This window comes from Sylvia atricapilla, chromosome 16, assembly GCF_009819655.1.
Source record: "Sylvia atricapilla isolate bSylAtr1 chromosome 16, bSylAtr1.pri, whole genome shotgun sequence".
Lineage (NCBI taxonomy): Eukaryota > Metazoa > Chordata > Aves > Passeriformes > Sylviidae > Sylvia > Sylvia atricapilla.
In genome coordinates this window covers 1,242,475-1,370,817 of record NC_089155.1, presented here as the reverse complement: position 1 = coordinate 1,370,817, position 128,343 = coordinate 1,242,475, and the positions used below count along the sequence as shown (strand labels likewise).

Below are 128,343 nucleotides of genomic sequence, written 5' to 3'. Positions count from 1 at the left end.
AGTATAGGATCACATATGCTGCCCGTATCACTGGCTCTTCCCACCAGTCTGGCTGGCAGAAGGGTTGTAGGTGGGCTATAGGACAAGTGAGCGCAGAAGGAAGACCAGGAACATTGTAACCTCACACAGCCCTTTGCTAGGGGGATGTCTGCAGCCCAATTTCTAAGTGTTCCCCAAAGCTTTTCTGTGAAATGAGCTGATTTTTGCCAGTTCAGAAAACACCACAGACCATATGCATCAGCTTAGGCTCCAAGACTCAGGCTTACTCCTGCAATCACCATGGCCTGACATCTGAATCACTTAAAGAAGTGATGGCCAGAGCAGTAGCTGGGTTTAGAACAAGCCTGGAGTTTGTTCTGGGCTTCCATGAACAGTGCAGTCAGATGTGGTGCTGGAGGGTGGCTGGGACACAGCTCCTTGAGAGGAGGCACCATCACGTTGTCCATGACCTGGAGAGAGTGATGTGTCCCAATGGGGCCAGCACTCCTGCAGTGCTGGGTGCCCTTGCTGGTGTTGTTGGATTTCTGGCTGGTTTGAATCTCCTTTTTACAGAGCCTTGCGAGAGCTTTTTGCTATGCCTGCAAATGGAAATGGTGAAAGCAATTCTGCGCTTGGCAGCTGATAGACACCATGCCCTCAGGTGTGCTGCCCATGTGCCACCTCAGCTCCTGAAAAGATTATGCAGATGTTGGGGATCACAGGTGGATTTTGGACCTGTCTGTAGGTTCAGCTTGAGATGGAAAAAGGGCTTAGTTTTGGCAGCTGCCTGATGTTTTACAGGACACGGCAGCTACAAGGCCACCCCTCCTGGTAGAGAAGTTCCCCACTGTCTCTCCTCCCCTTGCAAAAGTGGCAGGAGGCAGAGATAGAAGGCTCCCTGTCCTGCTGCTGCCCCAGTGCTGGTTTGGTGTGTGCAATACTGACAGGTTCAGCAGAACTGGCTTGTGGAAACAGTGCCCAAGTGGGGGCTTGCTCCAGCAGGGCTGTGGCTCTGGCACACCCGTGGTCTGCAGGACACACACCAAAAATAAGATGGGAAAAGTTGAATTAGCTGCTGACGTTGCTGCTTAGCGCTCCTGTTGTCCCTACACCATTTGTCAGCCATGGTAAATGGTGAAGAGAACTGGGTGTGGGTGCAGTGGGCTGGGGAAACCAGCTCAGCCATTTGTCATCCCATCACAAGGGAACAGGAAGAAGCATGGGCATTCTGAGTGAAATGGACCCCATAGGGACCTGGCCAGCATTAAGTGCGTGCAGGTAGCCATGCCTGAAAGCTGTTGGGACACATGGAGTCACTCATCAGCTCAACTGTTCCTTCCAAAGCAGGGGACACCAGCTGAGGACCCTGTCTAGGCCACAGATATCTTAACCTGCCTCCTGTCCCAGCCTCTACCTAGACCATCCTCTGTCTCACCATGTAAACTATCCATTTTGTCTTGGAGTGCTTACTGGTACCATAAAGGGAGCTTGTGTCTGAGGACTGTGGCCTCTGCTGTCAGGGCTGGATGCTGACAGGAATCAAGGCCCGAAGCCATGAAGGTGTTCAGAAGCTCAAGGCTACTCTTAAAAGCTGCAGCTTCTCCAAAGAAGAACTAGTGGGTTATGTCAGTTCATCTCCACTTGCAGACGCATTTCCTCCATCCCATGGTGCTATGTCTGGTCTTTTGTTCAGATCACAAGTGAGGCACGAGACAGAGTGGGTTGCGAGGGATGTAGAGGGTGTGGAATGGAGAAGGGAGTGGGGCCCTTCCTTTTCGGTGAGCTGCTGGATTGCCTCAGTTGCTGTGAAACAGGCTTCCCTGAAACAATATGGCCTTGGTACCTATTGGGGAAGACGTGGGCATTGCAACTGCAAAGTCCCCAAATGCTGAGCTAGGGCGTCCCCTGGTGGGTGGTAACCTCCTTTCTCTCTCATGTCAGCCAGACCTTATAACCCCAGGGACCACAAGGAAGGCCTGTGGAGCCTCATCTGCAAGTGAACAGCCCCATAAAGAATGAGAAAGTGAAGCCTTCTCCCTTCTCCCAGCTAAATCACAGGGATGTCTGGGTGCAGTGATGTAGAAATGTCTCCTTCTCTGTGTGTCCCTCTGAGCCACTACCTGGATGGAGCTGTGTTTGCTTTGGCCAAGGGCACAGGCTGAGGGTGGGCACCCTTCCCTGGAGATTTGTAGCCACTTTCCAGCTTCTGCTCTGGGGTGCTCTGGTCAACAAAGAAGGGGCACAGCCTCTCGTCTGGGCTGCACTGGTTAACAAAGAAGGGGTGAGAAACTGTCCCAAAGTAGAAAGTACCCAGATGTGGAATCCTGCTGTGATGATGGCACACTGACCTGATGAGTCATTGAGCTCCCATCCTTGTGTGCACCTTAAGAGCAGCCTGGAGGTCAGCTAGACCTGTGAGACCTCCAGCAGCATTCTGACAAAAACAAGTACAAACAGGGTGAAGCACAGTGGGGAGTGCTGGACACAAAACTCATCCCTGGCCTGCTGCACATTGGTGTGGAGGGTGGGGACCATGTCCAGATGAATCTGTAATTCTTCTGCCCCAGAGCAGGATGCTGCAGCAGCTGTGCAGACCGCAGGGCCCCCATGAGGGCTGTGTTGAGGCAGCTGAGGGCTCTGGCAGAGGTCTAGGTGCATGAGAAGACCCTGTGGGCACAGACCCCTCTCCTTCCCACTGCCGTGCAGGCCCCAGAGTGGCCAGGCAGGGAGGAGTGGAGGGTCTCAGGCAGGGAATTGCTCCAGCCAGGCGCAGAGGCCTTGGTTCCAACAACTGCTCACTGGGGGTGTCCCTTGAGTGCATAGCCCTGCTATGAGTGTGATTGTCTCTGCTGGGATGTGGGGCTGTGAGCCAGCACAGGCAGTGTTGGAAGCAGAGCTGCTAAGCTTGGGGCCAGCTCCCCACTAGCACCACTACAGCCAGGCCCTTGAGGGGAAGTAGCTGAAGGACACCTCACTGGAAACTTCCTCCCTGTTTCTCAGGAATGTTGCCTAACTGCAGACCTTTGCCCTCGGACCTCTGCCTGAGCTGGGTCAGCTACTTCTGTGATGATGGGTATCCTGGTCCAAGCCCACACACTGACTTCCTCCCCTGACCTGCCTCATCAATGTAGGATTTTCCATTGCTCGTCTGGTCACTGTCACTGTCCTTGCTTTAGCCGCATTTATCACTGTCCTGTCCTGTGCTGGATAGGGAAGTGCCCTGCCAGCTTGGTTCCCGCTCACCTGTCCTGTCACAAGCTCCTGCTGTTCCCTGACAGTGAGTCCTGTGGAGTGCATAACTCTGCTCATTCTGAGCAAAAATAAAGGCTTTACAGGTGACACCTGAACTCCTTTCCAGAGAAAGCAGAGAAGGTCCAAACTGATCCTTCTACTCACTCAACAGCAAAGCTTGCTAAACAAGACAAAAATGCTGGCTACTCCTTGCCTCCCTACTTCAAATTCCCTATAAAATTGGTCTCACCGTGACAGAGGCTGAAGAAGGAAAGATAGGACAGGTTACAGTAGGGAAAATGCCCAGAGACCGTACAGTCTAGCTTGAAGGAAGGACAAAGAAGGAAATAAACTTACTATTGCCAGCACAAGGATGGTGGTCTGTGTTTGCTGAGGGCTCTTCAGCTCTCCAGTCACACACTTCACTTGCCTCAGATGAGCTTTGGATGCTCTGGTCTGTGCTGTGCTCTGGCCTGGAGGGATGGGCTGTTGGTAAGGCTGTGGGTTCATGGCAGGGAGAGTGCCCTCAGCTGCACAACTCTCCATTCCACCTTGGGATGTGGGTGGGTTTGTGACAGACCCTTGAAAATTCTCTTTAGAGGCTGGTGCCGGCCCAGGTTTACTGATCTGCTCTAATACTGAGTCAGCAATCCGATTTGACATGGTCCTTATGTGCAGAGTGTTGGCTAAGGCTGTTGACTCTAGGTTCATTTTTCTTTCCAAGTTCTCCTTCACCATTGTACAATCCTCAGGCTCCATGGTTTTGGCACACCCAGCCCCTTCTGCAGGGGCAAGCAACATTGCTTTCAGGCTCTGCTGTTCAGATGCTCTGGGGAATCCTTGTCCTGCTTCCATGCCCTGCCCTGGAAGGGTCTGGGATTGTAGCCCTAAATTTTCTTGCCTTGTGGGTGTTTGCAATTTGGTGGTGGAGATTCTCATGCAGCTTCATGTAAATATTTAGAATTATTTACTTTGTTTACATATTTCTCTTCTGGAAGGAGTCTTGTGATTGATGGTGATGTTCACCTATGAGATCAAAGAGGTGGTAACTTGTGTAGCCAATCTTTTGCCTTTTGATAAAGAGTATACATAGAGAGTCAGAGAAATTAAAATAGAGCTTTCCTGCTTGATCTCCTGCTGCCTGCCTCGTTCTTTCATGTCCCTGACAGTGACATGGGATGGCTGCAGTTGTCTGTTGGAGACATTTCCCCCAGGAAGCTTCAGGATGTCAGTGTACTCACAGCTATAGCATGTCTTGCCCAAACTGAGAAGTTAGAGTGTTCCAAGGCACAGTAAACACTCTTAACAGCTTCTCTGGTGAGTGTGTCAAGAGAAGTCTGTGAAAGTGCTCTGCAGTGGCTGTTTCAGTGTCCTTGGATTTGTCTGCTTGGGTGCCTCTTCCAGCAAGATGCAACTCCTCCCACCTGGCTGCTACCCCTGTCTCAGCAGCTTTGGATGTGCTGGATGCCAGACAGTCCCCTAAGATCTCCAACACAGTTGCTACTAGCTCTTTCACCATCACTTCCATTTTCTGATGATGATCTAGAGAAGTATCTGAGAGTTTTACTCTCAGGCAACTGCCTTAAAGTCTTCCTCTGATTCCCCAGGCAGCGCTCTGTAGAAAGCTGACATGCTGATTGATTCCCAGGAAATCTTCAGCCTCTCTAACATTCTGTGCACCACAGTCTCAACCAGCTCTTCAAGCTTCCTGGCTTCTGCTGCAATTAGTTGCTCAAACACAGCATTCAACAGGCCATTGGCAGTGCCTTCCGACTTCCTCTGGGAGTCAGTAGCAGTGCTGGCATCCTTCTGGCCCAGCTCAGCTCTGAAGTAAGTTTGGCCCTTGTCCAAAGCTGCTCTCCCTTTTCTGCATCCCTCTGATTTTCGCCTCCTGGGCAGGGGTAGGTTAGAAGGCTTTTGAGGCTGCAGCCACTGCTGCAGGAAGTGTCAGTGGTTCCCGGCAGTTTGGGACTATCCTTTAATTTGCCAGAGGTGGCAGGAGCCCTTCCTGCCAGGTTGTGGCTCATGTTGCTCAGCTCCTCCATGCTGAGGCTTCCTGCAGGCCCAGGCCAGCACTCTGCTTCAGCCAGGCCATGAGGGCAGGAGAGAAGGGCTTCCCTCATCTCTGTGTGTGCCTGCACATGGCCCTGCTGCCTGTGCCCAGCTCAGCCCCCTGCGCTGGCTCAGCTCCCAGCCATGGAGTCCTTTCCTCACTGCAGAGCCCGGCCCAGCAGCACAGCCCTGCACAGTCCCGTGCCCCTGAACACAACGTTTTGCCTACCTCTTGCTGCCCCAAGATCTCTGACTGCAGCCTGATCCTAGTTAGGTAGTGCCTGTAGTCATTGAACTCCTTCGCAGTGCAAACCACCTATGGAGGGATGAGGGCAGAATCCCCCAAGTCCTGTCAAGCCATGCAGACAGCCTTCCCAAAAACAGCCCAACCCCAGTGGGAGGGGAGCTGCCCCCAAGCCCTACCCCATACCCTGGTGTTGGAGGCACTGATGTCCCCCTGGCCGGGGCTGAACTGCAGTGTGGGGCAGGCTGAGAAGGGCAGGACTGGGGCTTGCCAGGGGGATGCTGGTGCTGCTTCTGCTCCCAGGGACACCAGTGCACAGCCCTGCCCTCTGACAGCAGCAGGCAGCTGCAGCAAGGGCTGTGGGAGCCCCGCTTGAAGAGGGCTGCTCTTGATCAGCCTGATATCCAAACCTACCTTGTTGTCACTGGTGACAAAGCCCTGTCTTTTCAGCAACCATAGGACATCCTTGCGCTTGTGGTAGTCCCGAAGGTGGGGGTCATGCAGGCAGTTGTATGCTGGGCTGAGGCCATGGGAGTAGGGATCATCCAGAGTGAAATAAGGAAATGGCTGGTGGAGCTGTAAGAGACATTACCTAGAGTATGAAGGAGGCAGGAGAGAGCAGCAAAGAGGTACTACGTGGTACTTGTGAAAAGGTAAAGGTCTTCTACATCCTTCTGTAGGTGCAGAGACCTGCACAGACAGTCTACAGGGCTGGGCTGGGCCAGGCTGGGCTGTGATGGGTTGGGGGAGAAAAAACAAACCCCATAGCAATCCCGCCAGCAAATAAGTAACTTAGGCCACCATGAAGAACTGTGGACCCATCCACAAATGAATCTTCAAAGGTTAAATGCAGCCAGTGGAGGTTGGATGAAACCAGCCTCCTTGGGTTAGGCAAGCCCAAGGGCTACCTGTCAGCTACCTGTGCCTCTAGAAAGTCTCCACCTTGAGAAGGTGCAACGCAAGCTGGAGGACAACAGTGTGTGTATTCCCCAAGCAGGGAAGCCCAGGCTATTCCAAAGGTGTCAAGAAAGCAAGCAGGAGAAGGTTGGAATCTCCCTCACAGGTGCCTCAGGGCCTGGCTTGACATTGTGGGATGAGCTGGAGGGATAAGTTGCTCTGGCACCCAGACAGACACAGCTGCCTGCTGCAGGCAGGGGCCCAACCATACACAGTGCCAGAAACCAGTGTGAAGATGGACAAGTGCTTTCTCTTCTGCATTCCAGGGAGCCAGGAGCTTGCCTTGCCCAGTCCTGTCCAATTGAAGGGCTGCAGCTCCTGGTGTAGAGCAGGTGGCCACAAGAAAATCTTTGAATGATGGGGACTCTGTGAAAGAGGAGAGATTTTCTACCCCTTTCTGCTTTCTTTACTTTTTCACCCAGCTTTCCCCTGCAGAAGGCAGGCTTGGATCCAGGTGCCACAGGGATCTTGGCTGCGAGTGGAAGGCTCAGCAGTTCAGGCAGGGCGCATTTTCCTGGTACCTCCTTCTCCCAGGTATGGTCTTCTGGGGCTGAGATGGGAAGACACAGACAGTTAAGTGTTGCCCAGTAAGCCTCCTGCACGGCTGTCCTGAGGCCCTAGAGCATCACCCCATGTCCCAGGCTCCCCAGCAGAGCCCTCTCTATCGGCCCAGTGGTCCCCTCCTAATTCCCAGTGCACTCAGCAGTCCCTCTGCCTTTCAGCAGGACACCAGCAGTGGGACAGTGCTCCACAGCTCCTACCAAGACCGCTCATGGTGTTGGGATCCCACGCTGACTCTTGCTCCGGGGACACGTCAGCTGGTCTCCTAGCTAAATATAGCCTCTCAGGGGGGTTTTCCTCACCCGAGATTTAGGTGGTTCAAAGTCCTTGGCCTTCTAAAAGCCCTGAGTCGCGTCGGTATAAAAAAGCAGAGTCCTCAAGGTCTGTTTTCAGTTTCTCGTGTTGTTTATTATTTGATATCTCCAAATTTTCTCTGCCCCCAGCTGAGGTCCGGACAGCAGCTGGGACATGAGGTGACTGCCTCCCGATGGGATGTTCCCTAACATTTATACAGATAACTACGGGTCGGTTATTTACTATTTTGTGCCAATGCCCAGTGCCCACAGTAAAAGTGTCATTTCTACTTTGCTCCAATCCACTCTAAATACTTTGTGCCATCACCACCCCAAAAGATGGAGGATGAGTAAGAAGGAGAAGTACATGACGTACCACCCAAATTCCACCATCTTGTCCCCATTTACTTCTATTCTATAAACTCTAAAACTACTGAATTCTGTATCGTCTACTGTACTAAACTACTGTTTTCACATCCCGGTGGTTTGTAATTCCTTTTGCAATGTTGGAACCTTTTCCCATGGATTAAAATCAAACCCGGTGTTTTCCTGGGCTCTGTGCCAAGGTCTCCGAGCCCCCTGGACCGGCTCCACATCCTCCTGTTCAGGGCTCAAATTCCCTTCCTCGAGTCCCAGGCCATCCAAGGGGATGTCCTGGGCTCCAACAATAGCCATGGGGTATTGTTACATCATGATGATGTCTCATCACCACATTGTCACATCACCGTGTTGACATTGCATCACACAGAAACTGCCCACCACACCCGGGGGGGAGGGTGGCCTGCCTGTAGACCCCTTTGGACAGCCGTGTGGGCCACCCCTTCTGTGTGACCTGGCTATGAGACCTCCTGTCCACAGGCCCCTTTTCCCCTCCTATATCTTGTCATTCTGTGAAGTAAAGTGTCCTCACCAGCAGGAGGGAATGTGAGGAATTGCCACTCCAAACGTGCAGTTTGGGCTCTGCTTTTCCCCCTTTCCCTTCTTCCCTGTCATGGCCAAGCAGACATAACTCTGGGAGTTGAAATAAACTGGATATTTGGGCCATCCCTGGTAACATCTAATTCTTGGTTCACAACTTAAGACACAGTAGAGAAATACAGGCTGATGGAAAGCCCTCCTCCTCTTTCCTCCGGTCCCCTTCAGCCCAGACACCTCTCTGCCATCTTCCCAGTCTCTCCTGCCCTGGTTTTTGTGTTCCCAGCTATTCTCATTTCCTATCCCTTCTTGGCTGGATTTGGTGAGGTTTCCAGTGCCCGTTCCTCCAGCCCGTCTGGTTCCTTGGGGCAGCTTTTACACTGCAGAGCCCTGCTCAGCCCTCCCATTGCACAGAGGCAAGAGACAGGCAGAGCAGTCTGGTGGACGTGCAGTGGCTGATGACCACGGGGCTCTTGGGAAACAGCGAGGGGCACAGCCCAGAGACAGTGTTGTTCTCTTCCCAAAGCAGCTTCTGGCACATGCTCTAGCTGCAGCTCTTCTCCAGCTTCACAACAGGAGGAGCAGCATCTGCTGTGCCCCAACTTCCCTGTGCCACGTGGACTGCTCATCCACGAGGGTGTGAGCCCCATACCACATTCAACTGGCACGGACTGTGATGTTCCCAGCATGGTGACATCCCTGCAGAGAAATCCACTGAACTTCACAGGGCAGAACTGCAGCAGCTCAGCAAGGGTGGGAGCAAGGAGGTCTCTGCCCAAAGTCTTGGCAGGGTCTGATGAGCAGAGGAGACAGAGGAAAGCTGTCTGTGTGCCTCTGTTCTCACCAGTTTGGGCTCCTTCCTGGGCCACAAAGCTTAGTTGGTCCACATTTACTACTTTCCTTGATGTGTGGGGAACACTGGACTCAAAGGGATTCAGCTGATCCAAGCAAGGTCTGTCTGCAACCTGCATCAGAACAGCGAGAGACCAGCCAAGTGTCTGTGGCAGAGTGCTGTTCCTGTTCCTGGAGAAGGGCTGCAGCTCCGTGGCCAGCCAGAACAGGCAAGTATGGCAAATATCTGAGCACTCACAATCATTTTATCCATGGACATTAACACCAGATAGAGAAGCTGGACCCCCAGACACTGAACAAGGAGAAATGTCACAAATTGGCACAGACACATCCCTGAATTACAAAAGCCATGTGCTCTTAGTGGGAACAGCAAAGTAAAGGAGTCCAGTGGGACCTAGGAAGACCTGTTTCAGAGGAGAAGGAAGTGGTTCTCAGGGCAGTGCTAAGGGTCTGTAGGCTTATTTTAAGTGATGAAACTCCAGAATGAAATACAGTGCTGTCAAAAAACCCATTACACAAATGGTATGCTGATGTTTTGGTAAAAATAAAACAAACTTCTATTTCTCTCAAAGCTTTAGGGTTATTTTCCATTTTCTTTCCATTTTAAATATTTTTGTAATTTTTTTCTCTTCTAGAAACCTGCAATGTTGAGACCACTTGTGAGATTTCCAGGTTAAATTATAAATCCAAACTGAAAACTGTATTTTCAACCTTGTTCTTATTTTCCCCCCTCTGTTGCAGTATTTTTAGCAAGCCACTGTGCTTTCACAGATTCCCAGCACACAGTTCACAGGTTCTGTCAGAAAAGCACTAGCACCTATTCCTGTACAGTGATGGAGACCTTCTGCTTTAAACCATCCTTTGTGCCCTGTGGGTCCTTCGATGCTTGTGGCACTGGACTGAGGCTGATGTCAAAGAAACAGCTGGATTTGGAGGGCAACAGCAGTGCCCACAGCTGGAAGAGGAGGAAGACAGAAGGGAAAAGCACTTGGGCCATGTTGTGTCTTCTTCTGAAGCCTGACAGCATTGGCAGCCCTGGCACTATGTGGACACCTTGGCCACAGCAGTTACTCTTTCAATCACAAAACCTGACAGGCAGCAATCCTCTGCTGGTCTGTGGCTTCTGAGCAAAAGTTTCAAGGATTATCCCAGGAAACTTACCTGAACCAGGGAGAATTTATCCACCCACAGTGAAACACTGTAATATTTGACATTAAGAATTCCAGCATTCCATAGATTTTTGCTCTTCTGTGTCAGTGTGGTTTGGGCTTTAACCCAGCATAAAACTACCAAAAAAAAAAAAAAAAAAAAAGGAAAGAAAAAAAAAGGAAAAAAATTAATTTGCCCGTGAACAGCTCTGTTATCCACTGCAGAAGCCAGTTTTCTGGCTGTACCAGGGTATGAACAGGGCTGAGGGGCAGTGATGACCCTCCCGGATGGGCACTACTCAGGCCCACCCGCTTCCCGGCACATGGGGCACCAGTCGAGGGGACCAAGTCTAGCCGCAGGTGGCTGCGACAGCCAAGGGCGGGTGTGCGCAGGAGCTCCCGCATCCCGACGACATCCGCCTCATGAGAGGCTAAAGGGGTCAGGCCGCCAGCTCTCCCCTGTATTTCACCCCTGTGCGACGCCGGGGCTCACACTCCCTGGAGGGCACCGCGGCCGTGCTCTGCTGCGAGCGAAGCTCCCTCAGGCCGGCAGCACCGCGCACCCCGGAGCGGGCGGGGCCGCTCCGCCCGGCCCCGCCCCCTGCTCACCCCCTCCGACGGAGTGGGCGGGGCTCGCGCGGCCCCCGCCCCCCTGGCGGCGCCGCATCGCGGCGGCCATTTTGTGCGGCTGCGGTCGGTGCGCGGGGCTCGGCGCGCCGCGGGCCCGGGCGGGGCGGATCCGTTCTAATCCTTTGTCCCGTACAGATTCCTCGGTAAGAGCGCGGCGGCGCCCGGGCAGGCCGGGCCGCCTGCCCAACCGCGCGCTGCGGGCCCGCGGCGCGGCGGGAGACACGGGGAGGGAGGCCGGGCGGGCGCTTCCCCGCGCACAAAGGGCCGGGCCGGGCGGCGCCTCCCGCCCGGGGCGCCGAGTGGGACCGCACCCGCCTCGGTGCGGCCCGGCGCGCTGAGGCCCGCGGCTCGGGCCGGCCCCGGCCGCTCTCCCGTCCCTGGCCCTCTCGCCGCCCGGCGGCCCGCGGAGCTGCGCGGGCAGGTGAGTCTGTGCGGGCCGAGCGGAGGCGCCGCGGGCCCGTCCGGCGGGGGTGGCCGAGTGACCTTGCGGCGGCGCCTGGGCCCGCGCTGGGGATTTGATGGCCCCGGAGCGGTGCCCGACGGGCTGGGTGCGGCGGGGAGTGGGAGCTGCGGGGCCCCGGTGGGTCTGAGTCCCGAGCGTGTTTGGCGAGGCGGCGGTACGTCACCCGTCCTCGGCAGTAGCGAACCCGCGCGGAGCAGGTACTTGCCCTGCCAGATGTTCAGCACGGCAGGGCGAAGTTTCTGTCCATTTTCTGTCCATTTTCTGTCCCATTAAATCTAGAGCATTTCTTTATCGCGCTGCATTCTGTCCCTTTAAACTGTTTTAAGGGAACAGAAATTACTCTGGATCTTTTCGCTGACCCCCGAAGCTGCCTCATGTCGTACATGTGTAATGCGTACGGTTGGGAGGCACTGTGGTGTTCTTCCTGCCAGGTCTGTGTTCAGATACGGCTTATTGCCAGCAAAGTGGATTTTGGTACCTGTTGATAATCTGTAGCCATTCCAAGATTTGGTTAATCTAAACAGATACAATTTTGGGAAACATTTTTATCTCCTTTAGTGGCTGAAAATCTGGGTATCAGAGATGTTTCTGTGATCCCAGGCTGTTGTTTCTAGCCTGAATGCTTAAAAATAAACCAGGAGAGCTATCTGAGAGTTGTTGAGTCCAAGTTGAATGAAGTAAATATCATTAGACTACAGAATTTTGTTGTGTTGTATGCAGTAGGGAATTAAACAAAATGTAAATGCAGTGGTAATGACTTGAATTAACCATTTGTAAGTATCTGTACAGCAGTTAGTAATGGAGCATGTCTGTAATTAATATTTTTGACTTGGGTTCATTTAATTTTCTATAATGAGTAAGGGTCCTTTTGCAGAACCAGTTTGCAAGAAAGAGTTGAGCTAGAAGGCTTAAGCAAAGATCAGTCATAGTATAATTCTCTCTTTTAAATTTGATGTGACTTCTGAAGTTTCGTAATAATGAAGGTGGTTTAGGTGAATGTATTTGACCTAAGTCAGCTTGTGGAAGACTTCAGTAGCTTACACTCGTGCTGATAACTTCATGGCTGTCTCCTCAGTGGAAATAAAATTTCACTTGAGCAGGCAGAGAGTGAAATCTGTTTGCCTGTCATTTTAGGGTCAGGTTGGGAATGAGGCTAGAGTAGTAACTGCTCATAACGGTATCGCCTTGACTGAAATGTAAGAAGCGTATAATTAATTCTTACCTTTAATTGGCTAAGCTCTCTGTAGCACTTTCTTTTGCTCCTGTAGTTCCTGCATGAGCTGGGCAATGATATTGCCTTAAATTCTCCCTCTTGGCCAGGAAAGATGAGCACAACCCCTAATTTAATAGTAGGGGATGATAAATTCTCAGTAGCTGCATATTTTATTTATAACTGCATCTGCAGGAGATTGGTATTATCTGTAGCTGTAATTTGTTGGGCTGACACTAACTGTCCTGTGTGTGTGACACTGTCTTGTACATGTGAGTACTTGCATTGTGAACTGAGCTAAAGAATGTACATGGGACAGGAAAATTATTTAATGCTTAGCTGTACAGATGGTTGTTGTCAGTATTTAAACCGTGCTCTTGATGCTTGTCTAGTTGCATGGATACAGTGGGGTTTTTTTAATCCTAAGGAAAAAGAACAGTTGTACATCCTTTGGACTGGTGCATCATGTTGAGAAGTCTTGTGAAGTGCTTATGAGTTTATTGTATGTCTGAGTAAGTCTATTCCTTTCTTTTTGCTTCAATTAATTCCTTGTTTTCATGTTTCTGTTCCTCGCTTGCCTACAGGTTTGTTTTGACTGCTTATACTTCCTGCAGGAAAATACTTCCTTCAGGTGAGAAATGGTGGCTTGGAACTCTTGATTTGTCCTTGCTGTCCAAATACCAATAGCTATATGGCCTGTAGATTTCTAGAGACCTTTTGGAACTACTGGCATTCCAGTGTTTTTGTGACTGCAAGCACCAGGCCTAAATGATCATGCATGCATGGGTATATACTGTGTCTGTTGTGACTAGCTGCAGATAATAATGTGTATTGGAATATAAACACTCTCTTCAGAAGTATGTTAGTTTGTTGACATGCCTATGTGTGTTTTTACTGGGCTTGAGAACTTTCAACTAGCCTTGTTTAAGTGTAGCCACCTACAGTCTGCCTTATTTTTTCATGAATCTACCTGTAATGGAGTTCTTGAAATTGGTTAAAAGGAAATAGATAAAAAAGGAAAACTGTCTCCATCTGCATCTTTAGCATGGTAGCCTGTATTAATGGAAAGAGAGAAAGCAGTATTGCTTATTGTGTGGGGGGTTTTTTGGTTATGTGGGTTCGATTGGTTTTTTGTTTCATTTTGGGTTTGTTTGTTTGGTTTGGGTTTTTTGATACGAAGTTAGCACCAAAGAGCTTTACAAAGCTCTTGTTGCTGATATTAAAATACTAGTTTCAGAATTGGCTCACTTTTCTACTGCATAAAATCAGCACTTCTTTCCAAAGGAATTGGAGAATATCCTCTTGTTTCGTGGAGTAAGGAAACTATCTTCAACACCTCTGTGCTGCAGATATAGAGCTGAGCATCCTTGGCCTAGACCTGTGAATCAGTGATGCAAAGACAGTGCTAGTGGTGGGGTTTGAGTTCGAATTTTAGTTAGTCTTAAAAGCATGTGTTGCCTTAGCAGGAGTTGTGGGTACACCAGGCTGGAATTGCTTTTTCTCTATACTGTAGTTTGCTAATGGCATTTTTTGCTCCATGATCCTGTGTATTAGTATCTGTCATTTGCCTCTGCTGTGGCTGTCTTCTATTGCTGTTACCAGGCTTGCAGAAGCAGGCACTTACTTTTTTTGTTTGTTTTTCCTGCTGTCCTTCCATCTCTAAGCTGGGGGACAAGTCTGCAAGCCGCCTTGAAGTGCACCCTTTTCTTAAAAAAAAGATAAAATAGGCGAGTCGCATCTTTCTTACAGGGTGACATATGCACAAATGATGTGTCTGCTTAATGAATTACCTTAAAGGCATAACTTTTCATCAGTACTTATGGCAGTATAACTTGAAAGATTTTCCTTTATTTGGATGTCTTGAAAATATCCTCTTCTTTATCAACAAGTAGGGTAGATTTGTTTTCTGTCAAGGCGGGAAGCAATGAACTAATGAAACAGAATGCTGGATCTAGGAGTCAGAACACTGTATACTGACTGAATGGAAAGAGTGACGCGCAGGATTTTCAGTGACCAGTGTTGCAGGTGCTGTGAATCATCTATGAAAAATGTTTCTCAGACTTTTTTTTAATGGATATTTTTACAGGTAGATTTCTTCTAGGAGTCAAAAGTCCCAAGTCCAGTTACTGCTGCAGGTACTGTAACCTGATAATTTTTGTGCTTTCTGATTTGCTTCTTCAGTTTTAAATCATAATATTTTTCACCTGGCAGTTAAAATTCATGTTGATGCATAGTGATAAAAAAAAAATAAAAATCTTAGATTCAGCATCCTGCTGTAAATATATACTGTGCTGCTGGAACACCTGGAGCAGCCCCAGAGCTGGGATATCGCAGCTGATGGTGTGGTGCTGGGTGGTAATGTGACTGGGTAACTGGGATCCCTGTCTTGGGATGATCCCTGTTTCCTGTTGACTGAGAGATCAGGAAGAGGACAAACTTTTAGCCTCTGGAGGCAGCTCCTGTCGAGTGTGACAGGAATGTACTCTCTCAAGGATGATCTAGTAGTGCGCTCAAGCAGATGGACCACTGTAGAGAAAGGCATCCACTTCTTGAGAGAATCAGCTGTGCTGGGGGTAATCTGTAGGCATTCAAATAATGAGCAATCCCCTGTAAGTCTAGATGAGGTCCAGTGTATATAAATGTTGAGCCCCAATGCTTACTTGGCAGGTTTCTTTAAAAAAGGTACTACTTTTCCCTGAGGTGGGCGCACAAGAGAAATGCTATTACATTTTCAGGAAGTTAAAAAACCAAACTTAACTGGCAAACTTCAGCAGAGCGGGAATTTGGCAGAATTTAAAATAAAACAGTCAGTCAGAATAAAGCATTTCACTCTGCAAACTCTACCCATCCAATCTTATATTACCCATATTCCAAGAAGAGAAAGTTAGGCGTGTTAAAAAAGGGAAAAAACCAAGATTCAGCTACCATCTTTCATCCAAGTGCAATCTCAGCTATCATAAACTCCAAGGATAGTAGTGAGGTGACCACATGTGTCTCAGATCAGTGGGTTTTACCTGCTCTGGCCTCCTGTGGCTATGCCTCCCAGGTAGGACTTCTGGTTATCCAGTCACTCTGAGGCTAGATGGAGGCTGCAGGCATGGGATGTGAGGCATTGCATTGCCAGTGCCTAATAGTCATTCTGGGCTGGACTAGAGGTTCCTGGGGGTGGGGGTGTGAAATGGATCAGTGTACCTCCCACTTTCTACAGAACTTGCCCTACCCCCTTCCCTTCAGTTGATTTGAGCCAGTAATAATTTTCTCTAGTTTTTCACAACAATCCATGTGGGAGAAGTTTGTGCAGAGCACGCCACTGTCATACACCAGTGCATTGGTATTGATATCAGTGAAAGAAGGAGGACAAGAAGCGGTCCAGAGTTGCCCTGACTTAGGCAATTTGAAATCATCTTTTTTCCTCCTGACTGACCTGTGCCTTGGGTGTGGACTGTCCAAGACTCTGGACATAATTGACTCAAGCATGTTGGAAAGGAAATGTCCCACACTCCTGTATGGCCGGTGCATGAGTACAGGGGACAGTGGAGACTTGAAAGTGAACTGTAGCCTGAATGAAGTCACACCGTCACTGAGTGCTGCTGTGCCAGATGTGTTGGAACTTCAAGATGAGCTGAAGTCCAGGGCAAGAGAGTGGTGCCACCATTGAGATTGCCAGTGTGTTTTTCTCCATTCATTTGGCATCAGAGTGTACGCCATTGTTCGTGATTACCTAGAGTGGCATGCAGTACAGCTGGAACCAATTGCCCCAGAGGTGGGAAGCACCATCCCACCATTTGCCATGGACTGATGCAGGTTGCACTAGAAAAGGGTGAGGCTCCAGAACACTTGTAGTATATTCATGACATCATTGTATGGAGGCAACACAGCAGAGGAGGTTTTTGAGAAAGGGGAGAAAATAATCCAGATCCTCATCAAGGCTGTTTTTGCCAAGATCAGGGACTTGACCAGAAAATTCAGTTCCTAGGTGTAAAATGGCAGGATGGCTGTTGTGAGAGTCCAGTGGATATGGTCATCCAAAATAGTGTGTCCAGTCAGCAAAAAGGAAACACAGGCTTTCTTAGGCACTGTGGGTTTTTGCAGGATGCATCTTCCATATGATCATCAAGATTGTAAACCCTCTGTGTCATGTGACATGGGAGAACAACAGTTTTAGGTGGGATCCTGAACAACAAGTTTTGGACAAATTAAAGAGGGGATTGTTCATGCAGCAGCCCTTGGGCCACTCAGGACAGGATAAGATGTGAAAAATGTGCTCTACATTGCAGCTCGAAAGCATGGTCCTTCCTGGAGTCTCTGACAAAAAGTACCCATGGAGACTTGAAGACGGCCTGGGTTCTGGATTTGGTGATAAAGAGGATCTGAGGCCTGTTACATCCCAGCTGAAGAAGGGATCTTGGCAGGTTACGAAGGGGTTGGAGCCACTTCAGAAGTGGTTGACACTGAAGCACAGTGCTTTCTGGCATCTTGACTGACAGTGCTGGATAGGATATCCAAGGAAAATTCTGTTCTACACATCGTGCCACTGATGCCGTGTGGAATTAGTGGATCATTCTGACCATGCAGTGAGCTCAAATAGGAAACCTCAATCATCCAGGGATCTTGGAAGGCATCATGAAGTGGCACAAAGGCAAAAATACCTGTACCATCGGAAGAGGAGGAGGAAAAGATACCACCATGCTAAGGAGGCCCCACCATATAATCAGCTACCAAAAGATAAAAAGCAATGCTCTCTCTTCAGTGCTGCTTCCTGTCATATGATAGGGACAAATTGAAGATGGAAAGCTGCCATATGGAGTCTTACACAGTGAATTGCAGAAGCTATTGAAGGACTAGGTGGTCAGATTGCAGAGCTGAAAGCCATCCAGCTGTCTTCAAATACTGCTGAATGAGAGAAATTACCTGTATTCATTGGCTTGTAGATGGTGGCAAACATTCTGTGGGGGTGGCTGGACCAATGGAAAAAGACCAATTGGCAGTGCAGAGGGGAACTCATCTGGGCTGCTGAAGTGTGGCAAGACATGACTGCCTGAGTAGAGGAATTGACTGTAAAAAGTCAGTTGAAAAGTATGTACCCGAGAGTTGGGCTACTGAAGAGCATTGCAAAAATGAGCAGGTGGGTTAGGCTGCCAAGGTTAAATTGCTTCAGGTTTTTAAATTGCTTCAGATTATTTCTGGCTCAGTGGGCGGCCCATGATGCCTCATGATATCTGGAAAGAAATGCAGCATTACAGATGGCCTCATGACTATGGGGTGGACTTAACCATGGACACCATCTCCAGGTCATCCCTGGCTCTGAAGCATGTGCCAAAGTCAAGCAGAGCCAAGTGGGTAAAGCCCATGTGGTATGGGGGCGGTGGTAAAAATATGGGGAGGCCTGGCAGATTGATTAATCACACTCCTGCAGACCCGCCAAGGCTAGTGTAACGTGCTGACTGTGGTGGAAGGCACCACTGAATGGTTGGAGACCTACCCCTTGCCTCACGTGCCCAGGACACCATCTGGGCCTTGAAAAACAAGTCCTGTGGCAACATGGCCCTTCAGAAAGAATTGAGTGGGACAACAGCCTCGTAGACATCTGGGCCAGAGTATAGGATTGAGTGAGTGTATCATCATCCTTAACATGCACCAGCCTCTGGAAAAATTACACAGCATAGTGGAGTGTTAACAACCATATTGAATGTAATGCTTGGAGGAACCATCAGACATTGAGATCTACACATAGCAAAAGCCACCTGGTTAGTTAACACTTGAGGCTCTACCAGTCCAGCTGGCCCTTCACAATCTAAACCTCCACATTCCGTAGAAAGGGATAAAGTCCCCATGAGGGATAGAATATGAGAAATATATTAGGGAAGACATTTTGGATTAGTCCTACCTCAGACAAAGGCAAGCCCATTTGTGGGCTTGTGTTTGGTCAAGGATCTGAGTGCTCTTGGTGGGTAATGTAGAGGGACAGGGAAATGTTTATGTCAAAGGGATTTGATTTTTGGGTGGGAAGAGTCTATAATGTTGAATTGTATAATATTGGTTGTTGAATGGCAGTGCCGCTGTGTGCCATAACTGCCATATGGACAAAGTGTATAGATTGATCCAGGTACACCAGTCATCATAAACTCCTGATGCAGTTTGCAACCAGTCCTCCTGCCCTAGAAGACCTCTAGGATGGATGGAATCCACAGTCTTGGACTAAATAAACTCAATAGACATCTTAGAGGGACAGCCATTAACAATGGAAATAATACCTGTGCTTGTGTAGATATCGGTGTCTGTGTGTGTGTATATATATATATGTATGTATGTGTGTAGTTGGAAAGGAGTAGGATTTGGACATGATGTACATAGTGTAGAATAAGGGATGGGTAATGTCCTGGTTCCAACCAGGACAAGGTTAATTTTTGTAGTAGCCAGAGGAGAGTATGGCTAGAATCTGATGTGGATATGCATAGGGAGTGTCTGTGTGTCTGTAAGGGTCTCTTAAGCATCTCTCTAGTTTGGATTATAGCAGTCTGCTGACCTGTACTGAGATTTTGTGCCACTTCACATCATTTTCTGGGAACAGGGGAAGAGGTCCCTTCCAGGTTGGGGGGGCATGCGTGTGGTCGGGTTGTGTCAGGTTCCGCAGTGGGCGTTCACATGTGAATTTTTTGCCTCTCTTGTACACTTCTGTTAATGCTATTGGTATTATGGTTCATTTTCTTATCATATTGCAGTTTTCAGTAAATTGTTCTTATCTCAGCCAATGATTTTTACCTTTTGTGCCTCCAGTTCTCCTTTTGGTGGCAACACTTGATGGAAGAATACCATTCCTAAACTACAGCAGGTTCTATGCAGCTTCAGTTCAGGTAGAAGCCATGAGAAAGGTCATTAGAGTGCCCAATCTGCAGCCCAAATTTGGCTTCTGGGAACAATTCAAATGGCTATCTTTGCCACTCCTTTGCAATATGAGGAAGCCTGCGTGTATTCATAGGAATTGGATTTGTGGATGAAGAAGTGATTCTGGAGAAACTCTTGTAGTTCGTTCTTGTATTAGCAAAACAGCTCTTTCTGCTATGTAGTGAATGTAGATTATCCAACTGAGGATGTATCCATTGACAAGAGAGGGCTGTGTAGTTAATGTGTAGTTAGTTAATACTTCAGTACCTGTTGCGCCAAAGTAGGAGTAATGATTAAGTTTACTGGTGACTTTTAGTTGACAACAGATAAAAAAAATTATGGAGAAATCTGATCTGGGTGTGCAGAGTGAGTGTCTGTGTGTCTGTAAGGGTCTCTTAAGCATCTCTCTAATTTGGATCACAGCAGCCTGCTGACCTGTACTGAAATATTTTCAGATTAAATTTTTGTTCTAAAGGTATTATTCTATTATGGGGATACTGTTGACTGTAGAAAGAATAGTTTTTTAAACTCTGAACTACTTTTAGTCTCAGAATTCACATAATTTTTATTTCTTTCCTGTAGTTATACAGCACTGTTTGGAATGTTTGCAGCAACATAAACAAGTTTCTTGGTGAGTATAAGCGTAGATCCGTTTTCTAATTGTGGCTTTTCTTTAAGCTTTTGACATTTTGCTTTAAAATTCAGGTTTTGCTTAAATACTATCCACAGTATCTCTTCATGACTTATCTTGAATTCTTGTATTCTTAAAGGCTGCCATTTTTCCTTAAACTGAAAATACACAATCTCTAATATTAGAGTAGGTTTTCATTAATATTGCTTTATTTAGGAAAAACCTGATTTATTTTATGTGACTTAAACCTTTTTCCAAATTCTTTTTGTTTGTTGAGTGCTTGTTTTTTATTTTTATCTTTAGTGTGTTAGAAGAAAAGAGAGAGGGAACCAGAACAGCTAAATGGGATATGATCAAATGACTGAAAAGAATTGTTTTCAGTAATAGCTATTTATTTCTTTAATTGCACTTGGTAATTCAAATAGATTCCATTATAGAAAAAAGTCGGGGTTTTTTTCTGTTGAATTGCTTATATTAATAATTTCTGCTTCCATGTTGGTCTATCCCAGTCTTGGCACCAGTTAAAACTGACAGCACAGTTACATGAGACTTATTTTTGCTGAGGGGATGAAAGTAACATTCTCCAGGCCCTGTAATCTCACGGAGAGAGTGAGAATCTTGTTCAGAGGCTCACTCATGTAACACCTTTTCAGTTTAATCAACACCTACTGTGGGAAAGTTTTGGTTCTGCCTGAGGAGAAGAACTGTAGATTTTTTTACTGGTGTCAGTTCTCTTAATCTACTTGTATAAACTAAAGAGAAAGTAGGAGACTGAAATCAAGTCTTAGGGTTTGAGGGAGTGTCAGTGATGAGGAATCAAGTATTCAGGATTCTTGTTACAGTGATGTTAAGCATCAGTTCAGGATCCAGTTTCTGTGTTGTGTGACTCAGAGTTCACCTATGTAGTTGTTAATTGGATCTGGGAAGCTTTTAAAGCAAGTAAGTGCTAGTGAATATGTAGTTGAGGATGCTACATTGTGCAAATAAGAACTGCATATAGTCCAGTGTCTTGTGTGAAATAGGTCTTTTGGATAGAAGAGGGAGAGTGATGCAATATTCCTTGAAATACTGAAGTACCTGACCAGTGTCAGGTCTTCCTGTCCAGTTTAAATCTTTCATGTTTCTGCTACTGTTACTTAAAAAAAAAAAAAAATCCCAAACCTGAAAACTTGCCAGAAGATCTAAGCATTGTGGTTTGAAATAGTGGTGTGAGGGACATCATCTGAAACGTACGATCATATCTGAAAACAGTCACTTACCTGTGAAATGGTACACAAAACGATCATGAGGCAGGAGCAGACATCCTTGGATGAGCATAAGCTGTTCTTGGGTTAACATGTTTAGCAGGATTTTAGATCTGTTTTTATGTATAGGGTAAAACACAGTAAGGCATACTTCATGGCAGCACTGCTAGGCAGAGGGCGTTTTGTCTGCACGGAGTAGAAGTCTCTTGTAATCAGCCTCCCAAGTCAGTGCCAATACAGTTTTTAAGTGATGTTTGTGAGACTTCCACCTAGTCTTCATAAGATGCCATTGAGATTGTGTACTATAATTGTGTCTGTAAATACTGTTTTGCAGTCTGATATCATACCTTTTCTCATCTGCAGGTGTGTGGTTTCAGCACAGCATGGCTGTGGTCATCCACTTGCAAGGTGTTCCGATTGCGGTGGGGATCATGGACTTCTCTGGATTGACCATCCCTGATTGGGGCATGCATATTGTAGGGGGTGAACTGGGTGAGGCTTTCATCGTTTTTGCCACTGATTGAGACATGAGGCTGGTGTCATGGGTGCAGATGATAAAAGTAAAAGGTCAAAACTAGCTATTGCAGAGAGAAAAAACCACCTGATGTAAAAAATGGGAATGAACTTAGTCCTTGGCCGTTCAATATGTAGATGTGCCAACAGATTTGGAGCAGTGGTGCTGGAGGAGATGACTGAGTCAGTCTTAGCCTTAGGCTTTGTGGAATCAACTGTAAACATGCTTTGTCCTATAAGGAAACAAAACAAGCTTGTGTAGGAGTGGCAGTGCTGCTTGCAGTACCGCAGGTCAGGAATATCTATGCTGCATCTCCAGGAACACAAGACAGTCTCTGGCTGGTTGCTTTTACTTCTTGGTTTTGCCAGTGCTTTTTATTACCTCTCCTACCCTGTAGTCCTGTGGAATCGCCACCAAGCTACTGAGTACCTCCTAGGAATTGGGACAGCAATTTTCAGTGTTATGGATTATATTTATACAAACTGTCAAAGTTGACTTGGCTCCTTTATCAGGTCAGAGAACTATGGGGTTTTTTTTATGGTGTTCCTCTTTTTATCTTTATTATATGCTTATGGCAGAGGGAAGGAAATCCCTGGGTTTGGCATGGATGCACAAAAGAATGAAGGAAACAGGCTGAATTTTGGAGGTGAATTGCATTTCTTCTGAGCTGCTTTATGAAGCAGCGCTGATACAGAATGAAGTTTGAAAGTGGGGCAGATTTCAAGGAAGGGGTTTTGGTGTGACACTTTGTAAAGGAATGGTTTGATCACTCTGCAGGGATTTGGAAAAAGCTTTCTGCAAGGCTGGGTGTGGTTTGGAAAAGGCTGCAGTGACTTTTCGGCTTCCACAGAGGAAATGGTAGAGGCTGTTATTAGTGAAAGTTTGCCATAATTGCTTGGCTTTGCTCTGTCTGATAATATGAAACAGATTTTCAGTTTCCAAAGGAGCCCACTTCTGTTGGAACTTGGTGATATACCAGGTTTGGGGCTCTGCAGTGACAGAGCCTAAAACTGGAGAGAGTATGAACAGCTGTAGATGAAGGTGTACAGCACCTGCGCTGTTAGCAGAGAAGAAAGCTTGTTTTACAGGTCAAAAATTGTGATCCCTGAGGGGATCAATATTAATGTATTTTCCTCTGCATTGCCCTGAGATAAGTTTACTTTCCTCACTGATATGTGTCTGAATTGTTGAGTAGTCTTTAAAAGTTAAATTATCTTACAACGACTTTGATGGAGAAGAAAAGACCCTCCTTTTTAAATAACATGTATTCTTTCAATAATATAGATTTAGAAACATGTTCTTTTGGAAGTAGTGGCTTGTCTAAATCCTGAAGTATTTGTTCCTGAAACAGATCTGGTCTTCATAGAGAAGTAAGAAGTTTTGGAATACAGCTCTTGGGGTAGGCCTAGTCTCCTTGTTTTAGTCATGGTCTTGAATGCATGGAATAAATGTATTCTCAGAGTTACCAGAGTGGAAATCCTGTTCGTGTGTCGATTTAGTTACCAAGTTAGTACCAGTTGGTTTTCTGGTGGAGAAAATTTTTAGGAAAGATGTTCTGGCAAAACATTCTTATTTCCAAGTTGTAGCTATGAATCTGTAGTCAGATCAGTCTGGGGTTGTTTGTTGACAAGCTGTCTTATTGTAGTTCAAGGTTTTTAAGCAGTCTTTGCTGGAGAGGGCAGAGGCCGAAATACAAAATCTCAAAGTAGGCTAGTCCCTGTGTTCAGTGCTTGCTTTCTGAGAAATGAAGTTATCAGTATGGTCACGGTCATGCTGGTGAAGCGTATTTTGGCACTGCCTCTTGGCCTAGTTTGTGCAGAGCCATGTCATGGTTCTCAGTAAAAGTTGTGTCTCACAGTTTCAGTCTTGCTCCAAGGCTGGGTATTTTGGGGTAAAACTGCTGAGACCCTCTACTGAGTAATTTATCTCATGTAATGTTCTGCCAAGGATACATCTGCTTCAGAAAGCTGTTCCATGAATTGACTGCAAATGGAAAAGCCAGCCTGCTTTCATGGTCTGAGGAGCAGGACTTCTGGGTTGCAGTGCAAGTTGTAGGATGTGAGAGAGAACCCAATGCAGCCCAGGTTTTGTAACTTGGGAGGGGAGCGAATGGGCGACTTGGGAGGAGGGGCCAATGATACGAGATTTTTTACTCATAAAATTTTTTCTCTTTCACCTTTGTGACCTACTGCCTTCTAACAAGCTTGGCCGAGTTAGTGAAGTGCAGTATGCGTGTGCTTTGACTCATGTTGGTGTCAGCTGACTAGCTATGTTCAGATTTTTGTGGAATCTGCTCCTTCCGTAACTCTGGTTACATGGCTTTGGCTGTTTCCTTCAGATTTCCTATTAGTTGCGATACTCATAGTTCTAAAATATTTGACTAAAACAGTAGTAAGACTTTGCTCACCAAAACTGATGTGTTTATGGAAGCCATATTGTGTGTGATCTCCTGACTTCAGTCAGGAGATTTGTATGTTCTTCTCCAGCCCCATGGAGGTGAGATGAATCCCTGGCATTCAGATGGCAGCTCTTACTGAGGAGGACCACTCTAGGAAGCTGAAAAAATGTACTGAGGCTGCCTCTGAGAGTATGTTGGCTTTGCATGTCCTTCCTTAGTGAAAACGAAAAATAAGCTTAGTAGGGAAAGAAGCACCTTGCCGATATCATGTCTTCTACAGGTGTTAAGCAAAACCTTTGTCTGCTCCATGTTTGAAGAAAGGGGTGTTTTAATGTTGCAAATCTGCAAAGAAAATAGTGAATATTTGAGGTGTGGGTGGATAAACATCTTAAAATTAAAATATGCTTTGCACTTGCTGCCTTTTTTTTCAATTTCTACATTCTGATGCAACATAAACTGTAAAATTCCAACTGTTTTAAGTTTTTCTTAATTTCCATTCCCAATTAGAAGTTATGGACTCCCACCCCAACTATTAGAAGACTGGGCTGATTCAGATCCATGCTTTGTGAACTCAGTCTGTTATTGGATACTACTCTAGGCAATTAATTTTTTTCAGTTGGCTGAATATTTTACCTGGTGGCTGGAATAATTTATCTTTTGCTGTGAATCAGACTTACAGGCAGTAGGGTTTTTTTCCCCCCACATACCCTTGCAGGTCACTTCAACAGAGCTTAGGAAGAGTCTGAAAGCACTGCTTTAGAGGAGGGCAGCACATGAGCTTTTGGTAGAGAAGTTTCTTTGCGATTTGGGCTGTCTCTGTGGCCCACCCTTGGCAAACGGCCTGGCTTAAGAAGTGTGAAGGAGTTGCATTTCCCTACTGTAGAAGCTTCACAGTATTCCTAAAGATCTTTGATTTCTGAACCACACTTGAAATTAGAGTATTTCTTCACAATGTTAATCCTTTTGTAGATGTAGTTCAGTTGATACCATTGCTATTTATGCCTTACTTGAACCAAAGTGTTGGTGGCTTATTTCTGTGCATCTCCTTGTTCTTATAATGCAAGACTAGAAGGTTTTTTATTTTAACTCAAATCAATTTTGTTCATCTGTAATTGAATCTTCAGGACACAGCCTTACTGTAAGGACAGTGATATTGGATAAGATTTACTTGTATTTTTGGATCTTGTGAGCTTGAAGACTATGGGAGTGGATCATAATTTGTATCTTAAAATTGTGGAAAACAACTCACAAAAAAACCCGGGAAAAATAGCTGTTGACCAGACTTTTTCACTACGTGTATCTTGAGAGAAACTACTAGAGCAAGATTTCTTAAACTTTTATATTATCTATTGGAAACAAATATTAATGAAGACTGTTTTTTATTTTCTGGTTAATATGGTGGAGAAGTTGGATGAAAGCAATGCAAATAGGCAAGCAGTATAGAGCGTCTTCTAAAATTGGTTAAAAGAAACTGCATCTTTCTAATGTCTTTGAACTTTATTGCACTTGTAGTGATGAGGTAACACAGTGTTCTAGAGTGTTTCATTAATGTGCTAGCTGTTGAAAGATTGCCATTGTGTTTGTTTTGCCCACTTCCTGTTTACTTGATTCCTTGTTTTCATCAAAACCGGGAGGGGGGAAAATATTATGAAACTTTCCTCTCATTTGTGAACAAACATTGGGTTGCATGGCTCTTAATTCACCTGAACTTGGATCAATGCACAGAGGCTGAGCTTTACTCTTTCATGGTCCAGTAGCTGCCACTTTGGATATGCTTTTGGAATCATTCTGCACACTGTCACCTGGGAGCCCTTGTTTAAAAGTTAATTGCCCCCTTACTTTCTGCAAACCAAAATTACAGCAGTCCCTTAACATCTGGCTTCTGGGAATTATAGTGCATAAGCTTATTTTGTGTATGTCTTGATTAGTGATTGATATTTAATTGCATTTTTCAGGGGAATAAAATCAGCAGTGTTGATATTACAAAATGACAAAACATCCTCCGAATAGAAGAGGGATCAACTTTGAGGTGGGAGCCCAGTTGGAAGCCCGTGACAGATTAAAAAACTGGTATATTTTTAAACCCATTCATGTTATATTAACTTTAAGTCTTTAATATCTTAAACATTTTGTACTGATACAATATTTAAAGTCGTAGTCATTGGTTTGTAGGAAAGTAGTTAATTTGTAAAAGTTTATATACCAGTGACTGAGATGGGCAATAGATGCTGATGTGTTTTACTGGCCCTCCAGAAGTGCACTGGTGTTGTGTCTGGGAATAGGACTGCTCCTAAATCTAGTTGGACTTTAGGCTCTTATTCTCCTGAATTCATCCTTTAAGTTCTGTGCTATGCTTAATATTGCAGAGCAGATATTGCAGAAGAATAAATTCTTTGCGATACAGGATATCCTTGCTGCTTCCTTTCCTAGTGCTGCTATGAATTCATAGGCTCTAAAATCTGATTGAATTTGTTAGGCCTGTGCTCCTGTGAGGGTAGTCAGCTTTAGAATTAAAGAACTGTGTGGGGAAACATGTTCCATGCTAACAAGTCTGGTCTAGTGCCTGTCTTGCAGCCCTCAGCTGTGAGGAACAATACTTTTATTCACTAACCACTGCATTAGGAAGATGAAAAAGAGCCTAAAAATTACTTGGGCTAACTTTGGACTTTTTAACTCTGTACATTTCAGGTAGTCAGCTCAAAACTTAGCATTTAATAATTCTCAATGAATGAGACATCAAATGAAAATTGCCAAAGACGTCTTAAATACAGAAATTAATTTGGTTTTGTTAGCTCCCGTAAATAACATCTGTTTTCAGAAATCAACTGTAGTTGATTTTTATTAAGAAGTCTGTGTGGGTTATATATGATTGTACTTAAAGCTCTGGAACCTGCCAGCTGGTGAAGTGTACAAAGTCAGTATTGAAAACCATCATGGACATCTCAGGAGGACGATGTACTGCCTTAGACACAGGGGGCTTATTCCAAAACATCTTGGTTGCATGCAGAGCGTGTTGTCTCCAGGTAAAAGGACATTGGAATTCTGAAAGTGAGAAAACATAGCTCTTTCCATAAAGAATGTAAAGTGTGAACATTAAATCCTATTCACACGTTAATCTGGCTTACCTCTGTAACCAAGAGTTGTGTAGGTAAGCACTGGTCTGAACCTGCCTGCATTTACAGTATTCTTGAGTTTTGTTAGTACAACAAAAAAATTTGTCAGGCTTACAAAAATAAGATCTGGAAGACTGTCTGTAATGTAGGCTCTTTAAAGATGCAGTTTGGTGTAGCTGGTGTTTGAATAAGGCTAGTAACTTGAGTCCATGACTGTTATCCTTCTGACATGTTTGCTCAACAACAGTGTCCGAGTGTATATAACTCTAGCATGGGAAAACTTTGTGGGAGGAATTCAACAACCTGCTCTACTTTCTGCATATCCCTTGGCTTAAATTTGAATTTTGGATATGCTCATTGTTCTGTGTTCTTTTGTTTTTGTAAACACTTCATCTTAAATGACTTTTCATGCACACAGGGCTTTGCTACTGTGGTCTCACAAATTGGTTATGAACTCTCCAGTTCGGACGTCTTTTGTGTTCTTGCTAAGCTTTGAATCCTGTAGTGTGTGCATTTGCATTTTCAGGTTTTCAAAATCAAAATTTTTAAGAGCTGGAGGCTTAGCAAAACTGTCAGTGCTGACATAACTCAGTGGGTGTGGATTTGTGGAGCACAGCAGATTGGGTTTTTTTCTCTGCTTCTTTCATATGCCCTGTGCAACTAGGTTTGGCTACAGTGCACCCCTGTGGGGGCATAGGATTTTTTGTTTGCTAATATTTGCTTTTCCCACTTCTAGACCTTTGGAGGTCCAAACTTTTCTTGTGTCTACTTTTGCTGTGTTGGCACTAAACATAGTCACACGTCTCCTGTTTGGTTAAAGTGCTGACTTTGATTTCTGTTCTCAGTGCTAAATACATCAGTCAGTTCATGGACCACTATTGGCAGTGATGCTTTGGAAAACATTTCATGTCAGAGTGTCCTGTACTTCTCTTTCATGTCAGTGGCTTGTGCCCCAAATTGCTGGTTAAATACTTCCGAAGCGTTGGGATGTGTTCTCAATCCTAGTGAAGAAAAAGCATTGTATGCCAGCAAAGTAGTCAATGTGGAGCCTGCTCCTTGTCCAAGTGCAGAGTGAATTTTGCATCTTTACTGCTTGTCCCAAAGGTTGCTTTGTTGTATTTGGAATCATAGCTTATTGGCAGTATGCTGCAGTTCCTGGTGCAGTTGTTTGTCATGTCCTATACTCCAGAGAGTACAGTGAGTACAGTTCTTAGGGTTTGGGTTGATGCATCAAAACTGTCATAAAAGATTAGTCTGGCCTCAGGTTGCTATAGGGAGAGAGCCTCTGTGGATCTGAAAGGTCTCTTGGTGCATAGTGCTGGAGTTCAGAGGATGAGGAAGGAGGACTGCTGCAGTAGGGCCGCCCTGAGTGGAGGGATCCCAGAGCAGTTGCTATAGCCATGAACGTGGGCATGCTGTCCCAGCTGAATTGACTTTCTGAAACCTTTTGCATTGGATCATTTAAACTAATTGCGTGGTGGCTGGTTCCATCCTCTCTTACTGAAAGGAGGATGATTGCACTGGATGCCTGCAATATGCAAATAATGTTACCTTTTGTTACCTTGCAATGACACCTCCAAGTCTATGGTCTGAATAAAATGCATGTGAAGAGGCTTTGGATTCTGGTCAGAGCTCTTGAGTAATGCTGAGAGTACTAAGATTCATATTGTCAGTCCCGTGAGTTCAGTTGTTCATGCTGTCAGGAATTGGTCTAAGTACTGAAAAGATGAACCACTATAGCTGTTGTCTTTTACAGTGCTGGTTTTCCTCGATGCTTCTTTTCCTCTCTGTGTTGCTTTGACTGCACTAAGCTTGTCCTTTCCCAGTTCCAGGGGAGTGAGGGTTTATAGCAATTCTGTTTTGGTATGTAGGAAGAGAGAAGGGAAACAAACTAGTCCAGGGAATTTCTAGATATTTACCTCTTCCCAGAAGAGGATAATTTTACATTTGTCTACCATGAACCCATTTTCATACTGTTTGCTGTGCTTTGACAGCTGTAGTCTGAGGTTACCAGTCATTGCTAACCAGAGTCTAATCTGGTTTTTGAGCTTTTGATTGTCACTTACGTTCTTAGAAAACTAATGCCAGCAGTTTGGGCATCTCAGAGATTTTCCCTTACTGTTTAGCCAGTTCATAAGTTCTTAAAAGGTGTGCACTTGTTATTCCTTTCAAACTGAGCTAGAAAACTACTTGTTTTGCCTTGTGTGTATGTTGCAAGATGTCTCTGATTTCACAGTGTTTCAGATAATTATTTAAATCAATACCATTTGGGAATTTCTTACCCAGGATCAGCTGATTGAGTCAGCTGAATTCTTCCTTTGTGGTTCTCGAAAGGATATGTTGAGCTACCCTGGAGGTATCTCAGTTGTACTCTGAGGCCTTAACCAGGCTTCAGCAATTGGCCTTTCACTTTGTGTGTCCTCCCATAGCATGGTGGGTTTTTTTTTTATAAACATATCTAAATTTAAGTTACCTCTACCCTTATGTTCACAGGCTGTTTGGAGGAAGTGTATGGATAATGCTCTCTTACTCTTCTGTATAGATCTGTGAGCACTTACGCCTGCTAATGTAGTATGCTTGCTCAATTCTGTGGAAGATGTGGAGGAAGGAAGCTTGGCCCCTCAGTGTGTGGTACTTAATGGCTGTTGAGGACTTGTGAACCTTTCTGCTTTGTTTTATAGCTGCCAGTGCTCTCATCAAAAGGAAGGTGGTGTCTGATAGGAGTTCATGCAGAAGTCTACCACAACTTCTAATAGGTTTACTGTTCCAGTCAAGAGCGCTGAGCATATGTTAACTGATGTTTATTGCTGCAAAAGGAGATGATGTTCAGGCTTTGCAGCATGTTCTCTGAGAACTGAGAGCTCTAGCTCAACCATACTTATTCAGGTAGACTGAAATTTGGTCTCATCGTCAGATAACGCTTTTCTTGATGATCTTGACTCCCACCGGTGAAGTTGGATACATGCAGATGACACTGATGTATGATTCTGGGGTGACAGTTCTGGTGGAGAAAGTTCCTCCTTTTGCTGGATATGAAACATGGAGCGGTCTTGCATCGAGTTAGTTGGCTCTTGTAACTTGGATTTGTCTCATCTTAGTGGTAGAAGGCGGATTGTGCTTCCCAGAGGTGGCTTGAATGGGATTATTAGATTGATACTGAGTCAGCACTCTGTCCTTTTTATCAACTTCCCTCTTCATCATTGAAAATCTAGACAAGTGCTAAGTGTACTGCAGTCCCAATGGCAAGAGCACCCTTCTGGCTGCTCTCTTGTTCAGAGGATCTGAGATTTTTAATCTGTTTTTGCTGCACTTAGATTGTAGGGAATGGGATGCTGATTTTTGTCATTACCTGTACTCAGTGATATCCAAAAATAATAGGTTTAATAGAACTAGGTTGTGACTGTGACTATTGCCCCCTCATGAACTTGTGGAGGACAGTACTTGAGTTACCTAAATATAATGTGTCTTGACAGTCACGGGAAAGAATTTTTTTTTCCAAGAAGCTAGTAACCAGTTAGAGATGTCCTGGCCATAAGTATCTCCCATTTGAGTTCCTCTCCTCCACAGCCTTTGCTGCATACATTTTGGTAATCCATTGGCATGCACTAGTGGCATAGCTTGACGCGTGGCAGTGAGTGTTAGGCAAGGCCTTAGTCTGTAGCTGTAGTGTAAGTCTCTAGCATGGCCTGTTCATAGCTCTTTGTGAAGTCGTGACTGGAAGCGTGTTAGATCTGTTGGAGGATTTCAGATGTAGGTAGATTTGCTTTCCCCTTGTGTAGGGTTGTAAAATGGTAGCCTGGGTTGCATTTGAGTCTTAATTCTTGTATGTCTAGGCTTGATGCTTTCAAGATGTCACTTTTTTCTACCACTTGTTCTATCTTTCAATGTGGTTTACCAGATAAAGAATACTTGTGGATTTGAGTTTTGTCTTCAGCCCGTTGTTCAAGAATTCACTGAGGCCTTGCCTTTCTTCAGAATACTGAATACACTGACAAATAGAAAATTTCTCTTGATGCTACTGTTGTGGAAGGGGGAAAGCATTGTATTTGGAATGTTACCTTCACTTGGGGTAGTGAAATAGCTGTAATTCTGAAATACTGAAGTTACAAATTACCAATGCAATTTAAAGAAATACAGTTTACAAGGTCTTCCTGGCTAGAAACATCAGAATTTGATTCATCTCAGATTCTTCTACTTCTAATGTACTAAGAAATCTATATTTGAAAATCCCAGGATTTTGCAGGTGAAATTTAACTTTGAGAATCTAAAGCTTAGACTACGTTTAGTGTGCCTGCTGGGTTTTTGCTGTTACATTGGGTAGATGATCCATGATGCCTGGTGATGGATATCTCAGAGAAGTGAGTGTATTGATCCCCAGGTGTTACTCTTGATAAGAGTGAACTGAAGCTATTGGTTTTGTAAAAAATGACATTTCTAGATGTAAGGAAGGACTTTCTGACTTCTGAATCAGTAGTTAAATTTCTTTTTCCACCCCAGACTAAGAACTCCTTAGTTGTCTTCTTTTGCTTCAGCTAATGTTTGCATTTGCTGTTCAGTTTTGGATTTTCTTATGTGCTTTGCTCTGTCATTATGTAGCATCTTTATTGCTTGTATAAGTGGTACATCAAATTAATAAGGCTGGTTTGTTTGTATAAAGTGTCTAAGACCGCTTACCTTATTCTTAATTAAAATATTTTAATCTACCTTTGACCAGGTATCCAGCACACATTGAAGAAATTGATTATGAAGAGGGGAAAGTACTTATCCATTTCAAGCGCTGGAACCATAGATATGATGAGTGGTTTTGTTGGGACAGTCCTTATTTGCGTCCCCTAGAGAAGATACAGTTAAGAAAAGAAGGATTGCATGAGGAGGAAGGTTGTGCAGTAAGTAGAAATTAGAGGAAGTTTGTGTGTGTAACAGTTCAATGTGCTTTTGTATGAATGATGACCTTTAAAATGCTTCACTGTTTCTGTGTTACCTGCTCTGTAAATTTTATGATATTATTTAAACATTAGAAAGCTAGTAGTTGAAAGGTTTTAATAAAGTTGTATGTTTCAGTAATTCTCAGATGAAGACACTTCTAACTACTGTTTTGTAGGGATTTCATATCAATGATCAGGTATTGGCATGCTGGTCTGACTGTCGCTTCTATCCAGCCAAAGTTACTTCTGTTAACAAAGATGGTAAGGACTCCTGGTTTTGTCATGCTTAGTTGTCATGTATTTCTAATTGTGCGGAAACCTTGTTGTTTAGGTGGAGAAGTATTATATCAGATGGAAAACAGCTGCAAAAAATTGCATTTTTTATTCTGTGTTTTAGACTGTCATCAACTTCTTGCCTTGTTTATGAGATAAAAACTTTCTGCTGCGATAGCCAGTCAATAATTACTTTAAGTATATATGTGGGAAAAGTTGTTTCTTAAATTTGTTGTTATTGCCTGTAAACTGCAATAAAACTTATCGTCAGAGCTGCAAAACCCCCTTAAGAATCAGAAGGGAAGGGAGAACTGTGAAGTATTAGTTCTAGTGCTGGGCTTGCTTTAGATTGTCTATGTTGTAAGATCAAGGAGAAAAGGGCTGTGTAATTATATATTGGAATATTCCACCAAAAATATTTTGGGATTTTGTGAGTAAGGGGCATCTGAGGAGCAGCTCCAAGATTAGACATGCACCTTTATTTTGACCAGAATTGTTTTGGATAACTTTGCTGTATCTCTCTGGCCTGTGATAGGAGCTCTGCATTGAGGGTTCCAGCAACGCAGGTAAGGCAGCTTTTGTCTAGAGCTAATTGTGCAGCTGGAGTATTGGAGCTGTTAGCTGATGCTGTGTTAAATAACTTCTGATCTTTGAACTCAGGCCTTGTTTTTGTATTTTAGGTACATACACTGTGAAATTTTATGATGGTGTAGTTCAGACAGTCAAAAACATTCATGTCAAAGCTTTTTCCAAAGATCAGGTAAGTATGGTGTTTGTGCAGCTAGTGTATTCTTAAATGAGCAGTTCAGGTGGCTAGATTCAGTGAATTATAAAACATGAAATTAATGGAAAACCTTCACTGCTAAGGTACAGTGTGTCTGAAATGAGGTCCCTTAAAATGAAAAGGGAACTTAATTTCCTCTTCATTAAGGGAAATCCCTTGAAATGAAATGTGCATCTTTATGGTATGATGTGCAGAGCTCTCAGGTTCTTTAAATGCACCTCTTGGATTAAAGAAGTCATAGGTATATAAGTAAAATGGATTTCTAAAAGTCATTGGAAAATTCAGAATGTGCATATTAAAGCTAGTGGGATGGTTTTGAATCATGCTGTGATTGTTTTACCTGTTCGAGATTACTTTAAATAGATATGTCTTAAAAATAAAGCAGTGACAAGTATGGAGTGGACAGAAACTATTCTTTCCCAAAGTAACTGCTTAATATTAATGAGACTCTTAAGGAAGATGGCTATTAATCTTTTGCCTCACAACTTTGAGAAGATCAACTTTTTTAACTGTTCTTTGTTTTTATTCTGTGTTTGGCTATTTTACCAACCCTTCACCTGCTCAGTGCAGTGTGTTCAATCTTCAGCTCATGACAGTGAGTAGTAGCAAGCCATTACATTAAAAATAATAAAAACTGTCCTGCTGATGCTGAGAAGGAAGAAGTGCTGCTCTGTACTTCCATTTTCATGTACAGGCATGTAGGAAATTCTGACCAAGTTCTGGTCTTGAGTAACTTGGTTAAAACTTTTTAAATACTTGCTTCAGAATAATTTTCATTACAGGCAGAGTTTTAAGTTTGATCTCTTGCCACATATTCTTGTGTGCTAAATGCCTGTGGGTTTTTCTGTCATGCTCTCTGCCTTTAGTTTTCTGAAACTTGTAAGTTGAGCAAAGAAATAGAATCTGTTCTCCCAGCACAAGTCTTAAACACAGATTCCAGTAATGAATGTCAGTGGTACAATTCAGATTTGTCACTGTTGTGAAGAGGTATGCAAGTCCTCCAGATTTCTGTATCTGCCAGGCTGGGAGGGAGCAAAATTTCACATTTGCCACAAAGTGCCCTTAATAGTTTTTAAATGGTTATCATCGTGTGGGGTGGAAAGTTGGCTAATGCTCACAAGTGAACTACTGCAGAATCTTCATTTCCATGAGAAATTTTTTTATGATATTTAGCATTAAATAAATGGAGTTGAACCATCAGAAGAAATATTCTGCATAAGAAAACAAAAATATTTTGTCTCTCCTTTAAAAGTTGCATTATTCTGTATAGCTCTGGGAAGGTTTTGAAAGGAGATGGAAGGAGTTTTTGGTTTGGTTCTTTTTCTTTTCTCCTTTTCTCCTTTGTCCAAGAAGATTTCTCATAGCCCAGGAGAATGTCTTAAGTGATGCTAGAGCGTTTCTTCCATCCTTTAATATAAAAAAGCATAAAGTGAGAATCTCCTAGTGAGCTCTATTGATAGAACCAGAAGTAAAATTAAAAAAAACAAAACAAAAAACCGAAACCAATATAAAAAAAAATCAGCACACCCCCCCCCCCCGCCAAATAAAAAAAAAAAAAAACACAAACAAAAAACATGAAAACAAAAACTTGAGGCGCTGGAGTGCTCGAGAAAAAAACAGGTACAGCCATAGTGTAGCAGCATGTTGGAAGTGGAGGGGAGGTGTCTTGTTCCTCTTCTTTAGGAGGAGAAAGTGGAGTCATGAGGGCACACATGGCTCATATCTTAGTACTTGTTAAGGAGGAAAAAAAAAGTCTCCAAACCACACCTCCAAATTCCTGAAGGGAGCAACATAAGCAGGTCATAATTTCTTTAATTACAGTATTATCTGTCTCTGTGTAGAGAGTGTTACTGGCCATTATGAACAATGATGGTAAAATGTTAATGACCTGTAACAGTGTGAATATGTCTTTGCAAGGACACACAACTTCTGAGAGTTCAGTAGCACCAAGAGGTAATTCAGACATACTGTATTTGTTACTCAGTTTCTTGAGAATATTTTGTCTAAGATGGCTTGTGATTGTTCAGTAGCACATATTTTATTCAAATCAGATGATTTTATGAGCATCACAAGTGTTGACACATAGCTGCCTGAGGGTTGTTTTTTAAGGTAGTAGGTTTTTGTTTGGTTGGTTTTTATCTCCTGGTGTTTGAATTGCTGGTGAAGCTTCTCCCTTAAGAAATTTACAGAATATAAACTTACAGGATGTGTGGTAAAAGGGATGCTCAGACATGGGAAAGACTTCCTTCCCATTTACCTGTCTGTTTTCATGAAATATACAGCAATTTGATTTCACACTTTTAAACAGCGCATTTATTTTAATCATATCTGTACCAAGTATGGTTGAAATAATATAGAGAGTGGAGCAGATTGCTTGTTCACCATTTTAGTGCAGCAATATTATTTCTTAAGGCTGTGGTCTGAAAATACATAAATGGTATTATCAGTTCATGTAAGCCACATATAGACGGGAATAGTGGGGTATTTAGTGAGAGATTTAGTGCAGTACAAGGAAATAGTGAGTTTTAAGTGGATTCTCAGAATTTCATATAGCTCAAATTACCTGTTCCACTTTCTTTTCCCAAGAAAGGATTTGATGTATTTAGCCTTTCCCGTCCTTGGATCCTGGGTCAGAGTTGAAGATCCTTGTGCCCTGTAGCTGCCTTGTGCCCTTGCGTTGTGCTCCTTCCCTGTGTCTGGGTTGCTCTTTAATGCTTCAGTTAGGCAACAGAAAGAGAGAAGTTAGTTGAACTGAAGGCAATGTTGATGCATGACCAGATAGAAATTATTAATCCAGGTGCAAAGCTAGAAGATTTCTGTTCATCTGAGACAGCCTGCAGCAGGATCGCTGGAAAGAGAAAAAAACATAATCAGCATACATCATCCTCCCTGCTCCTTTGCAGTGGTGTAATATAAAGCCTGATTGCAAAAGGGGAAAGACATGGAGTAGCAGGGAGCTGTTGATAAAGGGGATTCTCCCTGGCCTGGTGTTACCCAATAAGAACTATGAGGAAATGGGCTGGCAGTTGAACGTTGCCTCAAGTGGCAACTTGAGGCTGGGGACTGTTAAGGATTTTCATGTCCTTTCATGCTGAACACAAATTACAGGAACATTTTTAAGTTTTGTTTTTAAATTGAAATATTTAAATTGTAACATGGTTCCTGATGACTTTGCTGATTGTAGTTTGCTTTACGTGAGTCTGCCTAGCAATATCAGTAACAGCGATTAGTGCAAGCAGACTGTGTGTCTTTTGAATGAGACTCTTCTGTGAAAGGAAGAGAGTTTGCACATCCAAGTGATCCAGCTGTTTGTTTTTTTCTTTGCTTCTGACCCCCACTCTTTCTGCAGTGTCTCAAATAGGTTTTATGTAGTACTGCACAAGCTAGTAGGGACTCAGCTTATATCTGGGAACAAAGGAATAGCAAATCTCTTCTGCCATTGTGTGGTGAAGATTTCTTGCCCTCTTCTGTTCACATTACACAGGTCCTTCACCAGTTCAAGTGCCTCTGAGTTTTGATCTGTGGGTTGCAATAGAGCGTGTACTCTTATCACTTGAAAAATTGGACAGAGACGCAGACGTATTTGCTAAATACAAAGGGGAGGGATGGCTTTTAGACTACAGTGAGCTGATTCTCCTGTCATTCTCTTTATTCTAGAATATTGTGGGTGATGCTAAGCCTAAGGAAGGAGGTAATGAAATTCCGTCATCTCCTGAAAACCAGGAGAAATTTAAAGAGCAGAGGAAAGCAACAGGTAATGCAAAGAAAGACGAAGATGAAAAAACATTAAAGACTGAAAAACGAGTTAAACAACCCGATAAAGAGGGAAAATTTATAGTCATCTCAGAAAAAGGCAAGGTCTCAGAAAAGAATATATCTAAGAATGGAAAAGAAGATAAAGAGAATATATCAGAGAATGATATGGAATATTCAGTAGATACACAAATTGAGAAGAAGCCTGAGAATGACAAGGTAAAGAGTCCACAGGAAAATGCGAAAGAAACTAAGCGAAAGCGTGGCAGACCACCCATAACACCTCCCACAGGTACGTAGCCAAGTTTCATGTTTAGGCATGTACCAAAACACTTTTAAACTTACCTAAAGGAATAAGAAGTATCTTGCTCTTTCACAGCCTGAACCTCTAAAAACTCTTAAAAAATTTTTAGTTCATCTTTGTTCAGGACAGCCAGGAACATACTGAAGTTTGGAGCTTTGGTCGTTTGGTCAGAGATCACATTTAGACAAGTAACCATCGTGTAATATAAAGCATACCTGTAGTAGGGTCAGGTACTACTCTGTGGGTTTTAGAAGGCCAGATTAAGCTGTATTTATGCAAGTCCCATATTTTAGATTGTAAGGCTTGGAAATATGTGTTAGTGTTTCACAGCTTTGTATTCAGTTGATTTTTCTTCTGTTATCTAAATCTGTAGAGCCAAGTTCTCAAACGCTGCAGCCCATAACTTTGGAGTTGAGACGTCGGAAAATACCTAAAGGAGGTGATGTTCCACTGAAGCGTCCCAGGATTGAAAAAAACTTGTGTGAGTTTTTTGGTATTCAGCTCTCACTATGTGTGTGTATAAATATAAAAGTTCTTCAGGCTTAATGGGTGGGGGAGGGATAAAACAGCTGTGGTGTTTATCTTGAACTGTCATAGATGCATTGACTGAAATTGCACATGTTTTTCTCAAATTTGCCATTCATACATGGCATCATCATGCTGGAATTCCCGTTTAAATCTTGGAAGTTGGTTTTCGATAAAGGAGGCATACGTTGTGAGCCATGATGCAAAAGGTCATAGATGTAAGGGTGGCCTCCAATATATAGAAGGCTGTAAAAGCTTTAGAAGTTGTAGAAACTCTTGAGTTACTTGATAGAGGATTAAAGCAGGGGCACTGTAATACTATGTAAATATTCATGCCACTGCAGTCAAATGAAGTCTACTTTGTCTTCGTGTGCTCTGTGTGGAGGAGAGCTGCTGAATTTGCGTGTGTTGATGAGGAAAGAAAGTTAGATTCTCTGTAGCAGTGTCATGACCAGGGAGATGAGCATCTAAAGAAAACTCTTTCCTTTCCTTAATACCACAGTCTTAAACTTCAGTGTGTGTAGGTTATCCAGCTCAGTCATGGCTGTTTGTGTGTCTGAATTGTCTCATCTAACTCTTGATATTACTTAGGCCTGTGGGACAGCTTGTTGAGACTAGCTCCACCATAATGTGATGAACACATCCCCACTGCTCTGCAGTATGCTTCTTTGTGCATTTTACTGAGTGGAAATTTTTTTCTCAGTAAGAAACTAGTATGGTACTGATCTGTATTCATACTTCAAGTCTATTGCTAAAAAGAAAAAAAGTTGAGAGCTTTTGCTATATTTTTATACTTATTTGTAACATAGCACTGTAGCTTCTACAGAGGCCTAATTATCCAGACGTTTTAGCTTTTGCTATTAGCCTTAATCCTTAAAAAACACACTTTCAAGGAAGTCACAGGGAGGGAAAAACTTAGAAGTTTGCTTGTGATCTGCTTGTACTCCTGTAACTGCATGGTACCATTAAATACAACTGTTCCAGCTCAGGAAAAATTTAAGAATTCTTCAGATAATGCAGAGAGAGACCAGATCAGGAGGCGATCTTCAAGACTGTCATCCAGTATTAGCCATGAGATTTTAAATACAGATCTTGTCACAACTTCCACGGAAATTCAAACTTGGAAAGATGCAGTATCTAACCAAAGTGAATCTGAGAAGGGTAAGTGCCTTTGCAGTGTACTGTGAATTTTTGTGATGAGGTGGTCATGTAGTTGTTGATCAGCAGTGCAGAGAAAATTCACAGAAGGACTCTATCACTCTGCTGTCCTAATTGTTTTTGGCTTTTGATTTCCTTTCTGTCAGTAACCTTGCCACTTCCCTTGGGTGATGGGAGCTTTTCCAGCAAAAGAGAGATCTATAGGCTGTAAAAATAGCCAAGGAATAGTTTGGTTTGGGGTTTTTTGATTGGTTGGTTGATTTTCTTTAGTAGGGAATGCAGGTTCTGATTTTGAAAATGAGGTAATTTCAAAGTTTAAACACTTTTCAGATTGTACAAGTAATAGCCTGAGTACTGAACTCAAGAGTTCTTAGAGTTTAATCTTTTTGTTGAACACTACAAGCATCAAATGGGTTTCCTCCCAAATTTTACCCTAAACCAGGACAACAGGGTGGAGATAAACAGTTCCTTTTCTGCCCTGTGCTTCACTGCATTTCCCTTTTGAGGGAGCTCTTATAGTGGTTTGAGGAGGCGTATCGTATTCTGGGATATAAACAGTTAGCTTGTGTGTTTCTAAGCAGCTGTAAATTTATAGGGGGTGCTACAAGTCAGTTGTGTTGCAAAAATTTTGTGACCAAGAGCAAGCAGTCAAGAGCATGGATGGGTATTTTTCTCCATTATAATGTGGTGAAGATTCCCCCCCGCCCCGTGTTCTGCAGTATGCTTTTTTTTTTTGTATGCATTTTACTCAGCAGAAAATTTTTTTTCATTCTAGTCCAGTTAGAAATTCCTGTTGAATCTGACCAAAGTTTCATTGAGCAAGGATCACCTGGAAATGCGTCACATAGCACAGCACTCAGTACAGATGCCAGTTTGCAGGAAGAAAAAGCTGAAGACGCTGAGTCTTCCTCTGTTCCTGTCATAACTCAAGAACCTTCTGCTGCTTCAGTTTCAGGTTTTTCATATTTAATGTTAATGCATTTCTTAAGGCAACTGACACCAGCTGTTTTGTTCTTGTACAAGTGTTAAAATTGTGCATTCTTTCAGTGTTAACCTTGATTTTTAAAAAGCATATTTTTATTCCTTGTGGACTCAGTTTTAATCTTATGCTTTCAAGTTGGACAGCAATTTTAAAAGTGGAAATCGAAAATCTTAAGTGACTGGGTGTAATATTTTCAGCATGTATGATGAAGTTAACATATGCTTTTTTTCAGTGTTTGGAATTCTGGCTTAAATTGAATTTAACACTGTAAATGGTCAGGTTCTTTTTTCCTTAACGTGCTGCAAGTATGTGGTAGTATTACAGTTACTGCAGTTTGGAAATCTTGATTGCACGTTTTTATATCCTTGTGTTTAGACTTGGAGACTTTAGTGCAAATTTATGAAATAGTTCAGACATTTCAGTGTCTATCTTAATATATATACTCTATTTTTTCTTAGCTGGGGGAGTGTTCTTATCTTGCCTTTTCAAATTAGAATTACCTATGCACATAGTAGACTGTCAAAACATGGTGCTGTCCTGTGATTAATTCTCATAACTTTAATCTTTGGATCTACCCGCTAACTGGGGAAACTTGAAGTACATATTTCCTAGTGTATGCTTTATCAAACAAATTTAAGTGTAACAGAGCATTTGGAGAGATTTACAGTTGCTCAGCATTGCTGGAATAATCTATGTGTTGTTTGTTGGTTATTTTAAATTTCCCTCACTTGCACATGCCTTCTTTCACTCACTCTGGCGTAACTGTTCAAGTGACATGTCTTCTCCCTTTCCACTAATGGGAACCCCCCGTGGAGGAGGGAACTGACCTCTTTCCTCCGCTGAGGTTGGATGTGTGTATGGTCTTCTACTGTTTAGAAATACGAGCTCCTTTGAAGTTGGTCTCCTTCAGCTATTGCTGAGCAGTTCTAATTTGGGTTTAAACTCGGTAGAATTCCAACTGAATGTGTAATATTTGTGTGTGTGAGGTCGTTCACACTAGTGGACTGTGTAGGATGTGGCCTGAGCTTGCTTTGTTCGATACAAGCAGCAAAGCTGTGGGAACAGGGCTTGGCTAACACCTACCCAGGCGCTCTGATAGGGTTTCTGCACTCTTGTTCCTGGCTCTTCTGTCAGGACTTGAGTAAGCTAGATTAAAATTATTTTGAGAATATTCACTCACATTGAATTCTGAAGTACAACACTGGTGGTACCTAAAAATCCATACTTCTAAGTGTGGATTTTATTTTATTGAAAGTTGTTTCAGTTAGTATTAGACATGCATCTCAGTGGACATCCAGATGTGGCAAGCAGGTGTTTTTGTTGTAGAGAACTCTTAAAGACTGGGGATAAAAGCTATGCAGGGTCTTTGAGTAAACACTGTCACCTGAAATCCAAGTACAAAAATCTATATTTCCATACTTAAACAACATTAAAAATGTTAATAATGAGCAGTTCTAGATGAAGATTTTAAAATTCATAGATTCTATCACAGATAGATAAATCTATGTAGTTAAAAGTGGATCTGTGGATCTCCTCTCTGTGCTCTGTCTTAGTTGTGGGGTTGTACAAGTACACGCCAGTGCTGATGAGCTGCCTGATGGGGGAACAGCAGAGCTTGGTCTTCTACCTGGTAGTGGTGTGTGTGTATAGCAGCATGACAGTGATAGGTGCCTCTAGGTGGAATCTGAAAATGGCCAGAGGCTTCTGCTCTTGTGGAGGAGTCGGTATGTTGCAGAGCCCAGGTATGCCGTCCTAAAAATAGCTGATGTTGGAGACTGGGAGCTGAATTAACACGTTTATGGATGATTATCAAGGGAACAGATACGGTCCAGATAGAATAACTGTGTGTCAGGCAGTTATGTTTGTTATATTCTCAGTCTACCATCTGTTTTAAAGAGATCTGGGGCTTGGGAAGGGGCAAAGTATATTGTTAGAGAGTAGGTGGTGTGTGTGGGAGAAGAGGGTGTCTGTTGCATATGAGATTCCCACAAAGTACAACATAGGAGTTAGTAATTGGTAACTTTTCATATGTAGAACAAAGGCCATAATGTAACCCAGTATTACTGTTATTATTTGTCTGTAGACTTTAATTCTAGTCACTAAGTGGGAATTGTCTTCCTGTAGGAAAATACTGTAAAATCTGCATTTTCCTCAGTGTGATATGTTAGTGTTATTTTGGCATTGTTGAGTAATGAATGCATGCTAGTAGTACAGATTTTACCTTGCATGATGTATAGGAAGAACATGATTTTTATAGCATTTGAATATCAGGAATTTTTGAGGATGCAAGCATCGCTTTTAAAAAGTGTTTTCTGTAGTCACTGGTTGGTAGATGATTCAAGATTCATAGTGGTTGCACGGCCACTTTGCTGACATTTATAACAGCAAGCATAGTCTGGAGTCTTCCTATGGCTGAGATGTTTTAAAATGTAACATGTTCTGAAAGGGCTATATAGCATTGCTTGTCAAAACTGAAGTTCCCCTTTAAAAAGTTTCAACAAAATTCTGAATAATTACATGTACTGAAAGATTGAAACCCTGTTCTGCAGGCTTTTGGCACCCCTAATGACAAGAAACCAGAAGTGATCAGAATTTAGCTAAATCAAGTTGTCTTTCCAAAAAGTATGTGACAGTTTGTTGGTGAATTTTGGCAGCCAGTTAAAGCTATGCATGTATCCAAAAACAGAAGCATTCCACAGCTGTTCATGTGAGTTTACTCCTAAAAATTCCTTTTACTTTAAAGGTGAGCTGCCTTTGCTTTGCACAGATGTGCTGTCATGTTTGTAGCTGTATTTGCTAGTGCTCTTGAAATTACTTATTTATTTGCATAGGCTTGCATCAGGGATTCTATTTGCCTTATACTTACACCTGCTTTTCTAATTTTGTTCACTTAGCTTTGGGTTTCAGTTAAGGAGAAGCTTCTGTTCTCATCAGTTTGAAAGAGCTGCTATTTCTCCTGCAGCTCACCTCAGTAGGCTTTAATCCCTTCAAGGTAGTGTGAAAGTTGTATTTTTGAGCCTAACAATATATGGTAGGTAAATAAGTCCATCTTGCCTTGCTGACTTAGAGCTCTCTAGGGCGAGACACCACAGTCTGGTCGCAATGTTTCGGTTATGGGTCAAAGTGCAGGTAAAGCCTTTACATCCCTCCCACCTGGCCCTCTCTACAGGTACCTTGAGGTGTAGGTGCACTGCAAGGCTTATATGCTTTACTACCCAGTACTTTTATTGGTACCAATTTATTTCCAGCACAGGGGGAAACTGGTGTGTGAAGGGCTATAGGAAATACTGTCTTGAGTAGTTTTTGCAATGCCAAATAATGTTACATACCAAAACCCCACAAGTTTATAAATATGTAATGATCTGTTATTATTGATGCTCTTACGTATTTCTTACACCAGGCATTGTCTTCTGTGGATTCTGGATGCACTGGAAGTTCTTGGATGCTGTCTTTACCTAAATTAGCTTGAGAAGAGCAATTAAGCAAGATGGTTTTTCACAACTGAGATACTGAAAGAGAGAATTTTTGAAAATAAAGGAAGAAATGTAGTTTGAGAGCTGAAATGATGAAACACTTGGTGAGCTCAGGAAAAACAACACAAGATTTCAGGAGAAATAAGTTGAATGAAATAAGTAATTAGTGAGGACACTGGCCCAGTGGTGTGAAGTGGTCCACACGCACTGTGTAAAAAACTGTCAACTCATGCACGTTTGTTACCATGACCTATCATGAAGATAATGCACCAGAGAATACAAGTTTCTGAGCATTTCAATGTTTAATTTAACAGCAAGTGAAGAAATAATTTGATCTTCACTTAATATTTCTTCGGAGACCAGGAAATGGAGAGTGAAGGTCTCCTCATTTTAGCAAGCAATTGTATGTGGAGGTCTAATGGCTCAAAACTGCAGTAAGGCCAGCTTTAAGTGGGGGAAAATGGGGAAGAGTCCTGTGTGCTGCTGGCTTCTTGTATTGTTGACCTCAGTGTTGCAGGAGATGCCACAGGATGCAGGCCTTCAGTCAGGGTACCATGCTCCTGCAAGATACTCCTGTCCCAGCAGGAGTCGTGTGGAAGAGAGAATTGGTGATGGAGTAAAAACACCTTTGGTGGACTTGGAAGCTTGACGTTGAAAGCTGTGCATTTTACAGTGAACTTACTGCTGAACATGGTCATAACTTGACCCTTGGCTAATTCAGCCCAGTGAGAAGGGTTGCTGACTGGAACGCTGAAGAAATGTTTTCCTGTGTAGTGAAACTTAAAAGGACACAGTGATGTTTGACCATGAGTGTCTGTGCTTAATGTTGGAGTGGCTGACTGAAAAGCAGATGAGGAGTTTGAATTTTGGTTATAATCATGGGAGAAACAGCAGGTGTCAATTTACCGTTCACTTTCCTCTGTACACACTGAAAATACCAACCAAGCTCCTCTTGTAAAGGCAGGCGCTTGACAATCTGAAAACAATGTGCCTTACCTGTTCCTCTAGAAACCAGTTCTAGTGCCATATGTTGTGAGCAAAAATTCTTTTGTGTAAGGATGATAGATGCCCCTTCAGGTGTTTGTGTAGGATGTCATTTTCAGAGCTCACAGGAGCATGGGCTCTCTGGAGGCTGCATTGGAGGGCAGAGTTGGTTGTCAGTTTCCTACTGTGCCTTGGTGGCAGGGAGTTCTATTGTGCTACTTGCAAAGGAAGCAGATGCAGTGACGGGAATGATTGAAGCTTTGTTTCAAATTTTCTGGGATTGTTTGTATTTTTATTACTCAGAATACATTCCTTTTGCACATTGCAAGTAAGTTTTTTTGTGTGTGTGTGCGCTTCCTTTCCCTTTGCCCCATGTCTTTGTTATCCCTATTTCTAACTTCAGCTAATGCAATCCTTTCCTTTTCTAACTTGTAGCTGATCAGTTCGAAGCCATTCTCTATATCTTATCCAGAATCTGTCTGGCTCAGTATAGGGGAAGTGCTCTGAGCTTGGATGCAGAGTCTCATTCTAACAGTTGTGTGATGGTGTAATACTTTCCTTTGTTATCTTTGTAATTTTTGTTTTTTTAAAAGTCTTTGGACCCCATTGCTCCCTTCTGCTGCAGTTGTTTTCCAGCTTCATGTTGGTTATTAAACAAGTAACAAGTTCTCAGCATCTGTAGTCCCAAATGCTGGGGATTTTAGCTTACAGTCAGGAGAACCTTTCTGTGTTTGCTTTCACTAAACCCACAGGCCATTGCACTAAGCCTTCCTGAAACACTTTTTCATTCTTCCTGAATGCAGCTTTTGATCGTCTGCAGTATGTTTTGATTTTGGTATCGGCAAACTTTATCATTCTGCAACTGTGAGTCTGGCGTTGCTGCAGTCTTACTGATGTTCCTGTCAGCATGTTTTTAACATGACTGTGCCAGTGTCTTCCTTCTGGTCATTACCACTGTGAAATACCCAAAATTGTCTTTCGTTGTACCATTTCCTTCTCCAGTTTCACTGCGTATTCTTTTTTTAACCAGCTTGGTGTTGGATATGACTTAATCTTTGCCTATGAATCAGGATACAATTACTTGTGTTTTCTTCATGTTAAAGGTTTGTTTGTACATGGTATTTGAAGGCTGGATGTGCCTCAGATAGAGCTGTCTAGGATGCTTCCCTGCACTGTGAGGGAAGTGATCTTAAGTCTGCTGATCAGTAACACCATTTTCTTTACTGCATGCTAGAAGCCTGGGGGCAAGCTGTACTGTGTTTTCACTCCAGGATTGTGTTGACACTGCCTTTAACACTCCTGTATGAAGCCTTACTGCACTTAGAGAAAATCTTATTCTTGTTCATAATGTTTCTTGGTACTTTTGTCCCTTGTTTACAGCTATTTTTTATAGAGTGTCTTAATTTTCATTCATGTGCTGCATCCCTTCAGTGCTGCATCCCTTCAGTTTTAGATACTGTTGCTATGTTTGGGTCTTGCAGTTAAACACTGCTTTCTTAATCCTGAAAGTCAAAAACTCCTGTAAATTTGGAAATAACACTTTAGTACCAACAAAGCAATTAAAAAATTTAAATTGGAAGCTGGTTTTTTGAAATGTTACCTCCTTTACATTGTCTTTTAGCTGGAGAGGGATTTTTTGATGCTGTTTGTATATTAGTGATGGATAATTGCCTAGATCTATTTAGATCTGTTTCCTCATTTTTACCTCTTATGTGTTGCATACTGGTGACAGTAAATCAGTAATCTGATTTAGTTCAAAATGTTTGAAAATGTAGGACTTTTGTATGTTTCTTAGCAAAAACATGACCTAAAAGTTTCTGAAATTCATTATAGATACAGCCCTGTGTTGCACAGCAGTACTGTGTGGAATTAGTGCCTTAAAATGTTCTTATATTTGAATCTTCAGGCTTTCATTGCTTTTTTGAGAAACGAAGTAAATATTGCTGATAGGGAACATTTTGTCACAGATACAAGCAAGTTTGTTTTTCATTGATGCTTAAAAATGGAAATAATTTTCGATTTTACTTTTAAAATGTTTCGACATACTGCTTCTGTTGTCTTTGGAAGTAACTGGGCTTTAGTGGTGGGACTGTGCATCCAGAAAGCAGGGGGCAAAATAACTGTAAGCAAAGAAGCAGAACTGTTTTCTTGCTTTCACCAAAGGTATGAATAGTTGTGAACAAATAATCTTTAGTGTTCGGATTTAGGGACGTCATCTCTATGTGATTCAGTCTTTTATCTTTAGGAGTGTTATACAGTGATATCAGCTGTTGGGCAAGAGGACTCAGGGAAGCAAAACGTAACATACTAATAAAAACAGTGGTGGCGTGACAGTTTTTATGAGCAGTGTAGGGGTAGAGTTTTCCTTTTAAAGTTACTGATCTTAAAGGCAGATAAGGCATTAACATTTTATTTTTACCATTTCATAGCTAATATGTGTGAATGCATGCTTACTTTACTTCTTTTTGCTGTTTAAGTTTAGGAAACGATTTGGTAAACATAGCATATGCATGGGGCAATTTACCTGTTTTGTTCTTACAGTAACAAAACCTTGTAGGAGAACAGATTTTCTTGCATCAAAAAAAGCTGCAACTATTGACCAAGATCACAAGTTTAGATGCAAATTCTTGGACTGTTCAAAATCCTTCCGCAAAGCCAAGTTATTGCATTATCACATGAAATACTTTCACGGAGTGGAGAAGGCTGCAGAATCACACCAGAACCCTGTAAAAAGAAATATTCAAACCAGATCTTCTTTGGCTTCTGAAAAAGCTAATCAAGAAAGGTCAAAAAGAGGACGGACCACAGCTGGTTCACTGTGTAAGTATGGTGCTGATCTCTCTCTTTTTTTTAAACAGTAAGCAGGCAGGACAGGCAGAAGATACCAGAAATGAATTTTCTTTTCAGCTGAAGGAATCTCTTTTAGAGCTATATCTTAGCATGTTTCTGTGTGGAGAGGAAGCATGATATATGTGTACATCATGTTGTAGAAAGGTATGAAGATGTCCCTTCTAGAATTCAAGATCATGTTCTGGTAAAGATCCTACTATGCAGCTTCTCTTACTTTTCTGGAGTAGCTCACTTGTGTATTAAACCTCTGCTCCCTTTTAAAAACCACAGTTCCCAGAGTTTCTGACTGGATTTTTATTTTTCTCCTGTGTTACAAATTGTATCAGTTGGAGACTTCTGTCCTTTTTTGTATTAGGGAACAGTTCAGATACCTCCAGTTCTGTCCTGTCTTGTCTTTAAGTTTGACTTTACTTATCTGTACTTTATTGCCTTCAGGCACATACCTGGCTGGAAATCTAGTACCAGTTTCTGCAGTATTTACTGTTCTGTGGGATGAAAATCAAGTGCAGTTGTTTCAGCTGTGCTTGAAAAAGATCTTCAGACTACAGATGGTCAATGTTATAGTAAAAAATTTATTGCTTAGCCAGAAAAAAAGAGTAAGTTTTAATTGCCTTGCAGTCTGCAAAATCACATTCACTTCTGCTTCATCCTCATTCTCTGAAGCACATTCTGCATTCCATGACACCAGAGTGGCAGTCTAGGTCTAGTGTGAACTTCAGTGATTGTTGATAACCTGTCCAGACTTGGCTCTTGTGGACTGATGTCTCTTGTATACTGCAAGTCCATAAAACTAGTCATGTCTTCTGTCTTCTCACTGAGCCTTTTTTATCAAATCCGTCTTTCTCCTTGCTGAATTTCCTGATGTCTTTTGTTTTTGCAGTTGATCTTTCTTTAGTACTTTGTTTAAGAATTCCAAAGTCTTGCAAGTTGCTCACAGAGCTCCAGCTCACTACAGCACGAAGTATCCTGCCTTACTTTGCTTCATGGCTGTTTTTCCCAGAGTCCAAAAAAAGACTCTTCATTTGAGGTGCTACTGCTTGTTCCTAACAAGATGAGTGTGACTTTACATGGTGTTACTACATATAAACTCCAGATACTTCTGTATCTTTAAATAATGCAAAGGCATAAAGCTTGGATTAGGTAGGGAAAGAGTTCTCTTTAAATGCATTAGGATGTAATGATTTCTATATATTGTACTTTGCATGCAGCTTAATTGAACTCAAGTGTTGCATGGGAGGACATACCTGAGATAAGCATGGTGTAAAGACTGGCTGCTGACAGCTGCAAAGTGATCAAAACAGGCATTGTACATGTAATGGCCTTTTCAATAACCAGACTGCTATTTGGCTCTTTCAAACTGTGTAATTTATTTGAGAAGTTTTGTTGTGATTGTCTTGAATGCACTGACTAGTGACTCAGGATCTTGACCCTTCCATTTATCCTTTCCTCCAAGTGCAGGTAATTCCTTGTGGAGCTAAGATGTAACTGTATTTGCTTATTTTAAGCCCCCACCCCTCTAATTCCCTGTTTGTGGATGGATAGTTTTCACCTGGATCATTTCCATGATGTCTTTCATAGCGGCTGTCTGCAGAGTACCCTGGAGTGTGTTTGCAGCTGGTGACCATTTCATCAGGGTGAAAAGGGGGGCTGTGAAGTTCTCAAGTCACCTTCACTGTTGAAGCCTGCTCTTTTGGAGCTATAGTACATTTTTTCTTGATGAGGAAAAGCAGTGTCATTATATATTAGTTACATGTCTGACACTAACTGCCACTGTTTTCTAACTCAGTGTGTTCTTAATTTCCCTTCTTTTTGTTTGGTGGTGCTACACAGTCAAAAGCAGAGTTAATGAGGTTCATGAGCTCTTACTATAGTACTTGAAATTTTGTTTTTCTATCTTAACGGTGCATATCAAAAGCCAGTCTGCTAGGCAAGACTTTCTGTCTACTGAACACTTCTACCACCTTTTCAAAAGGCTTTTCAGGAGCTACTGGTTAGAGTGAAAGGTTTTGAATCTGTAATTCAGTCTGGTATGTAGTGGGTATACTTTTCATCTTTACAATCTTTTGTGAACAAAAATTCTCCTGTTTGAAAATAATATATTTAGATATCATTTTACCTTTTGGTACAAATGTCCTTTTCTGTCCTTTTCACTATATGAGGTAGATTTTAGTGCTCAAGAAAAGGTGGCAATTTCTGACAGATAAAACTTTGGGCAGGCATGATTTTTGTTATTCCATAAACTTGAAGATGCTCTTGTTTTAGAAGCTTTGCCCCACCTCACAAGTTTTATTTTAGATTTCTCAGACTCCTTACTCTTTCTGCTACTCATAAAATTAATGATGGGGGTCGTCTGGTGCTGGATTTAAAGTGAAAATACTTGTTCCTTCTAAAGTTGTGCAATAGGAAAATGTGCAATATTCAGAACAGTAGCAAAACCTTGCCTTTGCAATGCTTAAAATGAAAATTTTAACACATAAAAAAGAAGATGGATATTAAGTGGTCTTCAGTGACCATGTTGTGAGATTTGGGAAAGAACAATTTAAATATAATTGCTTTGCACTGAAGTGGAGACCATGAAATTACAATTTCTGGTATGTAAATTGGGCTACTTGACATTGGAATCAAAGCTTCTATGAGCTGGAAAGGTTAATGTGGAATGAATTTGAGCTGTCTCCCCCTTTTTCCAAAGAAGAATCTTGCCTTTGCAGTGGCAAACTTGATGGATAGGTCTCTCAATTGTGTAGTTGCTCTGAAGAGGGAGGAAGGAACTGACATTGCTTGCAGCTTGTATTTTACATATGCCTTACAGAATATGCCTAAACAGGATGACAGGACTTCATGGCTACTGGATGTGTTCAGGCTACGTTTCTTAATTTCATCAGGAAATAGTATGAGATCATTATGATGAAGCAGCTCTTCCCCTAAGTGCCTATTAACCTCCTTGAGTTGCTGCTACTTTGTCTTCAGGATAGAACTGTCTTTACATAGAAGAAGGCAGTTGGTGGTGTGCCTCCCTGGGCTGTAGGAGATGCAGGTGTACCTGCCCTCAGCTCTCAGGTTGCATTACACCTCAGCAGGTGCATTGTAAAGCCACCTGCAGGCCTCTGAGGAGAATCGAGTCATGCATAAATGTATGTGGATGCATAAGCCTAAAAGGTTTTTTGAGTCTGGGCTGCAGATGACTTCAGTGTTGGTCTTAGGTTAAAGAGTTGCTTAGATTTTGTGCTAGTTCTAATAGAGATGTTCTGTCAGAATTATTGCGTGGAAATTAAATGTGGTACTGTATCTGTGAAAATTTTTGTCAGTAAGTTGCGTATTGATTGTTGTAATAAAAAAAAGGAGTAGAACTGGATTCTGTGCCCATATGCATTTTTCTTTGTGGTCCCTTCTTTTTTGCTGCAGAACCCCTTAGTTTACTGTTGAAGTACATTACCCCATACTGTGACTTGAGCCCTGCAGACACTGTAAACAATTTCCTCTGAGGGTCCCAGTTTTCTCTTTCAGATGTCTGTCCATGTTATTTTGTATGAAGTGCCTGCAAAAAGTTATTCTTAATAAAGATTGTTGTTTCCTGACCTATAAAAATCGTTTTTTTCTGACCTAGACCACTCCAAGGGCATGAGGCATAAAGTAGCTTCATTTCTTTCTTTGTACCTGCAAGTCCTAATTTTGACGTCTTGACTTGGTGTTTTTCTGGATTGGTGGCTTTCATCTTTTTAGTAAAATCGACTCATTTGCAGATGTGCTAACATGTAGTTCATGTCTTTGTGCTGATCATATTTTCTGAAATCTGAAAGTCAAATTTGTGTGCTTGCACAACTGATGTGCCAGCATGTCATACCCTGGTGACGCTCTGTATTTACTGGATGCCGAAATTTTCTAGGGAGACGCAAACCTTGTGAACAAGTAGGGATGTTGATAACACGCATGCATGGAAGTGCCATCTGAGGTGATTGGTGTGCTCTTAATGCCCCGAATAACTCCTTAGTGCTGCTGTCAGCACAGTTGTGCTAACGGCAGCCTCATGAGTTGATACCCATTGACTCACAGGACATAGTGTAACTCTTCTGAGAAGATTTGGTCATAATGGAAGCTGAACTCAGTTTTGGGACTTAAGAAGCACTGTACAGTATTAGACTTTGATTTGGGGTGTGGGTGTAGAACAGTAGCCTCAGTCTGGCCAGTTGCTGCCACTCTTGGCTCTCCTGTATTCCTTGCCATTAGGAAGAAAATAAAGGAACGGACCTGCAATTTATAGTTTGGATACTGTAAAAAAAATCTGTCCCTACTGTGGAGTCCATATAAAGCATTTAAAGAAAGAAAAAAATGTTTTGTCAGTACATTTAAATTTTTTTACATAACCTTGTTTATAGAAAATTCTGCCTACACAAAGTTAATTACAGTATGTCCTGTTAGTGTATAAATGACTCCATGCATGAATTCTTTACATGAATGCATGTGAACAAAATAGGTACTTTGTCTTTACTCGTGTTACTGATGAGAGCTGAATTGTATGTAGGTGGGGTTGGCAGACTTGTTTTGACATCTTAAAACATCTGGTTGTCAGTAACAGCTGTTCACAGGCGCACCTCTAGCCTGTTGTGTAGCGGTTGTCAGGTTAATCCTTTGGGAAATTCTCCTGTTTCCTCTTGATTCTGGCTGACTTATGCCTCTCTGCTAGACAGTGGAATGTGCATGGTGATCTACAAATATAGGGTTTTTCCTTACAGCAGGAGAAGATACGCATAAAAACCCTCTGTGTTTGCAGAATTGACAATTGTATTTGGTTTATCATGACAATACAGCATTTGGTTTCTGGGGGTGGCTGTAAGTCAAAATGAAACATGGTCCTTCAGTTCTTGAAAATACCATTGGAAGTTCTCAGCAAGTGATCTCACAGATGTGGATGGTAACTTAGTCTGATTCACATCCTTGGGAATGCAGTCTGTGCTTCCTGTGAATGCCGAGTTATCTTCTTACCTGTGGTCCTACATCAGGGTTCCAGGGCACGGAAAGCTACTGCTTTGTCACTGAACCTCAGTGTGCTTAGTCCTAAGTTCTCTAAAGCTCTGTCCATATTCTGCATGGTTGAGGTAATTTCATATCTCAGGTCTGTGTGTGTTAATTTCTAAGATCCTTCACAGCTTCTGGGTCAGCTCTCCATATGACAGAGGATTCTTCTTCCAGGCTTAGGAGAGAGACACTGGAGAGAAATCCGTGGAAGAAGGCTGGAGACAGTTCATCAGCAATCCTGTTCATCTCCAGTATCTTGTGAACGTACACCTCTTATTCCTATTAGTGGTATTCATTGTCATCTGAGCTGGAAATTAATCTGCTCTGATGTTTAATCACAACATTACTGTTCAAGGATGATGAAAGTGTCATTGCCCAGGGTGTCAGGAGGCTTTTTGTGCCTTTTATGGTTTCTCTGAGGTGGGACACAGGTGTATGTGTCTTCATGGGGCCTGCACAAGCAGCTTTAGGAAATGTAGGAAATCCCCTGTGTACTCCTCATAGGAGTCTCTAATAGTGTGTTCCTGCTGTTGCTGCAGCCTCACGACCCAGTCATCCTGTGACTGGGTGGAAGCAGAGAACTAGGAAACCTTCTGAAGGGTTAAGGTTGGCTTGGGGAGACCAGAGAATGGAAGCCAGTGGCATACTCTGCAGGTGGTACTAATGCAGAGAATTCGAATGTGAGAAATGTGCAAGTTTTAAAGCCACATGCCTAAGTACAAGGTCTTAGTTGTGGTTGTTACAAATAATTGTTCTTTGTTCTTTAGGGAATGTTCTTATAAACTGACCTGTCTGAGTTATACTTCCAAATGAGAAAGAAAAAGGACACTTCAGTGTGGAAGGCTTGTAAGTTTGCATTTCCATGGCATCAGTTTTAATATTTGCTGTTCCAGAAGTTTAGGATGAATTTCCAGAATTTCATCTTCTCAAATTTAATCACAACTTCTGAAGTATATTTGAGAGTGCTCAGAGATCTTGTAGACCCTCTAAACTTTCCTGTCAATGGAACAAAGATGTTTCAAAACCTAGTGTGTTTGTGTCAGTTACCAAAAAAAAAGGCATCCAGTTTATGATAGAGTACCTTGGCCTCTCCCCGAGGACAGTGTTACAGAGAAATCTTACAGAAATATATTAACCCATGTGTCATAAAAGACCAGGATGTATTCTTGGAAAAAATCTCCTTGAATTAAGTCTCAGAAAGCAATAAAAACCCAGTGGACATGAAATACAATTTTGTTCCATCGAGAGCCTCTATGCACCTATGTCAGCCCACAGGAAGTGCCTTGTGCAGAAAAGATTGTGTGACATTTCACCCTGTGCTGAAATACGCATCTGAGTTTCATAAAGTTTGTTAGGGTACTGGTGTTCCCAAAGAGATTATGTAGTACCAGAATCTTATTTCTTGGCTACTGTGTATCATGGGAAAAAGTTTTTTTCTGTTTTTGTCATCCTAACTGATGATATCTTGACCCCTAGTCAGGGAAGCCCTCAGAGGAGTGGGAAGTCAAAATAGACCTGACTTTAAAAAATAAATAAAGACAGCACAAAAAACCCAACCAAACAAAAAAAAAATTACCACAGAACCCATTTCTTCTTATCCTTGCAAAGAGAACTTAGTCATGTTGCAAATGGAAGGTCATACACACACCGTGGTGTTTTTTCAAGGAGTATCTTCTGCTTTAGTAATACTTTGTGGACAAAACCTTCTACTTTCTTGAGGGCAGTATGCACCTAGTGAAAGGCAGTGAATTGCCTGTCTGGACAAAAGGCATCTTTTAGAAACTCTTTTGTGGCAGTTGGGTTTTGGTTTAATTTCTGTTTTTTGTGGCTGCTGTAGAGCACTAGGGCAGGTGACTAGAAGATAAATTTGGTTGTTAAATAGTTGCAAATGGCTTTTTCTTTTTTGTATGGATTTTTTTTTACCCTTAAGTTCTGACATCCTTGAGAGGGAGGACTAGGGAAAATGTCATAATATTTCTGCATCTTGGAGTTTCTTTTGTCTGAAGAAATCCACGTGATTCTGCAAGCTCTACAATGACATGTCTTAATGCTCCTTATTATTTCTTCAACTTGAAATGTTAATCAGGGCAGGGTGGTTGATCTAGTTTCTTTTTTTAAGTGTGCTCTCTGGGACTCTTTCCCTTCCCTTTCCAGTTGCTCTCAGGTTCTGCTCACATTTGTTTCATTAAAGGTGTCTAAGTGTGGCATGTTAATCTTCAGACTAGAAAGAAGTTGCTTTCTTATCCTCTAACTTTTGAGATGTGTATGATGATAGAACTGGATATTTTTGATAAATGTCAGCAGCCTGCCACCTTGGGTACTGGGTCTCATTGGCCAGGATATTTGATGTAATAATCCAAAATGGCAGTGCACTGGTCTTGTTTAGTCTGCTGTCCTGCCTGCCATGCAGCTTTAGCTTTTATCACCTTCACTGCTCTTTTTCTGTGTCCAGGAGCCTTTCAGTAGGAGTTGCTACTTGCAGTTAGAAGGATGAAACTGTTTGACTTAAATTAAATCTCAGGTGAAGCCGTGTCTGCATCTTAAGGTTTTTTTTAATTTTAGGTAGTGATCCTGAATTCTTGCATCTCACTCTTGATTGAAGTACTGTTGTTTCAGTGGTGTGTATTTAAAAACTGTTCTTCCTTATATATGCAGACCTGCTTTATGCCACTTCTCTGTGTGTTACAAAGCATACTTCTAAGAACTAGTTGTGGTTTTTCTAATTAAACCGACTTGGCACCTATTCGCTTGGAGAAACAAATAAAAATTACCCAACCTATATCTCTGTTGAACCAAACTGTTTCTCCTTTCATCTTTTCTTGAAGTCACAGGTTTTCTGGAAGAATAGAGCTTTGGGGAATGCATGGACATCCCCTGTTTCTTTTTGAAAGAAAGGCCCCTCAACAAAAGCTTTGGGAGATTTTAGCTTTTTAGTCAGGTCTAGGACTGAGCTAAGCAGTGTCTGATCAGAAACATTCCGCATGGACTGCTAGAGCTGCTGCTGCTGAAATAGACTGACTTTGGAAAGTATTTATAGCTTTGGACTTGGTCTTTGTTCTCTTTGTAGATGCTCCTCTACACATAGCCCTCAGGAGTACCCCATATAGAGATGAAAACGTAGAAAAAAGAAGAACCTCAACTCCTGTAAGTGCGTTAAATAGTCACCGACATTCTCTTAGAGACCAAACCAGGAACCACATAGCAAGAGCCCTGCGGAGGCCTCGGGAAAGAGTTCAACATGGTACGGCTTTTGGTTTAACATGGAAAGTTAACGTGGAAAGTCTTGGGAAAATTTTAAACATTGTAAGGAACTGATAATATTCTCTATATCTTCATTTAGAGAGAGTAATTTTGTATAAATGTACAGCACAAAATATAAGCAGTGTTTTTTCACTGTCATTTTGTAAGTTTTCATGCTATCTGCACTGGGATTTAGTCTTCCTAGTCTCTTGGTAATATTTATAAAATGTAAAAAGTACTAAAGTATTAAAGGTCATTAAAAGCTTGTAGGTCTTAATTTTATTCTACTTCTGGTTGTCTAAATCATTAAATATTTTAAGTAATCTTGTGCTTACTTAGATACCTAAACTTAAAAAGAGGGAGGTGGGGGTGAGCATGAGGCATGATGGTCGAGGGTGGTATATTTTGTAGGGCTTTTTTTCAATAGTTTTGACCACTTCTGGTAGTCAGCAGTTGCTACTAGACATCTCTGAAGACCTTCACAACTTTGACTATTCAGTGGTGTCATATAAACTCTGTTTATACTGAAATCTACTGTAGTATAGGTGGGTAACAGCCACCTGGGATGGGGTGATGTATGTATACACACACACATGTGCTCATAGAAACAATATATTTTAATATTTTGTATGTATATAAATATATAAATCATTTCCAGCATAATTCTAGATAACTACATCACCACTTTCCTTCAGATGTTTGTGAGAGTTTGAGTCACAGTGATGAGGAAAACACAAAATCTGAGGTTAGACTGTTGTATCTATGACAGATGCTCTGTGTCCTGGAGATCACCTCCTTAGCTGCCTGTCTGTGTTGTTCTGTTGATCGTGGCAAACAGACAGTACTTTGCATCTTGGTTGTCCTTGGGCATCCCTCACTGCCCTCCCTTGCAGGAAGGTCTGAATGAGATCCATCAGCATCTCCTCACTGTTCCTCACTCAGTGGGACATGTCCTATGTGTGAGTGTTGCATTTAGAGATTATAAATTAGTTTGCACAGTGGTGATGTGATGGAGGATGGTTAGCGCTCATCCCAGTTCTTAGGAGTCTCTGCCATTCAAGGAAGTTGAAATCTTCCATTTACAAAAAAAAAAAAAAAAAAAAAACAAAAAAAAAACAAAAAAAACAAAAAAAAAACAAAAAAAAAACCAAACCGTTTAAAAATGTAGTTGCTTTGTGCTTAATTTTTAGGATTTTGGTTTTCAGTTTGTCTTTGTGTCATCATGTGAATCTGTGAGGATGCTCCTAACCTAGACGACTCTCTGTCTGGTCTTATGTCAGTGAAAACTCACTACATTTCAGAGCACTTAGAAGAAACAGCTTTAGACAACAAGATTGTTCAGTACCTGAGGTTTTTTTAAGACTGGTATGATAACTTGAATACTTGTTCTTTGAAGATTTTTTTTTTCAGGGAAACATGCATTAACTGTGTAGTGCATTTGAGAAGATAGCTGCACAAAGAAATCTGTAAATACTGAGTCTGCTCAGTAAGTCTCCTGGATGCTAAACAGAGCTGATTAAACATGACTGATTTGCAGTTTCTCAGTGAACTGTTTGTGCCATAAATACGCAGCTGATGAATTGGAGTTTACTTTTGACATGTATGAAAGAGGTTGACATAAAAAGCTGGTATTGCTGGTTTGCTTCATAAATGGTTACAGACGACCTAGGGTTCTCAAATGGTTTGTGCAGGTGAAGATTCCTTACAGTATAGGGTGTCTTCAAGTGCCTATTCAGATCTCTATTATCTGACATTGAAATAGGTTTTCTGAATGGAATGTTGAGTGGCTCAATCAGCCAAGCGCTCTGAGAGCAGAGCCATTTTGAGATACAAGGCATCCTTCCATAATAGGTGTTGATTACATCTCTGAGTCAGGATATTTTACTTAAGGAGCTGCATTATTATCTAGAAATTCTGCTGTTCAGATCTATATCTGAAAGACAGGATGCAGCCAAACGCTGGGGTCTGGAAAGCGGATTTGTGTACATGACCTTGCAACAGGGTTATACTGAGCTATGCGTGCTCTGGAAACATGCTTTGAGGATAGACTTGATTGATGGCTGTCAGTCATTCAAAATTTGTGTGTTTTTAATCCTGTAAAATAGGATGAAGAACAGATGTTGAGAGAACAGTAGTTAAAGACAGCTGAACCAGTTACTCCATTTTCAGTATCAATAAAGTACTTGATTGGGGAACTGAACTGAAGTTTGGGGTGCTTGGGTTTTGTTCTATTACAATGCTATTGAAATGTCCAGTCATAATAATTTAGAAAGTGGAAGTAACAAATACTCAGTCTTCTTTATGATTTTTGAAGCATGGAAATAATCAGTGGGTACTGGTGTGCATTTGATTTCTCCAGGATACTCATATTTTGTTACAGGACAGTCAAATTAGGACTTAAAATAGATCATTACAATTGAGAGCTGGGGAATTCTTACAAATAAGTTTTCTTCTTGGTTTTTATTTTATTTTAATTTTTGGTTTTGGGTTTTTTTTTTCAGTGAACTGGCCTTGATTGTCCAAAGAAACTGTGGAGGCTTTTAAGAAAATTATAAAGTAGAGTAAATGTATATATATATTTTTAGACTAATTTGGAATTTTGTCTGATTTCAGCAGTTAAAGGACATGAGAAGAACAAGGAAAAAAATTCCAAAGACTATGGAAGACCCAAGTCAAAGAAAAAGAAAAAAAAGAAAAAAAGGTCTAAGACTGGTAAAGCTCACTTTTTTTCTGTAGATTGAACTGGCTTCATTATTTTGTTTTCTTACCTCAAAAAACTGCTTTAGATCACTTAAGAGCAGGCATTGCAGTTCAGACTTGTTTATTCGCTTAGCTTTTACTTTATTAAGTAACTGATTTTAGATTGTGATTGCAAGATAATCTATTTCCTGGTTAAGCTTCATTGTTGATACTAGGTGGTGACTTGTAGTAGTGCTTGTAATGGCACAGAATGAATGTTACTCCTGAATGAATGTCAGTCTCTAAGCTGAGCTTTTCCTTGGTAAGTGTGCTTCTGTGCAAGCTTTGCCGAATTAAGAGGGTGCAGATGCCCTGTGTACAGGCTGTTCTCAGTTCTGTTAGTTCTGGGGCTGCTTTATCCTGGAGTTTGGAAACATTGAGTTCTCTTTTTCTGCTGTTAACCTTGTTACTTCTTACACCTTCCCTTGGGGGAGAGTGGGCTGTAACAGTGAGCCCAGTTAAACCTGTCACAGCCTTTATTGCTTTCTTAAAGGAATTAATACTTTTTCTGGAGAGGTTAAGTAAAAACCCAATTTAAAGTCAATACTCAAGCTGTGTCCCTCTTTCCTGTCTCATAGCATGCTGTTGCACTACATTAAAATGTCTGTAGTAACAACATTATCTGTTGGTTTCATCTATGGAACCCTGGGAATGCTTTCCTTGGGCCATTTCAAGCTTTGAAGTAGAGGCCCAGGTGTTAGAGGTAATGGATTCTTCACTGCTGAAAATGCAGCTGATTCTGGAAAGTCTTTGGTGAAACATTTAAGGATCAAGTGTAACATCTTCCTCTGCTGTTGAGGGGGATGCAGCAATATATGCTAGGCGCATAATCTGTGAAACTAGATCTCCCTAAGGAGGAGTTTCTGAGATGGAAAATACCTTACTTCTCGGATTGCTGCCATGAATAGAGTAAGCTGTTGAGAGAGTGGATGGGAAGAGCCATAGGCCAGGTGACTCAGAATTGTACCGAGACAAATAATTTTAATGAGTTTCTCATTGTATGGTGCTCAGAAGTATAAAAACAATGTGCAAAATGTAATTTGTAGATTTATGCACCAGTAGACCCCATAAGGTGCTTGTCAGTCTGTCCTTGGGTTTTAAAATGTTGCATGCCTTTGTTTGATGCTGACCTTATCATAATTCAGTCCGGGAAGATTTTTTCCAGATAACTGGAGGGTGCTACTTGTAACTTCAGCCAGCCTTGATTTATTTCCAGTGTAGGCCTCACAGAGGAACCATTCAAGGTGTTTTCTTCACACACTCCCAATCTGGGCTTGCCTACCTGTGCATTCTGTTCCATACATAGGCTAGGAAAGTGAGTGATTTCTGTCCACTTTGAAGTCTGTGGGATTAGGGAATGTGCGTGATGTGTGCTTGTGAGTAACAGCGGGATGGGGGGAGATATCCAGCTAGCAGTGCTTGTGTGTAAGTGCCTGCAAAGCAAAAGCATTTGTACACCTACTCAGCCTGAAGAATAGTTGGCCTGGAGAGGCTGGTCACTTACACCCTTCTCACTTCTGTCAGCAGTAAACAGTGACTTAGTGGTATAAAATTGTCTGGTTCAGACAATTACCTTCCTTGCCTCTGGAAAGCTTGCACGTCTTGCAGCAGCGTCATGCAGTCCCAGAGCTCCAGCATACTGGGAATTGGCTCAGTGAATTACACATTCCTGCTGTGGGCATGCATGGTTCTGTTTATATCTTCTGTCAACTTTTTTTGACCATATATCTTTAATGATAATATTTACTACAATTTTACAGGGTATTCAGGCACTGGGGAGAACACAGATATCTCACAAGAGCTTTCATCGGAAAAATCAGTTGTCACAAAGTCTAATTCTTCAAATAAATTATCTGCTCACCCAAGTACACTATTGCACTGCACTGATGCTGGACAGCACAAGGGAAAATCAAAATCAAATGGTGAGATGACTCTCCTCTATGGCTTTCTGGTTCTGTCTTTCATTACCAGTAAATACATCAGCCACATTAACATACTTGAAAACTGGTTCTTATTGTTTAAATTTGGCTATTCTTACTCAGATGTGTGTATTTCCTTCCCCTGGTTTTGCCAGACCTTGAGGTTGTTGCTTTTTACTTTGGCTTTCATATAGGCTTTAAGACTGTTGCCATTATTTCAGAAATCAGGCTTATTTTGGAGGTTTTTTCAGTGCCTTATTAACTCCTAAAATAACTGTGTTCCTAAAATAACTTAATAATTAGATTTTTCATATTTCCCAAGGTCTCTACTAAGTAAGAACTCCTTCTGAGTTAAAAATGGGTGCTTTGCAAGCTTGCTGTGTTCAAGAGACCACTAGGTGTGGTGATGTGTATTTGTATAGGTACAGAATGATACATGGTTATAATGACTTTTGAGTAGCTGTTTATTGGTGTCTTCATATGCAGAACCCATAAAAATCTGGCTGCTGTGTATGAGCTTTTCTAAGTCTTAGTATCTTGGTCTACGTGTTACAAGCTGTTACAATAAAAAAGATAAACATTTGTTTTTTCTCTTGTTCTTAAAACTCACAAATTTGAAGGAAATAGAAAATGTATGATAGCTTGATTATATACAAGAACCTTAAATTCCTTTTTGTACAGATACACTATTGCGAACCATTTGATTTTTTTTTTTTTTTCATAACTTTGTTTTTAGACAAAAGTAAAATTTAACTTCAGTTAAATTCCCCTTTATAAGCTAAACAGGAAACATTAAAAACTACAGAAGTGCGCATCTTGATAATATCTTGAAACGTGTCTTGCAAGTCTGAGCAGTTGTGTTTCTGGAGTATATCAACCGTAGGACATACTGTTCAGTAACTTGGCCATCAGTTGCTCAGACTTCTTCTGATCAGTTCATAGATACTGAAAGTGGTGGAAAATACCAGGAATTATTTAATTTCATCCTTTTCATAATTGCTTTGTTGCTTTTTGCGTCTACAGAACTTGCACCTAGATAAACAAGATCTGGTGAAAATAAAAGAGAAACTTGCATGTGGTATAGAATTGTAGTGCGCCTACTATTACTGTCACTTCCACAGTACTTTAGGAAAGAGTGTCCTAGTTCAGAGGTGGAATAGAACTTTTAAATATGAAAATAAACTATTGTGTTGGTTTCTCATCCCTTTTAATTTTACAACAGATGTTTCTCTAAAAGATATAGTTTATGCCACAGACTAGTGGTTCTGTCTTTGGCATTCTAGGATTCTGTGAGCTAAATGGTAAAAGCAGTTATACCCACTGTAGGTGAGACTTCACCATCTTACTTAAGACTAAAATTTTAACCTTCCGTTACCCCCTAACACATGAAATTATTTTCAAATAATTAAAATGCCTCATGTTCTTCCTCTGAGCCTCCCATTCTGTCCCCAAGGAAGATGCAGTCACTGCTTTGATATGATTGAGGTACGATTCTCAATTTAGTGGTGCTGTTCATTTAAAATTTTCTTGGCAATTTTATTAAATCTAGGATGCACTAATGCTTTAGGTAAGTAGTTCTGGAAGAATACCTTGTGCATTGCACTGCCTGTGAGTTTATAATGCATCCTAAACAGAAGACTAAATGAAAATAATAATTTCTGAAGCAGGTTTAAATTCTGTGTTGGACACAGTATTTCTGTCATGGAAGCATGGCTTTGTAAGATTGACTAGTTCATAAAACAGAAGAGATCTCTGTTTTTGAGAGCCTCTTTTTGAGATCTCTGCACTAGAAGTGCCAAGTCACAATTCTGTACGAATTGCAGCAACTAGCATGAATCCTATTTGAATGTACAAGCCTGTTTTTGGTGTTTGTGGTTTTGTCTGAAGAGATTTTGTGCCTTTCATTTGAGATACTGTATGTTGACAGTACAGTTTTAACAACAGAAGCTGCTGAAATATTTTGAAGAAGCCATTAATGAGACTATAAAAATTCATTATGTAATAACCTTCAAGAAACTGTTAAAATTGTGATATTCCTTAAATTACACTGTGAACTCATGCTTTTAGGAATGTATGTCTGCATACTTGGGTTGAGATTTTGAGGGACCTTTCTTGTAATTACTCAGGATTTTATATGAATACTTCTTGTGCAGAGGATGACACCCTGAGTGAGTCATCTGTGGATAGCTTGCCTTGGAGTGACGATGACTGCAGTCAGGATGTTGATGTAACCACCAACCCTGATGAAGAAGTTGAAGAAAGTGATTTTGAGATTGTTCGGTGTGTTTGTGAAGTAAAAGAAGAAAATGACTTCATGATTCAGGTATGAAGTGGAGGTTAAATGCACATTTCAGTGAATGCAGTGGAAGGTGTCAGTGGAGAAACTTTTGTTTTGCATATGAAGTAAACCATTGTTGTCTTCCAAAGTTAAAACTTTTTTTTAGGTAATCTGCCAGGGTAGCTGCTACGATAGTTAACTTTTGCTTCATTGTACAGTTAGGTATTTTTAATTAAAGGAAAGAGGGAAAATTCACTCCAAGCCATAAATGGTTGGTTTATCATCTGTGAATTTTTCTTAAGTTAGATTACTTCCTTGATTCTGATAACACATGTTTGAAATCAGTGACTTTTGAGGCTCCCTCTAGTTTAGAGACTGTTGAGAACATTACTATCAGATAGTATTATACCTCCTGTTCCCCTGCCCAGCAAGAAGCTTGACTTACGCATAAAGGTCTCCAGACCAGCGGTGGGGGGGGTGGGGGGAAATTTATTTGAGTGTTTTACTTTAAAGCAGAACTGCATTTATCCATTCTGTGGTAGTCTGCAAATTCAAAGTTTGGAATCTACCTTGGACTATCTATCAGTTCCCCACATACCTGCTCTTTTTAAACCAGCTCCACAGAAAATTTGGAGAGGCTTCTATTATCTCTCCTGCTCCAGACTGTTAATAAAAACCTCCTTGGAAGTTACCTGCCTATTTACCTTTTTCATTCCCCTATGTAGCTGCTTTGAGCCATCCCACCCAGTTCCTATTAATCTCAAGGGGTGAAGTAAAAAAGATCAATTCAGTTTCTTCATGATTTTTTGTTCTAATTGATTTTCTTTGAGTTTCCATGCTGTTTCATGGAGCTTTGCTGTGGGAGGTAGGATTTTTTTTTTCTCTTATTGGTGAGTTCACTTCACACACCTTTGTTTTAGTGTTAGATCCTGAAAATGCAGGGCAAAAGGTACCTTATGAATTAGTAGGGGATGATGGAGTGATAGGCAGTGGTCAAGTTTGAGTAAATAGCACCAGACTGTACAGGAGAAAAAAGGAGTCTGACTGGTGACTAAAGGGGGTAGATGTCTTCTGAGTAAATGGCTTACAGAAAACCACAGAGTAATAGCCTGCACTGTAACTGGCAAAAGTAAGTTCAACACTAGGTTAGGATTGCAGAATGTAGGGAACTGTCAGCTGTCTCAGGACACAGCCAATGGATACCTTTCTTCTAAAATTTCATGGGCTTCTTCTGAGATTGACTTGCTAGGTTGAACTGCTTTGGGCAGGGTTTTTCTAGCATATTGCAAACTTCTAAACACTTGAACTGTTTTGTGAAAGAATTAGCTAGTAGAGTAGGTAATTCTCTCTAGAAAAGAGATGCAGATCTGCAGTATTGTGAGTACCTGCATTCTTTATGGGGACTGAGGTAAAAGGAAATATGCTGGCACCTGAGGTGCCTGTTTGGGTTTGCTGTATACCCATTTTGATATGAGGAGCCAGGGCAGTTTCTACGTGGATCTGGCTTGGAGGTACACCTCCCACTATAAATGTATCCCCCACCTCTCTTACGAGATGGAAAATACTAAGCATTCTCTTTGAGAATGTGTCCTTGAGAATTCTCTCTGTCATGAATGTGCCAAATTTAGAAATAATTAGGAAAATTATGCAGGAAAATGTTAATTTTGAACACATCTGCGCCTTCTTGTCTGCAAAAGATTGGGGACCATTATGATTTAATAAAACTCATACACAGTTAAAATGGAAGTTTCATCCTTTGGATATCTAAACTAATTTTCCCCCACATTCAGAAGATTTTATAAAAAAATTCTTTGACCTGTACTTGCCTTTAAATAATTAAGGATGCCATTTATTGCACTAGGATGCAGCAGTCTGGGTTTGCATTTATACAATGCAAACTATCTGCTTCAGTTTGTAGAAAAATTGGGAAAAGAAGCACAGAAAAATAGTGTGATGTTTTGTTCCAGTCTCTATAACTCTGCAGGAGGTTGCTAGACTTCATTTATGGAAGTGGTGTAAAGCAGCAGTGTAGCATTACCCATGTTCCTTCTGGAGGCACAGCACTCAGTTTTTGTGATAAGGCTAAATGAAATCCAGACAGACTGTCATTGTCCATTCTTTTTAGTTTTTATACCTAAACATGGGTGAACCTTTGTATGATGCAGAAAATTCTTGGGCTGGATTTCATGGCCTTAGAGGTGATGGGTGCAAATGGACTTGAGATATTTTTGTTCTGGAAGGTGAAAAGCTGCTTTAAGTACTTAGCTTTTGGGGTAGGTTGTTTCTTTTGTGACTTGAATTTCAATTTAAGTATTTTTTTGCACAATGCTGTATGTTTTTTCTCTTATAAATCTCCTGCTTGGCATGCTTTGAACCTCCTTACTATCACCTGGGCAGATAGCTTCCGGGTAGCATGTACCAGAGCAGTATCCTGTAGCCTGGCAGCCACAGTGTGCAGCAGGACCTGCAGGTTTAAGAATGGACCTGCAGGTTAAATAATCCACCTGGAGGGATGGATATTTAAGTAGCAGTTGAGTAAAATCTAAAAAAGTTGGGATGCTTGTGCTGGTTTGAAAGTAAACCAGCAGGAGAAATGAACCCCACATAAATACTTAGAGATTTCAGGTAAGAGTTACAGTTTAATAGAAAGTTTACAGTAAATGCAGCAATACACAAATGCTGGTTTAAACCCACAAAGTCAGACTACGAGTCAAGTACTCTGTTGGTCAGGGTGGTGGTCTAAGTGCTGTCAAATAGTGATAGCTGTCCTGTTGAAATGATGGTTGAAATTGAGAGCAGTGGTCTTGTGGGAGGTCTGGTCCTCTTGTGGAAGTTCAGGTCCTCCTCTGGATCTCTCCAGTAGTCGTAGTGTCCTAAATCCCTAAAGGACTCAGATTATTTATGGTCAGATACAGGCAGGAATGCTCAATGCCACCCCCAGGGCAGGGAATTTCACAATGAGATGATGTAATCCTATGAGTCATAGGATATTTTGGAGAGTCCTTGATGTCCTAGGTCGTTACAGCTGCCCACTGGGGCTGTTGAGCCGTCATTGCACACTGGCAGAGATGATCCCCTTAGGCTGGATGTAGTTATCACGGTTCAGTCAGTTTGTGAAGACAAAGAAACACTACCGTGATGTACCTGGGGTTGAGGGGGTGGGTGGAGGAGAGCGGCTGAGGGAGTTGCCTCCTTTGCTTATTTCGCTCTTTCACTTGAAGCTTGGGGAGTCGGGTGTCTGAGCAGCTCTTGCAAACGACCCACCGTTAACACTTCATCAGGAGTAGTGTTGTAGATGGGAGTAGAACACATAGTTTAGTTACAGCCCCACTTGTAACCCAGGACAGATGCTTCACTAGAGTTCTGGGCAAAATTGCCTGGAAAATCACTGAGCACTGCCCTGTGCAGTAGGGCATGATTTATAGGATGCAGGTTTAACTAGATCCAGGAACTCCCTTCTTATTTTTAGCACACAGTCTATTTCATTTAATCTGTTTCCTTTGTTTTAGATCTCCTTTTTCTGGCTCTAATTTGTGAAAGGATTGTCTCTGCCTTTTTTGAAAACCTCTAACTGTGTTAGGACTATTTACCCATTTTGGAAGGCAAAACATTGTTGGTCCCATCCTTCAGAAAGCTGTCTAACCTTTTATATTCTCCATTCCCAGAGCTTCTATTTCCTTCACACCTAGACCACTTACTTAATGCAGTGAAGTCTCAAAGTCTGGTCATCCATTTCTGTCCCTTTTAGCTTGAGGAAAGGCAGGAGATAAGAGCATTAATCAAAGTGGTGTTGAATACAGGTGAAATGTTTAGCAAGTTGGCATCTTTTGTAGGTCAGTGAAGAGCAACATGTGAGATTCCTTCAGTTATTGTTAGGGTTTGGTTTAGCTCGTATTGCAGTCCTGTACCAGCATTGACAACATTTCTGCTTTTGGTTTATGTTCTGAGAAATAAAGGGTATGTGATCTCTTGTCTCACTGCTTGGGAAAGTCGTAATTTTTAACTGACATCACAGTTTCCAATCAAAATTGACATAATATTCTCATGTGGGGTTTTGTTCCATGTTTCAGTGGTCTGTAGTCTACAACCAAAATTTTGTCCCGTTAAGATACTGACGAAGGGAAAAAAATGACAAAACATAATGTGAATCCATTTTTGCTTGCTTTAAGAACAGTGATTGCATTTTAAATAGTGTTACTGTGCTAAAGAGATCCAAATTATATTCAGTTGTTGCTTTGTCTTGCCTTGGAAGGATGTTGGAAGCTCTTAAAGTTAGTGCAGCTGCAACTGCACTGGAGGTTTGTGTTAGTAGAGCTACCTTTGAAATGGATAAAATGTTGGCAGTACAAGAATCAGTAAAACATATTGTTGACTACTCCTGTGTGACGTAAATATCTCTGGGATTTGATAAGTGAATGTGATTTACTGTTTGAGGGGAAAGCCTTTCAATTCAGAAAATTTGATCTATTTTGGTGAAAAACGCTTGATTGCTCTGTTGGCTGTCCTGGTTATGTACACGTGCGTCTCATGAAAGATTTTAATTCCCAAAGGAAATATTTTTGTACCTTTAGGATTTCTACTTCGATTTTTTAATTGTCATTCTCCAGAAACATATATGAAAAATATGTGGTGAGGGCTCACAGTTTATTATTGTCTGATTCTGTAATGTATCTGCTTGTAAGTAGAAGGTGGAGTGTGGATATTAATGGACCTTTTTGTTTTAAAATATGTAGATCCTGTGTTTATTAATTGACATGATGGTATTGAAGCTCCTCTAGTCTTCATTTCTATTAATGGGCACTTCTTGACTTTGAACAGTGTGAAGAGTGTCTGTGCTGGCAGCATGGAGTCTGTATGGGCTTACTGGAAGATAATATACCTGAGAAATATACCTGCTATATTTGCCAAGATCCTCCAGGTACAGAAATCTAAGCGTACAGACCCTTGTTATGTATGTAGTAAATCTGCTAGTTTGTCTGTATCTATATCTCTCTGAAAAATTACACTATTTTTCTCTCTACCTGTGTCTGTCGCTGTAGGTAAGTTTCAGTTTCAGAAAGTTTAACTTATGTGAACGTTTATGAGTCAATATTGTGGAATTACAAAAGGGCAGGAATGGAAAAGAATGTTTTCACTGTGATGACCATCTGCCACATATTTGCTATAATAAGGATTGTACTGTCTGACTGTGGCAGATGAGTGTAGAAAACGCTCAGGAAGCTCAAGCAGAGAAATGGGCACATTTTAGAGGATGTGACTGCAGCTCTCCCCCAGTAAATCCGGCTTATGCATTCTTTAGAACCAGGCAGCACAAGAGTCCTGGCTTTCCTCAGCCCTGGCTGTTGTCATTGACTGCATTACCTGCTGTCGTGGTTTGACACTGGCCAAACACCAGGCACCCATGGAAGTCGCTTGCTCACCCTTCCCTGCTACAGCTGGGCAGAGGAGGAGAAAAATTTAACAAAGGATTCATGAGTTGAGACCAGGAGAAAATACTCCAAGGACAAAACATGCTCAAATTAGAGATACAAAGTGAGTGTATTAGCAACAAAATCATAGGTGGATAATGAGAAATAAAAGGAGTCCTAAAAGGACCTTTTCTTCCCCCAACCCCTTCTTCCTTCCCACCAGCAGCACGGGGAGACAGGGCATAGGGGTTTTGGTCACTTCCATCACCCGAGATTTTCCTCCACTGCTCAGGGAGAGGAGTCCTTCCCCGTTGAGACCATGAGGTCCCTCCCATGGGAGACAGTTCTCCATGAACTTCCTTGAAGTGGGTACAGTCTCACAAGCCACAGTCTGCCCAAAACTGCTGTAACATGAGTCCCTCCCACGGGCACACAGGCCTCCCAAAACTGCTGCACTGTGGGTCACTCGTCCACGGGGTGCAGTCCTCCAAGGACAGGCTGCTCCAGCCTGGAAGCAGGGGCCCTGTCTCTCCACTGGGTCTCCCACTGGATCACAGCCTCCTCCAGGCATCTACCCACTCCGGTGTGAGCACCTCCCCCACGGGCTGCAGGTTGATCTCTGCATCCCCTGTGGATTGCCGTAGGCTATGGATGGATTTCTGCATCCCCTGTGGATCCTCATGGGCTGCAGGGGCACAGCTGCTTCACCATGGTCCTTGCCATGGCCTGCAGAGGAATCTCGGCTCTGGTGTCTAGAGCCCCTCCTCCCTCTCCTTCTTCACTGACCTTGGTGTCACTGTGTTGTTTCCCTCACATGTTCTCACCTCCTCCTCTTTTTCTGACTAGAAGCAAAAACCTGTGACTTCGTTTTGATTTGTTCTTAAATCTGTTATCACAGAGGCATTACCAACCTCTCTGATTAGGCCAGCTTTGGCCAGCAGCATGTCCGTCTTCAGAGCCATCAGGGATTTGCTCTTCCGGATATGGTGGAAGCTTCTAGCAGCTTCTGTGGCCCCCCAGATACCAAAAACCAGGCTATGCAAAACCAACACATCTACAATACCCTGTATATTGGTATTTACCTGGGGTAACACAGTCAGAGCTGATTAGCAGTACGTTTCTCTCCTCATTAGCACATGTTCTTAAAAGTCTTAGTCCATCTTACACATTAGGTAAAATTACATTTAGGGGAATAGTCTCTGACTTTCTGCTGTATGGATTACAAAGCCTTGCTGACAGTGAAAATGGATGAAGTTTGGGATTGAATCCATGGTTATAAATGGCAAGAAAATAGATCTCTGTTCACCTGATGAAAATACCTTTACAGTTTATATACGTATTTGGATTGTGATCTCAGGCTTTTTGGCTGTTGAAAGCTACCAGCTCTTTTGTACTTTAACTCATAGATTTGTGTAGTATGTTTACTGCTGTTGTTTGTACTCTCAGCAATGAAGGCATGCGACTTAGTACAGAGACAGCAATATATGTTTTTTAGAGTATCTTGCTTCCAGGATTTAAACTTTTTATTAAAGATATTTTGCTTTATGTCAGTTGAAGGTAGTTTTAAATGGAACTAAAATGCACATGCAAACTGAAGTTGTGTCATCACGTTTGAATATGAGTGCTTTTGTGCAGAAACTGATTACAGCTTCATTTGTTTAATTCATCATTAACTATTAATTTGAAGATTCTGAAAGTCACATTGGAGGGAGCTTAATTTTTACTTGTCTTGAAAAAGGAAAACGTGTCCAACTTTTTGACTGCAAAGATGGATTTTCAGTGACTCTGCTTTTGGCTTGAAGTGAGCTAATAGACCGTATGATAATCTGCAAAGAAGTGGCTTTCAAAACTGGGCGTGGCCATTCAACAGACTTTATCTCAGGGTGCACGTCACCTCAATTGTTCAGGTGACCATAAAGTTCTCAAAGTCACTGTTTTAATCCTGTGGGCTTTCTGTCACAGATGTCAGCTTCTCTAATACAGAAATTAATGAGGGTGGGCTAATGCAGGTGGCCAGAAGTGTCTCCAGTGCAGTTCTGACCCTACCAAAAATTCTGCTTGCCTTCCTCCTTGATACAGTGTATCTGCCTGGAAGGTTGAGCTGGTACAGCTTTCAAAATCCTGTTTTACCCTGTCATGATTTCTGATGCCACCTAATACCTATATAGTGCCAGCCTCAGTCTTGTTCAGCTGCCTAAGTAACTCCCTTTTTTAGCTTCTGCTTTAGTCAGTATTAACCTTCTTATATTGCAGACCTTTTTGCATTTATGGTTCTCGGTCAGTGCTCCAGTTTTCTCTCTGATTTTTGTGGACTTGCTGCCTGGGCTCTACATAGGCAGTGGCTGATGCAGTTATTTTTCTGGGTGCTTAAATGTCCACTGAGAACATCTTTAGTAACTACATTTTACAGGGTGTTGGGGAGCTTTTGTTAGGTGTATATAGCATGAAGGTTTTTTGTGTGTGTTTGCAATTTAGCAAGCATCTTTCCTTATAATACTGTTTGTTTGGCAGTGTAAGTTACTTCTATGGATGCATTTATCACATTCAACACCATTTCATTTCAGCTGTTGCTGATATTCAGTATCAAGATATGCTGATATCTCTTAAGATATAACTGTCATTATTAGTAGCTTGACTTAGGCAAGTTTTCTACCAGAACCTCATCCTTGATTCCTTCAAAATGTACTTTGGCAGAACTGTACTGATACATGTTGATGTTGTAAAACAAGACCACTGGGAAGCTGATTGCCTTTTTCTGTCTGCAGAGAGCCGCATTCAGACTTTAACTTCTGTCATTACCGTGGTTAGACTAGACAGTGTGATACCCTGCTAAAAATACACCTTCCTCAGCCTCATCTCAGCCTATTGTGGATGTCCTTTGATGGAAGTTGGGGTCTGAATGCTTTTACAGTTTGACAGAGGTTTTTGGCTTTCCTGCTTTAGAAGTTCTTCATTTGTTCAGGGTTATGTCTGCTGTTACAGAATCTTCATTGGTTCTGTTGATAAGAAATAACCTGTTGCGTACTGGAGGTAATCAGAATTACTACCAGCAATGTCAACATTTCATTTTAATTCACTCGTTACTGTCACTTTAGGTCAGAGGTCCAGCTTAAAGTACTGGTATGAAAAGGAGTGGTTAAGTAATGGTCACATGCATGGCTTAGCATTTTTGGAAGAAAATTATTCCCACCAGAATGCCAAGAAGATAGTGGCCACTCACCAGCTGCTTGGTGATGTACAGCGAGTGATCGAAGTCCTGCACGGGCTGCAGCTGAAGATGAGCATATTACAGTAAGCAGTATTTAAGTACCAGCCGGCGTGTTCTCCTCGGGAATTAGACTGCAAGTATAAAAATAACCAAAAATTCAGACTTGCTTTTGTGCTCTGTGGATTTATGACATTGAATTGCTAATGTGACCTTGGGAAAGGACTTGGCTGCTTGAAAGTTGATTGACGTAAATGGACAATGTGTATAGAAAGCGATAAACTAATAAAACTAACAATGACTGATTTTACTCAATCACTCAAATGGATTTTAAGTAAGAACAGGATAGACTTATAACCCATCGCACCATTTTTGCAGCACTTGCTTTCTCCATTCCTGGAAATCTGGTCATAGCTTGTCCAAGAGGAATCAGATCTTTTTGTTTGGTACGGTATGTAGTTCTGATGCAGTGGGGTAGTGGTTGCACCCTCAGCTACCTGCAGCACTTCATATCTAAACAAAGGTCATTTCAGTTATATATCCAGAAAATAACATAATTATTTATATAAAAGGCTTTTCTTCTATCAAGTCAACTTTTCTGTGTATTTTCCCATTTAAAGTCATCTTTGGGTTCTGATCACTGAAAAAAATTTTTCTTTGAACTCAAATCCAGCAGTTTTAAATTAATTGAATTCCATAATTGTAATTTTTTTAGTTGATAAATTGCATGGCAGCAGCTATTTGGAAAACAAAGTGATTTTGGCACTCTTTGGACCCTTTCCCCTAATCTGTGCTGATTTAGGAGGTCTACTGACCTCTGAAAGCAAGAGAGTAGCCATTTTGACATAGGGTCTTGCTTTTCCATTGTGGGATCCTTTAATTAGTTTGGTAAGTAATCTCTTTCCTTTTTGGAGACTGAAACATAAATACTGTAAGGCTGCTCCTTGGGTCTTTTGTTAGAGTGACACTTGAATTTGAGGCTTTCCAGTTGTGAATTGAGATGTAGGTAGTACTGAGGTAGGGAGCACTGGGCATATATGTGATGGTTGCTGCAGGTTTTGTTCCTTTTCACTCCCATGCTAAAGTCAGTGTGATGGCTTGGCTTAATTAAAAGTGAGGTGCAGTCCTGTTTGGAGCATCTGGTTCAAAGCTTCAACTGCTGTTTTCTTTATCATTATATAAACCAGAAGGGAGTTGAAAAATTGCTGAATTAGAATAATTGGTATATTGTTGATGCAGATCAACAGCTAGAGAGAAGATGATTTTACAGGTGCCTGAAGTGATAAGGAGACTCTTGCTCAGTGTTTCAAGGAGGTGGCAAAGGACCCAAGGTGACCTCAGCAGTGCCATGGAAGGGTGAACCTTCAGCAGGCAGGAGTTAAAAGGTTGTTCAAGTATTAGCATTTGAATTTTCATCCTTAGGTAACTGGTGCATCATTTTTCAGAAAAATTGTCTGTCTTCTGCAAAATTATCTCTTGCTCTGTTCTGAGCAAACCATAATTTCTTTAGGTGTAGCAGATGAGTGCAACTTGAGCAGAAAGCTTCAGTAAATGGACGCCCAGCTTTCACTTTTCCAGGCATACCTTCAAGATGGTTCACCAGGGAGATACATCCTCGCTATGCCAGCACTGGAGGCAGAGGTGCTTGTATGAAATAGTCTTAGCACATCCCTGGCAACTGTACTCACTCTGGTTTCTTCTGAGAGACATTGAAGAAACCTGAGCTGCTGCAGGATGGGTTAGAAAGGATTTACTACCAAAGCCAAGTGGTCATGTTTTGCTGAGTAGTTTGATGAACAGCTAGAAAAGCTGGATCGGCTGAATAGAATAAGTCCATCCCCCTTGGCAAGGAAGCAAAGATGGGGGCTTGAGGGCAGCCACCCCTTTCTGTGCAGCCCCATGCAGGTGCTTTAGAGTCAGGATTTTGCTCTGCTGTGTTCCTGCAGCCTGTAGCAAATGAGCTGCCAACCCTTTGAAGATAGCAGAGTATTCTGTTTTGCTCTTTTACTGCTGTTTTGATGCCTGACACAAGGAAGAACATGGGTTACAATGCTCACTCTAAATCTTCTGTTATGTCTGTAATAATCTGATATCTATAGTTGTCCCTTCTGCTGGAATAAATAGTGTATTAGTCAATTTGAAGACAATTAAAATAAGAATTTTTCTAGCAATGCATGAAGGGATCTATGGCCACTGTGGAACACCACTACAGTGTTGGTGTACCATACCTTACTAAAAATATCCCACTTAAAATTAATGTCTGCTGTTAATAAATTGCAAATATTAAAACAAAATATTCCATGAAGGGCCAACATTGGTGAGAAGTTGTATGTGTCTATTTGCAACTTACTTTTCAAGATTTTTCTTAATCCAAACTCTTGGGGGGGGGGGGTTTGGCTTAATTATTCTACTTAATTTCATAAATAATTTACGTAAGAGGATAGTTTGCTTAGTCACTTTGGCATTTAAATTGGGTGGTTTCCTTCTTTGTTTGAACAGAAATAAAGAACACCCTGACTTAAAGCTTTGGTGTCATCCATGGAAGCAGATCACGGTGGATGAAAAAATCCATACAAAACACATCATTCACTTCGAAGAAAACTGTTGCAAAGAGGAGACAGCGAGTTACAGAACTTGGAATGGGACAGTTGAGAAACCTTCAACAACAATTCCTTCTGTGGAGGAATCTTACATTACGAGTGAGCACTGTTACCAGAAGCCTCGGGCCTACTACCCTGCCATAGAGCAGAGGCTGGTTGTGGAAACAAGAGGTTCGGCCATGGATGATGGAGTAAATAGAATAAGGGAAAATGGGGATGATACCCTCTCAGAGAGGTTTGGCTGGAATCTGGACCAAGAAATATGCAAGATGGAAAATGAACCGAAACACAATTACTCTAAGGTATTTTTATTAAAATAACCCTCTTTGACAAAGAGCATGTGTTTGCCTGGCAGCCTGAAAACCTCAGCTGTTTTTAATATTTTTTGATCTGTTTGTGTTAATTTTTTTGTTAGACTGTTAAATTTAAGTTAAATTTAAGTTGCCAATAACAATTAAAATTACAAAGGTGGTAAACTCCTTCATTTTATATTGTAATTAAAAAATATTAGTTGGCTTCTAGACCTCAAGTCGTTTGAAAATATATTATGGTCCACTGGTCCATTGCTGCTTACATTCATGTGTTAAATGAAAAATAAACACTAGCAAAGAGAGTGAACAGGCCAAGCATGTATGATTCTACCAAATACAGTGGCAGGCCAGCTTCTAATTATATCCATCTTGTTTCCATGTTCCTTCTAATAGCTAAATTGATTTTAGGTTCTTCAGGCAACATTTCAAGATGGGGGAAAAAAGGTATCAGCCTCAAGTGATTTTTTTTTTTTTTAAGACTGATCACCATTAAATAGTCCAGTGTCTTCTTCCTACTGTAGCACTTCAAGTTTAGTTTTTCAGTGCTGGGTTCTCTTTGTCAGCTCTGTAAGCCTAGTAAAGGCCTTTCTACTCCCCAGTGCAAAAACTTTGCTTCTCTTAATAGCAACTCATGTGAAATGTGAGCTGAGAAATGTTGAAAACTCTCTGGGAAATTAATGAAGCCCCTCTGCTCTAGAACCAGGCTTGGGGAGCAGTGGGTGTTCACCTGGAGAGGGATCGAGAGAAACCTGAGAGTCCCTTCCAGTGCCTAAAGGGGTTCCAGGAGAGCTGGAGAGGGACTTTGGGCAAGGAATGGAGTAACAGGACAAAGGGGAATGACCTAAGGTGAAGGAGTCTAGATTTTAAATGGGATAATAGGAAGAAATCCTTTGTTATGAGGGTAGTGAGGCTCTGGCACAGGATGCCCAGAGCAGCTGGGGCTGCCCCTGGATCTCTGGAAGTGTCCAAGGCAAGGTTGGGCGGGGCTTGGAGCAGCCTGGGATATAGTGGAAGGTGTCCCTCCCCAGGGCAGATGTTGGAACTGGATGACCTTTAAAGGCTTCTTCCAACTTAAACTATTGTACAGATTTATGATTCCATGAAATACTGAGCTCCATTTTTTTAGATTAAAGGTTAGGATGACTCTTATTTAATCTATAAGTAAGTTGTAATTTGCTGCATTTAACTTCTGTCAGTTTATTGAGATTGTGTTATGTTTCCTAGAAAGGCAAATATTTAAGTTCTTCAGTCTAAAAGAGCCTTTTTCTAAAGGCTCATATTTCCCCAGAAGAAGGAGAAAAGTAGATGAGTAGAATGAACACTGTTGACATTGTAGTCAAGTTTTGTAAGGAGTGGTAATGCTTGCTTGGAGATGGTGCAGTGAGAATTTTAGTAGAATTTAGATTAGATTCTCTAAGGAAAAATTGGTTTTCAGTCCTGAATTGTTTGCTCTTTAGTTGGTTATTGTCAGGTGAAAAACAGCTTCAGCATTCCTTGAGATGCACAGATTCAGGGGCAGGTCTTCCAGATGCAAAGTGGCAGGGAGATAACTATACATGTATATGTTACCTTCAGAAACCCAGATGCTTGTGAAGTACAAGTAGTTTCTACGAAAACACCTATACAAATATGTTTACATTTAGATCTTGCCCAAGCCAGTTTAGTATCTGTATATGGTCTGTGTCTCTCTTACTCCCTGGCCTATGATGAGTTGAGCAATTAGGGGGGACTGGATTCTGTTCTACTGTACAAATATTTAACTTGTGTATTTCTGCTAGGTGAGAGAGTCCGTGTCTAAGAAAGTATCTCCAGAAGAAGCTATTGAAATGAAGTTGCTGGAAAAAGACAAAGAAGGAGTTGTGAACTCACAGCTGCAGTGGCAGCTCAATCTTTTAGCTCATGTGGAATCTCTGCAAGATGAGGTTATACACAGAATGGATTTCATTGAGAAGGAGCTAGATGGTAAGTAGTGTTATTCTAGTTTAAAAAATAACCTTTTTTTTTTGAATGAACTACCTGTTCAAAGCATGTTAACCAGAATTTTACTTCTTCAGACCTACAAAGAGATGAATGTTCCTTTATCACATTTCCTGATAGAAGATAGATGTGCTGCTGATGTGGGGGGTGGGTTTTAAAGCAAAGAGCAGAATTTCACAGAACAAGTTCAAGTTCATCTCTAAATAGTTGCATCAGATGTTGTACTGGAATATCTTTGTGTCTCTTTGAGTTCAGGTTTTTGTAATTTTCCAAAACTCTTCTGTGTGTCTGCATTTCTCTCTTCTTCAGGGTCTTGCTGGCTGTGTTAACCCATTCTGGCCTCTTCAGTGCACAGGGCTCTTATCTTTTCCTGTCTCTTTCAGATTCTTCATTTAAATGGCTTTTCAGATTTCTGTAGTAATGGAAAACTTATAAACTCTTTGTGTTGCATTAAATAATTCAGGGTAGTTCTTTACCTTGTTAAGTCTGACCATTGGCTGTGTAGTGGTTACAACAGCAGCTTTACTTGCAGAGGAATCCAACTTCTGCCCAAGTAAGAGCTCTCTCTTTGTAAGCAAGATACTGAAAAGTTGGACTGTTAAAGGGCTGTTTCAGGTAGTGAAGATTAGTCAGGGAGGGCTGTACTGCCTAAAGAAGCCCTGGTTCCCAAAAGTTAGACTTCTTGTACCTGCTGCTGAGCAGGTTCAGAGCAGTGTGTTGCTGCTTAGAGCAGGAACTTTTTTACTCCAAGGCAGTATGTGTCAGTAGTGAGTGATGCTGCTGGTTTTGCAGCAGGTGCTGCCTGTGGGTAAAATTCACCTGTTGATCTGGTTGGTGGCAGTGGCTGTTCTTGGCAGACATATTTATGCTCTCTTCAGGTTTTCATTCTCCGTTTGCAATACTGTCAGCATCCTCAGAACTCATCATAGTCCAGCCTGACCACCTTCCTTGTGGGTGTGTTACACTGTCACTTGACGAGTCTTCTGCTCAATGGGATTTATTGTTTCCCACTTAAAGGGGTTTTGAAGCAGGAATTCGTTTTCCTTGTGGAGCACTCTGCTGGTTCGTGCTTTTGATTATCATCCATATTTTGTGTTACCCAGTTCTGACTTGGTCGATTGTGTTCCATATTGATGACAGATTTCTTTCATTACAATAGTCCCATCCTTGATGGCATAAACTCTCTGTACTGCAGTGTCCTTGCCCTGGAATTGACACAGTTCAGAGGAAGTTTAACATGAGGTTTCACAATGTTTGGTCCAGAGTTTTCCTGTCCTCCTTTTTCCTAGGAGCAGCAGCTTCTCCCCCGCCATCCCCATGTGAATTATTTGGTTATGTATCAAAACTTACTTCGAAAGATTGGTGTGAGGTGTTCAGTTTTATGATGTCTCTAATAACAGAATATTTAATAAGAATATTGCCTTCTCTAATAAGAATATTGCCTACTGCTTTCTCAAGATCTACAAAAGATTTAGAGAATTTTTGTTTTGTGACTTCAGATGAGCTGTTTGCTGAGAACTGCAGGAGTGACGGTTTTTGTTTTCTTTGCAGTTCTGGAGAGTTGGCTGGATTATACAGGAGAGCTGCAACCCCCAGAACCACTTGCTCGACTCCCCCAGCTCAAACATTGCATAAAGCAGCTGATAACTGACTTGGGCAAAGTGCAGCAGATCGCACTGTGCTGCTCCACATGAGGCTGGAGAACACTGGGCTATGACTGTGTGCAAAGCTGGAGTGTCTGATGGGAGCAGCTCTGAATCTGTAAATGAAACTAGCATGCTGGTTGCATGGGACGCAGATTGACTTCAGGGACTTGTGAAGAAGTGTTGTTCAAAGAAGAGCAAAAAGGTTATTTCAGGTCTATTAGACGATGGCAATGCTGTGGAAAAGGTCATACTCTTGTCTCCAGAGGTTACCTGTTGGTTGATAAGTTACACTCAGATTTTCACTCCTTACAAGTTGTTCATCAAAACGGTAGACTTTTTCATCATTAAATTGACTAAAAATCGTGCCACTGAAGAACAGAGTTCTAAGAGCCAAAAATGTTTGGTTGACAGGGGTTGTAAATAACTTTGCATAGTTTAAGTGACTCATGTCATGGTTTTATTTCTTCTGATTTATGCATACTAGCACTCAGTATTTAATCATTAGGAGATGTTATTACAGTTTCAGATTTAGTAAGTATGAATGTCCAGCTCTTGACTATAAAACGTTACGTGAAGGTTTTCAAGTAACAGTGGCCTGACCCACACTTCTGTTACAGTAAATAATGTAGCAGGAGGTCACAGGTGGATTGCACTTACTTCCAGAATAAATGATTGTTTTCTGTATTTATCCTGTCACTGTTAAATGACTTGGTACTGGGGAAGCCCATGAACGTGGTGTTTATGTGCATTCTTGAGCTCCTAAATCCAGCCGTCCTGTGCCTCCTGCAGCAGTTGCTGGTGGGATACGCTTGTTGCAGTAGTACAGAATGCCACCTGGAAAGGACTGGAGCCACGCTTTGAGTTCAGACTGCAGCATGGTCTGTCATGGATGTGATGTATTTTCTATCCATTTGTTAATAATTGCCATTCCGGTTATATTTGGAAATGTAGATTTTTTTTCAATACTCTGGATGTGTTCATTGTAAAGACTTGCTATGAATGTGTGGTTTTGGGAATCAGTTTTTGTGTAAATAAAGCCTCAAGATCTATGCATGAGGTGCTGTCCTTGCTGACAGTGAGTGGGTTATTATCTATAATGGTCTGTGTTCACAAAGTCCCTTTTTATACTTCAAGTTTTAATTTTCAGTTTGTATTTACTTTGTGATAGCAAAGTGACAAGGCTGCTGATGTTCAGTCACATTGTACAGAACCTTTGGAACATAGTGAGCATTTGAGAGGTTCAGAGTCTTTCAGCTTCATATCACCACTCCTGAAATAATGGCTGTGATTTTAGTTTTCCGTCACAGACGTCGCTGAGTTCAGTTCCCTATGGAACATAGTGAGTTGGTTTTGCAGTGAGAGGGTGTCCTTAAAAAGCTGGATTTGTTACCATTATTTTATTGCATGCAATAATGCTACCAAAGGATAACATTCAAACAGAGTTGTAATGGAAAGTCCTATACCTGTTCAAATTATTAATTTGGAATATATATCTGTAATGTGTTTATTCTGCAAAGAATAATGAAAACTTGAAATACCCAGTATTACTGTAGGAGTTACGGTCTCTCTGTTTCCTTCAGAAGACAAAATAATTAGGCTCCCCTAGGTAGTAATTAAGACTTTTATGCCAAGATTCAATTCAGAGAATAATTTGTCTCGCAGTTTTATAATACTAAGTTGGTATATAGTGAATACAATGTATTATACAGCAGAAAAACAGACCTATTTTTCTGTAACACCATTGGGATAAAGCTTACATGGTATTTTAAGGATTGCTTGGCTCTCTGAAGATGAGACCAATGCTTATACCTTGGCTCATTCCTGTCAGGTACCTGAGCTTGTGTAGTTCTAGAGGAGGTATTGGTGGCTAGACAACCAGAAGGGCATCAGAGGAGCCTCCCAGGCAGCTGGCGATTTTCAGGTGAAATAGATGGGAAAAGTTGTTCCCTGGTCACAATCTGTAAAGCAGGACATGGCTTCATGGGAACGGCTTGATTGTGCTCCAGTCTGAGGGCATTTAAGCACTCGGTCCCTGAGCTGGCTTCTTGTTCCAAAGGGGCATTTCTTCTCAAGCAGTGGCTTTTGTGTGCTCATTGTGTGTTTTCACTTGTCAGTTTATTTTTGCTCAGGGCAGTACTGGAGGTTTGGAAGAAAAGGCAGTTCCCATGAGTAGATCAAGCTGCAGATCCTAGAAACTTCAGTAGTGCTGGGAAAGCCCTTGCAGATAAAGACTGAAAATATTTATTTAAAATAGAGTAGTAATTCTTGTGTTCAGGGAAGATTCTTAATTGTGCTCTGCCTGGATTAATTTCTGTCTTTTTTTTTTTTTTTTTTTTTTTTTTTTCTTAAGTTTCCTCATTGTTATTTTTAGTCTAGACAAACTGTCCAGACTGACAGGTCACTTTTTTGTTTCTTTAAATCACTGGTAAGTGAATGCAACATGGAGCCTTGATGAACTGAGCAAACATTGCACTGTAGGTACACACGTGTTTGTTGATGCACTATTAGAACCAATGGGCTGTACATAGAATTTTGTTTTGGAGCAATATTTGCAAAACTTGAAAACTTCTGTATCTTCATGTTTGGAGTAAATAAAAAATAGGTTTTTGTTGGTTAAGTCTTAGTAAAGTCTTTGTTTCAATTAATAATGACTTAATAAAGTAATTTTGGAATTTTTTCCTTCACATCACTTTGAAATGCAAGTACTGTAATTTGTCAGGTATATCTCTATATCTCTTAACTGATGCTAAAGTCTGGAAACTATTGTTTTTCAGATCTGTGTTATATAAATATCCTTCCTAGTGTGTTGGATATTGTTAAATGGGGAGCTCATACATTTTGTTCCCAAATCCTAATATATGTAATATATTAGTACCTAGTACGTGTGATCTGACCCTAATTTTTGATTTTTGTTTGGACGAGCAGCCTGTCAGGGACAGCCACAGCAGCTCAAGGCAGAGAAAACACAGCATTGGTGATGATGTGAAGCATGGAGCTCTTGATGCAGATAAACAGTCCATATAGAGGAAATATATGGGGAGAGGAGGAAGCTGGGGAGGGCTGGAGAAGCAGTGTACCTGGCTCAGGGTGCCTGAAGGCAGGGGCAGGCACTGATGTACCTTCAGGTTCCATCTCTTCCCTCTCAGTTTGCCCAGTGGGAGGAAAGCAGATGTATTCCCTTGTCCTAGCAAATTAAAAAAAAAAAATTGTGGAACTGAATTTTAAGGGTGGAGGGTGCATCACTGCTGGAGCTTGGCGTTTGAAGCCTGGAGAGACTTGGGCCACTGATGGCAGATCCCAGTGTTGTCTCACTGCTCGGTGTCATCATGCAGGTCTTTGATGATCACTTAAATGTCAAAATTGGGTTTTGAAGTTGTGGCCTGAATTTGAAATAATTCAGTGGGGTGTGTGCTGTGGCTTGTCATGTTTTGATGTCCCCTCTGATTTATTTACTTGCCTGATGTGAAGGTTTCTGTAGATGCAGACTCAAGAGAAAGAGGCAGCTCTCAGTCAGCTGTCAGCCTTCATGTGAGTAGAGTCAATATATTCTGTTATTTGACCAAAACATCATCTGTAATTACAAGATCTGTTGTTGACCATTGTCCAGCCTATGGATCATGTTATAGATAAGGTCATATGATAGCTCTCACAATTAGGGGATGAATATTGTGTGTATGTTAAGTTCTATTGATGTATGGTTATGTTATTGTAGTTAGCTGTTTAGATGTCCTCTGTTCTCCCCACAGTCCCCTTCCCCCCCCTCTGCATTGTTGCTACCAGCTAACCAGCCTACCAGGTTGTCAGAGACATGCGGAGGGGGGACGTGTACATGTTCCCCTTGCATGGGGCAGCTGGGGATAGCAAAACCTTGTTGCTAAGGGGACATGGCATGACAACACCTGTTCTGCAATCAGGTTGCAAGAAAGTCTCCACCAATGGATGGCAAAGAAGAGTTGACTGATGGAGTTTAGATGGGGCCAGGGTTGCCTGATGCAAAGGGCAAAGCAGCCGTTTTGTAGGCGAGGTCGTGGTTGCTGGTCACAAACTCCCAGTGATGCTGTCGTTTTTCCTTATTCAGTAATTTATTTTATTAAGGTTTAATAAACCTTTGAACTTTAAAAGTGAGAGGCTGTTTCTCACAATGTTCATGCCCACTCCGATGACCAGTGCTCCATCCATGCTGCTGCTGCCTGCTGCTCCATCCAGCTGTAGGAGTGCTTGTGGCTGGTCCTTGCTCTGATTTCCCAGTGGGGTTCTGGTGCACTGCAGGCCGTTGCAGTTCTTCAGCAGTGTTTCACAGCTTTGTGTTCATCCTTCAGGTTGTACAGCAGTTCTTGTAAATGGAAAAAGCTTGTTACAGCTCTTGTTTGGGTAATACCTTCTGTAAGTAACCCAGAACAAGGTCCTGTTGAAACAGGTTAGTAGTAAACGTCACCTTTTGCTTTTTTTTCTTTTATAACATAGAAGCAAACAGAAAAACTGGGATTCATCCTGCCCTGCCATGGAGTTTTCCTGCTCGTGGTGCTTATGTGCCATTGGGGTGTTTGAAAGGAGAGGCTAGAGAGAGCTATGGAGCCTTGCAGTGTTTTGTACCTAATTCTGAGAGGCTGTATGGGCTTGGAAGTAGAAGCTGTGTGTACCTTCCAGGCTTCCAGACTGGTGACTTGGTGAGTAAGTCATGGAGCTTGAATGCAGACATGACGACACCAGGGAAGGACCAGCTCCTCTGTATGTGCCCTTGGCTCCACTGGGGTGAGGGTTGGGTGGATATTGCTGAGGACCTGGGCTCCAGGCACAGCTGTGTCCTTTGCACAGAGGCTCTGAGCTGATGAAGACATTGCCTGCTTTGTAGCTCCTCAAAATCCCTTTGATCCCAGCAAATGCTGCTATGGGGAAAGATGCTTGGTTTAGTTTCAAGGGGATGAGGGGCAGAGCATAGTCTTGTCTGGCTGGGTAACACATCCAGACATTACTAAGTGTGAGAAACTGGACTTTTATGGGTTAAAGACTCGAAACATTCCTCAGTTGTGAAGGCAACAAGGTACTTTGCTTGAATGAGGCTATGGGTGAGGTAACAGACAAACCTTCTGAGGCCAGCCCAGCCTAGCCCCGCCCAGCCCCGCCCGCCACACCTTAGCACAGGGCAGCCTAGCCCAGCCTTGTGCAGCACACCCCAGCCCAGGCATCATAGCCCCAGCCAGTCCACGATACCCCCCAGCCTAGCCCCGCCCAGCCCAGCCCATTTTAGCACAGCCAGCATAGCCTTGCCCAGCCCACATCAGCACAGATCAGCCTTGCCCCGCCCAGCATAGCCCCTCCCAGCACACCTTAGCAGAGGGCAGCCGAGCCCAGCCTAGCCAGCATAGCCCCTCCCAGCACACTAACCACAGGGCGGCATAGCCCAGCATAGCCCTGCCCAGCCCAGCCTAGCCCAGCTGTGCCCAGCACACTCCAGCTCAGCCAGCATAGCCCTGCCCAGCCCACATTAGCCCAGCCTAGCTCTGCCCTGCCCAGCCCAGGCAGCATAGCCTCTCCCACCATACCTTTGCACAGGGCAGCCTAGCCCAGCCCAGCCCAGCCTTGCCCAGCTCAGCCCACATTAGCCCAGCCCAGCCTTGCCTTGCCCAGCCCAGCCCAGATATCTTAGCCCCGCCCAGTCCAGTCTGCATAGCCCCTCCCAGCACACCTTAGCGCAGGGCAGCCTGGCCCAGCCTACGCCAGTTTAGCCCAGCCTTGTGTTGCACAGGGTCCCTTAATAATGAGAGGTCGGACAGAGCAAACTAATGCAGTTATCATATTGCACTCCCCTTTATTGTTTACCGCAACGACTTTTATACATCTACAGCATAGTTGACAATTACAGAGCGTACAAAATGTAAAACAATCTTTGCTTTAGGGCGGCTAAGGTCATAGAGCTACAATTCTACATATCAAACCCCATTATTCCCTGAGACACCTTAATGTGAGAAGTGAATTTTTGCTGTGCCACAACTGAGAATTTCTTCTGTGCCACAGAGGCCTGCAGGCCCTGCAGTCCCAAGGGGCCGGCAGGCCTTACAGGCCAAAGGGCTCAGTCTGGAATTGCTCAAACCTCACTCCAAATAAAAATCATGTCCTCCCTCTTGAAGAAACTCTGTTACAGTCTTGCCCAGCTCAGCCAAGCCCAGTCAGCATAGCACCACCCAGTCCACCCTAACCCCGCCCAACCTTGCCGACCCTCCCCACCCCGGCCAGCATAGCCCCGCCCAGCCCACCTTAGAACAGAACAGCTAGCCCAGCCTTGCCCAGCGCAACCCAGCTCAACCAGCCGAGCCCCACCCAGCCCACCCTCGCGGCACCCAGCCCTGGCTAGCCAGCCTAGCCCAGATTTTCCAGCCCACCATTGAGCAGTATAGCCCCGCCCAGCCCAGCCTAGCCCAGCCCAGGCAGCATAGCACTGCCCAGCGCACTTTAGCCAAGCAGAGCCTAGCCCAGCCCATCCTAGCCCAGCATAGCCCCGCCCAACCAAGGCTAGTCCCACCCAGCCTTGTCAAGCCTAGCCCAGCCCAACCCACCCTACCCCACCCAGCCTTGCCCATCCCCGCCCAGCCCACGCAGCACAGCCCCGCCTAGCTAACCTTAGCACAGAGCAACAAGCCCAGCCTAGCCCAACCTTGCCCAGCTCAGCTCGGCCCAGCCAGCATAGCACCACCCAGGCCACCTTAGCCCCGCCCAGCCTACCCCAGCCTAGTCCAGACTGGCGCAGCACAGCCCAGCCCAGCTAGCATAGCCCCGCTCATCCCACCTTATCCCTGTACAGCCCCTCCTAGCCCTGCACAGGGCTGGCTAGCCCAGCCTTTTTCAGCCCACCCTTGACCAGCATAGCACCTCCCAGCGCACCCTAGCCAAGCCCAGCCTAGGCCCCCCCACCGCACCCTACCCAACCCAGCCTAGCCCAGCTGAGCCTCGCCCAGCCCACACTAGTCCCGCCCAGCCCTGGCTAGCCCAGCCCAGGCCAGCCTTTTTCAACCCACCCTAGCCCAGAATAGACTCTATTCACCGAGGGTTTGAATTTTGCTCAGTGAGGCCTGATGGGCTTCCATCAACAAAAAATGAACATCTAGAGGTTGAGAATATCAAGAAGGTAGAAGATAAACAGACATTAACAAATATACTCTTCTTAGGCTGGAGTAATCTGGTTTGGAAAAAGATTGATAAGAGAACCAAAGAATGAGGACTAAATTAACATTGAAGGTAAAGAGATCCAGTAGGAGATTGTACAATTCTTAGTACTCAATCTAGGACCAATGAATGATAATGTCCTTAGGTTTTAAATGTATAAATAGGTGAAAAGTCTGGCAAAGAACTAGGTGAACTGGAATGATTTCTACCGCACATCCTATCTAGACTATAGTAATGCCTGATTCTCTTAATATTTGAAGGATGGTATTGGAAGTTTCTTTTTCTTCTTGCAGCTTTGGTGACATTTTTGCAATGCTTTCATATTGTAAATTATAATAATCAAAATGGCTACATACCCCTTTGCAACCAAATTCTTAAAAAATAAACTCTCTGTATGTGTATTTATACATGTGAGAAACAATACTCACTTTTAAAAATTTAAAAGGTTTATTAAACTTTAACAAAATACAACAAAAGACTGAATAAGGAAAAATTACAGTACTGGGAACTTTGTAACTCTCTGCCATGCCCTTGTCTACAAAATGGATGTTCTGCCTTTTGTACCCTTGGACTTTCCCAAAGTCTTGTCAGTCAACTCCTCCTCTGCCATCCATTGGTGGAGATCACTTTCTTGCAGCTTGTTTGGAGGTCAGGTGTTGCCATGCCACACCTCCTAGTAATGTGCCTGTCCTCCCCCTCAAATGCCCTGACTACCAAGGCCATCCAGTGACAGCAATACAAGGGAGAGAGGAAAGAGGGCTATGGGGAGAACATACCATAATAACACAGTTATGTTATACTTCTATAGAACTTCTCTTAACATTCACAAAATATTCATCCCTTAATTGTGAGAGCCAACCGTTGCAATATCCATCTATAACATACACATTGAACATTTCGGCATCATTTCACTCTAATCCACCCCAGGGGATCTCTTAACAGGGATCTGGGTTAGTCTAATCTCCTGGGACAAGTTTGTGACACAAAGCATTTGTCACTCCAGAGGAAGTGGTGACAGGGCTTTTGGGGAGGTCTGTGCTGCCCACTATGTGGCTGATATGGCCAAAGAGGCCATGAGTTGCAATCGCAAGGTGTCCTGGAAACTGGGGAGCAGCTGGGAAGCTCCTCTCCCTGTCAGGGTCCTGGGCACTTGAAACACCACTGGAGAAGACCTGCTGCTCACACTGGGGTAGCTGGCAGGTCCTCCCCTGCCCCAGCACTTGTGGGTCTCACTGTGGCTTGTTCTGTCCCTTCAGAGCCTTCAGTGTCCCTGTCCTGCACTGCCTTGGGGAGTAGCCCCATAGTCAGCACACTTGCTCTGCTCGCCTCTGCCTGGCAGAGCACTGCTACTCTTGAGACCTGTTGGACCCATTTTGTGCTTCAGCTGCCTGTTAAAATCTGCTTCATGCTCATGGTGTTCAGAGGCTGCAGCACTCAACCATGAGAGGCAGGCAATGGGCCTGGCAGTGCCTTGGGAAGACAGTTCCTACCATGAGTGGCACGTGCCCAAGACAAGGAGATTGTCAGGATGGGAAAGTTGGAGGACTCAGAGGCTGCTGGTGATGGGGAAGGATTTGAACAGCCTTTAGAACCACATCCATCCCATTTTACCTGGCTCCAAGGTTACAAATGCCAGAGCAGCAGGCCCTTGACTGTGGTCCTTTGTGTAAATGCATCCAACAACCTGGGTGCAGGTTGGTGATGGAGGGAGGAACCCGAGAGCCATGTTGGTTCACACAGCATGTGTCAATAGCAAAAATAAAGGATACAGAACTCCTCTGAGTTACCTTAGGGCATCAAGCAGGAGGACAAGGCCTGGGACAAACCCCAGCCTGTTTGTGCTGAGGCCACCTGGGCTTGGAGACTGGGGCTGAGCAGGTCTGTAAAGTTCTGGGTGGAGAAAGAAATAAATAAGTGATGGTAGGTTGCAAGATTGAGCTCATCAGACAGGAAAATGAGGAAGGGGTTGGAGCATGTCCAAGCAGGAGACATGCAGCTTTTGGGTTAGAGGAGGTCTTGCTATGCTGGCCTCAGGGTGAAGAGAGGGATGGTGCCAAGGAGCAAAATTGCTTCTGCACCGCCTCTGGCTGCAGAGGAACCTACAATTTTGCTGATAAGGGCCTGTTGAAAGCTCAGAAGTGCGGCTGCTCTGAGGCCTTTCTGCTGCTGTTCTGGCCCCTCAGCCCTGTGGTGTAGCTGGGATAGGGGCTGTATGTGAGTATTTACACTCTATGTCTCTGAATAATTTATTCCTGCCACAGGCCCATTTCTTTCCCCATTGTTCCTAGAACAGCAGTTGTGTGTTCTAGGAACAAGGGGGAAATGCATTCACACGTTTAAACATACTGGGCTCATGAATTTGCCCAAAGAGAGTTGGCTGAGGATCAACACTGGCCCATGGCTGCCTGCTCACTCCAGCTGGGGCCAAGGGCCATGGCAGGAGCAAACCCCCCAGGCTGTGGCAGTGAAATTAGCCCCACGGGCAAGTCACAATTTGTTCACGAAGCCTCACCTCTGAATGAGGTGCCTTTTAATTGAGGCGCTACAGATGTTTATTGCTGCATGTCCAGCAGGATCCTCTCTTATGGAACTAACAGTCCATGGGTTAAAAGGTTTAAAAATCAACTGCTTTGGGCACAGTCAGGGGCTGGTTCCCTCCTGTCTGCTGGTCCCAGCAAGCAGAGTGGTGAATTATAGGAGTGAGATCACTCTGAGGGACCATGGCTGCTGCTCACAGGCCTGCACAGATACTCTTTCCCCTAAAACAGTTGTGCATATCTTGGGAGGTCTGATGGGGTTGGGCTGTTCCAACTTCTCAGGTTGGATCCTACCTGGGGCAGGATTTGGTTTGTCGAACATTTCCATCCTCTCTCTGCTGCTGTGGGAGTACAGATGCCAGGGGTCCCATTGCAGCCTGTGGGGCAGACAGGGCTTTTTCTCTGTGCAGTCTCTTGCCTCTTCCCATCTTGGTGTTGAGGCTCAGGGTGGGTGCTCATGCATCCCGTCCCAAAGTGTCAGGGAAGGACAGGCATCGATGCCTGCCTGGCTCCACACTGGTCTTGGCTGTCCCAAGCTCCAGCTAATGGGCCCCAGCACCAAGTGACTGTGGCTGAAAGCAGGAGAAGCCTGAACTGGGGGGTGGGTGTCCACCACAAGGCCAAGTTGGACCCTGTCTTCAACTGTTTTTCACCACCTTTCCTGTGGGGTCCAGCTTGGGGATGTCAGTTTCTGAGAGGATCAGGTAAGAGCTGATGGCTTTCCACAGGCCCTGGCTGATGGGAGAGGCCTCTGGTGGGGATGTGGTCTCCGAGAACAGGAAGGAGTTACTCAAAAGCAGATAGGGCCGTCAGCAGGCAGCCCACAGCCCCTTAAGGGACAGGTGATGGAACACCAGCCCCTGTCCCAGCTGTCCCCACCTATTGGTGATTGAGAGACAGGGACTTTACGAGTTCTGACAAGAAGCCAAATTTATTGAGCATACAAGGCATTTATATAGGGTTTTTCTTGTATGGCACTTACATAGGGTTCTATTCTTGGTAATACTTCTCATTGGTTAAACATTCTTTATGACATCAGTTACTTGGTGATCATTACAAAGTTTCACAACATGTTTCTTCGTTGCTTCTACCCCAGGGATCAGTGATCTGTGTCTTTCCCATGGTTTTTGCTCGATCAGGCCTAAGATATCGGGCTGTTATATCAGTTGCATTGTACTGTCTTTTCTCCCATACCCACCTCTCAATCTTGTCCTAGTGGAGCAATGGCTTCTTGACTACAGTGAGTGTCATGGGGGCTGCAGCCCTTGGCCCTTCCATGGAGCAGGGCTTGCTGAGAGGAGAGAAGAGCCCGTCGCTGAGCTCTGGGGAGCCAACAGCATCAACAGGGTGCACTCCCTGTCCCCCTTACCTGGGTGCACCTGGGCAGGGGGGGCAGCTGCCACCTTTTCCAAACTGCTGGTCCCCATGGAGATTGAGCAGCTGTGGGAAGTTTTCTTTCTTTCCGTTCCTTGGCCATGGAGAGCTGCCACCAGAGCTTTGTGTGATCCAGAACTGTCCCAGGCTAAGCCCCTCTCCTCCCCTGCCCTAACCCCTTTCCTGCATTCAGGAGAAGTGAACTCTATTTACCTGCCCCTCACTACTGTCACCATTGTTTGGGTACTCTCATGCCCAGGCAACCATTGGCTAGCTCCGCCCTGCCTGCATGGAGGAGCCTCAGGGAACCCAGGGTGGCAATCCCCACCCTCTTGGTTTGTCCTTGGCCCTGCTCTAGGGCTGGATGTTTGTGTTCACCAGTTCACTCCCTGGTGCTGCCCCTGGCAATGCTGCTGTGAAGGGCTGAGAGGTGGTGGGACTGTGGTTGCTGCTGTGATGCATCTTGTGATGTGCACACACTAGAGAGGGTTACTCCTTTTCACTCAGTCACAGGTCACTCAGCTGAGCCCCTTAGAGCCCTAGAAATGGGCACCAAGCCAAACAAAATCCCTGAGGGTACTTGAGGCATCACATGGGATTTATGGAGGGACAAGTGGGATGGATGGGTAGCACTTGTGAGTTGGAGCAGGGATGATAGGACTCACAGGTTGAGGCTGGACAACACACCATCCCCAGGGTAGTCTCAGTGAAGGGGGTGTGTCCCAACGTGCCTCCTCAGTTGTAGCAGCACTAGGGCCCTCAGCAGGTGCATGGTGCTGGATGTCATGGGCAGGGGTGGGGGAAGTGTGATCACAGACCTGCCCAACAGTGCTGCGCCCAACCAGCATTCCAGCACAGCCCCATACCCAACACTGCTCCACACCACTCTGCCCCACAGCAGCACTGCCCAGCCTGGCCTGGGTTGGGTTATGAGTGGGAGCAGCCCCAGCTCTGTCCCATCTCCAGCCTCAGCTCTATCCAGGCTCAGCAGCTGCTGCTGGTGTTGGACCATTCATTGCCCGAAGTATGCATGTGTAACATTCACCTTTTAAAGCAAACATTGCTTGTCTCAGCCAGCACCATTCACCCTCCCCCCATCCCCATTGCCAAGTCCCCCATTTCCCCGCCTGATGTCAGAACCCTCTGATGTACACATGCACCTCCTCCCTCTCAATCCAGCTCTGAGGAAGGTCCTTGGTATTTGTTCTCAGCAGCTTCTCTTCTCATGCCCCAACTGAGCAACACGGTGTGTCCCCGCCATGATTTCCTGCTGTGGCCCTGCAGTGTGAATAGATACAGCCTCCTGCTGCAGCCCTGCAGCAGCTGCACATCCTGTTCTGTCTGTGCTGAAACGTCAAAGATTCTGGTCAATCATCACCTTGGCAGCGTGAAATGCATTCAAGTTCAACAGGGTTTTTGGGCCTTATGACACTGTTGGGGTTCAGGACCCCCTTGAGCCTGCACTGAGATCAGCAGTGCGGTTTTGTGAGTGGTTGATAATGTTTGGGAGATTAATTTGCTCTTAGAAGTGCTGGTGCAGCCCCGCTGTGTTTCCTGGGGATGAGGGGTGCAAAAGCATGGACAACAGAAGTGTAACAGGTGTCTCAGGCTGCAGGAGGGGCCCAGGAGTCCTCTCTTCCCACCATCCTAGGCACACCTGGGGCAGCAGAAATGCACCATCTTGTACACCTTGAACTGGTGGGGAGGACTAAGGTTTCAGGCAAAGTGAGGCACAGCCACCTGCTTTTCAGGAGTTTAGACCAAGTGACTGTTGTTTGGAGGAGCAGGAGTCCCTGATGGCTCCAGTCCAGTGTCCTCCTCCATGCTGTGACTGACACAGCTTTGCTGTGTCACCTCGAACACCTCCAGGATGGACATCCCTCCCCACTGCTCATCCCACAGTCCCCCATCCTTTGGCAATAAAAACAAGGAAAAATCCCAACATCAATCCTGAACCTTCCAATTCTCAATCTTTGGCTGTTGCTCCTCACTGAATCTTCTGGCACCAAGAGAAGAGTTTGACTCCATCCCTTCTGCCAAGGAACACGTCCAAGTGTGATGGGGCAGGGGTTGGCCATGGCTCAGCCCCAGGGCTGGTGGCAGCAGAGCACTTGGTCTGTGGATTTCTGGGTACTGCAGAACCCTCCCCTCTGCCTTCCCCCAGAATTTGAGGCCCTGCAGCCCGCACACAGAAAGCTCAGCCCATGGCTGTGAGTTGCATTTTTCTGTGAGTGACCCGGAGCTGAGCTAAGCCAGACTCACACTGTGCTTCTGAAAGAGCCAACACAGAAATCTGGGATCTTGGGCTGGACATGTCACTGAATGAATTTGTCCCAAGGTTTTGAGCAAATGGGAATTCAGTTCTAAGGGTGAGCATATGAAAATGCTGGCTCCATTTGCCTGCCCCTTCTGCTGGGCATCCCAGTTCCTGAAAGCAAGGAGAGGTCAAGGAACTTCCACCAATTTGCAAGGTCTTACTCCAACCTGTGGACTGCCGCTCAAGGGGTGTGAATGCATATTTGTGTCCTGCAGCCCCCAGCTCACACTCCAGCAGCCAGTAGGGATCAGGATCCAAGTCCAGGGAAGGCTGTCTCTGGGAAGGCAGTGCTGAACTTCCCACCATGTCCAGGGGATGGGTTTCTTTGGCAGTCTCCTATCTCCTACAGATTTAAACTTCTGGTTTTGCTCCTTTAATCAAAAACCGCCACTACTTGTCCATTGATAAAACTGGCCAGTTTTTCTAATATCAACTTTCATCCAGTTTGCAATTCATGAGAACACTTTGTCCCATCTCTGCAATGACCCCCCCCACCCCCCCCCAAGGTCTCAGTCAGTCAGTCTCCAGGGGGCCCTCCAGGGGTTACAGTGACACCTGACAGTAGGGAGTAGAAACTGGGTGTGGAAAGCACCAGGTGAAGAATCAGGTGTGTTCCACGCCAGGCTGCTGCACATCACTTCCCTGCGCCCAGCTGCAGGGTGCATGTGCCAACAGACATCCCTGCTGCCCAAACTGCCCTCTATCCTCTTGTGCTATGACAGTGGTTAGCTCTGTGCCATGTTTGTGCAACATGCCAGTGCTGAGCACTGCTCCAGGGACAGCACTGTAGCTCTGAGCACTGGCTGTTGGGATGTAGTTCTTGTCTGTGCTGCTGCAAACCTGTTGTTTCCATTCTGGATGTTTCTAGTTGCATTTTGGCAGAGGCCAGCTCTCCAATGCCCTTGGACAGCCTTCTGCCAGGGGCCAACCACATTATTCTGGTGCAGAGGTGCCCAGTCCTCTCCCTGCCCTGTAAATGAGTTTGCTGCTTGCAGCAGGAGACACTGGGAGGACTGCTAAACCCCCAGGGGAGAAGATCCTGCAGAAAGACCAAAAGCACAGAGCGTAACAATGAAACTCAGTTATAGCTTTATTCAATAACCGGTACAAAGTTCCCCTCAGGCAGAGCCTCCCGGTCCCATTCCCTACCTGAAATGGAGCAGAACATGAGCATGACCCTGGGAGGTGTTGGCTCCCATTGGGTAAGGGCTGCTCAGTAGTGAGGAAAGGATGTTCTGCTTATCCATTGAGACTTGCAGCAGCCTGACTACTCATCCCTTTTCTCCCATTAACACCAGACCTTGGCCTGTAGCAAGCATCTGCTGTCCACCCTTGGTGACCCAGCCAGGTGTAAAAAGGTTGCACAATTGTGAATTCCACAGACAGTACCTACTACCTGCACAGAGGTGTTCACTGCTCGTCTTTCTTGACCTATCCTTCTGACCCAGGAATAAACGACTGCTGGCTGTCACATTCACTGGTGTTCCCTGCCCCCACATAACTGCACCATGTGAGATTCTGCCTGGGGCAGCAGCAATGGGACACAGAGACGGCAGTGCAGAAGTTTCTGAGACTTCCACCTGGCAAGAGGTACTGCTTCCCATTTCACAACCTGCTCAATATTAAAGATTCACCTGCACCAGAGCAGAGCAGCAGCTATGTATCACTGCATCCTGCCCTTCTGCTGGGGCAGCACAGGGTTGCAGAAGTGGTATAGAGCCAGGGCTGCTGGAGTTTAATCCCTTGAACTGGGTTAATAGTGCACCTTGTTAGTGTAGTTTACTGGTTAATTGCTTTGCTTTTTCAGGAGGCTCAGGTAAGAAATCACTCTGCTCCTTTTAAACAAATACACAGGTAAGACCAAGACAGTATTCCCAACCATTTGTCTTTCACGTGGAACAGCCCTGGGGAGACACAGATCTTCCAGTGGGTTCTGTGTCCCAAGTACAGCTCCATACTGCATTGCCTGCTCCAGTGTCTGGAGTACCACATCCTCGTGGTCTTACTTTCCCACATCCCACCAAGGACATACCAACTGCACCACAAGGGTCCTTTAGCAGAAGCACAACTAGAAAGCAATTCTAAACCTCACAAAGCCACAGAAATTATATTTAAATGAAGAGGGGAGACAGTGGCTGTCATCTGGATTGATACACAGCACAAACAGGAGATGGCATCAGCATGTGCAGTAATCGGACTTACCAAGACTGTGGAATGTCAACGTGTTTTAAAGAGACTCTGATGCCAAGGGGATACAGAAAAGATCAAAGTAATGTCAAGTACAGACTACCAAGGAGGTGGCTGCTCGGATGGGCATGCACAGGTTAGAGAGAACAGTTAATGCCATGTTGGATGAAATGCTAAATTCTGAGTGGGTTCAGTGGGGTGAGTGGAGCTGTCTGAATCCAGAAGAGGGGTTCCTGCCTAACAGGATACTTCCATGGTTTGAGGTGCAGCCTGGAGGTCAATTCCTTCTGGGGTCCCAGCACTGCCTTCCCCATGGGTGCTGGCATGAGACCGGCTGCGGCTGCTCTCACCAGAGCCCACGCTGGAGGAGGAGTGGCTACGGGAACGCATCAACCGGGTCATGCTGGCTGCTGGCACTGTAAGAGAGAACAAATGTGGGACTCAGACAAGGAGGCAGTTCCCGGAGCCACGACCACAGTCACTCAGGTATGTGTCACTGGGTAAGCACAGAAAGAGCTGTACCCTTCGGAAGAAAACTCACTCTTCACTGCCAGAATTAAGTCTCTGCATGTCTAAAGCAAGATGTTTAAGGCCCAATTTCAAAAGGTCGAAGGTGAACAAATGCCAGCAGTGTAACTGATCATCTGCAAGTCAGCCACGGCCAGTGTTTGTGCAAACCAAGGCAGCTGTGGCATGGATGACCTTTTGAAAGTGTCTCATCATTCTAAAAAACCACACAGCTGAAGTCATGCAACAATCAACAAAATACAAATGAAAGGTGGATAGCACACATGGTACAATGATCAGCCCACCCACAGCAGGACATGCTGAGACAGAGCAAAGCACCCGGAGAACAATTCCACTCAGCACACAGACCAGGGCTGAGGTGGATGCACGGTTGGAGGTACCTGACTCAGTGCTTAGGTGGCTGAGCTGCACATAAGGGACTGGAAACAACATGAAACAAGGAAAGGGATGAATATAGGAAAGAGCCAATTAGTTGCAGTGTGCGACTAGTGGCTGCACTACTCCTGGGAGTCCCAGCTACCTTTCCTTCCGTTCCCAGCTTGTACACTGCACTGAAAGCTCCCAGGATTTGTAAGAACAGCTGCTAATGAGCATCTCAGGGAGATGCCAAGCTCACCTAAAACCCCATCAGATCTCTTCAATGCCTTTAGCTGAAAATCACACTGTACCTGGTGACATTAACTCCCCACTGCACACCCCACACCTGCTCAACCAGTGTTTCCCCTAGTGTATACTGTCCAATATACTCCAGATATTGGACAGAAATTTGTGTCTTTGGGATGACACCATCAGATTCCTGCTACAAGTCTCCTTCAAGGCCCTCACCTTCCACCTGCAGTGTCAGCAGATATACATCCAGCTGCCTCAGCCCATGTACAGCAGGCACAGGAACAGCTGTTGGACAATTGGCTTCTGTATTTCTAGCACTGCCCTGTGTTTTGCTTCTACTTTTTCTCCCCAAGAGAACTGACCATGCTCCACAGTGTCCCACAGTCTTGCCCACGAAAGCTGGGAAAACTATTCTGGGACCAGCTATAAATTCTGGAAGGAGAAAATTTGCCTGTCCTTCTCCAGTGCTGCATGTCCTGCTCACAAGAGGGCTGACCTGCAAAGCTCTGCTGAAGCCCTTGCTCTGACAACAGCACTTGCTGACTTTACTAACATCAGGAACACAAGAGACATGAACATTGAAACACTCTCAGTGAAGCTGAGAGACCCTTCTCACAGAGCATCTTTCTCTGTATGATCAGGCTCCTTTGGCCATCAGTGGAGATCTGTCCTACATGTTTGTGTTACCTGCAGACCCCTGAGGAAAAAAATAGCTTCTGCTAAGCCCTGACCATGAGCTGGCAAAGCTGCAAGTGTCCCAGCTCTCACAGTGGCCATGCTGAGTGGTTAGCCAGTCATATAAACCAACCCCTTCCCTAACTCCAGCTTTTGAAGGCTCATCATCCACAAAAGGGATCTCCTGGCCCCAGCAGGGAAGAAAGAGCTGCTGAAGTGCACTGAGAAGCCCTTATCCTGATGTTCCTCAGTAGTAAAGCCCTTCTTGGAGATAAAGAAGTAAGGAAGCCCCTCTCCTTTAGTTCCTCAGGAACACCAAGGGCAAGGAGCTGAGCAGCTGTTAGTCTGACACACTCAGGTGACAATGTCTTCTGCCTCCAAGCATGGGGAGGAAGCCATAGGGCAGGACATGCACTGCTGCAAAGCACAGCTCTCTCTGGGCTCACTGGGTGCCTCAGAAATCACCCTGGAACCTGTTCTGCTGTTAAGAGGTATTTGTTCTGGAGTATTGCTTAACCCTGGTGAGTCTGAGAGAAACAGGAACATCTGAGGAGAAAGGGAGGATCTCTAATACCCAGAGTAGTCATGGGGCTGCCCTGCTACCTCCTTTCCATTTGGAGAAGGTATGCACAGATTTGCTGCTCTTGGGAACACATTTTTCTGGATTGGTGCAAAGACAGATTTAAAAGGTTTTAACAACAACAGCAACCAGAAAGGAGTCACGTTAGGGAACAACACTAGTTTGCTAAGGCTTGTCCGTGCACTAGTTGATTTTTCAGCATGGATGGATCTCCTGGCAACCACACTAGCTCAGGAGTAGGGACACAGATGCCAGTGGGCTCAGATGGACCAGAACGCCTGTGTTCCCTTCACGACAACCCTGCTCCAAACAACAAAGTTGTGTTGCCACTTACTGTAGCCCATTCCCTGCACAAAGTACTTGAAAGCTTCAGTCAGCTTGCCAGGCTGTGGAAACAGAGAGGGTGGCTTTAGTGCAAAACAGAACAAAGAGCTCTGTACCACCCAAATGCCATCGGAAAGCCAAGGTGTGTCTCACCTGAACCACCTGGGGCAAGCCCCCGCAGTCAGCCATCTGCAACAGGAAATAAAAGGCAGGTTGAGCAGAGGAGGACAACCCCAAACTACACTAGCACCACCCATCCACCAGGGCTGAGCGCACCACACTGCAGTTTCCACCATCTCACCTCCACAGTCAGAGCAGGGCAAAGGTCCCCTTCATGGACCTGCTGCTCAGGGAACCCTGAACCTTGGAGGGCCTGTCACAAGTGATCTCAGGCCACACTTCAGAAACCCAGCACTTTCCCAGCCACCTCTCCCCCAGCCACTCTACCCAAACCTGTCACTTTGCACTTCATAGAGCCACTGTCACACTGTGGGGCCACAGGTGAGGATGGGAAGGACCAGTACTAAGCCAGGAAAAAGGATGTTGTTGCTGCAGAGAGCAGGGTGGAGGCAGGGAATCTCTACTAACTCTCAGGGGTCTTCCCTGCCAGTTGAAGGTGTCCATAAAGCAGGGACTGGGGGTCTCCCTGACAAACTCTTCCCTCTCAGCTCTGGCTCCACGAAGGAGAGAGCACAGCCCTGAATGACTGTCCATAAACTTCTCAAAGCCAAATGTATGAAAAGCAAAAACCTAAGTGGAGCTGAGCAAAAATAGTGTCTTTATGCAGGCCAGAATGATTATGGAGTGGCACTCACCTTCAAAAGGGTAGTTTTTGTTGGGTCAAGACGTGAATTGCATTCAACCTAGAAAAATGTAGAGAGGGACATGGTGTCACACAGAAAACTTGAATACTCAGATGTAAAATGTGGGGTAGTTGCACCAGAAGCAGTGGCTGTCTTCAGCAATGGGAGCTTCTCTGGAGCCAGGAAGGACTAAGCAAGAAAGCAGAGATCACGCAGGAAGTGAACAATGAACAAAAGATCCAGGGAGGAATGACAGGTGTTCCATCTAAGGGATCTTGTGATGACAGGTTATGACTTCAACTGAAATCATCCCCTAGTATTGGGATGCACTATAAAACCCTGAAGTACCTTCTATGCTCTGACAGCAAGACTGGGAGGGAAGGAGACCTCTGAGCAATGCAGCATGAGAGAGGTCACTCAGTCTCTTGGCCAGACAAGGAGGCCATGACCACCTCTTCTCTCTAAGACTGCTGGGAAAAGGGAAATAGACAGGGCATCTATAGGAAAAGCAACCTCAGCAGGAGAGGTTATCCTGGGCTGGGAATCTGGGCAGCCAGACAAGCACACTAAGATGCAGAAGACCCTATCCCATACTATGCTGTGGCCAGTAAGCAATAGGAACCTTCAAGGATAGTATCCGAGGAAAGTCAAAACTTTCACACTTAATTTCAGACTTCCAGACCAAACAGATCAAGGCAACAGGCCATGGGCAGAAAATTCTCTCCATGCAATGGAGCATCCAATGCTCCTAGGTTTAAGTTACTGCTTCAGGAGACTCCTATATTCTTCCACAGTTTTAGACAGCTGCTTTTGTTCACAACCCCCTGGTCCCCCCACAATCCCTGGCTGAGAGGGAGGAGAACATTCACCACTACCACATTACCCTGTGCCATGCCCCATTTATTGCTGTGCTGGGAGGGAAGTGGGTTATGGGTGTCTGCAGAGGACAACAGCTCCTAAGTGTTGCCTTCCTGATGATGCAGTGCTCTAAGAGAGCTCTACATGGCTCCCCACCACAAGAACTGGAGTAACATTCAGTTATTTTTAATCCTCAGGTAGTAACAGAGAAACAACAGCAATTCAAGACTTGAACCAAACTGCAGGCAGAAGCCTGGCAGAGCCTAGGGAAGGACACATGATCCTGAACAGGGTCCTCTGTATCACCTGTTGAGCCGGATGCTCCTTCAGATTCTGCCATCCTCACCTTGGAGTTGCCCTGAGGGCCATTCAGGCCCCCAAAGCCTTGGCTCCTCCACGAGTAGCTGGAGGACTGAAAAAGAGCTTGCGGACAAAGAGCCACTGTCTGTAACTAATTCTGAGCAAGGTGAAAGTACTACAGGGTTGCAGGTGATTTGTGAGGCTAATGTCACAAAAGGAAAGAGTTCATGGATACATACCACTGCTTCCACAGCAGGTGAGTTGTCACCAACAACAAGCAAGGCAGGGCACCTGGGCAAAAGTCAAAACAGAGGTGTTACTCCAAGTGCATCAAAGGGGTTTCTGAGGAGGTTGAGCTCTGTGAACCAACACCTTCATGAAAGGTTAACAAAAAAACGCTCAGTAAAATCCCTGCCTGCCATCACACCTTGGCATTTTATTGTACCAAAACATTCTCCAGGGCTTGCAAATACACCCAGACTGTCCCCTCCATGCACACCAACTGCCACTGCTGTTGCACACATGTGCCTCTGACCCTGCCTTCTGGAGAATCTCAATGTGTTCTTAACGAGAGGACTCATTAAGACACCTCTGCCCCATTGCAGCTGACAGTCCTGTACCACAGCCTGAGACTGTCTTGGATAGTCCTCCCACTGCTTGGGCTTGCTGCAGTTCTTGCTGAGAAGCAACATTGTTTCTGCTGAAGAGACTGCACAGTCAGCAACTGAGATAGGCTGATTCAGACAACTTACTTGAGTGTTTTTGCAATCATTTCATTGACACCAACAACTGGTCTCTCAATTTCCAGGTCTTTACGACTGAAAGACAAAATAAATCAATTCTCCATTAAATCCGCAGAGCAAACTGGTTATCATGGGAGCACATAAAATCCAACCGTGAGTGCTGGCTCCAGCACCCAGGCTGCTCAGAGCTACATCATGCCCAGAGCTGGAGCCCCAGCAGTCATGCCCAGAAAACAGGACCCATCCTCTCATGGCATTGCTGTGTGCTCAGAGATGAGCTACTGAGGTCTGACAGGGTGTGGGGGCAGACACAAGGGCTAGGCTTTGCTCAGGGTTAACAGCTTAGGACAAAGGTTCCCCTGAAACAATACCCAATATGGTAATACACATGGCAGCAAATCTACTGAGCAGGGAAACTATGGGAGCTATCTATCAGGCAAAAAGGTATCCTATACCTGTTGTATGAGGTGAGGAACAGCTGAAGGTTATCTTGGTTAATGTCCTGTGCAATATGAAGCCTGTATGTTTGGATCAAATCTAGATTTGCCTGCAGTTCCTCCTGTACAAAAGCAAAAGAATTGAAAAACAAGAAACAGTTTTTACAAGTAAAGAAGCAATAGTAATAAAAATACCAAAGCATTAAAGAGTATTCATACACGTCATTCCCTGTGAACAGTGACAGAGGGCAGCAACTCCAGACTACCCTCTGGAGCAGTGACTCTGGGATAAGGATCCCAGAGACATGAGGTGTTTATTTGATGTGCTGGTACATGCCATGCTTTGGTGATGTGACTACACTTTTACAACTGGCAGTGCAGAAGCTACTGCAAGAGTACAAGTATCCTGAGATGGGATAAGTTAACCCCCAAGCCTCAGTAATGTTTACAGATACAAATCACTCTGCATTAGGCAGGTCCTCCACTTATGCTTAATGTTTAAGGAGCAAAATATGAAATAATACTAATAAATGAAACAAAGTAAAAAAATATGTAAGCTGTAAGACTCTGACCAAAGGAAAGTTCCAGCACCCAGCTCTTAGAAGAAATTACATTCTGAGAGAGCCAGAGAGAACAGGGAATGCAAGGAAGCACTACATACAATGAAGGGGCTTGACAGTGGGAAGAGGACAGGATGTGCACAGGAGAAGTGGTGCTGGAGAAGGAAGCATTCCTTTTAGTGCTGATGTGTTGCCGCAAGAAGTCTCCAGGTCAGGGACTGATCTGCTGTGTGGCATATACAGTGTGCACAAGGCACTATCCATGTAAGCCCAGTAAGACTGATGGTTGAAAAACAGTTAATGCCAGACAGAAGGCACTGCTGTATCCAAAGTTTTCAGGAGGGGCTGTTTTGCCTCTGCTGAAACTGAAGGGGTAAGATGAAGAGCAGAATCTTCATCCAATCCAATCCAGCAGTTCAACGTCTGGAAAAATACAAGATCCCACTGCCAGCTCCCAGTTGACCTGTGCTCTACCCACAGTCTAAAGGCTTCTATGCTGGCTACAGAGAACTTGGCTGCCAGTTGTTCCTGTGGACAGTGTCCTGGGCACCACAAAGGAGTTCCATCACCAGTGCATGGCCTGGAGACAGTTAGGGCAAGAGTGAGGATGTGTGTGCCCCCCAGCATGCCAACCCTGATGTGAGCTTGATACACAGAGAAAATGGTACTGCCTGTGACAACCCTTACCTGATGGACCAGAACTATTTGGGAACAGACACATGCAGAAGTTATAGCTCCATGTACAGTTGTACAGGCAACATTAGCATCTGTTGGGTACTTACATGGCCAAAATGATGTGCCAAGACAATATCCACTATGTTGGTTGTCCAACCTGAAAACTGAAAAGTGACCATGAATGAGGAAAGTGCAGTTTCATCACACATTGCAAAACAGCTACTCAGAGTAAAGAAAACAATGAATAAACTATTCAAATTATGTAAGAAGCAAATGTATGAAGCTTGGGATGGACATGTAAAGCTTCAAAGAAACTGTGTATATGCAACACAGCTCTACAAAAAACCTGAAGTCTTAAATAACTTCAAGGGGCCAGAATAAGAGATTAATTAAGAGACTGTCATGGGTTGAAACAGTATCTCCCTGCTAGGACCTTGGAATTCTATGGAAAGGACAGGGACCTATGGGGGGTGGGTTTTGGATTGACATGCAGTTCTCACCATTCAGAAAATGAAAGGTGACTTTTGGTAATACCCATATAAAAGCTGAAGCTGGGTTGGAGACTTCCTCTTTCCCTCCTGTCTGGCGAGCAGGTAACACCCTGGGCTGGCTAGGGGAGCCCGGCTTAGGCCCTGGCTGTCCCCAGGGTGGCCGGGGCTGCCCGGGGCTCCAGGAGCTGCTGCCTGCAGAGGAGGCCGGACCAACCGTGGCTCTGGGGCTGCAGTGGGGATCAGGGCGGGTTCGTGGCAGGACCAAGCCCCAGGCTCCCCTGGCTGCTGGCACCCTGGCCCGGGAATAGGGTAGGATCTTTCCCCCCTCCCACCCTACGCCACGATGGCCCTTACATAGCAGCTGCTAATGGCTCACACCATCTGATCCAGGGGTGGAAGATAAGGTATCTATCAGCCTCTCCCCCACTGGCATGGCTTTGAAACATCTGCAGCTGCCAAGGCAGAGATCACCTGACCACCGCAGGCCTGGGCAACCTTTAACTCCTTCCTGACACAGATTGAGACTAAAAACTCTAACCCTTCTCGGAGATGAAACAAAAGGCCAAATTGGAGACATGTAAAGGGACAATATGGAGATCTCAAAGTCAGCAAAGGAAGAGTGACTTTTAAATGGTAGAGATGTTGAGTAGCCTTGGTTCTAGGCTGAAAATCTCCTATGGATTATGTTAACAGGATAATATTTTAAATTGTGGACAGTGTAACTTGGAGAGATGATTGATGGATTTGAGAAAAAGTATCTGTAATGAGCTGAGTGAGTATTTTGGTGCCTCCATGAGAGGTTGAACATAGAGAGAGACGAGAAGAAGCCCTCTGCCAGTGAAGAAGTAAGAAAATCTCTGTTCCCTGAGTTGCAAAACATCCTTTATTTTTTTTTAAACACCTCATTTTTAAAAGGTATCACCCCAATTTGTGAAATCTATGGCCCATAAGTAGTCATGGGAAAGGCTACATGACTGGAGAAATTTCACAAATGCAGATTTTTGTGGGCGGGCTGCTTTTGTGTCAAAGTTACCAAACCATAGGAGTGACTTCTCTCACTAAAAGACTGAATGAAAGACTGTTTTATAAGTAGTACTGATCTCGAGTTCTGAGTTTTGCCTCCTTATACTGTTTGTAGAAAATGAACAGTTTGTAGCAGGACAAAGAGTTGGTTTTAGAAATTGATTTGTGTTGGGGTTTTTTTTTCTTTCTTATTTTCCTCTCTTACTGTATGTTAATAAAATCTATCTGTTTTTGCTTCTAAGTTGAGCCTGCTTTTGCCCTTTTCTCCCAAAATCCTATCTCTCAGTTAGCAAACAAATTCGGCAAATGTAAAACCACCACATAAACAGTACCATGACTCGGATCAGCAAACCTAAACCTCAACAGAGATCCATTCAGTATAATTTAAATGAAGCCTGCAAGCAGAAGTACTAAATAAGAGGAAAGCTGAGTGATCCAAGCAGTTTATCTGCATTTCTCATTGACATGATCACACCCACCCCTGCTCCTATGGCAGAGGTCATACTATACCCAGACTAAGAATGTAGCAGGGACAGAAATGAAATTGTACAGTTTTCACCAGAAATGGAAAAATTCCTGTATTCTGTCCTTTTTATTTACTCAACACACTGTTCATTAGGTGCTGTGGAGAGCAAATGTGTGGGAAAGCAGAATCTCACCTTGGATGCTGCCCAGTCAATCCATCCCTTTGCACATGGATCAACATTAATAAGAACAAGTCCCTCTACCAGGTCAGGGTGGCTGAGCTGTAGGGAGAGAGCAGAGGCACACTCAGAATGATTCAGCCCACACAGTGGTCAACAGCTGGTGCAGCAGCTGGAAAGCTTCTTGCAAAAGGTGCAAGACTAAGTAAAATGCAGACAAAGTAGGGAGCTACTCTGTGCCAGGCAGCCAGTGGCTCCTAGCAAGCCCAGACTCAATTCAGCAGCACTTGTGGCACTGAGGTGCTCTACAGCACCTATAGCCTCAACAGTGCCTTCTGGTGACCTGTGTACCTGGCACAGCTGCTGCTCAGGCCCTGCATGTTACAGGGCTGGGAGAGCAACCTTCTCTGCTCCAATCCAGCACCTCTGTGAGGAACCTGAACAAGCTCCTGTGCCTGGAGAGCATCTCCTTCTCCTCAAGGAAGAGGCAGTCTTCCCAGTGGAGATGGGGCAAATGGCAGGGGAATTAGTGCTGAGGCCTCCAAGCCCTGGCAGAATGGAAAGCTTGAGCTACAGGGGCACCTGCTCCTCAGACAGCACCCCTCCTGCTCCCTGCCTGCAGTCATCCCTTCCCCTGCTCCATCCAGCAACCCAAAACCCTCCAGTGTACCTTGGGCTGTACCTGGGCAGCACGGGTATGCAGCACTTATGAGTTGCTCATAACTGTTTATGTGCTTGCAAACAGAAACTCAGAAATCAGAGGCAACCAGCCTCTGCTGAGTTCTGGGCTCACTCCAAGGCAGCTCTCTTGCTTTACAGCACTGATGGGAAGGAGAAGGAAACATCTCTGTCCTCAGCAGGAAACTGCCCACAGCCCAGGGAGTGTGGTAAGAGCCTTGTGGCACTTTGATAAGGACTAAGGCTGATTTGCACAAACTCCTCTTTAGCAAGTGTGAAAACTACCCATGATAGAGAAGGCAAGAAACAGTGAAACACCAGTGCCTCACACTGCCCCGGCTCAATCCTGATTGTAGGGAATGCTGGGAATGCAAAACAGAGCACATTGTGCAAGGAGAGGCAGCTGTCCAGCACAGTGGGTTGAAGAAATTATAGTACCCTAAACAACTGGCAAATCTTTGTACTCAACAACTTGAAGAAAATTTTACTGAAAATGTCATATTTCTGTGGTTTTTTAACACTAACTCTGAAAGATTCAGGCAAATTCCTGGGCTGCTAGACAATACCCACTGATTTCACATGAACACTACAGTACAGAGAAATTTATAAGCAGATACCGAAATAGAGGCAGCTCTCTTGTGTAAGGGTGGAGCAAAATCTGCTTCCTTCCAGTGACAAAGCACATTCCTCATCAACACCAGTTTGCAATACATCACCACATCAATTCTTTAGTGCCACAAACAGTGCATACAGCACAGTAACACAGCTGGTCTCTGTGAAGACTCAAGAGTGGCTACTCCTAGCACTCAGGATGGGCTCTGTTGACTCAAAGGCATCACATTACAATCTTTCCATGCCTGGCACAGCTTCAGAGTAACCCTGACTGCTCCAGCATAACCATCTGGATGGAGGTAGCTCTCCCATGGCTCCCTGCAGTCCTGTTGTAATCACTGAATGCTACTTTACCCATGCCCCACACAGTCAGTCTGATCAGCGATGACCACAGCTCACGTGAGTCACAAGCAGTGAAGAGATACTTACTGCACACCTGCTGAGGACATAAGCACCAGCTCCTAGGCCAATCCCAATGAAGCTTTTCAGGCTGAAACAAAGGCATTTCACAGTCAGCACGACTAACCTAGCTCAGATGAAGCATCCCTAGAGACAAAACCCTTCTCCTCTGCATCCAACTGTGCACTTATGGTTTGTTTTCAAAACAATGCAGCAATGATGCAGCAGCCATAAATTGCCTTGTAGCAGACAGTGTCCCCAGCATAGAACCAGACCGGGTCACACTGGCTGGGAGATGCTTATGCCTCTTAGGACACCTCAGTGAGCATATCAGTCGTGGCAAGCAGAGACAGAAGTAGGTGCTGGAATAGTGGTATCCATCTGGCTCACCCTATTTTCTTTCAGAGACTTACTTCAGATGTGTCAGAACAGCAGGTAACATTTCAGCCAGTTCATCCATACTGGGATACTGGTACCTGAAAAGCAAGAGAGCACCTCTAAATACAGGCTGACAGAGGTTACCTTCCAGTTTCCACTCAAGGCAGGAAGGACAAGGAATATCTGGCAGACATGTGCATGGGTTATTAATGTGCAACTGACTGTGTGGGTCCCATCCCTCAGAGCAAGACTAACACAGAGCTGTGGTCTTTTGGGCAGTCAGACTTTTGTGGCAAGACGGACAGATGAAATGCCAGCTCAACTGCAGTGTGCTGGATTCATGTTCAAGTCAGAAAGGTGGTACTAGACTCAGCACTAGTGAGGGCTTTACCCATGTCTCAGTAATTGGAGAGTTCGCTGAATGCCCCTTGGGAAACTTCCTCATCTTGCCACTTCCTCTTCTGCTGACACCTGCTTACCACTACACTCAGCCTGGCAGTCCCAGCTGGCTTAAACTGCTGCAAGCTCAGTCCAGACTGAACAACACGGCTCCCTGCAGAGCTCTTACCCAGATGGGAATGGGGGGGCTCCTTCCTGTTGGCCTGGTGCATCCACATGGCACACAGCGAAATGATGGGTGATCTCTTGCATGTCTTCGAAATTAAAGAACGCGTTAAAACAGGATTTGTCTGCAACAACAACAAAAAGAAATTAGACACTTCCTTAAGTTTTACTGCACCCTCCAAACACCATGGCACACACCTGCAGGAGCTCAAGTGCGCACTGAACCCACAAGGCAGTGGGTCCTGGATGGTGTATGTGCTGTGCCTCAATGCAGCAGTGAGTCTCAGTAATGGAACTGCCATGACTGGAGGGCAGGCAGACAAACAACAGTCAGCCTGCAACGCCCTGGAAAGCAAGGCATTGCAGCATGTGGGTACTCAAAGCATTCACAGAGGAGCACCTGTGTGAATGTAACAGTACATTTTGGGTGGGAAGACATGTCAAAAGAGCAACTGAGCCCACCAGAACATTACACTGCTGCTGCAGCCATGTAGAAGGGACTTGTTCACCTGCCCAGCACCCAGGGAATGGATGCCCTATCACACTGTGCAGCAAGTCAGCTAGAGCCCTACGGTGCAAGAGCACTGTTGGGTGGATGTATTTCCACCTTTCCACCCTGGCCCTACCTTTCAAGGGCTGTTGGAATGGACAGGGGCACCCCACATGCTCTCCCTCCTGCAGACCTTTATCTTTTCACCCTGGAATGACTTCATCTCAGCTCCATGCCAGGTCTGCTACTCCCTATGCTCAAAAGCAAATACCACGAATAATCACTTTTTCAGGGTCTTGGCAATGCAAGGGCTTACGGTTGAGGCCAATGTCATGGTATGTGAGGATGACAGGTCTGTTCCCCTTGGGTGTGCCCCGCATGGTGACATGAACCACTCCAAAAGCTGTCTCAATGTCATGTTCCTGCAGAGAGAGAAGAAGGAGTCCCAGTGTTACATGTGCTACCTGCACAGGGAACCCTAACTGAGGGCCAGCAGCAAGGGAATCATTCCCACTTAAACACTGCTCTCCTATCCACAGTACAGCTCTTGAAATCCCAGAATGGTTTGGGTTGGAAGGGACCTTAAACATCATCTTATTACACCCCCTGGTCACATGCAGGGATACTTTCCACTATATCAGCTTGCTCCAAGATCCATCCAACCTGGCCAATTCACAACACCGTCAAATCTCTCTATCCAAACTCTGTGTCCAACCACTGCCCAAAGCAGCTTGCTTTTGTACAGATGTGCAAATGGTCTGGGGCTGCATCTTCCCATGATCAGGATCTCTGGGATAACTATGGACCTTGGAAAAACTGTGGAAATGTCAGGAAAGCTGGGTACACATCACCTGTGGGTCCCTTCTCTCATCTACAGAAATCAATGGACAGACATGCTCTTACAGAAACCGTAAAAAGAACAAATTATTTTCTTAAGAAAATATCTGCTTAGGAAAAAGCCTCATGGTTCAGCTTGAAGATGGGACATTACAACCTCAAAAATACGTTTTACTAGTTTACATTAAGTATATTAAATATTTGTTTTTAAACAGTAATCTTGAACTACCTGAAAGTCATTAAATCAAATACAGGACTGGTGAGAATACCTGGCTTGCAGCACATCAGAAATCAACCTCACCCCACTTTCTGGGTACTCTGAGGGCTGACTGTGGGGCAGACTGATTTAGTTCTTGTAGTGCAAGACTCTCCTTCCGCCAGCTGTGCTTTTTAAGGACTCCAAAGCCTCTCTCTCCCCTTGCCCCCAGGAGTGTGGCAACAGGAGGGTGCCGACCTAGCCAAATCACATGAGGTAGCTTGAAACCTTGAGCTTGCCTTTGAAGGATGACAAGACATCCCTGGCTTTCCTTGTCCTCAAAATGGGGCTGGGTTTTGCCTGTATGCAGCTGTTGCACTGTGCATGTGCAGAAGCTGGACTACTTATCTACAAAGCAGCAGAGACCCATCTGGAGAGGACATTACCTTACCTGAGGCTCACCTGTCTACCTTTTTCCTTGGAGGAGACTTGGGGTAGGAAAGGACGTGTCTATATTCAAAGCGAGCATGTGACCACAAGGCAGGAATTCCTGACCTCACAGCAAGGCTGCACAAGGCAGCCCAGGGTGCAGTCTCTGCTTCCTCAGCCTCCACAAACCTCCAGGCTCTGCCCCTTGCCCATGTCTCAGCTCTCAGGGCTGCTCTGCTGAGCTGGGCAAAACTCTGTCCTGTACTTCTGAAGGATATGCTGTGTAGCCACAGCACTAGACTCCAGTTTAGTGCTCTTCAAGCCTGCGAGTGTTAATGAGTCTTTTAAATAAAGTGGCAACTTTTGGAGAACGTGACTGGCAGTGCAGGTGGCTGGAAGGGTGAAACACAGTGAACTCAATGGAGAGTGCAGCAAGTGCCAAAGTGGCCAGAGACCCTCTGAGTCTCATCTGCACTGAGATCCTCATGTGCACTTCCCTACGCCCTTTAGGGCTGGACTAAGGACTGCCACTAAGAGCAGGTCTGTGCCAGTTCTGGCACTTGCTAGGCTCTTCCATAAGCAGCTTGAACTCATTAAGTGGGCAGGAAAATATCCAGTGGTGGTGGGGGTTTTGTCTGTTATGGTTTTTTGTTTGTTTTGTTTTGCTTTTTAATTAATCTTGCTTTGTTAGACTTCTGCCAGGTCAGTGAGTTAAGAAGCTCGCAGAGAGGTCTGGCAAATGCTGGTTCTGGCTCAGAGCCCAAGGGAAGTGCATTGGGTGGCAAAAGGAATAACCTTGCCCTGAGCACAAGATCAATTAAACTGACTCACGGGTCATGAAGCAAGGACATCTGCAGGGGACGAGGGAGGGTCTACAGGCAGCAGCAAAAGGTCAACTATCAAACAGAAGCATAAACACTAAACTGAGGAAACGACAAGAAAAGCACAGTAGGCAACAAAAGAGCTGATGATATTGAAATACGTCTGCTGCAACATTGTCTTTTCTGTAATTACATTTGAACTCACTGCTAAGGTCACACATGCTTTTATTAGGTAAGCTACAGGACAAGGTACTAGAAATAGTAACACCCATCTCCCTTCAGAGCCTCTATCCAAGCATCTATGTTTCACACTGCAGCATCCTGCATTTTTGTTTTCCAAAGCTGAGCTTGGATCTCTGTTCTCACGTGGGGAAGGAAAAGTTTCCTTCAGCTAATAATCAATTCTTGGTCTCCTGCTTCCTCTGACTTTGCAGACTGCGTAAACAGCGATTTGAGGAAAAGGGGACTACCCTGATACTCCTTCAGTCAGATTAGTGACTCAAATACAGGGAATGTATTCATGTAGGAGGTTAAGATTTTTTTTTTCTTTTCTTATTTTTTTCCCTTTCTCTCAGGGAATTTTGTCCCGTTTGTTGCCTAAGAAATGACAATGACCAGTATTTAAGAGAGACAAAAGTGGCCAAGGTGGCAGGAAGGGTGCAGCTGGCTGCAGCCTCTTAGCTGGAGGCTTTTCTCTTGGGAAGGGCAGAGGTACCCTGACATTTTTGGCTGGGGGAGGAGGGGCTGGGCTCAGCTCCTCACTCACTCTCTCTGGCTCTCGGGATCTGAGGGGAAAGGTCAAGTTGCTGCTGCCGCAGGAAGAATTCGCTGCCAGTGCGGAGTGCAGTCCGGCAGTGCTTCTTCCCTACCCTGGGTGAACCTCTGCTCGTAAGAGCAGCTGGTGAACTGGGACCTTATTCACACCCGATCTGACTGGAAAGGACCCTCACCATCTACTCGGGTGCCTCAGGGGAAAACCACAGGGCCCCGAACCCTTCCCCCTTCCCGAGGGAGCATCTCCCCGGCTGCGTGCAGCAGGCTGCTTACAGAAACCCGGCTGCTGCTGCCCAGCCCCGCTGCTCTCTGCCACCGCCTCGTGTTTTTCGTTATAGTGTGACCCCGTGTCCGCCCGACTCCCAGGGCTCCTGCTAGGGCTGAGGAATTTTCTTACGTTTTATTCGATACCCCAGGTGTGTGTGCCCGCCTCTGCCGTTCCAGCTGCTGCTCCTGAGGTTCCCGCTGCAGCTCCTTTCATTATCCAGAGGCGCACCGGGAGCGGCTGCTGCCCGTGAGTTCCCAAAGGAAGGCCCTTGTCCATCCCCTCCGCCAGCCCCCCGCCATTGCCACGTGTGGAGAGGGGCGGCCGAGCCCGCGCCACAGCGCCCCCTGCAGCCGCGGGGGAATCATGGCACCCGCCCTGCCCGGCCGGGAGCCAGCAGCGCCCCTGCCGGCTGTGCCCGGAACTGCACCAAAGGGGAAGGTGCCTGTGGCCGGGAGAAGGCTGGGACTGGGTCTCTGGGCTCTTGGGTGTTGCTGCCGGGGTTGTTGTTTGTTTGCCTTGTTATACACACACAGACACACACGTAAAGAACCGCTATTCCTTCTCCCATATCTTTGCCTGAAAGCCCCGTAATTACAAAGTTATAATAATTCAGATGGAAGGGGGTCATATTCTCCATTCCAAGAGAGGTTCCCATCTTCCTTGGCAGACACCTGTCTTTCAAGCCAGGACAACACCTGAACATGGCAACAACATAAGCAATTCCATCTTGAACAAATCTCAGCAAGCAGCATTTAAAAACATATGATGCTAAATCTGCAAACTTCTTACTCTGCCCTGAGCATCAATGGCTCAGACTGGGAGTGCTTAAGGCCACTTCTTATTTCTCCTGTTAGTTCCACAGCATGGAAATTCATAGATGGAAATCCTCCTTCTGGGAAGCAGTTACTCTTCTCTGCTCTGAATAAAGCATATTACTTTTTAAAGCCCTTTTCCAAGGCTTTCTCCTGTCTAAAAAGGGAGCAAGCAGCAGCCATTACAACTAGGTACGGGTCTCTGCCTTTACTTTTTTAACTGCATATTGAGTATCATGCTCATCTGTTTTTCAAGATTATCTGGAGAAATAAGACTGAGTTCTACCCCCAGCTTCCCTCCTGATAATTCTATGACAGTTTTTCCAGCTATCTTAATTTCCCCTGAAACTTTCCCTGGAGTTCGAAGGCTTTTATCTCAATCTCTCATTGCAAAGGACAAAATCATTTTCAGATGCTACACAATTAGAGCACATGTGACTCCCCATCACCTGTTTGTCTCCATAACAACTCTCCCATGTAGCAAAGCCATAGGACAGCAGGAGATAAGAGCTCTTAAACCAGAGCTTAGGTATGCTTTAGATGACAACAACAGTCTCTATACTTACACAATACAACTGCTACCTTGAACTGCCCCCAAAAAGTTATTATTTAGTTACAGTATTACTGGTGTATTACTCTCCCAAATGCAGAGCAGACTAACCCACTTACAGTGGGTACCAGAGCACTCAATGAGAGACAACAGGAACTTTGCAGGCTGCACCCTTTATCCTTGACAAACACACTTTCTGCATGTCTTTCTTGTAAATACCCTTCACAGCTGCCTAGTGAGATGTCCTGCTGCATCAATGCTTCTGTAACTGCTGCCCAGTTCCAAAACACAATTCTGCCATGTTCTCTCCTGGTATTTGCCCTTTGCTTGTGTAGGAATGTTGTGCTGGAAAGTAACAGGCACTTCCAAACTCTGGCACGTTTGGTTTCTTTCTGATGTGCTTGGGACTATGGAGCCAGCTGTGGTACAGCAGCTGACCCTGACCATACTGCTGTCCTCCAGAACTGCCCCAGGGAGATCTGTCCTTGCAGAGCCAAAGGGACTGGCAGGATGTCAAATGTATGCAGGCACAATCGTGGATGCACAAAGCAGCACAATGGGGTTGTTTGTTCTCTGTTCCTGATGAACAAGGATTGACTTGCTTTGCTGAAAGTCACAAGTCTTGTGCTGACATTGTCACTCATCCCTTGCAATGTTAAGGTCTTATGGTAACCTCTAAGGTTATCATCAGCCCTGAGCGCATGCTTTTATTTTCCACTCTAGGAAGGTTTGACTCAATGTGTAGCACACTTTCTTTACCCAAAGGCAGATAAGTTTTGTCACTGCACCTTCCATCACTTTTTCCATACCACTAAAGAGTGTATTTAATCAGCACAGGTCCCAGTACAGATCTCCAGAGTGCTCCTTAAGTGATCTCGACTGTGAAAACCAATGCTGGGTTTTTTTAATCAGTATTTCATCCATCAGAGGACTTCTCTGACTGCATGGCCTCCTATGTCCCTTAAGAGATACATCTTAAGACTCCTTCTGGTCCTGTCTCTTGGAAATCCAAGGCTACATTAACAATTTACAATTCTCTTTATTGTGTCACTACTGACTGTTTTGAAGAACTGTAATAGCTCTGCAGAGGAGGACTTCTTTAATTTAAAAATTTACATTACCCTTTCCTAATATTTATCAGTGTAATTGATCCACTATATGGTGCTAATTTCATCAGTCTGTCTGGTATAGCTGGTCAGTGAATTCCTAGAACTCCTCCGAATTCTGATCTATCTTATAAAATGTCTGACAGATGAATCACTCGGCACCACAGCAGCTTCAACAGAGGAGCATAACCTCTCACTTAACACCTCAACTATTTAATCTTTAAACTTATTTAAAACTCCTGGGTTGATACTTACAGTTCTGGCAACCTGCTACAAATGCATAAACATTACTTTTGTAGAGCCTCTGCAGCAGACACTGTGGATTATGGCAGGGTCTGCGCTGACTCCCCACAAAGAGCATTCCAACACAGTACTCTCTGCGAGTTGCTCTGTGCCAAGCTTACATGCAGAAAAAAATATGTTTAGTTTTTCTGCTATGACTAGCCCTAAGCCTTTCTTCCATGTTCCATTTTGACAGATCTGAAACAGGACAGTTGAGTTTTTTCCCTTTGCAAATCATCTCTCATCTTTGATTCTCTCAAATCAAATTCTCTCCTCTTTGCAAAACCTCTCTGCCTCCTTTGTTCTGTTCATATATTTAATATGCTAGAGTCAATAAACCCATTTTCTCTATCTTTTAAAAAAAATGCTTTGTTTACAATAGCCTCCCTGCCCTTCTGTTAGTCATGCTGGATTTCTGGCACCATTCCTTGTCTCTGCTGTGATGGATGGTGGGCATTTGCTCTCTGCCCAGTTTATTGTCCAACAATCTTTTCTGGTTATGTGCAGGTTTTGTTCTGAACTTTGAGTGCAAAACTAGTGAAGTTTTCTATGGTTTGCTGTTTTTTTCCTTTTCCCCAGGAATATTCATCTGGAATACATTATGGTTCCCACTGCAGAGCAGCTCTTGGAAGACATGGAATACACTTCTCTGCCCTCAGAATCATATCAATGATGGCTTCTCATGCTCTGGGGCTCCTTAACCTGCTGCTCCACCTAAGTTTGTGGCTAAAATGCAGTGTTGTTACCATGTAAGGGATGCAACTTAGACTAGCCGACTTGATGATGAAGTGCCACTGGAAAGAGGGCCACACCTTCTCCTGTCCCTCTGCCCTGCCCCATGTCCAATGAGTGGATGTCTTACGGAAATCTTTAAGCGGGAGTGCAGGGTTGGGTTCACTGTCCTGTGAGTTTTGCTATAATCTCTATGGTGCCAGCTTCTGTGAAGTTCTGCTCCCAAAGAGCCCTGCACTTCAGAAGTGTGTATGAACAATAGTGGCTCAGATACTGGAAGGTGATACAACACAACCCAACAGAAACTCTAAAATGTCTGAGATCAAACTCAAACAAGAACTGCTGGAAGGCATTCCTTGCTGGGCACTTGCCAGCAGAAGGTGAAATAAGGCTCAGACATTATTCTATTTGCCCTTAACACTTCTGAATGCTTCTCAAACTAGAGGAAAACTCATACCCAACTATGACTGCCAAAGCCTAAATCTACTGTGCGACTGATTACGGAAAGAAGTAAGCACATGGCCAAAGGCTCAAATGTAGGAACATTTCTGACTGCCACTCTGCCTTTGGCCAGAGCGCGAAACAATGACAGTGCCACTCACAGGCACCACCTGTTAAAGAATCCATTCAGTGCCAGTAGCTTCATGCGCAGCTGCAGTGGAACTGCAGGTCGAGCTCCGGAGAGGCAGGAGCCCAAGCCCGCAGCAAGAGTCCATGAACTGAAGACCCTTTACAGAAAACGGCCCAAGGACCTGAAGTTCAGAGAGGGGACCCAGATGCAGAGACACTGCAGCAGCTGAGGACCCTCGGATTTTCCCTGTCCTGTGATGGGATAAAACCCCAGGAGTTCCTCTGTTTGGAGTCCCTCTTTGGAGGCACCAGCTTGAGCTCTTACTTTGCTGGTTTGCTGTGTAGTTGTTGCACCACGATTAAATGATTAAATTATCTTAGGGATCTGGATGTCTGTGACTCTGCTATGGAAAACCTGGGGTAATAGCCAGTAAGAAACCTTCTGTGACTAAGTGTGGGATGTGAGCTGCCAGGGACTTAGTTCCAATTCAGGTGATGCGAAAGTGACTGCCAGAGTAGCTCCAGGATGGTTGGACAGGGAAGTTTCCTTAACACCACCCAAAATTCTCCACAATGAGAAAAAACACTCATAATGAAGGAGTGAGGCATCCAACAGCAGCTCCAGAGGTGCTAATGCCTTGAGCTCCAGAAACTCACAGGCAGCAGAAGTAGTAGTCCAAATTCCAGCCACGCTCCCACAGACCCAGGTCACAGTGTGATCCAGTACTTAAGTTTTTAAAGTTATTAAAGGCTAAAGAAACCATTTGTTTCACACTGGGAATGATTAATGACTAGAAATCTTATTACCAGTGCTTCTCATGACTAATTTATTAGGCTTCTTTTTCAGCATTACCAGATTAGTTTTACTCCCAATGTGAAGCTGCTCAAAGTTCAAAATTAATTCCTTAGAAAAATTGGGAATTCATTTAATATGGAGACTGGCAATAAAGAACACATCTGTGAAATCCCTTCAAAAAATTTTTAACATGAAAACCTGGGAGAACACAGAGCGACGTGTCTTTTGCTTGCACTCTGCTCAATCTTGCTACATGTCTGTACTAGCATAGGGCCCAAAATGTGACAATTGAATTAGAACCTTCAGAAAATATAAAATACATAAATCCACACAAGGATGAGGTGGAAATGCAAGCCCTAAGGCCTAGTTTAAAGTTAAGAAACATTGTCTTTTGCAAAGTCAGTTAAATTCTAGTCATAACAAAAATAATGTAGCCCTGCTGAAACTTCCTAGTTGGAACAGACAGAACTTTATGCGTAGAATTTATGAAAATTGTAACACATCCATTTTAGCTTAGCATAGGTCCAACACTATTGTAAGAAATTTGTGTTTAAGTCTGATTGGCCAAAATTAGAATAAAATGTACTACTTTGTGAACATACACAGAGGACTCAGGAAAACACTGATGCTGCTGTTGCTGCTACTGCTTCCACTGCTACTGATAAAAATGCTCATGGGACACAGATTACCTAGGCCTCTACTGCTGCTGTGACTGCTGCTTCTGCTTGGGACTTAAGAGATTTATGTTAGAATGCTTCTGTGTACTGCTACAGACTACTCTAATAACTTTGCCTTCATCGGACTGATTTAACAATGCAATAAAGGACTTCTTTTACAACTAGCTAGCTTTAGTCTTCAATGAAGATGCCCAAACCTCTTGGCATCAAGAAACATCCCCAAAAAACCTTTGAATTTAAGGACATTCAGTTCCTGGTTCACCTAAGGCAAGGAAAACTGCCTCTACTGCTTTGCTCTAAGGTGAAGGAGATGGAGATTACTCAGGGCAGGATTTCCCCTTTTTCACTGACTCTGTGGCTACAGCTATTTACTTTACATCATCTTTGCCAGTCTTAGCAATGGTGAAAAACAACTGTATCATGCTCTTGGGGCAGCCTATCCCACATACTAACTATGGAGAGATTAAAGCAGAGACTCCATTGTCTTGCTCTTGGCAACAGCTGCCCTCAAATTTCTACATGCTACTAAAACAATACCATAAACTATGACTCTAAGACAAGAAAAAAATATTGTAAGACTGTAAAACACCACCACCAGGTAATTATTCACATTATAATACTGCCAACCTTAAGGCAGCTGGCAGCTGAGTGCTTCCCAGATCCTTCTCAGTGAAAAATTATTTTAGAAATAGTAGAGTTGAAGGAAATGGCTGCATGGGAAGCAAATCAAAATCAGATTGAAAACAACATCTTGAAGTAAATTATTCATTTCCATACAGAGCAGAAACTTATTAATAGAAAACACAATATGATCTATGCAGGTAAGCAATGGTTTCTGGTATTCTGTGTAACTGGATTCAATCTTAAATTCTGGGTGAGAATTGAGAGCAGCGGAAGAATGAGATATGCAATCTGCTTACACAAACTCCAAAGCAACAGGAAACAGAGTCGAAGCAACTGTTCCAAAGGCAGGTGATGGTGAAGGATGGGCCCAGTGTTAATGGACCCTTGCTAATGCTAATGCGCAGTGTCAACCAGCAAGAACTGCAAGTCACTTCGAAACACAGATCTGGCTACAGAACAGACACTGGTTCTGCAGTCAAAGGAACTCAGTCAAGTGAGCTACAACACAGGCATGGCTGACAGTCTGGGTTTGTGCTCCCAAAGCAGAAATCACGAACCCCTACAACCACGCAATGCTGAGACCAGTAAGCAATTCGTGACATGTCTGAGATGTAGAAAGATGCACTTCACCATCTCCTGCCCTGCCCGTGTGTTACAAGAAGCAGTTAAAACCACAGCTTTCTTGTGCTCCAGTCAAGTATCCAGCGTCATGAGCAAGGCACCCAGCACAGACTGAGGAATACATGGTGCTTCTTACTCCTGCTCTGAGAGCAAATCCCCTCTTCCCTACCTTAGGCAGGAAACTGGACCTGCCTAGATCTGTAATAGTTGAGGGTGAATTAAACCATGGCATTTGAGCTCTGCTCTGCCCAAGGCTGGCAGCAGGGCACTCTGCACTGTTGTTCTGAGACAGCAGTGTGAGACTGCAGCCTTCCCCATGGGCTGCACACAGAACAGAGAACCTCTGGCTCTGTCCCTTCTGGGCAGCGGACTAAAGGTGCCACCACCTGCAGACACACGGCCTCCATTAAACTGAGGCCCGCGCAAGGGAGACCTGAATGCACTAATAGACAGGTGAGCCTGAAATAGTTTGTGCTACTGCTAGACCAAGGATCACCCTAACTCCTCAAGGAACAGGCAGATAAGCCAAGGGCCATGTTTCCTGCCAAGAGCAGTCCTCTACTAATATGATGTCCCAAACTGCATTTCAGTACCTTGTTGAAGACAAGGAACATCTAAAATCTCTTGAAGAACAGAATGCAGGGCTGTGTTCTGTCTCCAAACTTTTCACATGCCTAGGAACCAGAACTGCATTGAATTAAATCTGGTGGTACAGTTACTCATTAATTGCTGTAAAATACCATTAATGGATGTTGCGTAATGGATGAAAACAGCTCAACCTAAAGCACATATATTTGCTTTGCTCAAAAAACTCACTCACAAGAACATAAAAAATACAGGAACTTCCAGTATTACAAATGAATAATCACCTCTTTGGCACACTGTTGTCACAGAATACAGAAAGCAAAACTAATGTTTGAGTAAACCCCAGGAAAGGACTGTGCACATACATTTAGAAATAAGAGTCACATTTCAGTTCAATTCCAGCTAGCTAAAACTTTCCAGAACTCAACACTGCAGTTTTACAAAAAAGTGGGCTTTTAGATAGAAACCAGATGGGAGGAATCACAGGAAAAGCTTCCCAAGAAACATAAATAACGCAAAAATAGGAGACCAAAATAACATTCTATTTTAATAATTGTTATCTTTACAGTGTGTTTTTTTGCTGTGATGTCAGAAGTCAAAACCAGTAGTTTAGTGGTGGTGCTAGTTTTAATAAGATTAGGAGCAGCATTTATCTAGCAGGTATTAAACAGACTTGCTTTTTAGATCAAAACATCTTATGTGTTCTAAATAATTTCATTCTAGGACTTTAAACAAAAGAACTCATTGTACAAATCAGAGGAACAATGGTCCTCAATATGTTTCAATAGGGATGAGACAAAATGTTTCAACAGGGATGAGAACAGCTCCCATTATTGACGCACAGAAAGCAAACCCTTCCTAAAAAGTGGTAACATTCTATTTAATTTCAGCACAGTAAACAAGAAACACCTTAAACATCTTGTATTCAATGCCACTGGGTAGCACTCACAAGCTGTCTTAAATAAAAAATGAACACAGTTTCAAAAAATGAGCACAGTTTCAATTCAGCATCTCCAACATCAGGAAATGCACAAAATAGAATATGTCAATAACCTCTCAGCAGCACATACTCTCTCTGACAGCAGAGCAATTAAAAATAAAGCTAATAGACTAGGCAAGGATAAGCAAACTTTAAAAAATTTAGATTAAAAAAGCTTGAAACTACTTGTAAGTTTATATACTTGCAAAAGAACTTCTCCAAAACTGAATCAGTACAAACATGAGGTTACTGAAAAGTAATACTTAAGTGGCAAAAAATTAGTTATCAAGGTCTGACATTAGATCTGCTGTGTTTTACTCTGGACACAAGCACCTGAGTAACTCCACATCTTCCACAAATGCCAGCAAGACAGCACATTTTTATACCAAAAAATTTCTTTCCTCCAAGGGCTTATGCATGCCTTGTCCTTTCTGTTTTAGATGAACCCTTCATGTCCTGGACTTACTTACTCCCACCTCCTCCTCCTCGAAAGCTTCCAGTCAAATCCCAGACCACCTCCACACTCCAAGCCCCCTTCTTCTGCATGATGTGTGCTGAAAGACAAACATTTCTCTGCCTTCCTGTTGGTGGGAGGCAGCAGAGGGGAAGCGTCAGCTCAAATGATCAAATCAGCTCATCAGATCAAAATGCCAGCTTATTTCAGACTGAAACCTAACACAGATTTAGTTGGATAGTTTTACAAATCCATCAGCATATTCCTTCATTTCTATTTAAAGCAAGTCATCTGGAAAAGAAGAGAGAGATGTAGGCTGAGACAGAACACCTACTTCTGAAAGCTGCTGAGGGTCTGCAGAGTATAAAAAAAGCACAGGCACACCTCTATTAACAGTGCAGGTCACCACACCATCTGTCCATCAGCATTTCAGACCATTTATTCAACCATCTGCCCATAGACATGGGGAAAAGCCAAGCCTAGACCTCATTAGGGTTCATACCACTTTCAAGTAAAATGTAGGTCTCAGATTTAGGTTAACACTTTTTAGTTCTGAGAATAACCTAAATTCATATTGGTAAAGACTGCTAAACCCCCATGCTTGCTCTCCACTTCATCTCCACTGCAGTTACCAAATTATGTGGTAACTGCAGTGGGGTTGTTTAGCTGACACCTAGACAATCTGTTATGCATCAGGGTTAGCTTTGGATGATTGCATATGAACAATTTAAGAAAACCAGGACAGCTGTATCTAGAAGGCAGCTGTACCAGAAAAGCTAAAAGCCTTCTCACACACATTCATCCCAGAACAACAAATTTCAGAAGCGGGAAGAAGCAGAAACTTGTGCTGTTGACTTTGCCCAGATCTGATCCTGGTAAGTTACTCAAAAATAAAATCAAACATACAGGGAAATGAATAGAAATTCACAGTGGCATTGCCCCTTTTCACCTAAGAAAGATCTTACAAACCTTAAATATACATGTTATGTTGAAAAGTAACACATGCCAAATATACAGAAAACAGTGTGGGGAACCTGTGTGCCTGGCCCTACACATCTTCTAGAGTCAATCTCTCTTCTACTGTCTAGAGACAGTACTAATGAAACACTCCTGAGATGGAATTAAACTAAAAAGTTCTCTCATTCATAAGCATGGGCCAGCTGCAGAGAATATTTTGAAATTCCAGATTTCGGACTGAGGGAGGTCTAAAGGCACCACATAACAAACACTAACACAGAGGGTGCCTGTTACTCCAACTGTATCCAAAGAGAAGCTAGGGCAGGGATATCAGTCAGTACTGGAAGGAGCTGGGACCCTGAGGTTAGTTCAGGGTTAATTCATGTGATTAGAGCATGGTGCTAATAACACCAGAGATGGTGCGTTCAATATGGGCCATTCACTTAAGAGTTAGACTTGATGATCCTTGTGGGTGCCTTCCAACTCAGCATACTCTGTGAAATTCTGGATGGACTTACAGTAAATGACCTCATGGCAAAGGGCACAGAATAACACAGAGAAAGAAAACAGGACTTGTTCCAACATGTCAATGTCTTTTACTGGGGAGCTCAAACTGGACTTGCACTGCCAACAGGGTTATCAACAATGCTGACAGTGCCTCACTTTTCCTTCACCACCTCCTTCCCTCACTGCACTTGCCTGCAGCCCTGCAAGCACAGCTCAGGATGCGGTCAGCTCCAGTCAAAGCTACAGCTTTAACTCCATTTAAAAGAGCTTTTTTTGAACTATTAGAAAAATGAAAAGGTCTGAAATGCAGGTCTCGCATGATGCTATGGTCTCATCTACATTACACTACACTGTGTAAGACAATAAAATCCATGTCACAGATTCTTTAATTTTTGCCTTAAAACCCACCAGGTCCCTTGCAGATGTTGCTGCTATTGGAAGCTGATTGAGAACTTCACTGCACTGTAACTAGAAACCATCTTTCAGTTATCAGCCTTTATCAATCTGTGGCCAGTTTGTGCCTGTTCTTGTCAAACTGAGATCCTCCTTTGCCAAGGCTCTTTCTCCCTGTGAAACTCAGGACAAATCAAAACACTGCCCCAGCCTAAGTGCTTTTAAATCTTTCTCTACACAAGAGGATCTTCCTTCCTCTGAAAGCCCTGGCAACCTTCTTCACTTCAAATTCCCCTGACACTGGTAAAGTCACAATGAGTTTCACAAAAGTCTGGATGTGGCAGCCAGAATGTGCTTTCCTAGATTAAAAAGGAGCAGTAATTTTTCACAGGACACAAGCTCCAAGTGTGAGCACAGTTACTGGTACTAGCAACTGAAACAGAACACCCAAGGATCCAACACACAATCCATCCTCTCTGGAAGATTTCAGAGACTTAAATCAGCCCTTGGAGTACTTTCCAGGTATGACGTGGGGGAATGTCAAGCCCTGAAACCACACCTTGTAGGGAGAGATGACGGAGGAAGTTGAGGCTGGGACAATATTTACAGTCACAGGAGACACCGTGTAAACATCTTGCTAAAAAAAAAAAAAAAAAAAAAAAAAAAGGTATTCTGTATGAATTATATGGTTTCCTGAAAAGAACGTCTTGCCTCCTGCCCAACTGCTGCCATGGTCACCAGCTCACTCGTGATCTACAGCAAAGCACTGAAGTAACAAGCCCGTCCTTCCTGGCCTAATATTCCCCAGAGCACCACTTACTGGCTGCAGACCACTCAACTTTTCCCAAAGCTCAGCCCTGGAGAGGACAACCACAGCTTTGGGACAGCCAAGTGCCCAGGCTGGTGGCTGCAGTGCCAGGTTTCTGTGGGGCTTGCCCAGCTTCAGATCTGGGGCTCTGTTTAAACAAAAATGCAGAGGCTTTGCTTGTTGAGGAAAAAATGTAGAGCCAAAAGGCAGTGGTTCCATGACAGGGCCTCTTTCCCACCCTCCCACTCTGCCTCAGCTCCCAAGAGCATGCCACTCACAGCCAGGCAAGGCATGGGCATGCCCAGAGCTTTGGTGGGTCACTAGAGGACTGACAGTGGAGGCCAATACACAATATATTCATATTCTTCCCAATGCTGGCACACAGACCATAGCAGTAAGTGCCTCTGCTGTCTATATTTACTCAAAGGCACTGCACTTATTTTTACCCATTACCCATCTGACATGGGAGCACACTTTACCACTAAAGGTAACAGAGAAGATATAGATAGATGGAGACGTGACAGTACAACCAAGTGTTTTAAATCCTGTTATTTAACTTCATTTCAAAAGAAAAAACATTGCTGAACACTACTGCAACCTTCCAGATCAGACACTAAAGTTATAATGTGGTAAGATTAGTGATTTTTATACTTGTACACTTTAAGACACCAAAACTCACAAGTGAGCTACAGCAGTACAGTGATGTGAACCTGCCCATATGGCATGGACACTACCAGTGTCTAATATTAAGAAAAGGAAAAAAATATGGACTACCTTCATAGGACTGTATTTACTATGTTCCTGCTGTGCATAGGCTTGCAAATAGTTTTCTGGAATCCCCTACATCAACAGACTTCTATTAAATTTATCACACGATATTGCCAGCCTCTGGTGTGCTATAGCAGTGCTGTATGACCTGCCCTATGCTGAGCAGAGCTCTACGGGCACAGCAGCCTCCAACCGCTAGAAACAACAGCCACTAGCTGCATACTCACATGCTCAGTGAGAAGGCAGCAGGATTATCTGGTATGGCAAAATAAGCCTGTGCTCCACAAAATGCCCCACAGAATCTCTGTGCTCTGCTCTGTGACAGAGCATGTTCTCTGTCTTGGATGCTGGTGGAGCAACTACTTCTACAAAAGGATTATTCCTATTGCAACCAGAGCCATTGGGCTCACCTCAGTACCATCAATAAACTCCTGGAATACAACAATGGCTGTGTCAAAACAGGCCAAGCAAAGCAGCGTGCTGTATCTGGGGCAGCTCTCTCACTTCCATCTCCTCTCAAGACAGGGAGAACATACAAGCTCCTCCTTTCCCTGCCAGTGAACCACATAGGACATGAAAAAGCTGCAGTTCTTCAGCATACTGCATTTTTCCAAGAAACTGTTATTCAAGAGACCAGCCATCCTGCAAGATGGTGTGTACCCTTGGCAGAGCAGTCTGCACCTCAGAACTTTCATGCTGCTTAGATATAAGGGTGAAGGGCAATTTCTGTCACTGGATATATTCCAGTTCTTATTGACTAAACCTCAGTAGGAACTAAAATTAAAATACAGAGGTTTTTTTTTCATTTCTCTCAACATTACTTGATGAGCTATGGGTAGTTACCAACCGATCGCTGTCTCCTGCACATGGTCTTACCTGACAGTCAAAGTCTTGGAAGTTGCGAGCTGCATTCTGTTAATAAAAAACAGGAAAGAAGAAAAAAAAAAGGAGATCAGCACAACACCCCAGAACATCCCCAACAACATCATGAAAGTTTCCCATAAAGACATTTGTTATAGTACAGTTGAGACTGGCTGCAGTAGGTAAGCAGTAAAATGCAAGACAAGCAAGCTCCACGCAAGATCTGCCCATTCCTATACAACAAGGTTATAAGGGCTGTAACGAGGCTACCAGCTAAGGGAAATGGGTACCTGTGTGCACAGCCGACAGTCTTCAAGCAGGGACAGATGCACACAGGAAGGACACTGGCCACAGCTGGGCTGCATATGGGTCTAGGTTTTGTCTACTCTCGGTGTCCATTAACAATTTGGACACAAAACTCCTAAAGGACTACTCCTGGGATCTCACATACTGAGTAAAAGAAGTGAAGCCATGCAGTCAGCTCCTGTAGGTCACCTCACTGCCGCAGGTATGGGATCATTTCATGACACAGGGACCTGCAAGCTCCTGAAACCTGAGGACATGGGAACTGCACGCAGTAGCTCACCACTGACTCATCCAAGAGGGAAACCCCGTGCATGCAGGTGAACACGGTCAGTACAGCACCTACTTGGCATCCTGCAGGTTGGAAGGTCTGCAGGAACTTGTCTCTGTGCCCACTGGTCTTTGTGAAACCTGCAGCATGGCTGCCTAGGGGTGACTAGGCACGCAAGGCTCACCACGCTCTGTGCTGGGATGGCAGCAGATGTGGTGCCTCACCACCCCTGAAAAATCTGCGTGCACACTGATTTGATTTTCTTCTTAAGTCATCACAGAGGCATTACTGACCTTTCTAACTGGCCCAGCAGCATGTCCATCTTCAGAGTCCTCAGAGATTGGCTCTGTCCAGACACAACGGAAGCTTCTAGCAGCTTCTCACAGAAGCAACTCCTGTGGCCCTCCCTCACTACCAAAAACCAAGCTGTGCCAAATCAACACAGCACCTTAGTACCAAAATTACTAGAAGAAAATGAGGATCACATATGGACAACAGAAACACTCCAAACGTTTCTTCTGGCTGAGCACCCTCATTCCTCTCCATGTGTAAACACATGGCTGTGTTTTCCTCCCTGCAGAGCCTTGCCTTGTGTTGGGGGCTAGGTTTGTCCCTCTTTTTACTCTAAAGAATTTTTTCCCTATAAGTTATCAAGGAGACCAAGTGTTGGATACTTAAGAAGAGGTGGCCAAAACCCGCTTGGGGAGATTTTTTCTTTATCTGCTAGGGAGGGGGTAACTGCCTTCTCTAATAAGAAGCCAGATGTTAAAAACCAGGTGGGGCAGTGTTGCTTATCAGATGGGGCAGTGTTGCTCATCAGATGGGGCAGTGTTGCTTGTCTCTGTTCATTGTTACACTACCCCCATGGGGATATCTTCTGTTAATGGATCATTAAAGCTCACCAATGACATGACACATTACATCATACTATTGTAAGATGCTCTACCCAGGGAGGAGGAGCCAAACCATCTTCACCTAGATAAAAAGGAGTAAAGTGTCACCAGTCATCCAGTGCTCCCACGGGACTCCCAAAGGAAGACTGGACCCATCTCTGGACCCTCGGCTCCACAGGATCATCACTGCTCCCAGCAGGACCACATCTGCCACTCCAGGAGGGGTTACTTTTTGCACTGTTTCCAACACCCTGACCAGCACAGAGTTGGGTTGTATTTCTGACTCTTTCAGAGTTTTCTAGGATTTATTATTTGTTTGTTTGCCTGCTTATTCTTCTGTACTACAACATCTGTATTTTTAATATCCCTAGTAAAGAACTGCTACACCTATTCCCAAAATCTTTGCCTGACAGCCTTTTAATTGCAAATTTATAATAATTTGGAAAAGGGGAGGAGAGGGGCTTACATTCCAAGGGAAATTCCAGTCTTCCCTGGCAGATACCTGTCTATCCAAACCAAGACACCTTGTCAGTAAGAACAAGGGTTGCAACCTACATTCTGCACTTTGAGACATTTAAGTTGAGATATCTGCAGATCTGTTTTAAGAATCCACCTCCCTCTTTCCTCCTCTGCATTAAGTATTGAACTGTGGCAATGTTTTGAGTAGGACATAGCAAAACCCACTAAATCCTCAGGACTGGGGAAAAGAAAATAAAAAAGCAGTCTCATTTCAGTTTGTGACCCTGAAATTACTTGAGATTACAGACACCACTGCCAGCTTTGAATCAGGTCATTTCAGTCACCCATTTCTTTATGGAGAAATGAGAAACTTCTGTATACAGCACAGGATTTGGATGGTGCATGCTAAGTAAAAAAGAAGGTGATGTGAATTTGTACTAGAAAAGTCTGAGATTCCCCAAGGGAGTGGAGAGAAAATGACAGAAAGCAAGGAATGAGGCTCTGAACTGGGCTGCTTGTCGTCAAACATAACATGAGGCAGAAGAAGCTGACGTGCTGACATGCCCTGACTCCTACATACTTGATGTTAATACACCAAAAATCTGACTTTAGACAATTTATTAATTGTCTTAACTTGAGAAACTTTAAGGCAAGTTTTTCAGACCTCTGAATATGCCATGGCTGCACCTCAAAGCACAGAGCTGGCTGACCCAACTCAGCCTATGGGCTGGCTGCCCATTTAATTTCCTGAATCTGGCTCTGGCATTTCAGTAACTTTTCACTGAGCCTGAATTAACAGGAATCAAAGGTGCCAGAATAATAAAGTGTCACTGGGCTAGTTTTTCTGATCAGGCAATACTCTCTTCTCTCTCTTTCAACTAAATGGGAACATTTGAAGTTTTTTTGCTTCCCCAGTAAAAAGTCACTGCATTTTAGTGAGCATGAATTAGGTGAACAAACATAATGTATATTACTTCCATGCACTTGATATTAGGCTTAAGTTACACACAAACAAAATAGTGTTTATATTCTTTCAAAGTCAAGCTTGTAACTTTTCGCTGATCGGAGGCAGAAGACAGCCAGGTCTCAGTGGTCCAAAGTGGCATTACCTACAGTTCAGACAAGTGAACAAGATACAACCCACTTCCACTTGTAATTCCATTGGTTTCACCAGAGACATCAAAACTCCTTCTCTGTGTACAGTACCCTTTGTTTCTGAGGAGTTCATGGGCATTCACTCATTAGTATCTTAAAAGTGTTACTGTACTATTTCTGGCCATTAATCCATGCTGGCTCAAACTCCAATATCTAAAGTGGGTTGGTCAGTAAAAACTTTAGTGAACTGCCAGCTCAATAGATTTTGGACTCTGATATGTTTGCACAGAATGGCATGTTATTGCACCACACCCTCATGCTCCACAAACTATATCTAAAAGGACACATGTATTATCTCAAGCTTGAAAGCTCTAGTAAGGGCCCAACCTTGGAGGTGGCTGCTCCCTGAGGCCCTCATTTTGTTGAAACAAAGTGTGAAAAAGAGAGCCCCAGCATACTTCTCTTCCCATGCAGTATTGAGGATGGTTCTGGAGCTACCTTTCCTATTTCTTCCTACTGAGATACTATATACCTCCTGTAACTTCAACACTGAGTCAAGCAAAGAAATAATCACTCTCTATGTGCCTTCTGCACCCTGGTTTACACTACTTGGTGTTTGTTTGGGTGAGCACTCTGCATTTGAACCACAACTGACACAGCAAGGACTGGATGAGGCTGACCAGGCAATACATGATAGAAAGACTGGAAACTTATGAAGTAAAAACCACTTTGATTTGGCATGCTTCAACACCTCTTACTTAGGTCAGCTGACTGAAGCAAGGACAATCTATTCAGCTGAATTCAAACACAGAAAATCCCAGGAGAATCATGAGCAAGACCTAGGCCACTGCATTTAGGAGGCTTGTCTTCTGTAAATGTTTATCTCATTTTAAAATTACAAACTGCCCTGAAAGCCTGTATTCTGTATTTTTATTTGATCGACACTGATTTTGTACTTTCAAGACTCACCCTTCCAGGAAACTGTTTTTTAAAAATTATGGAAGCCCAGTAGTCAGCACTAGTCTGTCAGAACAGGCAGCTGGACTGTGGATTTCAGCTGAGTTTTTAGACTTCACAGATACTAAACAGATATACTAGAACACTAAAGAAATGAGCAAAAAACTAATTAGTACAGACTAAAACATAGCAGAATTCCAGAGATTTTACCCATTTTGTTGGGGGACAATGCAGTCTTCTGCAAACACACAATGAGCAGACAAAGCACCACAGACAGCCCTTTGGCAGCACAAGCCAGTTCTTGATCATCAGCCATCAAACAGCAAAGCCTTAGGTACTCCTTCCCATGCCATTAGACTTGTCTGTGAGCTATGGAAAATGACCAAACCACATTGCTCATAATCACAGTTTGCAGATGCAAGATGCTAGATCTTGTTGGGATGCCTGTAAATGAACTTAGGCACTCTCAACAACAATTGGTGGCAGAATCCAGTGAGGCTCTTCTTCCAGTGAGACCAGATGGCTCTTCCCTGGCCCACAGAAGACAGAGTGAAAGACTTAAACAGCTATTGTGATACAATGATTTTCCAAAGCCTCAGTAGTGCATAAGTCTGGACTGCTCTAATTGGGCTCTGCGGACATTAAAAGGAAATGACTCTCCATTACTAAATCCAGGGAGACAGGGCTGTTTTAGAGGTCAAAACACTAAATGATTACTTAATATTTCTTAATATTACTTAATATTACTTAATATTTCAAACAAAAAGAGTAAAAAAACCAAATCAAACAACAAAACACACAATAACAACCCAAAACCAACTAAACAAAAACCAGGATACCATCCAGCATTTTCCTAAAAAGGAGAAACTTATTAGAGGTTCTACAGCTACACCAGGTCAGGAATGGGATCACCTTTCCAACTGCTGCCCAGCCTTTGCAAGACCTCAGTACCAGCACGACGTACTATTTGGTCAAGACTCCAAAATTACCTGAATTGTGGTGGTCAGTCTTTCCCTGAGGCTTTGGAAGGGTGGGTGGTGGTAGATTAACAGTGTGGGGAAGAATTTACTGCATTTCAGTACTTAAGGTACTTCAATCTGTAGACAGATTCTGGCACCTAGGACTCCTTGCCAGACACAAAGTCATCCCGAGTACATCTGTGAGGATAAAGCAGCAGCCAGCATTACCTTGTCATTCAGGAGTGGTTTGATCTCTGTCAGCTGAACATCCTGCAGCTCATCCATTGTGCTGGAAGTAGAGCAAATTAATCCTTAAAGCAGCAAATAGGGATTCTGAAACAAAAGCACATAGTTAGAAACAGCATTACAAGATATGCTAATCAAAGAACACTTCAGACATTTTTCATTAGACTTGTCTGTGCTTCAAATTAAGCCTGCAAGAAGCTGATTCTTAATGCAACACAAAGTACCTGTAAGTGCAGAAGGCAAACCCAGTGCTACTCTCACTATGTCAGTCTGGTTACTTCTTGCCCTACCCACTGAAGGCTGCCCCTGAAAGCTAAGGCCTTTCAAGTGAGAAACTGCATCTACTTCCATGCATTGCTGGTATTTCAGCCTTAGTATGTCTGGAAATGAACTGGAAATTACTTGATCAGCAGAGTGAAAAACTGTTCAGTATGCGATAATACGGACTTCCCCGCCATGCCCTACATACCCAAACCCCAGCATTCTGCCACCAAAGGCAAGGCTGTGCTGTATCCCTGAGACATAACACCCAAACCACATCCACACACAGGAGATGGAGGTGTGGAGATCCAACACTCCTTGCTGGCAGAACATCATAGAGTCCAGAGCTCAGGGCAGCCCTTCCAGTAAAAGGTTAGATATAAAAATGGCCCTAGATAGTGCTGGTCCAGTGGAACATGTGCAGACAACACTGTTAGCTTGGCAGCCCAAACCATCATTCTATCAGATAGCGCAGAGTCAGCAAAGGAAAGAAAAAAATGTTATCAACATTGTAAGAAGCTGCCACATGTCTGTAGGAAATTGCTGCTGCCAGGGAGTGAGAAGAGACATCTTCAAGTAAATACATAAATATAAATACAGCAACAAAGATGGAGGAACAATATGGCTGAATTTACAAGTTTAATTTTTACTCAAGACATTCTGTGTTTCTAGACAGAAGAATTTCTAGTGCAAGCACCTATAGCAATATGAAAAGGGCTCTTGCAAGAAATGATCACACCTGACAGTGCAGAATACCTGGTTGTTCAGGAAAATTGTGCCTATTACTGCACATGAAATAAACAAAGTCATCAACTTCATTTGATGGAACAGAAGCAAGCATGTGTTGGGACTTCCTGGGCATCAGCTGAGTGTGCTAG

At 43.7% G+C, this 128,343-nt stretch overlaps 2 protein-coding genes across 7 annotated transcripts; one reads left to right on the top strand and one right to left on the bottom strand.

Moving 5' to 3' along the window:
* The first annotated feature begins 10,906 nt into the window (after positions 1 to 10,906).
* On the top strand, positions 10,907 to 78,720 carry PHF20 (PHD finger protein 20). 4 transcript variants are annotated; one of them, XM_066330530.1, is made up of 24 exons: positions 10,911 to 11,005; positions 13,120 to 13,166; positions 14,622 to 14,670; positions 20,003 to 20,051; positions 21,659 to 21,787; positions 26,163 to 26,277; positions 32,035 to 32,206; positions 32,422 to 32,506; positions 33,199 to 33,278; positions 36,960 to 37,347; positions 37,733 to 37,840; positions 38,869 to 39,045; positions 39,818 to 39,997; positions 47,023 to 47,301; positions 55,412 to 55,585; positions 58,198 to 58,296; positions 60,084 to 60,245; positions 62,369 to 62,565; positions 67,339 to 67,438; positions 71,024 to 71,219; positions 72,712 to 72,774; positions 73,633 to 74,035; positions 75,823 to 76,006; positions 77,573 to 78,720. In XM_066330530.1, exons 6-24 carry the CDS (start codon positions 26,195 to 26,197, stop codon positions 77,713 to 77,715), a joined length of 3,273 nt encoding a protein of 1,090 aa, XP_066186627.1. In that variant the 5' UTR covers positions 10,911 to 11,005; positions 13,120 to 13,166; positions 14,622 to 14,670; positions 20,003 to 20,051; positions 21,659 to 21,787; positions 26,163 to 26,194; the 3' UTR covers positions 77,716 to 78,720. The 4 variants fall into 4 exon arrangements, with proteins under 4 accessions (XP_066186631.1, XP_066186627.1, XP_066186628.1 ...); XM_066330534.1 differs by lacking the exon at positions 72,712 to 72,774 and having other exon boundaries at positions 10,907 to 11,005; positions 62,396 to 62,565; XM_066330531.1 differs by lacking the exon at positions 21,659 to 21,787.
* A 13,402-nt stretch (positions 78,721 to 92,122) lies between these two features.
* Positions 92,123 to 127,291, bottom strand: NDRG3 (NDRG family member 3). 3 transcript variants are annotated; one of them, XM_066330510.1, is made up of 15 exons: positions 127,187 to 127,291; positions 122,037 to 122,072; positions 105,931 to 106,036; positions 105,129 to 105,249; positions 104,596 to 104,658; positions 104,213 to 104,273; positions 102,509 to 102,595; positions 100,443 to 100,499; positions 99,119 to 99,222; positions 98,673 to 98,738; positions 98,160 to 98,211; positions 96,775 to 96,822; positions 96,113 to 96,148; positions 95,970 to 96,021; positions 92,123 to 93,659 (listed from the first exon to the last, which is right to left on the bottom strand). In XM_066330510.1, the coding sequence occupies exons 1-15, from the start codon at positions 127,241 to 127,243 to the stop codon at positions 93,481 to 93,483; spliced, it is 1,125 nt and encodes a 374-aa protein (XP_066186607.1). In that variant the 5' UTR covers positions 127,244 to 127,291; the 3' UTR covers positions 92,123 to 93,480. The 3 variants fall into 3 exon arrangements, with proteins under 3 accessions (XP_066186607.1, XP_066186609.1, XP_066186608.1); XM_066330511.1 differs by lacking the exon at positions 95,970 to 96,021 and having other exon boundaries at positions 93,496 to 93,659; XM_066330512.1 differs by lacking the exons at positions 105,931 to 106,036; positions 122,037 to 122,072; positions 127,187 to 127,291 and adding an exon at positions 105,751 to 105,876.
* Positions 127,292 to 128,343: the final 1,052 nt, after the last annotated feature.

Coding starts and splice junctions, on each gene's coding strand:
- NDRG3 (XM_066330510.1), bottom strand. CDS start 127,243: ATGGATGAGCTGCAGGATGTTCAGCTGACAGAGATCAAACCACTCCTG. Junction 122,073..127,186: donor AACCACTCCTGAATGACAAG/GTAATGCTGGCT, acceptor TTTTATTAACAG/AATGCAGCTCGCAACTTCCA. Junction 104,659..105,128: donor GCCCCCCCATTCCCATCTGG/GTAAGAGCTCTG, acceptor CTTGCTTTTCAG/GTACCAGTATCCCAGTATGG.
- PHF20 (XM_066330531.1), top strand. CDS start 26,195: ATGACAAAACATCCTCCGAATAGAAGAGGGATCAACTTTGAGGTGGGA. Junction 32,207..32,421: donor ATGAGGAGGAAGGTTGTGCA/GTAAGTAGAAAT, acceptor ACTGTTTTGTAG/GGATTTCATATCAATGATCA. Junction 71,220..72,711: donor CTGAAGATGAGCATATTACA/GTAAGCAGTATT, acceptor TCACTTTTCCAG/GCATACCTTCAAGATGGTTC.